This window comes from Triturus cristatus, chromosome 2_2 (genome assembly GCF_964204655.1).
Source record: "Triturus cristatus chromosome 2_2, aTriCri1.1, whole genome shotgun sequence".
Taxonomy (NCBI): domain Eukaryota; kingdom Metazoa; phylum Chordata; class Amphibia; order Caudata; family Salamandridae; genus Triturus; species Triturus cristatus.
The window spans coordinates 1,180,691,503-1,180,835,681 of NC_140582.1; the positions used below are offsets into that span (position 1 = coordinate 1,180,691,503).

Below are 144,179 nucleotides of genomic sequence, written 5' to 3' on the forward strand. Positions count from 1 at the left end.
AGCGTGAATAATTTGCTATGTGCAGCGCTATTGTGAAATGCTCTATTTGAAGCGCGAATAATTTGCTATGTGCAGCGCTATGTTGAAATGCTCTATTTGAAGCGCTAATAACTTGCTATGTGCAATGCTATGTTGAAATACTCTGCAGTGTTTGACGCTCCCCAGGATCACCAGGTATCGCGCTTTGGTTCAAGGCCAGGTTTTGATATTGGAATGAACTGCTAATCTATTCCTAATGAACTGCTAATCCATTCATAATGAAATGCTTTTGATCCTAAGGTTGATCTAGATAAACCTTTTTGGTTTTATTCAAACTACTGTGTGGTGTCAATTATTGCGTGCGTTTCCTGTCTCAGTGGATGTGTGTGCTGTATGGTCACTTTACACGTAAGCCTTTGGGTGCCTACCTGCTCGAGTCACGCTACCCCCTTAGGGCCTGGTGACCCCCGGTCCTACATTGTTGGCCAGCGGTGGGATAAGGACCTGTGACTATACAGCACCCTCCAGTGAGACGGAGGGCGCCGCAATTAGACGCCTATTGTGTATTTTAGCTCTGCATCTTTTATTGCTGCATTAATTGACTCCCACTGTCTAGACTGAGTGTGTAGAATCCTGGTTAGCCTAATGCTGTTACTCACATCCTAGTATTTTTTTCTGCCTTGATGTCTGGGTCCCCACCTGTCACAATGGAGTTCCAGTTAGCCAACCTTGAGGGGTATACAGTAAGGCAGCTGAGAGAATTCGGGCAGGGGATGGGGGTGCCTGGGGTGCGGAGAGCCAAAGGACCGGAACTCCGTACAGCCTTGAGGGCATGGGTAGAGGCCCACCCAGAGGGTAGAGGGGATGGGGGACAGGAGGGGCAGGGTGCACCTCAGGAGGAGAGCGCACAGGAGGAGCTAGACCTGCTCAATGTTGATGTTTCTGAAAACTTGCCACCAGGGAGACGTTCCGGGGCAAGCAGTAGGACAGGGTCTAGGAGGAGCGCGTCACCAGAAGAGTATGCGGACAGGAGGGAAGAGAGGCAGTTGAAGTGGGAGCTGGCGAAGATAGAACAAGAAAGGGAAAATAAAAGATTAGCGATGGAAGAGAAGAAGCTGGCGCACAAGCTGCAGCTTAAGGAGTTGGAGCTGCGTGCTCTACAGTTGAATGGGTCCAATAAGGACAATGGTGGCAGCGTACCAAAGGCTCATCAGGAGCCAAAATTTTATCTGCCCAAGGATGTAATTGCCAGTTACACGGTGGGGGATGACATCGCCAAGTGGCTGGAGGCGTATGAGGTGGCCTTGACAGCCCATGGGGTACCTGAGAGCAACTGGGGGGGTGGTCTGTATCGCTACATATCTCCCAATGTCAGGGACACCCTTTTGTACTTAGCAAAGGCGGATCAGGTCAGGTATGCCCCCATGAAAGAGGCGTTACTTAAGAAATTTGGCCTCAACCCTGAAAGGTATCGGCAGAAGTTCCGTGGCAGCCATAAGCTGTCCACGCAAAATTGGGTGGATTTTTTTGATTATGCCCGTAAGGCGCTAGATGGTTGGGTGCGAGGCAGCGAAGCACATGATTACGAGGGCTTATACAATCTGTTTTTAAGAGAGCACCTCTTGGATAAGTGTTTTCCGGAGCTGCGCCAACATCTGGTGGACTGCAAGTTAACTGATCCCCGTGAGCTTGCGGAAGAGGCGGACATTTGGGTTAGCACCCGGGTGTCTCACAAGGGCCCCGGGGGAGATGGCCCGAAAGGCGGACAGGGTTTCCCCCAGAAGAAAGAGGGGGGAGATAAAAAGGTGGAGTTCTCGTGAGGCCCACAACCCAGACAGTTTGGGAAAGGAGTAGGGACCCCACCTCAGTCCAATTCCCCAAAGCCCACCTACCCTGACAAGAGTCAGCAGCCAAGGATTGTGCGGTGCTATGAATGTGGGGAGATTGGACACTACAAGGGCGATCCTAAGTGTCGCAAGAGACCCCCAGCCCCAACGGGCGGGAAGAGCCCCGGGGTGGCTAGTGTAGCACTTGGGGTGGAGCTGCCCCTAGATAGGGAAGGGGAGTGGACAGGCCTGACCCTGGTTTCACTCGGGGATAGAGAGATGGTCCCAGTGGTGTCCCTACCCCAGAACACTGCTAAATACCAGCAGAGGGTGAGAGTTAACGGGGAGGAGGTGGAGGCTCTGAGGGACACAGGTGCCAGCATGACCACCGTAGTGAGGCGGCTGGTGTCTCCAGAGCAGGTAGTCCCCGAGGAGTTCCATCCGGCCATGTTGGCTGACGGCAGTGTGAGTCACTATCCAGTGGCTCAAGTTCCCTTTGAGTGGGGAGGAGTCAAAGGCCTATTGAGAGTTGCGGTGAGCCCTGCCTTGCCTGTGGGGTGCTTACTAGGGAACGATCTGGAGCACACCAACTGGAAAGATGTGGAATTTCGAGCCCATACTGAGATGCTGGGGTTACCAGGATGGACTTGCGTAGTCACGCGGTCCATGGCTGCCCGGCATGGAACTCGACCCGGGTTGGAGCCTGGGATAATGGCCCAACCCAACGCCGATTTTGGAGAGGAGGAAGTGGTGGAGGACACGCCCCGTGTGATGGATGGGGAGCCCGCGGAGGTACCCCCAGAGTCCGTGGAGGTGGATGTCGTTCCCGTGGGGGACTTGCCGACCCTTGCCGACTGGCATGTGGAAGGAGGGCCTACCCGGGGGGAATTTTGTCAGGCGCAAAGGGAGTGCCCCACGCTTGATGGCATGCGGCGGCAGGCCGAAGCCCAAGCGGCCAATCAGGAGACTGGCGGTTATCACGTATATTGGGAGGATGGCCTCCTGTACAGTGAGCCTAAGGTTCCGGTGCAGGGATCTTCGAGGGCCTTAGTGGTCCCCCAGTGCTACCGGGCCTTCCTGTTGGAGTTGGCACACGAAATACCCTTAGCCGGACACCTGGGCCAGGACAAAACCTTTGCGCGGTTGGTCCCACATTTTTATTGGCCCAGGATGAGAGTTGCCTCTGACACCTATTGTAAGACCTGTAAGTCTTGCCAGGCGAGTGGCAAGACTGGGACTAAACTGAAGTTCCCTTTGGAACCGCTCCCGGTGGTTGGGACCCCTTTTGAGCGGGTCGGAATCGACATTGTTGGGCCATTGGACCCTCCGACCTCTGCGGGACACCGGTTCATTTTGGTATTAGTGGACCACGCCACTCGGTACCCGGAGGCTATTCCTCTGAGGACCATCACTGCACCGGTGGTGGTGCGGGCCCTGTTGGGGATATTTACCCGAGTGGGATTCCCCAAGGTCGTGGTGTCAGACAGGGGCACGAATTTCATGTCGGCCTATATGCAGGCCATGTGGAAGGAGTGTGGGGTAACCTATCGGTTCTCCACTCCTTACCACCCCCAGACTAACGGGCTCGTAGAGCGCTTCAACAAAACTTTAAAAGGGATGATCCGGAGCCTACCAGAGGACTTGAGGCGTAAGTGGGACGTCCTCCTCCCTTGCCTGCTGTTCTCATACCGTGAGGTGCCGCAGAAGGGAGTCGGGTTCAGCCCTTTTGAGCTGCTCTATGGCCATCCCGTTAGGGGGCCCCTCAGCCTAGTGAAGGAGGGGTGGGAGAAGACTTCGCAGAAGCTTCCCCGTGATATTGTCAGCTATATGCTGGCATTCCGCAGCCAGATGGCCAAGCTGTGGAAGGCAGCCTCAGAAAATCTGGAGGCTAGCCAAGCCGTCATGAAGGAGTGGTATGACCGCAACGCTCGGACGGTAGAGTTGGACGCTGGACAGAAGGTGTGGGTCATATAGCCTGGGGAGCTCAGTGCCCTCCAGGACCGGTGGACTGGTCCGTACAAAATTGTGGAGCGACGATGCCAGACCACCTATGTCGTTGACTTAAAGACCCCCCCCGTCAGCCCCATCGGGTGCTCCACGTCAACCGCCTGAAGCCGCACCATGAGCGATCTGAGCTTGCTCTCCTCATGGTGACAGATGGGAGCGAGGAGGAAGAGAGTGAGGCTCTTCCTGACCTTCTGGCGGCCCAGGAGAAGGATGGATCGGTGGAGGGCGTGATCCTCTCCCCATCCTTGACCCCAGAGCAACAGAGGGACTGTCGCCAGGTGCTGGGGCAGTACGCCTCGTTGTTCTCCCTCACGCCTGAAATCACTCATTTGTGTACCCATGATGTGGACACAGGGGACAGCCCACCGGTGAAGAACAAGTCTTACCGGCTATCTGACCGAGTGAAAAACAGCATCCAGAGTGAGGTAGCGAAAATGCTGGAGCTGGGGGTGATCGAACCTTGCAGCAGCCCGTGGGCTAGTCCGGTGGTGTTGGTGCCGAAAGCGGCCCCACCGGGCACCACACCAGAACTTCGGTTCTGTGTGGACTACAGGGGGTTGAACTCTGTCACGAAGACAGACGCTCACCCCATCCCACGGGCAGACGAGCTGGTGGACCGGCTGGGAGCAACCCGGTACCTCAGCACCATTGATTTGACGTCAGGGTACTGGCAAATTGCCATGGCCGATGGAGCGAGGGAGAAAACAGCGTTCTCCACCCCCGAGGGCCACTTCCAATTCCGAGTGATGCCCTTTGGGCTCAAGAATGCTCCGGCCACCTTCCAGCAGTTGGTGAACCAGGTGCTATCTGGCCTAGAGTCCTTCTCAGCGGCATATCTGGATGACATAGCTGTCTTCAGTAGCACCTTGGAGGACCATCTGCAGCACCTCCAGGAGGTACTGCAGGCTCTGCAACGTGCTGGTCTAACTATCAAGGCCAGCAAGTGCCAGATTGGACAGGGATCTGTCGTTTACCTGGGACACTTGGTGGGCGGGGGTAAGGTGCAACCCCTCCAGGTCAACATAGAGACCATCCTGGCCTGGGAGCCCCCCAAGACCCAAACTGCGGTCCGAGCTTTCCTCAGCCTCACTGGGTATTACCGCCAGTTTATCAAGCGATATGGCACCATCGTAGCCTCCTTGACAGAATTGACGTCCAAGAAGCAGCCACGTAAGGTAATCTGGACGGCTGCTTGCCAGGAGGCATTCGAAACGCGATGTGTACCGCTCCGGTGCTTGCGACACCGGACTTCGCAAAAGAGTTTATAGTACAGACGGACGCCTCGGAGCACGGCATAGGTGTGGTGCTCTCGCAACTCAACACCGAAGGCCAAGACCAACCTGTGGCCTTTATCTCCAGAAGACTCCTCCCTCGGGAACAACGATGGAGCACCATCGAGCGAGAAGCCTTCGCGGTGGTCTGGGATCTGAAGAAGTTGAGGCCATACCTCTTTGGCTCTCACTTCCTGATTCTGACGGACCACCGCCCCCTTCGCTGGCTCATGCAGATGAGAGGCGAAAACCCCAAGTTGCTAAGGTGGTCCATTTCCCTACAGGGGATGGACTTTCGGGTGGAACATCGGCCCGGAGTTGATCACGCCAATGCTGACGGTCTCTCCCGGTTTTTCCGCATTAGCGATGAGAACTCCCTAGAGGTTGGGTAGCTCTCCCCTCTTTCGGCTGGGGGGGGGCGCGTGTTAGACCTGTCAGCCCTAGGGTGGTCTTTCCCTGTATTTTTGCCCTTGCCTCATTTTTTCCACCCTCCTTTTTCGTTGGCCTTAGGTCTCCGAGCGCCTTTTCATTGCTAATCAGTGATAAGGTGCAGGTGCTCTCTTCCCCCAAGATGGCTGCCACAGGCCCCTGCTACTGCGGAGTGGCCTTTTTAGTAGCACCCTAGTTGCCAGGAGCTGGCTGGGACCCTACAACAATGTTGCGACACCAGCCCGCCTTTTTGTCCTATAGTTAGAGTGGGGAAGCTCCTGGAACTTGCTGGAACCTTCTAGAAGAAGGGTGGGGTTTACTTTTGCCGCCTTAGAGGGTGGTCACCTGACCTAGGGCTACTTAAGGGAAGGAGGGAACAGGTGACAGGGCTTAGGTGCTGCCTTTTAAGTGAGTGAGGGATCCTGAACTAGCCCACTGATCTGGCCCAGCGGGAGGGGAACCCAGGGACAACCTACCAAGCCTGACTAGGAAGCTATCTAGTCACCAACTCAATCTATTCCCCTTCCCCCCCCCCCCAAGGAACAAACCTACTAAGGGCGCCAGATACCACAAGCGCCAACAAGACGAAGAAACTTACCAAAGAACCTACCACAGAACTTACCAAAGAACCTACCACAGAACTTACCAAAGAACTTACCACAGAACTGCTGGGGGATCGACCAGGTACCTGCGCTGTGCCACTCCTGCGCTCCCTGCCGTAACTGGGGCCCCCTTCCTAGCTTGTTCTGCCACGGGCGTGTGGCCTACCACCTCCCAGCCTGCCTGCCCTGAACTGGGGCGTCATTGTGGAAGTAAGGGGGCGCTAGGCACCGGACACATCGCCACCCCCCAGGCTACAAGCCAACCCTTAATTTCAGCCACCCCCATCGGGGTAACCAAAACGAAGAGCTCACCGCTGCGGCCCCGGCCGTGTAGATTAACCTCTGACCTCCACGGGGTCTGCGGGGAAGACCGGGGCCCCGCCGCGACCCAAGACGTCCGTGCAGCGCCGCCCGTAACGAGAAGACGGCCTCGCTAGGCCTGGAAGCCGAAGCCAAGGACTCCGGTCACCTGACGGGGGCGGACTGCGAAACGCCGCCCCCGCCGCTGTGCCATTCGTTCGTTGGGCCGCGCCCCCGCAGACCGCGCTGTCAGTGGCGGCTGCGGGCGCGGGCCTCTGAAGCCTGCAGGAAGTCCCCGCGGAGCTCTCCGGCCACGTCTGGCCCGTCCGGGAGCCCCGCGCCATTCCCCTCGACCCGGACATCGCCGGGAGGATTCCAAGAGTGCCCGCTTCCCCTGCCCCGAGCAGAAGGAGCCCTTCACTGGGACCCGCGAGGGATCGTAGACCAAGGTAACCCCCCCCGGGGAAGAGGGCGGGAGGCCCACGTGGAGCCCGAAGCACACCCCTCCCCCAGGGGGGACCCACCGTCACGTCTTTGGCCCTCTATCATCCCGGACAGAGGAGCCTCAACCCCCGCCCTATGACGGGGTAAGGGATAACCTAGTAGGAGGAGTAGCGCTGTGACTTCCTACCAGGTGAAGCGATTGAATCCCATGCAAGTGGAGCGCTGTCATGCTGAAGCTCCAATGAGATTACCCCGTGAGCGCCTCAGTGACTGTGATGCCTAGCGCTCCAAAGATAGAATGATTAGCACTGTGGTGATCTCGTCTGTTTAGCGCCTCAGTGTTAAGTTGGCTAGCGCTTCAGTGATTTACCAGGCTAGTGCTGCCATAAACCGGCAATGTTTAGTGCGCCAAGGTAATGCCATGTTTCAGGCTACATTGAAATGCCCAGTTCTGAGGCGCTATGTTGAAATGCTCTATTTGAAGCGCTAATAATTTGCTATGTGCAGCGCTGTTGAAATGCTCTATTTGAAGCGCGAATAATTTGCTATGTGCAGCGCTATGTTGAAATGCTCTATTTGAAGCGCGAATAATTTGCTATGTGCAGCGCTATGTTGAAATGCTCTATTTGAAGCGCGAATAATTTGCTATGTGCAGCGCTATGTTGAAATGCTCTATTTGAAGCGCTAATAATTTGCTATGTGCAATGCTATGTTGAAATGCTCTGCAGTGTTTGACGCTCCCCAGGATCACCAGGTATCGCGCTTTGGTTCAAGGCCAGGTTTTGATGTTGGAACGAACTGCTAATCTATTCCTAATGAACTGCTAATCCATTCATAATGAAATGCTTTTGATCCTAAGGTTGATTTAGATAAACCTGATTGGTTTTATTCAAACTACTGCGTGGTGTCAATTATTGCGTGCGTTTCCTGTCTCAGTGGATGTGTGTGCTGTATGGTCACTTTACACGTAAGCCTTTGGGTGCCTACCTGCTCGAGTCACGCTACCCCCTTAGGGCCTGGTGACCCCCGGTCCTACACACAGCAACTGCCAGAAACGTGATTTGGACCCGAACCTCCAGTACATGGAACACAACAATGGAAGTAATCAGTACTTTAAATGAAAAAATACAAGTGCAGGTACCCTGTTCCAGAGTACCTGCTAGTTTCTGAGAAGTGCCGGTGCTCTCCAATTAAAATTATTACATCACTTTTGAGAAGAGCCGGTAATCCCCCTCTCAAAAAAACAAAAAAAAGTGGCGGTACTCAGTACCAGCCCGTTTAAAGCATTGGAAGTAATAATAAGGGAAGTGAGAGTACAAAGAATGCCTGCCACCGTTCACCGACCTTCAACTTTGCTCTCTTAAAATACATATTGCAAAATCATCTGCCAGTACTGCCCCCGCCCATATTTATTGGTGACCGTCTCTGACTGGATTAGGAGAGACTCCCCTCTCCTGCCACGGTGCTTGGGGTGGAGGAGGAGGAGGGGCCGGGTCTGCACCTCTCCCAGACCCATCCAGCTATCGCCGCGCACAGATCTGGCACAGGGTAGGGCTGAGAGAGGCAGACATGGAGGCGCGAATCGACGCCGCGGCGTCGCCCCCACACGCCGCCGGCTCCCTGGGCACCGTGGCCTGTGTGCTGACGGGCGCCTCGCGGGGTTTGGGTCGCAGCTTGGCCCTGGCGCTCGCCCCCTGGGTGCGGGGCCCCGGCTCCTGCTTCCTGCTGCTAGCCCGCTCAGAGGATGCCCTGGCAGGGCTGGCGGGGGAGCTGCGGGCCCTCCTCCCCGGGCTGGAGGTGAGGTGGGAGGCGGCCGACCTTGGCACCGAGGAGGGTCTGCGAAGGGCCGAGATGGCCGTGCGGGAGCTCCCCCGGGGGCAGCAGCGGCTTCTGCTCATCAATAACGCAGGTAAAGATAACCGTTGACTGTGTCTCGGATGCACCTGGTGCGTCAGGGATGCATCTGCTGCGTCACCGCGTTCACTTCCGGTTCACTGCTGGCCTCATACCCCGCTGGGTGGGTGATAGGGGCGCTGACAATCTGAATTACAGGCCTCTGCCGTCACCCCACACTCCCTACCCTGCTGCCTTTCCTTATCTGCTTCCTCCAGTGGTGATGGCAGAGATTTTAAGATTGGTTTGGGGTTGCTGCCAGTGTTACGATTCAAGTCCAGGGGTGATGAAAAATCCAGGCCTTACACAAAGAAAAAGTGTAGTAAACGAGTCTAGGTGTGGGAGCAGTGTGTGTCCACTGGTTCATTTTGGATCACCTAGTACCAAACATATTACTAAAGCATGGTGTGCATGGGTATTATTTACATATCAATATTTTAGGGCAGGCAAGTGGGATATTTAAAAATAAAAAAAAATTGGAGAATTTATTTTCCGCAGAGACACATTAAAGTAGAGGCAATCTGCTTGACTCGGGTCTACTGGTATGTATAGTGTTAATCAGCATTTCATTTTTGGCAGTTTAATAAGATAGAGCAAACAAGAACTCATGTTTTTGTTTGCACTATGTAAAACTGCCAAAAATAAAACGGCGACCTGTCACATGCTGTAATTCCCCCCTCCAAGAATTAATGACGGAGCGTCAACCTTAGCTGTTGGAGGTAGTTTTTGGAGGGAAAGTTTGGAGCGTTTGTGAGAAGCATCAACATTTTGTTGGGCAGTTTTACAAAACTCTGAGTTGGGTTTCTGCATGCAGGAATAGGGAGGCGGTAAACTAGCCTTTAAATCGGTTGTCTCCCGCCTGAATCAGGAGAGTTTGCATGTATAGTACTGCCATTTACAGTGAGCAAATATTGCATTGAAATTGTCACTTGAAATGTCCCCTAACTTAACATTAGCCATGCCGCTTTACTGGAAAATGTATATAGCGCACAAACAACGTGTGAAAATCATTTGTTTGTGTGCATATTTATCATTGGGCTTCGTACAAGTACAGTGCTTTGGTTTGTTTTAACCCAATTTTTTGGTTCCATAACACTAAAGAATCACAAAAAACAATGTACATTATTTGTACTTTGTTTACAGCTCGTTTTTGATATATTTTTCAGTTCATGTACAAATATTTAAATTTTGTGATAGAAAACATGTGACATTCTGCAGCCTTTCCTTTCACGCTAGCAAGTAGCAACATTCTCACTTTATTAGCATTACGACAACCCTGCGGCCGGCTGTATTACCACAAACCATCACGTCATTCCGTCAGCTTATCCCACATCCCGGAGGCCGGGCATCGCTGTATACTGAAGTAGCCGTGCCTTTAATTCTAACAGATATTATATTAGTATGTCATATCTTGTATACACCTCCCCACTGGGGACATAGAGTTTTTTACTGAACTTAACACACAAACCCAACACCCTCCCCTACCCCCTCCCCCGCAACTTTGAGGCATCCAGTCAGATCCCCCCATAGTGTTATGCTCCTACATTCTGCCAAGTTGTGTATTCTCCCCTTAACGGGCTCTCCACTGCATGCTAGCCATATTAGACTAATGTTTATTCGCGATCGACCTTCATGTCCCCTCCTCCCTTCAGACCCTTGCTGATCAAGTTGTAGCGTTACGCTTTGCCCAGGAGGGGGTCCCCCAATTGCCAAAAGGTCGTCCCCCCGGCCGCTCACGCAACCACTGCGCTCAGGTCCCTCTCGGTTCCCGTCCCAGTTCCCTTCTCCGCTGCTCCTCCCTTCCCTCCGAGGTGTTCTGTATATAGCCCCCAGAAATTCTTTGGTCGAATGCGCGGCGGGAGCAGCTCACTAAATACCTCTGATTGCGTACAGCAATATAGCACATCTCGGGCCCACTGTGCTACTGTGGGCAGTGGTCCCCGCATCCAACACATTGCTACCCTACGCTTTGCCATCAACAATCCCATGTCCACCATTTTACGCACTGCCCTGGGCAGCTTTTTAGAGTAGCCCAGCAGAGCTACAGCCGGGTCTGGCGTAAACTCCAGATCTACCATTCCTCCCATCTTTTGAAAAATCGTCTGCCAGAACTTATAAACCCCAGGGCACTCCCATGCCAAATGGATAAAGTCTGCAGTTGGGTGGTTGCATCTCTCACACGTCGATTCCTCCCGTAGTCCGTACCTGTGCAGTCTGTCCGGTGTATAATATACTCCATTTATATACTTAAAGTGTAACAGTCTGTGCCTGCCTTGCAAAGATATTCTACGCGTACCGGCACAGCAGTACGCCCACATGGCATCGTCTATCACTATGCCTAGATCCCGTTGCCAGGCCAGTCTAGCCTTGGTATACTGCTGTGTACTCTGCTCCATCGTTATTCTGTAGAGTTTGGATATCAGCCTACGAGGGCATTTGTGTTTAATAATATATATTAATTCCGGCACCTCCAGAGGTTCAGCCATATCGTCTCCCAGTTGCTGCCGCCACGCCCTTCTCACCCTATGGAATTGGAAGCGCTGCAGCTGCGAAGGGGCTTCCGCCCCAGCAGCCACCTCCTCCCACGTTATCGCGGTACCATCCACGAACAGGTCTCCCATCGTGTGTAATCCCAACCCCTGAAGGGCCCGTACCACTCCCCTGTCCCCACACGGAGGCAGCCAGAGCGCCCATTCTAGCGGCATTGCCGGGGGATATAACAGTGCCCCAGCAGTATGTCGCAATATGCTGTCCCATGCGTGCCTAGTTGAATTAAGGGAATCCAAATATCCTGTCCTTCGGTCAGCCGGCTCAAAGAGGACCGCAGGAAGCGGAAGAGGCTCAGCGAACAATCTCTCCAGTATAAGATATGGGACCGACTCCTCGCCATGGATCCAACTGTGCGCCTGGGCCCCCTGTGCCACCCGGTAATACAACTCCATATCTGGTGCCCCAAGTCCTCCCATATGGTAGGGCAGTGTGAGCACTCGCCAGCTGACTCGGGCCTGTTTGCCCGCCCATGCTAGTCTCAGCAGGGATTTATTAAGCCTAACAAAAAAGGCACGCGGCAGCACTATAGGGATATTAGTAAACAAAAATAAGAAGCGAGGCAGCACTACCATTTTCATGATCGATATCCTACCCACCAACGAGAGAGGCAGCCCAATCCAGATCTCCACATCGTCCTCCAGCTTATCAACGGCTCTACCATAGTTTTCCCTAATTATTATTTCATGATCTGTATGTAGCCGTATTCCCAAGTATCTGACCGCTTCGTCCGACCATTGGAGCATCTCAAAGGGAGCCGAGGATGGAGTCAACGGAAAGGCAATGGACTTATTCCAATTGACCTGCAGTCCAGAAAGCACCCCGAAATGTACCACCTCTCGCAGCACCGGTGCCAGATTATTCTCTGGGTCCCGAACATACAGGAGGGTGTCATCTGCATATGTGGATACCACTATCTTGTAAGTGGGGAAGTTCACCCCCCTGAGGCTGTGATATTCCCGTAGAGCGCAAGCTAACGGTTCCGCCACCAGGGCGTACAGTATAGGCGATAGGGGGCAACCCTGACGCGTTCCCCTGGAAATGTGGATAGCTTCCGTAACTCGATCCCCCAGCCGTATCCTCGCGCTAGGTGCCTTATATAGAGTAACTGTAGTTTGTCAGAAGACATTGCCTGACATTTGGTCTTTGCTTTGAAGCAACAGCAAATGGTTAAGTTAAAAGCAAAATAGAATGACATCTTCATTGCCCATTTGCCTTCGGAACTCCTGCAAGGTTATCTTGGGGTTGGTGCCGAACCTTCCTCACCCCTACTTCTTGTCGGCGCCCTCAGTTTCCTTGTCACCATTCAAACTTAAACTTTGTACTCTACCCCGCACCATTCGAACTTCAGTCACCAAAACATTACTGCAGTACTGTCCTTCTGCCTGCTTCTGTCAGCGTGGACTCACCCTGCTCGGCTGACCATCACTGACTGGTTCTGTCACCCTCTGTTAACTTCACTACTCTACTTCTCTGCCTATTTCTATTATTGTGGCTTCACCCCTAAACCTACTAGGCATTCCTGACTGCTTCTATCACCCTCACATTACTGCAGTGCCCTGCCTGTTTCTGTCAACATCGACTCACCCAACTTTCCGGTGACTATACTTGACTGCTTCTATCACCCTCACCTCATTGCAATTCTTTACCCAACTTTCCGGTGACTATACTTGACTGCTTCTATCACCCTCACCTCATTGCAATTCTTTGCCAGCTTGCTTCTATCAGAGTGACCACATCCTACTGCCTGCTGTCCATCCCTGGTTGCTTCCATCACCCTCACATTACTGCAGTTCTGTTACACCCTGCCTGTTTCTGTCAACATTGACTCACCCAACTGTCCGCTATCTATACTAGACTGCTTCTGTCACCCTCACCTCATTGCAGTTCTTTGCCAGGTTGCTTCTATCAGAGTGACCATATGACCACATCTTTGCTGTCCATCCCTGACTGCTTCCATCACCCTCACATTACTGCAGTCCTGTCCATCCATGCTTGCTTCTATCACCGTAGCCTCGCCCCACTCTCTGTTATCAACCACGGACTGCTTCTATCCCTCTTTCCTCTCTGCAGTACTGTTCTTTGTCTGCTTGTTTCTACAACTACAGCCTCATCCCACTCTTGGCTGTCTGTTCCTGACTGCTTCTATCGCTCTCACATTACTGCAGTCCAGTCCGTCCATGCCTGCTTCTATTACCATGACCATACTCCATTCTCTGCTGTCCATCCCCGACTGCTTCTATCACCTGCACATTACTGCAGTGCTATTTTTCCATGACTGCTTCTATTACCGTGGCCTCACCCCACTCATGGCTGTTCGTCCATGACTGCTTCTATCACCTTCACCTCATTGCAGTACAGCCCTTCCATGCTTGGCCCCACCCTAGTCTTAGCTGTTTATCCCTCACTGCTTCTATCGCCCGTACATTACTGCAGTGCTATCTTTCCATGCCTGCTTCTAGTACCGTCAATCAATCAATCTCCCCGCAGGCCATCGCATCCACCAACTACACACTACTGGGAGACCACAACTTCCACCTCGACAACCGACTGGACCCAAACACCGCATCACTCCTGGACAACCTCCACAACGTTGAACTCCGCCAGATCGTGACCGAGCCCATGCACTCAGCTGGACACACCCTCGACCCCCTCTTCACTACAGGAAGCTCCATCACTTTCAGCCACACCACAGAACTCTCATGGATAGACCACCGATGCGTCCACTTCTCCTTCAGAACACCCACCATCCACAGACACCAGCACCTGCCCCCACAAAGAAACTGGACCAAAGTCAGCGACGCCCAGCTGACCTCCTCACTCAACAACTCCATCCCAACAATCACGGAAAACGACGACCCCCAACACCGCAGCCCGCACCCTGCATAGATGGATCTCGGACAGCGCCAACACCGTAGCCCCCCCTCGAGAAAAACAACACCCGCACCAATAAAGCCAGATGGTTCACCACCGAACTTCATGAGTCCAGACGCACATGCTGCCACCTCGCAAAGGCCTGGAGGAACACCAAATCCACAGAAGCCCACAACAACTGCAGAACCACCACCAACGCCCACAACCAACTCATCAGAGATACGAGGAAAAAAGCAATAGAAGACAGAATCTCCACCCACTCGCACAACAGCAAGGAACTCTTCGACATCATCAAGGAGTTTGCCCAACCCACCAGTGAGCCTACTGCCCTCACAAGACCTCCGTGACAAACTCAGCACCTTTTCCACCTCAATATCAAGAACATCTACGACAACTTTGCCGAAGACAAGCAACACACTGGACCCTCACCAACCACCCCCGACACTGGGAAACCAGCGATCCACAACTTGACAGCCCTCCCCACTGAAGACACACTGAAGACAATGCAGTCAATACACTCAGGGGACCCTGTCGGACACCTCCCACCCCACCACATCTTCAACAGAGCCGCCGACACCATCGCACCCATGCTCTGCCACATCATCAACCGCTCCCTGGCAACCGCCTTGTTCCCTGACAACTGGAAACACGCCAAGGTCAACCCCCTACTGAAAAAACCCTTGGCGGACCCTATCGACCTCAAAAATGACAGACCAATCTCACTGCCTTCGTTCCTAGCAAAAGTCATAGAGAAAGCCATCAACAGTCAACTCGCCGCTTTCATCGAAGAACACAACATCCTCGACCCCTCGCAATCTGGCTTCAGAAAGAAGCACAGTACGGAAACCGCCCTCTTCGACGCAACAGACGACATCCGCACCCTACTGGACAAAGGAGAAACAGTAGCCCTCACCCTCCTTGACCTCTCAGCAGCGTTCAACACAGTCTCCCAACGCACCCTGATACGCAGACTCCACGACGCAGGAATCCAGAACAAGGCCCTCGACTGGATCCACTCCTTCCTCTACGACAGAACGCAGCTGGTCAGACTTACCCCTTTCCTCTCCGACCCTACACCAACTGCCTGCGGAGTCCCTCACGCCTCCTCCCTCAGCCCGACACTCTTCAACGTCTACATGGCCCCACTCGCCCCCATCGTCAGGACCTACGGACTGAATATTGTGTTGTACGCAGACGACACCCAACTCATCCTCTCTGTATCCAACGAACCCAACATCGCCAGACACATTTTTCGAGAAGGCATGGGACCTGTCGCAGAATGGATGAAAACCAGCTGCCTACGACTAAACACCAACAAGACGGAAGTACTCCTCATGGGCTCAAACCCCGATGCCTGGAGCAACACCTGGTGGCCCCCCGCCCTCGGAAACCCCCCAACCCCTACGGACCACGCACGCAACCTAGGAATCATCCTGGACTCCGAGCTCAAAATGGACCGCCAGATCAACTCCGTCTCGTCCTTCTGCTTCCACTCCCTCCGCCTCCTTCGTAAGACCTTCAAATGGATCTCCCTCGAACACAGAAAGACTGTCACCCACGCCCTGGTCACCAGCAGACTCGACTACGGCAACATACTCTACGCCGGAATAAACAAAAACCTCACCGCAAGCTACAGAACATCCAGAACGCCGCCGCAAGACTGGTCTTCAACCTACCAAAACACTGCCACATCTCCCAGCACCTGCGCACACTACACTGGCTCCCCATCGAGGTGAGAATCACCTTCTAGATACTTACCCACGCACACAAGGCCCTCCACTGCACTGGAACAGCATACCTGAATAGCCAACTCAATTTCCACGCACCCCAAAGGACCCTACCATCAGCCCAACTCTCCTACGCCGCTGTCCCCCGCACCAGAAAGACCAGATCGGGAGGACGCTCCTTCTCCTTCCTCGCGGCAAAAGCCTGGAACGCCCTTCCGCTCCACCTCTGACAGACAACATCGCTCCCCATCTTTGCAAAAAAACTCAAAACCTGGCTCTTCGACACACCCCCTGCTTGATGGATCAGATCCTGCAACCTCCCTACCGCCTTGAGACCCTTACGGGTGAGTAGTCACGCTTAACAAACCCTTGATTGATTGATTGATTTACTGCTTCTATTGCTCTCACATTACTGCAGTCCAGCCCTTCCATGCCTGCTTCTATTACCTTGACCGTACTCCATTCTCTGCTGTCCATCCCTGACTGCTTCTATCGCCCGCACATTACTGCAGTGCTATCTTTCCATGCCTGCTTCTATTACCGTGGCCTCACCCCACTCTTGGCTGTTCGTCCATGGCTGCTTCCCTCACCCTCACATTATTGCAGTCCTTTCCTTCCACGAATGCTTCTATCACCTTCACCTCATTGCAGTACAGCCCTTCCATGCCTGTTTTTATGACTGTGGCCCCACCCTAGTCTTAGCTGTTCATCCCTGACTGCTTCTATCACCTTCACCTCATTGCAGTACTAACCTTCCGTGCCTGCTTGTATCGCCATCATTGACTTGCCCAAATATTTCCCTCCTTACCTTTCCCCTGTAGCCCTTCCTTTAGCTGCTCCTCCATTCCTCTACTTCTGCTAAGCTCACTCAACACTGTGCCTCCCTTCATCCTTCTGCCCCACCTCTCTCACTTCTGCTACCCTCACACTGACTACTGCTTTACCCTCTAATCCTTGTACCTAATGCGACCTCTCTGTACCTTCTGGCTCGCTACTTCATCCCCGCCAATGTTGCCAGTATTGGAAAATATTCTAGATGAGAGTCCGATGGTGAAGGTACTTCCCCCACAATGGAAAAGACAATGTTGAGGCTGTATCAAATGTGATTTTAGCATAGGTGCTGAAAGCAGGTGTGCCGGGGGTGCCGCAGCACCCCTAAAATAGCCATGCTGAAGTTCTGAAGGTGATGAGCAATATAGATACCTGTACATTTTGTTTTTATCTTGTCACATTTGCTGTAGGTCCAGAGACAGAGGTCAAATGTCAGGCAATGACTTCTGACAAATTATTCTTTTAATATGAAAATTAGTGTTAGGATTTCTTTTTCTAACTGCCAAGTGAGAGGGTTTTGTAAAGTCAACTATTTGACAGCCTGTCATTTTTCTAACACACAGCAAAATGTAATTACCTGTACATGAACTGCACAAATATTACACAATATACCCGCAATTTAGGAAGCACAAAAAGACTGATTTTTTTTGTGATTCTCAAATGTGCTGAAAACGGGGATTTTAATGGGATCAAGACAACTCAAGCACACATTATGGTTTGTGCGCTATATAGTTTTTATTAGTAAAACTATGCATTTGACATGTAGTGGCTATTTCAATGCAGAATGTGCTGTCAGTAAATGATACCGCACTACCATGCTTATGTTTTAGTAACATCCTACACATAGTACTGACTACATAGCACACACTTTCCCCATTCCTGCTGAATAGGCGTGACTCACTTGCTGTATTTGTTCTTTGTGTGACTTTTGGACTTTTCACACTCCCTTTGACTCCAGTGCTGTTACACTGATTGCATCACCCTGCTCTGAAACGATTCCAGCACCACTGGACTTTAAGCACATGTTTTTTTTTATCTGGTTGTCCTCCATTACGATGAGTGTTGATATTAATAACCTCATGCCACCTATCTATATATCATGGCCTGCATAGGGGATTTCCCCCCCTGTTTGACCTTTTTAATGGTATGCTCCTTCACAGGCACTCAGATGTGTTTCTGTGAAAACTGTATGCTTTCCCATTCCTCATACGCATCTGCACATGTAGTGTAGGGGTGGTCTCCAATTTTGGGATACATTGTAATATTTATTCCTATAAAAATTTCTACAGCATCAGGTTCTGTCAGAATATTTGCCAATAACGGGTGCCTATCGTTAAGTATCTGTCTGTAGTGCTTTTTCTTAGCGTTTCTGTGTTTGAATGATGCTTTGTCATTCCCTCTGTCCTTTTCCTCCTATTGTTCGGTAGTCTTCAATCGGCCTCATTGACTGCTCCTCTGGTGAACCCTGACCACCACATCCCCCTTAATGGAAGTCCCCAGCGTTGGAGACCCCGCGCAGTGATCAATAGCATGTTGCACCTCATACAGGCCAAGAACTGAGACCTTCCTCGAGCCGTTTCCAGCTCCTCCATCAGTTAGTAGTATCCCTTATCCTTTGATGTGTTGTGGATGCTGTCATACCTGCATTGGGAAGTTTTGTTTTTAGGTCTCGCCTAGCGAATGCAACGCAGCTGCTTCGCTTGTTAGGTCTCGCCTAGCGAATGCAGCGCAGCTGCTTCGCTTGGCGAGACTCTATTGTTGTGGCTTTGGTGCACAAAGGGAGACAAACCATGTGCGCGCCCGACAGGCGATGTGCGCGCGCATGGTTTGTCTCCTCTCTGCCTCCCACCGCGCGCTCACACGCTCCCATTGCGCGCTTGTTTTCTGAGGGAATGCCTTCCTCCTCCTGTCCACCGCCACAGAGGCCCGGGGCGTTGTCGAAGATTTATGACTCGAGTGAAACCGAGCCAAACACTCAGCTATTCCTAACATTTTCAGAAGAAACCAGCTGAAAGTAGTGTCTCGCGTATGTCCGCTCACGTCTCTGTTCCTCAGTCCTCTTCACCCCCACCCTGAAGTCTCCCCTCTCCCTCATGCTCCCTTAAGTATAAGTATACTTTCTTCTCATGGTTTTTGTGGACGTAGGTACACATTTTAAAATGAACGAACATATCTAGTAATTCCACGTTTGAGTAGCGCTACAGACGGTAGGGTGGACAGTGGATAACACGCAGATACCACTAACAGATGAAGCATTTACATTTCTTTTTTATTATTAAGGGGAAGCAGAGACTGTCTTGCTTCAAAATAAATTATTAGTTACAGGCTCGGACAGAATAACCCGTGTGCTTGGTTGATCATTCCGGTCTTGGTATATGGACAGCTTGAAAGATGAGAGGACAGAGAATATATGGACCCCTCCAAGGTTAATGCTGCTAATCTGTGCTTGAGCCCATCACAAATAATGTAATCTCAGAAACAGACCACCTGTCCCAGTGTTCATTTAAATTGATGGGAGGCAAAATGCTTGCTTGCTTGCTAAACTAGTGAATGCTACGGTAACACTGTGACCACAGCGCTTACATTTAATAGGTACTAGGTCGTTGTTGATTTTAGCTCATGTGAGTGAGTTAAAGGTAACGTTTGGCCCCAGGGCACTGTAGGGGGGCAAAGGTCGATTGCCTGTTCCCTGGCACTGTAAACAGGCCGAAGGGATGCGGCATGGGCAGAACTGTCGAGCGCGAGCCCTTTTCGCTGCTGATGGTGCCGCTTCCTCACACTAGAACCACCTCCTGCGGCCATTACACAATGCTCGCTCTGCTGCGTGGTTGTTGGCTGGGTGCTGCATTTTTACTGCCGCGTGCACTGACGAGTCACATCCTCACAATTGTAGTGACTCTTTCGCAGTCCAACAAAACGGAGATTCGTGAAACAACGTGAATCATTAATGGCTGCGCAGCAGGACGGGCACAGCTGGTAAATTAAACTGTGTCCAGTACCTGCTCGACCAGCACAGGGAGCCAAGGGCCTCGTGTATAAAGCACTTTTGCGATCTCACCTCATGCGATTCGCAAACTCACATGGTTTGTGACCGCAAAAAAAGCCCTTGTACGAGTTGGGAAAACTCTCTCTGACTGGTGAAAAAGGAATGTTATGATCTTTTCAGAGTCGCATTAGGAGGCGGTGATAAAAGGACGCCCCCTCCTATTTCCTATTCCCAAGTTTGGGTGTTAAACTGATTCCAAACACCTTAATCATGTTGGCAGGCTCGGAAGGCATCAATCAAGGGGCCCTGGACCACTGCCCCATTCGCTTCAAATATTCCAAAATAGATTATTATTATTTTTTTTAAAGCAGCACTGGTACTTTAAGAAATCGGAGCTGCTTCTTAAAAAAGATGAAGGAAAAAAATGTTTCTGTATTTAAATGCATTAATATGGATAATGTTCCAATGTCTCTTGTTAAACGTGACCCATTAGTGAACTAAGAAGGCAAGCGAGCTGTCATGTAAACCTACACGTGGTGTTCAGAATAACATAAAGCAACATTGTTGTCTATTAAATAAAATACAATAGGAATTGCACGACTTCAATACACGATGGGTGATGTTTGTGTGCTTGACATGTTGACGCTAAAGCGACGTGCAGCATGAGGGCCGGCCGAGTGAGTGATGGATGCTGAACTCTGATCTTTCTCCTGAGCACTTTGACCGCAGCTTGGCCCTCGCTCCCGTGGCCCTTTGACCTCCTGGCCCTTGTGGCACAAAGGCCTTCTGGCATCGAGGCTCTGTGATCTGGGGGAGGGGAGCTGGTGAGCTGTCATATGCTGCTGAGCAGGGAGCAAGGGGCGCCGACTATCTTCAGTTACTTAAACTGCAATGGAAGCTGCAATTGAAGCGATACTGCAGAGTACTGTCCCCGATGGGTGCTGGCAGGCTGCAGCACAGCTGCCAAGGATTCATATTGCTGTGTGGGATATTTTCATAATTCTGGTGTAATTATGAGTGACATTCAAAGACTGAGTGACATTTTCTCGCAAGCAAAATGAAACCTATAAATATCAGAAGAAGCAGACAATTTCGTTTACAGTCCTCTTTAGCACCAGAAATGGGCCTTTGCAGACTGTCAAAACTGCAACAAATAGCGTTTTTCTCTTGGGAAGGTGGCAGCCCTACTGGCAGATGTGCACTTGTAAGTGTGCACCCATGCCAGCCCAGATCCACTGTACATTGTACGAGGTGAGGGCAGGCTTACTCGCAAGTTGTTGACACATTCCAGCATCAACAATCTATTTAATAGACCACCATCGGTCTCACACATGTAAAATGTCTGGTGTGAGGAGTTTCTGGGGCCCAGGAGCAAGGGCAGAGCACAGCAAGCTGCATCCTTTGCAACGCCAGCAGTGCTGCGCCCCTTCACAAGCACGGGTCTGCATCTGAACTTAGCTGCTAATATTATCCGCTTTAAAACACAGATTTGCACATGTGTGCTAAATAACACACAGAGCTGAGCAGAGCACTGCGCCAGCAGTGACCCTGAATCTGTGAGTACTGTACACAGTAGGTCATGGGTGCGGCTGTACTGTTGTCAGTGCGGCCGGGGGAAGGTGGAGCGGGCAGTGCCTGGAGAATTTAACTTATTTAAGGCTAGAAGCGCCCTCCATGAGATCATCATCGGGAGCAGTTAAAGACTGCGGTCGACCTCCCGGGCCAAGGGCTCTGCTCAAGCGCAGCGCACGTCCTGCTCAGTCCGTCCCAGTCCGAGTCGCCCCGCCAAACGGTCGTGCAGGACTCAGGGCGGGCTGCAAGCCATGGCTCTCTGCCCCAGCCAGCCCTGCACCCAAATAGCAGAGTCACTCGGAGGCCGCGCTGATGGACCTGGCGGTCACGGTAACTTTTTCTATGAACAGTATAGAAGTGCATAAAGAAAATGCTATCAATACAGGGGCGTAGCTAGAGCTTCTGGCGCCCGGGGCTATCCCTCAGATTGCCGCCCATGGCAGGTAGCGGGAGTGGGGGGATGCTGGGTAAAAAGAACGGCGAGCACTTGAAAGAGGTCCTAGAGACACATGATATCGCTGCTAATAGTTACCTCGATCATGCAAGTTACATGCACATACATGACACAGGCCAAGGCTACACAATTGAATACACCGGCAGTACAAAGACATACAATTGATGGACGGAATGTAGAACAAATCAAAACATTCACCCCCATTCACCGTCATTCTTTTGCTCACCATGCAACCCCAGTTTAGACTTGGTCATATGCAAATCAAGACTGATTTGCATATGGCTGGGTTCAAACTGGAATGGCATAGGGAGCAAAAAAATGAAGGCTTTAGGCCCAGATCTCTGTACTGAGGTGAATGTATGACACTGTTCTGCATTCTGTCCATCAATTGTTCTTTTTACAATAATAATATATAAGTACAGAAGTATCAAGGTTGACTTTTTTGCAACCTCCAGCATATTTAACCAAAAATATGACCAGAGTCCTATATGCAGTGGCAATGTGTTGGTCTGAATAGATGTTATTACACCTTCCTACATTGAGGCTATTAATAACTCATCGCAATTTGTTTCTGCTTTTGAGCACTCCTCATGACTTTAAAAAGTTCATGATTGTGTTGTATGACTGTCAGATGCTTGCTAACCAACATGATTTCAGATCTGTGCTGTGTTTATTCGCAATCGTGGCTGCGACTCTCTCGATGATGGCTCACAAATATGACTGGACACTTTCATGCAAACTGCAACCCCTGTCCAGCTTTCTGACCTGATTTCCCACAGCTTGCTGTTGGCTTCTTTGTTCTTGGGAGATTATTGATGCCGGAGTTACTCGCTGTAGAGCCATTGTCTGTGGCTTGGGCCAGGCTTGCCCTCACAGCAGCTCACTTGTAGTCAGTGTCCAAGGACAGTCAAAACCTTGTCTTGTTGCAAACCATTGCAAAGCTGTAAGAGGAACATGTCCAGGAATAAAATGTCACTTTAAAGTTTTATGGTCCCGCCTTCGTGTGTAAGTGACCCTAACATCCAGTGTCACACTGAGAAACCATAAGCGGTTCTTGGTGGTCTTTGGTGAGAGGAAGTAAGAAACCTTTGTAAAGGCAGCTAGTTTCCTTTCCTTTCTTTTGCACCCTGCATTCTGAGTGACTCTGGCTACTCTAGAGCCATGCATGTAAAACGTGACTTGCATTAACATAGAACACATGCTTGTACATGCTGATCTCTTGTGATGAGCCTACACACATACTAGACCAGAAATTTCACTTATAAGGTGGTGGCTATGGAAGATCAAAATAAGGAGAAAAGATACCTATCAACATGTATTTGATAACACAAGTAAGAAGAGTAATGGTTTCATTCTCAGGAATGTTCTAAGATGAAATTGTTCCTATCACTTGCTAACAACACCAAAGACCGCAATCGCAAATTTCGACCTGAAGCAAACTTCAGTTTCTCTATCGCCTGCTGTTCGGTGCTCAGCAGCATGGCAGGCTGTCTCCTAAACCAAGGCTAGCTTGAAACCTATGGTAATTAATTCTGTATCTAGGACCCCATGCTTCTCTACCCTCTTCAGTTCTGAGTTTTTTCTTGGAGATCCGATGAATTTAACCATACATAATAAATAAAGCTTCTTAGGGAGTGCCAGTTTTCCTGATAGAGTTAATTAGAGTGTAAGTCAAAAGCAAACCAGCCGAAGCCTGGAATGGCTTAGGTTCCTCTCACAAATTAAGTTACTGAGGGAAAGAATGAAATTTTAAATGTGGCCGACAAATAAGCAAGAAATAATCTTTGTCAGATTTTTAAAAACCGATGGTAACTTCGAAGCTTTACTTGATCATCCATAGGGGATACAGGATGTAACGCACATTTTATAAACCCATAAAAAAACACCAAATAGCTTGTTTAAAGATTCAGAGGTCTTCACAAATAGGGTTAAACCTAACAGTGAAACATAGAATCCTAACAAAACCAGGTGTGAGAACAATTGAGAGCTCCTTTAGGCATACATGACAGTAGACTCACATAGCCCCAACATCAGACTACAAGTGTCCTCTGCAATGCAGGTTGTTTTGTGTTCAGAAAGTTGCAGCCGGTAACTGTATGCAGACAAATAACAGAAGGGAGTAGTCCTTTAAAATCTAAAATATATTGATATATGCAGAAGTCAATCAGCGAATCAAACTTGATACAAGCATGAGTGTACATCATTAAAAGTTGCAAGGATCAGGTGCGTTTAAAGCACACTGTTGGGTTCAAAACAGAGATATTAGGATTACATGCATTAAGAAAACGATGAGCCATAGGCACAAAAATGTTGTCATAAAGTACTGGCTGCATATTGCGGACAGTTAAGATTTTTAAGAAGTGCTATAGGTTTAATCTTAAAAATCCAAATCGTTGTGGGTCAGAATCTGACCTACCGTATGAAAATTAAGGTAGATCACAAATTGCGACACAGTACTACTGGAGAAAATTACAGGGATGGTGGCCTGCTGGGGTCAGCAGACCACCATGTCTGTAATTACTTTTTAGTCAATTAATTTTTTTATGCTAAGTTGTGTAATATGCCAGTGGTCAAACGTTTTGATTTATGATTGCAAATGCAATAGGTCTCGCAATTGTTTGATTTAAAGCTATTGGCATTGCAAATGTTAGTGTATATCTGTAATAAAAAAAAAGGTAAATGAAGCCTTTAAAGCATGCAGTTTAAATACATGTGACAAACAGTTTCCATTAAAATGACTGTGAGGGCCCCTGAGCAGCTGTACTGTACAACTTCCTCCTCCCCGTCACTAGCAATCACCTCAGCGGCCTGCTCCAAATATAACTACCACTCTCCTCCCGGTCAGATTTTGGGCACAAACATTTCTCACATCATGTATAATCACCTGGTTAATTATCCATAGTAGCCCTTTTCCCCTTCTTGGGCCTCTGCCTTCGGGGGACTGGTGCTTGTCCGCTCTTCATACAGATTGTCTGTGCTTCGCCATGCCTTTGTGTTCAGGCGCTGCTGCCTCCTCATGCTACTATCTCTTATAGTGAGCCCTGGTTCTGAGGCCTCGCGGCAGTAGCTGCCCAATGTAACTAACTTGTGTGGTGTGCGGAGCAGGCCCTTTTCTTTTCCTGCTGTTTGGCCCGGCTCTGATATGATGCTCCCAACCTGCCTTTCAGTTCCATAATGAATGTGGCCACAGCCCGACATGGAAGGCGTAGTCTTCATTGGCACTGAGAGCAGTGGTGTAACGAAAGTTGAGGGGGGCCCCCCTGCACAGTATACGGAGGGGCCCCGTTCCGGATTTAACATAGCTGCCAAGGTTTCAGATTGCTATGTGTGACATTTTCATAATTTCAGTGTAATTATGAGTGACATTTCAACGACTATGAGTGACACTTTCTCGCAAGCAAATCAAGCAATGAAGACAAGGGAAACATATAAATATCAGAAATTACACCCATTAAAGTACAGCTGCTAATGTTTCAGATTGCTTATGTTTGACATTTTCATAGATTCAGTGGATTTATGAGAGACATTCAGTGACTAAATTTGTGAGGTGACACTTTCCTGCAACCAAAATCACACAATGAAGTCCATGGAAACAGACAAATATCAGAAAACACACTCATTTGTGCAACATGAAAGTCACACTCTGCAGCAGGTGCTTTTAAAGCTATTTGTTAATTTCTAAATAATCAGCACCCTCCGCCCCAACCGCAGCTTCAGGCGAGGCTGAACCACAAGTAACAAAGGGAACTCTGTGACAAAAGCAGCAACCCACTGAACTATCCACATACAATACAGTTTGCTGGTAGACTTTCTTTATAGCAGGCATATTAACTGTCTGCGCTACTTTATGGTGAGAGTGAAAACTATCAGTAGAGAACAGTATGACCTCTGTCCAGTGGGAACTTTAGTCACCCGATTTATATGTGACTTTCACTTAGCAAGTCTCTTAGTGTTGCGAAAATAAAATCTGCGGCTTCGTACTGTCAAGCAAAGATATTAAACTCTTTGAACTAATAAATCAGCAAAACAACTGCTAGTTTAATTAGACAAAACTCCCACCTTAGATGGCTCTGTATTTTCAGCACAGACAACTTTAGCGTGCCATTTGCACGGCGCTGTGCTGTGATGGGGCCCCCTCCCCATTCTCGTACTAAATATTTTAAAAGGCAGGAGTAAATTATATTAAAATGTGACTTACTTAGTCTCTTGATAGAATGACGTACCGAGAGGAGCTGCTGTGGGACCCTGGAGATTGCTTGCCTGTCTGTTCTTCAGAGTCAGAGCGAGCAGCGCTGCACTGCCTCAGCCTGTGCCACCTGCTCCCTATGAGACTCATCCTGTTAGTGGTGAGTCCGGGGCACAAGTTAGGCTCTGCCTGGGCAGGGCACAGCACCAGCCCATGGCGAGTTCAGGAGGAGGAGATCGGTTCTCGAACACCGGCTTCCTCCTTTTCTCAGCCTGGCCATGCAGCAGAATAGCGAGTAATTTCCTGGGTGCTTGGGGCCCAGCTGGCGGGCAGGAAATTGAACATCCTGCTACAGCCTGGGCCCACCGGACACGGCTCCTGCCCAACCAAGAGTGTGTCCATGTGGGACCTGAGAGACTCCGGCTTCTTTGTGCCTCAGCCAATCTTATTGGGGGCCGAAGTTCCCCTTCTCTCAGGTGATAGGTAGCGTGGTGTAACGTAACCTCTCCAGTCTCTTGCCAGGTCCGTCACGTCAGCGCCTGGTGGTGGCTCGCGTTACTGATGAATTTTAACAGCACTGCGCAGGGGCTGTTCAAAACATGATGCCCAGGGCCGTTATTCGTAGCGCTTTTGTGCGCTACATGAATGACGGCACTGGGAACCACATACAAGGTTATGCCGCGCACCGCACCACCCCCACTATGCTAGGTGGTGCGTGCGTGCACTGCAGCCGGTGCGCTTGCTGGCAGTTATTGCATGTCACATGTGCAGACAGACAGGATTCCTCAGCGACAGACTCACAGTCGAGCGCGTGGGGTGGGTGCTGGCTGGGTCAGTGACGTTTATGTCAGTGTGTGACAAAAAAAGGCTGCTGCCGTGTGCCACCAGGGTCGTGCAACCGCCGGCCGCCACCGCCCCCAAAATAGTGCCGCCTGGGGCAGACCGCCCCCACCGCCCCCCTTCCCTAGCTACGCCTGGATTTAGATTTTAAGGCATCTAAAGATCTTTCGTCCCCTTCAACCGTGTCCCAAAGTGCGCAAGTCGCTCAGGACCATCATTTCTCGTCTGAGTCAAGAATGCTGATCAGGTCTTCCAGCACAAAAGAGGCAGGAGTTGGTACCAGTTGGGTGGCACCACAGCCAAGTTTTCTAAATCTGTAAGGTAATGACGCTTAGATGAGCCTCGAGGAGCTATTTGATGCTGCACAGTCTGGCTCAGCAGTGGAGAGTTTTATGAAGCTGAATATTGAAAGTGACCGGTCTGATACTCCGGGGCAGGTCTTAAGTCTCATTGCGAAAACCCTGAGAACTTTCATCTTGGCCCCAGCCTGGAGGATGTAATCCCAGCCCCCAATTACATAATTCCCATGGTAAACGTTGTTGAGACTGATGGCGAGGTACAAGTTATGTTGGAGGATTTTACTTTGCCAGATATAGACTTATCTGTTAAGAACTTGCTGAGGGAGATTTGGCTGAAATCACCTGCAAAAAAATAATTGATGGACAGAATACTGAACAGTGTCAAACATTCACACCAGTAATCTGGGCCTAAATCGATCGTTTTTTTTCTCCCACGTCAACCCAGTTTAGACCCAGCTATATGCAAATCCGTCTTGACCCTGCTCCCCATGGGAACAGTCCTGCTTGACCTGCCACGGCCGTTGCTCCCTGGAGCAGAAACAAGTATCCTGGGACTGGGTTCAGGATATCACCACTCATCAGCCAGGATAGCTTCACTCTAGTGGCATGGAGAACAAGGGACTCACATCTGGGCATACCCGCCCCACTCGGGGTGACACATGCAAAACAAGCATTTGCAATGCAATAGGTCTCACATTTGAGAGAGTTTAAGCTACTGGCATTGTAAATGTGGCCTTTTATTTATCTGTTTTGAAAACCAACACATAATTAAAGGCATTGCCATTTACAATGACAATAGCTCAAACTCTTGCAAATGCGAGACCTATTGCATTACAAATGCTTGTTACAATTGGGTCTGTTACAAATTGGCATCAGTGTGGTGGCTGATTGTTGTCCATATACCAAAGCAGTTGTAAAAGGCTAGATAAAACTAGTCTTAGACCTGTATCACTCTAGAACAAGCATTGGAAAAACTAGTAGGTCCAGCGTGGGCTGGTAGCCTTTTGCCTTTGTCGATGCTTGTTTTGTCTTGGTTTTAGTAACACTTTATTTTTGGGGGAGCTGCTGGAACTGTCTTCAATATAAAAAAAAGTACATTGTCATAGCAGTCGCTGGCACTTAAGAAAACGTTGTGCATGTGCAAATTCTGAAATTGCAGAATACCTTTGCCCACAGTGAAGCTAACCACTGACTGAATTGGGCTGACCCATTGCTCCATGCTGTATGTTGAAGTGGGCAGTAAAAATGTGAATGGCACAACATCAAACCAGTGGATTAAAAGAGTTGCCGGGAAGATAAATATACATATTATATATCGGGGCCACAGTAATTATACAGCAGGGAAGGGCCAAATGATGTGGTGTATTGCAGCACATTTTGTGATCGTATTACTTAATTAATTTGTGATTGTTACACTGGACATTGGTTGCATCTCATTAGCACCAGTTTGACACCAAACTATAGCAATAGGCAACAGAAAGGTGATCTGTCAACCTTTGCAAAGGGCCTTCCACTGCGCAGCTACATGTCGCTTAATTTCTAGTAACTTTTGAGCCAGCAACAATGTTTTTTGTTAAAAGCTGCAGATTATGCAGCAGATGGGTTAAGTTGCCAATGCATCAAATCTACAATTATGAGAAAAACACTACAGCTGCACAATTGCATAATTCAAGGGACCCGGCAATGTAAATGTTATATGTTAAAATCAAAAGGCCTTGACAAACACCAGACCTAACAAGCATTAAAAATGCAACAGATCTTGTCTTTGTCCAAGTTAGAGCATTTTTTTGTTAGCAAATGCTGATTATTTTTAGAAGTGTTTTTATTATTGTGTTAGCATTTTACAATGTCCATAATATGCATATTTATGGTTGTATTTAGAGGTTTTGTTATTTTGATATGCATATGTATTGTATGTGTATATATGTGTATATGTGTCCATACATATTTACATCTATATATATGTGTGTATATATATGTATGCAGTATATAGGTATATATATGTGAAAACATGAATATATATGCATTCATATGCATACGTATGCATGTATTTTTTGCATTTCCATAGAGATGCAGATCTATTTATATGTTTATATATAGGGATTCATATATATACATAAATATATATAAAAAAACACCTCCTTCCGTCGAAGTCGATGAGGCGACACAGCGGGGCTTACAAAGACCATTTATTAATGTGGGCATGACGCGTTTCGGTATTACACCTTTATCAAATGCCATTCATTCACAAAGTGCGTCTGGTGCTAGCAGTCCTTCAGTAAGTCCATTATATAGCCCCAGCCTGAAGTAGTATGGAGCACACCTGAGCGGAATCACTCGAGCAATGCAAAGTTATTAGACTACATTACCCAGCATGCAGTTTGTCCATCGTGCTCAGGAGTGGTTTCGTTTAGCCGGTTTTATCTTTTTATCCTGAAGTAGTGAACCGACTTTTAGCCAGGTAAGATCTGTAGCGCTGTACTGGACAATCACAGTCTTTGTATCCCACACTTCCAGCCTCGCAGTTTCCATCGGTGGCAGGTATGGAGACGTCATTAAAGTAGTGAAGTCTCTCCATGAAAGTCTGGACTGCACGTTGTCAGCATATTCCCTGTTCACTTTTAGAATGCGAGGTAGTCCGGGAAAATTGCCATCGATCCCTTTGGACTGTTGCGGAAGGGCCATCCTCGCGTGTCAGTGGCAGCACGCAATACATCAAAAAAACACCTCCTTCCGTCGAAGTCGATGAGGCGACACAGCGGGGCTTACAAAGACCATTTATTTATGTGGGCATGACGCGTTTCGGTATTACACCTTTATCAAATGCCATTCATTCACAAAGTGCCTCTGGTGCTAGCAGTCCTTCAGTAAGTCCATTATATAGCCCCAGCCTGAAGTAGTATGGAGCACACCTGAGCGGAATCACTCGAGCAATGCAAAGTTATTAGACTACATTACCCAGCATGCAGTTTGTCCATCGTGCTCATGAGTGGTTTCGTTTAGCCGGTTTTATCTTTTTATCCTGAAGTAGTGAACCGACTTTTAGCCAGGTAAGATCTGTAGCGCTGTACTGGGCAATCACAGTCTTTGTATCCCACACTTCCAGCCTCGCAGTTTCCATCGGTGGCAGGTATGGAGACGTCATTAAAGTAGTGAAGTCTCTCCTTGAAAGTCTGGACTGCACGTTGTCAGCATATTCCCTGTTCACTTTTAGAATGCGAGGTAGTCCGGGAAAATTGCCATCGATCCCTTTGGACTGTTGCGGAAGGGCCATCCTCGCGAGTCAGTGGCAGCACGCAATACATCAAAAAAACACCTCCTTCCGTCGAAGTCGATGAGGCGACACAGCGGGGCTTACAAAGACCATTTAAATAAATATATATCTGCATATTTGTATTGGATATATGCATATATATGTACACAGTTTGGATACAAACATATGTGTGCATATTTTATGGTTTTATATTCATTTTCTATATGTGCATACATATACATATATGTAAAAAGATATATGCATATATATAGTGACATGTCCATACATATTTGCATCTATATTTATGCATATATATGTATGCATGTATATCGGTGCATATATATGTGAAAACATGAATATACATGCATATATATGCATTTCTATGCATATGTATGCATGTATTTATTTTTTCATTTCTATAGAGACGCAGATGTATTTATATGTTTATATATAGGGATTAATATATATATATATATATATATATATATATATATAAATATATATCTGCATATGTGGATGGATATATGCATATATATGTACAGAGTTTGAGTACATATTTTTAGGGTTTTACATTTATTTCATATATGGGCATACATATACATATTTGTATATATGTATATGCATATATATAATGACATGTCCATACATATTCACATCTATTTATATGCATATATATGTATGCATGTATATAGGTGTGTGTGTATATATATATATATATATAAATATATATTCACTGAAAAAACCATAGGTTTCACACATGTTATAGTTAGAGGAAATTTTACTGATAAAAAACCAATGAAATTCCCCCGTTATAGTTACTGCAGGCAACTATAACTCACGCGACCGCAATCCTCTGCTGATGCTAATACTGTATTTAGACACTTATTTGCCCATGTCTTCTTCCATACATTTTTAGCTATACATATATTACAAATATTTTTTTTTCATAAAGACACATATGTCATCAGCAGAAGATTGCGGTCGCGTGAGTTATAGTTGCCTGCAGTAACTATAACGGGGGAATTTCATTGGTTTTTTATCAGTAAAATTTCCTCTAACTATAACATGTGTGAAACTTATGGTTTTTTCAGTGAATTTGCAAGGTTTTTTAAATGCTAATTCCTAACTATAACGTGTGTGAAACCTATGGTTTTTTCAGTGAATTTGTAAGTTTTTTTAAATGCTAAGTTACTTTACGCCATTCGTGGCGTGTGCGCCCACTTAACGCAGTTCGTTCTGTGCGTTACGCAGTTAGTGCCATGCACGCACGGTGCACGCACGGTGGGCACGCGGTGCGCTACGCGCACCGCGTGCCCACGTTACGCTAGATGGGCCATGTACGCACGATGCGCTTCGCGCACCGTGCGCACATGAAGGACATATGATGTACTTCGTTTTGAAAGGTAATATTTTAATTTTTCGTATATTTTATAAGCCATGCACAAATGGTGCCCTTCGGCCACCAATTGCACACGGGGTGGAGAGAGTGTGGATGATTTTATTTTTTTTATAATTTTTTACCGTACGCGTACGGTACGCGTAATCGGCGAAATTACCGAAAAAATAAAAATTCCGTTTTTTGCCTTGGGGGATCTTTGGGGACTCCCTCACCATGCCTATGTGTGTGGGAGCTGTCGAAACAGCCCCTTTATATGTTTTTGGGCTTTAAATCACTCTCAGTGCGAGAGAGAAAATGGCGGCCGCCGCTTCCTGGTTTCGGCCGATTCGAATGTTTACTAAGATCTAAGAGCCAATCAGAATCGCGCTCGCGCACGCCACCATACGCGTACGGTAAGCGTACCGTAAGCGCACCGTAAGCTGGCTCAGATATATATATTGATTTAAAGGCTATTTTCTCAGAATCTACTGAACAGATTTACACCAAACCTACAAAAGGCACTTCCTTGACCTGAGGACTACCTCTCTGCCAAATTTCTAGTAATTCTGTTCAGCCGTTCGGGCTGTAGCCCTGTCTAAAGGTCCTATGGAAAAATGCATGGGAAAAACGCGTTTTGGGACCCCCCTTTTATCTCAGCCCCCGCTTGACGAATCCCCCCGAGACTTTCAGGGTAGGAGCGGAGCGTAGCGCCCCACCTATTTTGAAAAATTCGCGAGGATTCGTCGACCGGCGCAAAAGTTATTCAAAATAGAATGTTGCGGATTTCCTATGGAAACAGGGTCCTAACTATAACTACCTACTGGCGACCGCCAGTAGGTAATATATGTATATATATATATATATTTTAAATATGTCACAAGCCATACTTCAGCTCATTATCTTACTATTGCACTTTGAAATCTTATGTCAACTTGTTTACTGCCCTATATCTGTCTATGCCTCCTACCTCATTTCGCAAAATTTGCACCTTTAAGCATCAGTCACTTTATGTCCTTATAACACTGTTGCACTTATGCACTTTATTTGATTAACTTGAGTTAAACAAAGTGTTGGACTATTGTAGAAATGTATACAAATTAATCTTTTGTCTTTTTTATTCTTTAACACGGTTAAGTAAGCACAATATTAGTAATCATATGTCATGGAAAAAATTCTCTATTGTCATTAATTACCAACTAGGGGAAATGTTTAGAAAAAAAGGAATCTTATAAATAGTGGCATTTAAGCCTTCGAATTTCCAAGTACACCTTCTTGGTAATTGTTTTGCATTAGCAATGAATGATTATGTAAAAATGACGAGATCAATAGTAACTCTTCCATGTTTACTACAAATGTAATGAGCACTAGCACTTTAAATTGATGGTCTGTCAATGCGTGTGGTCAGGTGATCAAGGCCGCTTGGACGGCCGAAACGCGTCTGGACATTGGGAAATAAATAAAAGCAAACTGTTTTGGTATAACAGTGGTCTGTGCCCGTGATTTTCCTTCAGGAAAAAAAATTGCGAGTTGCTTGCTTTATTTATATATATATATATATATATATATATATATATATATATATATATATATATAAAAACATGAATACACATGCATATATATATATATTTGTATGCATATGTATGAATGTATTTATTTTTTAATTTTGATATAGATGCAGATGTATTTATATGTTTATATATATATAAAGAAATATATATCTGCATATGTGGGTGGATCTATGCAGATATATGTACAGAGTTTAGATAACATATGTGCGCGTATTTTAGGGTTATACATTCCTTTTCTATATGTGCATACTTATACATGTATTAAAAGAAGAAAGGACAATAGCTTGCCTAAGATCGCTCAACTTGTTGAAGTAAGCATGCGATGATTAGAACTAGGGCCCCTGTGGTCCACAATCAACAATTAACTTTATCATATGCTGATTGCCTATATTATTAGCCTTGACTTACCAACAAGCAGTCTGAGTAAGGCAGTTCCACTGCAGTCTAATTACTCGCTTCCAGAATCCACAGCAGGAAGCAGCAGGCCGCTTTTCCGCTTGTGATTAGCGGCACGCGGTGATAATGGGCCTGTAATTCTCTCTTAGCCAGGAGCTCACAAATATGTACGTGTCTCTCCTACGTGTCAGGCAACGCAATAAGTAAGTCCTTTACAGTGTGCTTAAATGCCTAGCCCCCAGGGTGCAAACATCAGTGCAATAGTCACTTCCTGGCAGCTGTAAACCAACCTAAACCATCTCCCCGGAGCATTTCTGCAAAAAGCATCCAGCCTGCTGACAGAGCCCAAGACCGGATCTGTAAGCTACACCTCGGTTAGCTGGAAAGAGGGCAGGCGTCAGCGCTTTGGGTCTCGGCTTCACTGGCGCCATGAGGGCGGTTACAAGCTCCCTGTCAGGGCAGCATGGCTTTAACTGAAGAGACTGAAATAGAAGTGGGATCAAGAGAGGGGGCATGGAGGAGGGAGGGAATTACAAGGAATGCACAATATCCCCCGCCTTGTGTTCCTGCAGCGAACAGACCCGACTCCACTAGCGCTGGGAGTGGAGTGAAATGATGAAAATGTCACAGCTGGCAATCTGAAACCTTGCAGCTATGTGCTCAGGGCAGTGCTAGCAATGGCAGCACGGCTGCTCGCACCGCGGTTAATGATCCCGGTGCCCAGACCCGACTCCACTAGCGCTGGGAGCGGAGTGAAATGATGGAAATGTCACAGCTGGCAATCTGAAACCTTGCAGCTATGTGCTCAGGGCAGTGCTGGCAATGGCAGCACGGCTGCTCGCGCTGCTGTAAATGATCCCGGTGCCCAGACCCGACTCCACTAGCGCTGGGAGCGGAATGAAATGATGGAAATGTCACAGCTGGCAATCTGAAACCTTGCAGCTATGTGCTCAGGGCAGTGCTGGCAATGGCAGCACGGCTGCTCGCGCCGCGGTAAACGATCCCGGTGCCCAGACCCGACTCCACTAGCGCTGGGAGCTGAGCGAAATGATGAAAATGTCACAGCTGGCAATCTGAAACCTTGCAGCTATATAGTAAGAAGGCATCAGGTGGGTGGGGAGCTGTGAGTTTTAGGTGAACGGTTCGCTGGGTTGCGGCTCCCAGGATGTCGGAGCTGAGAGTATGGCTGACCGAGTAGCTGTGGTGCTGGCAAGGCTTGGAGGCAGCAGTGGCTGCCCTGGAGTAGAGCGGGGAGCTACGACCCCATGTGCATAGACAGAGAAGTTGCAGGGCTATGAGGCAGCGGCAGCTGCCCTAAAGTAAAGCTGTGAGCTCCGGCCCCTCGTGCATTTTGAGGAAAAAGCAACGGGCAGGAGTTTTGAGGTGCCAAAGCATTTCAGCAAAGTAACGGGAGTGCAGGGAGCTAGAAGAGAGAGGTTCCCTCTGAGCCTCACTCTCCTGCTCTTCGGCTGTGGCGCCGTTGGGTGACTCCAGTCCCTGACTGCTGAGGGCAAAAGCAGTGATCCAAAAGGAATGTTCTAAACCAGGCGAAACCAACTCCACAAGGGGGTGTCCTGAACAAAAGCCAATACCACGAGAAATGCACGACATTCACGAGTTATATAGTGGGCCGTTCTGCCTTATGCCGTTATACCATTACAATGTGACCGAGATACCATGAGTTTCAGAGCCGAGACTCGGAGGTAAAGCTTTTCTTAAACTGCAGGTTAATTGCAAGCCGTACTAACTTACACACATGGGGGTGTTCCTGTCCTCTATAAACCGTGGAGACACTGAATTGAAAGCGGAGCACTGGAGACGGGCCAGGGACGCAGACATAGAAGAAGGAGCAACTGAAAAAGGCTACAATCCAGACCATCTGCTGCAAGCGCTGACGTATATTGTTCTCTTTTTCTGCCGTCCTACTTGGACGGGCTTGCCTGCTTTCCTTTAGAAGTAAAAGGTTTGTTATCTTTATTGGGCCATGTGTTTGGCCCCATAAAGATAAGAAACCTTTCACGATGCACTGAAGGCAGACGAGTCTGTCCAAGTGGGACGGCTCAACAAGCCGAACAAAAACGTCACGAACAGCTCTTTTCCAATGGCCGGCCACCGTTTAGCATAAACGGTGACGCCGGCCAATGGAAAAGAGGGGCGGGGCTTAATGTCCTTTACAGAAAATACCCGAAATCATTAAATCTCGCCAGCGAGACTGCGCATTTGCGCAGCCTACGCCAGGCGAGACCTACAAAGTAGAGATGTGCCTGGCAGGTACAGGCAGGTCAGCTTTACTTCAGCAGAGGTGAACATTATCAGCCGATGACAGGATTGCAGAACCAGTGTTTCGTGGAAATCCGTGGTAGCATAGTTTCCTTTACAGGAGTCATCTGAGGCGGGGCTGGTTGTTTTGCTGGCTTCATCAGCCTGGGGCATCCTGAAGGTCGTGCCAATGATCCACACCCTTGACATCCCAACTGCAGGTACAATCCAACCTTTAGCACATCACCCTTTGCAGGAACAATGGAAACCGCCATTGACTTTCATGTAAAATAAGTATTTTTTTTTTATTTGAAGTAGTGTTTTCATCAGTTGCTTAAGTGGATGTTTCTACTCTTTGAAAAACTAAAAGATTTGACATACGCTTTGTGTGCACTAACATTTTTGTAAGCATAGACTTGTAAAATGGCACGAGTTTAGTTAAAGCATTTTAAGCTGCAATTTAGAATTAATACATTCATGTTATCCACGCGGTATGGTTTTGCACACACTTAAGAACAAAATTGTGGATAATGTCACCCTGGTGAACCAGCCATATTGTGTTTTTTGTTTGTTTGTTTTTTGGTAGCAGCGATCCTCGCTTTCAATAATTATTAAGGATTAATTTCCAAAGCAGATTCTCAGAGTTTTAACCTCACCCACAACCATTAGATCTACCTGGGAAAGGTTCTTGTTAAACCGTGCCATTTGATAAATTCCTCAAGTGCTTTTCTTAACAGTGCGGGTTGTCTTAACATCTGATTGACTTTATGAAGTGTCTGAAACAAGTTATGAAAGTTTTCTATGCTAGTTTTAGTTTTCTTTGTAGACCACAAAAATAATACGCGCAATCTGTAGTTCCATTTTAGAAAACACATTTTTTAGGTCGAGCCTGGGCATCGCATGCACTGCTCTGCGAGACATGCTGTATTGAGGTAGGGACGTGAAGCTCTTCCCACTCTCTGCCCATATTTTTCATTGGCTTTTGTCATTGTCCACTATATATTGTGGCTGTTCTTTGGTCAAAAGGCTTAGTAGTCCCTCCTTAGTCTTGCCTTGTCTCATTCCCATGCAACACCCCCGTTACATGTGTTGTTACTCGGTAGGCTTTAATTACAGACTCCAAGCATGATTTCTTTAAATAGCTTTGCCATGCGGACACGCTCTCTCCTAAAGTGGTAAAAAAAAAATTATAGCACACATTTGCAATGCAATAAGTCTAGCATTTGCAAGAGTTTAAGCTATTGGCATTGTAAATGACATTTTTGCACACAAGGAAGGGCAGAGAGGCAAAAAAACACACTACTCCAGCCTCCCCAATCACAACTGTAACATACACAGAGAGGAGTAGCGGGTGAGGTTTAAGAGAGGTGGCACGTGCCCTGTGAAAAAATACTGCCCTCACTCACAAAATTGTGACATGCTTGGGCATGCTTCAGTACACCCCCACGCAGACCAACGCCTGGAGTGGAGCAAAGGGGAGAGGAAGACAATACAAACATGAAAAATGATGTATGTACTAAATCTGGGTTCACTGAAAGAAAAAGTGCAGTGAAGGTTAAAACTAGTTCAGTGGTGTCTTTGTGCAAAAATGTATTCCTAGACCCACTGACTATGATTAAAACACGTAAAGGATGGTGGGGACAGGAAAGTATTAGGAGGTCCTTCACCCCTCCTTACTGCCAAATTGTCGACATGTTTCTGGTGCGTGTCTCGAGTCCAAAGTTTTAGATTACAACAGCATTCATCAGGACCTTACTGATCCCAGTATCTTATGTTCCCTCTGTACCCGGTATTCGGAATCCCTGGAACTAGTAGTTCCCAGAGAGAGGGACACCCTCAGTAACTCACTTCGGTTATTCGTGTTCAGGTGTAATCATGCTTAAACTGGTGAGTTAATGGAAGAGCCCCCTGTAGTCACACTTACGTCATGGGTGGAGCTCTGCCGGACCCTTTGTCCCGTTACCGCCGTGAAGATTGTAAATGACAACGCCTTAATTGATCTGTTATAAAACAACATATAATTAAAAGGCATTGTCATTTTCAATTCGAATAGCTCAAACTCTCGTAAATGGGAGACCTATTGCATTGCAAATGCTTGTTTACTTATGTGTTTTGGAGTGGATGTATGTGGTGGGTAGGGGAATTGGGTGGTATGGTGTGCAGTGGAATTGTGGATAGTAATTATGTGGTATTTATTTTATTGGAACTATGTGAAGTGGGATTGTGGATTATGGAGAGTGATAATGTGGTATGGTATTTTGTGTTTTGGAGTGTTATTTAGTGGCGTTTAATTGTGTGGCGTACTGTTGAATTTTCTGATATGATGTGGTATTATGTGGGGTGCATTGTATGTATGTGGTGTGTTATGTGGTTTCTTGTTGAATTATGTGGTGTGGAATGGAAAAGTGTTGAGTTGATTTGTGTGGCATGGAACTGTGAGGCGTTGAGTGAAATTATGCTGATTGGAATTATTTGACATGGTGCGGAGTGTATTTATATGGATTGTTGGTATATGGTATTGGTGAGTTTTATGTGGGGTGTATTTTGTGGTAGTGAGTAGAGTGGAGTTGAATTAAGTTGTGCTGAGTGGTATTATGTGTAGTGAAATTATGCTGGGTGGTTCTGAATTGTGTCCTGGTGAATGTTGCGGTGTGGAATTGTGTGGTGTTGTGTGTCACAGTAAACATCAAGTTGCCTTGTTTTTTGCTCTTACGTATTAATCCTAGGAGGCAGTGTTTTGGTTTTAATTGGACTCTACTATTCCGATGGCCCCTTATTAGCTCCACTTTCTCCTACCAAAAGTTACTGACCGCAGGACATTCCCATGCCAAGTGCAGGAAATTGGCCTCTTCTCTGTGGCACCTGGGGCATGAATTGGGCCTGTCAGAGGCCATACGATGTTACCTTTCCGGGGCCATGTACGTGCGATGTATTTGATTATAGTGTATTAATCGGAAGCAAGGATTTCAGGAGACTGTGTGTGAGCGCACCTACCACCTTTCAGTCCTTATCCTCCAGTGGCTCCTCCAGATCCGCACTCCAAGCCGCGAATGCAACAGGGGGTAGGGGAGAGTACTGAAGTCTGCCCTCATTGTCCTATACAACAATGATATAATACGCCTGCCTGACCCACATGTAAGCACAATATCTAGTGTCTGTGTAAGTTGCGGTATCAAAGGATACGCGGGTCATATTTCTTTAAGTATATTAGCTAATGCAGTGTACTGTAGGTATTGTCCTTGCCCCAGTCCAAAATCTCTACGGGCCTGTTTGAATGTGATGAAGCTCTCGTCTGGGTACAGACCCCCCCCCCCCCTGCCATGTCCAAAATTACATGTTGGCCATAACTCTCCGGACTGGCGCCATATCCCATACTGACAATTCCCGATGGAACAGGGCATGTCTCAGGATTCGCTCCACAAATGACTGCCACACGCACGCTGTCTGCCTAGCCACATACGGTGCTGCATCGGAGGCACCTGTGCACCCCCATACTCTTTCTAAAGTTCTGCTTACCTATAATATATCCATCTACCATTATGTATCTGGCCCTGTAAAAAATACAACGTTGAAATTCAGATGCATGCTGAATACAGATAGCAATATGGATAGTTTTGAGATTTAACAAAATTGGCCATATCACCGAGGCTGAGAGTAGGCCAAAGGAGCTTTGTCTAGGGCGACAGGTTGTATTAATTTAATATATTTAAAAAACTAGTAGTAACTAGTAAGGGATACTATCAATGTCTGTCTCGTATTGCTGGGCGTCAGCCATGCATCTGTGACCGCAGCAGCCAGATAATTGCCGTATCAGTTTCCCATGGAGCATTTTAAGGTATGGCCATTTCACATGCTTTACCTTTATTGCATAGGTTTATGTTCTGACCAGAGGGTGGTTGTGGGAATAATACGTGGGATTCTACTGCTAATCCAAACCTCCGAACCAAAAGAGATATATGACCAAGAGTTAGAAAAAGACGCAGAAGCCAGTCAGCCCTCTTGGGGAAAATGGGGTAAAGAAGAAATTGCTTCACTCTGGATTGACTATGGCATCTTGGGCAGATGTAGTTATACAGGTAAGTCTCACGAGGAATGGAACACACTCTTCAAATACAATGTGAGAGTCCTAGTGCATGACATACAAGAACTAATTTTGGCTGATAAGTTTCAGTTACCAAAATATATTATAGCCCATCCCTAGACTTTCGCCATCTGAATGCTTCTAACGGGCCCAAGAGTACCTACTACCCTTCGGTGGACGTGGTGAACTCTAAGTGGAATGCACAGGGAGTCGAAGAAACCAAGATGACAGGACTCTAAGCGAGGGGAAGAGTCAGAAGTGGTTGACTAATGGAACGAGCTGTGCACAGGACAGAAAGAGGATGTCATGCACAGTACTAGTGGTAACTGCAAAAAGAGGCAAAAGCGGGGTAAGAAGGGAGAACACAACAGAAGTGCTAGACATGAGATGGTAGGTGAACAAATGACGAGGAGCCATACACCTAAGCAATGGCATGATGTAGTGAAATGATGTGACTGTGTAAGCGTAGGCTGACTACGCATGTTGTAGAATGTTGAGTGTTAATGCTGTAATAATGTGATAAAGCATGGAACGTTTGATCTGTGGGATGGGTGGATCCTGCGAGCGGATTACATTTGAAGGGAGAATGGAGCCCTAACGGGAGCTATCAGGTTGTGGCTGCAACCTCAGGGCCTAACATTAAGTAACAAATATACCCCCTTCTTGAATGACTCCAGATTGGTGAGTGGTACAACACAAGGCAACTAGAAACCTTCACTGTTGCTTTCCCACGTTGCCTCCGAAACATCCACTCTTCCGCTATACTGTACTGTCCTTGGTGTGAATACTGTTTTAACCAGAAAGTCGCACCTAGTCCCACGGTGCTCAGCCACCACCTCCCTCCACACCACAATCACTACCCTCTGCGCAAGTCAGAACGCTTCCTTACCTTTCGTTTTTCCGGAAGTCCGCTTCCAGATTGTGAGAACCTCTCTGTCAGGCATTGTAATCTATCATCCCCCTGGGTCATTGGGTCAATTTTGTAAATCTCTGCCCGATATGGCTGCTACTTTAGCAGCACCCCTGCTAATTTTACGTTGTTGAGGGATTTTAATCTTCATTTTGATGACCCTTCACAGGTGGCCCGCAGCGGAGATAATTAATGACCTTGCAGCCTGTTTCACCAAAAGGTTATTAATCCAACCCATGTTAAGGGCCACCTATTAGATCCTATCGTCTCCAATTCGGAAGAATTAGTAGGAGGGAACCCATTCCAGTACCTTGGTCTGATCATTTTCTTAATCCATTTTTCTGGACCCCCAACTGCGCCTCGCCTTCTACTAAGCTGATTAGAAAACTGTCACGTCTCTGGCCTAAACTCCAGTCAGAACAATGGATTTCAGAATTAGAAAAAACTAAGCCGATCCCTGACCCAGATACCATTATTGCTAACAATTTTTTTTATAAATGGATAGAAAGCTCTTTAGATTGGGTTCTCCCGATGAAATTGACCCAGATGAAAGTTGGGACGAATAGAATGGCATGGTAAACCCGTAAGCTTCGGGTGTTAAAACAAACCTGCAAGAAACTCGAAAGAATTTGGAGACAGGATTTCACCTTAAATAAGAAACTGGAATATAGGGAGGCCATTAAATTGTACAAAGCAGAAATTAAACTGGCCCAGGCTGCGTACTATGATGACAGATTTCCTTGGCAGCTAATTCCGCTCATGAAATCTTTTGCATTGCGAAAACTCTGCTCAGGGCCCTTCTAGCCCCAGCTATTTCTGATGCTACAGGCTTACGATGTACCAATCTTGCAGATTTTTCTATGACAAAATTTAAGCCATTTATATGTCATTCCCCCTTGCAGATGGCCAAACATTTGATATTAGTCCTCAAAGCAGGGAACATTGTCTGGAGGTAATTCCCTTGATGGACTCTGAAGCTTTCAAAACAATCTCGGCACTTGTGAAAAGTGGGTCGGCCAGAGACCCATCGCCACCTAATATTTTGAAGCAAGCATCCGGAACTGTCTCCCCCATTATATTGGAGTTGATCAACGCCTTGCTTTCTACTGGAGTGGTTCCCCCTCCAAGGAAAAGAGCGATGGTGAAGGCATTATTAAAAAAGCCTAGCCATCAGAGGCAATGTGGCACAGTTGTTTCTTTCTTCTCCTTTTTTGTTCTTACCTTCCTTCAGAATATATTTTACCTGCAATCAATCCTCTAATGTTGTTGAAAATGTTGACTCTCGTATATGTCATCCTGACTGTATATCCTGGGTACCCTGCAAGGCCCGCGTACCGTATTGGTTGTCAACAATAAAATTATGTTGTGGGAAAAAAAAAAAAGCCTAGCCATGATCCAGATTGCCTGTGAAACTATCGCCCCATTTCACTTCTCCCAGGGATCAGTAAAATGGTGGAAAAACATGTCAAGTCAGTGCTTTCTGCATTCCTGGAGACTCATAACCTTCTCCATCCGTCACAGACTGGCTTTCGACCACTTCAAGGAACAGAAACTGCTCTGTTAGCAGTCGTTGAAGAGTCTAAAAAGATCCTGGACGCTGGAGGCACTACTGTTGTCGTCATCCTCTTGGACCTCAGTGCAGCCTTTGACACGGTTAACCACCAAATTCTGGTCCATAGACTCATACATTTGGGGGTGATCGGGGTTGCTTTAGCATGGCTGCAATCCTTTTTGGAGGACAGATCCTTCCAGGTCTTTGAAGCTGATGTTGCCTCAAAACAGGTGCCCCTCCGCTGTGGAGTTCCTCATGGATCATCCCTGTCCCACCATATTTAATATTTATATGAGCCCGCTGGCTGAGATTGTGCTGCCTTTCGGGGTGCATGTAGTGACCTACACTGATGACACGCAACTTGTAGTGGTACTTAACCATTCTGACAATTCCTCTCTTGGCCTCCGTCCTTGTTTGGAAGAGGTAGCCAAATGGATGAATCACTCCTACTTGAAGTTGAATGGAGAAAAAACAGAGATGATGATTTTAGGAAATTCGGCCCTTTTTGAACCTGAAATAATGTGGCCAGCCTGCCTGGGCCCCGTCCCGGTTCCTAAGACCCAGATGAAAAGTCTAGGCATCTGGCTTGACCACGACCTGAGCTTTAAGGTTCAGGCGAGTAATGTTACAGCCTCCTGTTACGGCATCCAAAGGATGCTTCGTAAAGTCTTCCTACTTCTTCCCGTCCGGGCAAGAAGGCTCATGGTCCAGACGCTCATTCTCTCGCGCCTGGACTATGGGAATGCCCTTTATTTAGGAGCCCCATGCACGACCATTTCAAAACTCCAGACGTTGCAAAACTGTGCAGCCAGGATACTTCTGGAGTTTCCAAAACAGCAATCTGCAAAACTTGCCTTGAAATCTCTTCATTGGCTCCCCATCAAGGAGAGAGTTAATTTTAAGGCTATATGTATTGTTCACAAGGCGCTAGCTGGAAAGGGACCGTCAATTAATTGCTCTTTTGTCCGGCCTTACCCTGCGAACAGGCGCCTGCGTTCAGACCATCTGCGTCTTGCCGTAGTTCCCAGGATTAATAAGGCTAGAAGTAGGGGCCGCCTGTTTTCTCACAATGCCGCTACCGCTAGGTTCTGGAATACTCTTCCACTTCACTTAGATAAGGAGTCCAACTAGCTGGCCTTTCGTAAATTGCTAAAAACTTGGCTCTTCCCTTAGTAGGGCTGTGGTGACTATCGTTTTGCTGTTGTCAGCGCTGGAATATCCCTGGGTAGCTACGCGCTTAATAAATGCTTTTTTCATTTCATTTCATTTCACTACCCTCTGCGCATGCCAGAACATTTCCTTCCCTACCCTCTGTGCATGCCAGAACGCTTCCTTCACTACACCCTGCGCATGCCAGAACGTTTCCTCCACAACTCTCTGCACATGCCAGAACGCTTTCTTCACTACCCTCTGCGCAGGCTAGAACTATTTCTTCACTACCCTCTGCACATGCTAGAATTATTCATTCACTACCCCCTGCACATGCCAGAATGCTTCCTTCACGACCCACTGAGCATGCCAGAGCGCTTCCTTCTCTACCCTCTGCGCATGCCAGAACGCTTCCTTCACTACCCTCTGCGCATGCCAGAACGCTTCCTTCACTACCATCTGCACATGCCAGAACGCTTCCTTCACTACCCTCTGCGCATGCCAGAATGCTTCCTTCACTACCCTCTGCGCATGCCAGAACGCTTTCTTCACTACCCTCTGTGCATGCCAAAATGCTTTTTTCACTTCCCCCTGCCCATGCCAGAACACTTCCTTCACTACACTCTGCACATGCCAGAACGTTTCCTTCTCTACCCTCTGCGCATGCCAGAATGCTTCCTTCACTACCCTCTGCGCATGCCAGAATGCTTCCTTCACTACCCTCTGCGCATGCCAGAATGCTTCCTTCACTACCCATTGCGCATGCCAGAATGCTTCCTTCACTACCCATTGCGCATGCCAGAACGCTTCCTTCACTACCCTCTGCGCATGCTAGAACTATTCCTTCACTACCCCCTGCGCATGCCAGAACGCTTCTTTCACTAAGTGTGCAGAGTTCCAGGTTGCCTTAAAAGCAATTATACATTCTTCCAAATCTGTAGGTCATTTTAGGGGCTCACTCTTGCATTTTTCTCTTCGCCCATCGCTGCCTCCCCCCAACATCTCCTAGGAGTATACACAAGCTGGGTGTAAGTCAGCAGAGTAGGGGAAGATCTCTGCTCTGGGTGCTTGTATTAGGCAGTGTAAAAGGCTTTTTCTCCTCCCTTTGACCTTAAACATTACAAGTAGAGGTCACGTGGAGTTCATAGCAGATGGATTGTTTTTCTTTTTATTTGTGGATGTTAAACGAGGGTCTGTTTCTTCTCCAGGTCCACCCATTGATAGGAGTGCAGTGGGTTGCAACATACCTATGCATGTGATATTTGCCACCTGTCTTTCTCACTCTATCACCAGTGACAGATTTCATTTAATCAATTGGTTAACAGCAAAAAAGCAACTCCTTATTCTGCTTTTTAAAGCTAAAAAGAACTCTTCTCCAGTTACCAATCTCAAATGCTAATGTTATGTGTTGTCTTGCAGCCTCATCTGGACAAAGCTTACCCTGCTGGTCTCCTCCAAGCTCTCTCATGCTGCTTCATGGTTCCGCTCATACCACCAAAACCCACCCCATCTGAGCTGCACTGCACTTCCTCCTGCCAGCTTCCAAAAGTGCCCCACACACATTGCCTACTTTCGCTTGAAATTTGTCTAAACTCTTTCTTCCCAACTCACCCTGCGTTCCGATGCTTTTCGTTACATCCAATGTACGTATCTATATACACGCTAATTTGTCGAGTGCCTGTTTGTAACTGTTTGTTTAGACTATATTTTGACTCTCTAACAACACGTAGCATGCATCTATCATACACAATATATCTGATACATCCAGACTGCTGTTGACGTTGTGTGCCACGATTCTTCGCTTGCGTGGAGCATTTCGTACTATTTTTGTCATTCATAGTAATCAAGTGAAGACATGGATATTACATTTGAGACTTAGACCACGCCTCCCACCAGCAGGCATGACATATTCTCTTAGTTGTATGATATAATGACATATGAAAATGGTGGCACCCACAAAACAGGAGTCTGGGATGGGACCACGCCAGCCTTCTACAAAGAGCTTGACTCCGAAGACGCTGTAGGGCGCCCTGTCCACCCACAAACAGGGCGCCCTGTCCAGCCACAAACAGCTGTGTGGTCAGAAATCCTCATGAAGAGCTGCTCTGTCTAAGTTTATGCTATTGTCACTTTGTGTTAATTATTGACTTTTTTTTCCTATGGCTCTAGCAAACAAACTAGTTATGTAGTAACTTTGCACTACCACTGCCTTTTATATCTGTGTAGACCAGGCTTCTCCAACGAGTAGCTCATGAACTACTGGTAGCTCTGCACCTACCTCCGAGTAGCTCTCCTGTGTGCAGCCCAGCTTACTAAATTAGAAACTTTTGGTTGGTTGAATTAGTTCATGTTGACCAAAATTTAAAAGCGGGTTTTCAAGACAAATGTGTGTATTTTGAACCCTCATTATTTCTTAAATACATTTAAAGCCGATATTTGGGAGATAAATCAGGTGGCCCTGGGGAGATGTATTACTGATATTAATACCTTGGTGCCAGGTGCATTGCAGCTACGGCTGTTATGTATTATCCACATAGAGGCATCCCAAAGTGATAAAGGCTTATTAACATTACTGCCGACGACCCTGCTTGATGCACTGAGGTGATCACTGCTGGTCATCTTGCATATGGTGACCAGTAATGTAGTCTCGCCTGATATGGTCACTATTACAACACTAATAATGTTAGTAGCTCGGGATGACTTTCATTGAACATAAGCAGCTCTTATTACTGAAAAGGTTGAAAACCCTTGGTGTAGACGCTACTAAGGGGTCTTGGAGTAGTCGTACCCTGCAGTCAGTACGATTTTGCTTATTTAAGCAAACTGCTCGTGACCTCAACAGAGGTGTTCTCTGTCCCAAAACCATAGTCATTTTGCTCCAAACCACCCTATTTTTGTTTTGTTTCTTGCAGGTTCTTTAGGGGACATTTCCAAACACTTTGTCGACCTTACGAATCCAGCTGATGTCAACAGCTACCTGGCCTTCAATGTCACCTCACCCTTGTGTTTCACCTCAGCTGTACTTGGAGCATTCCCAAAGAGTCCTGGTCTCCACAGGGTGGTGGTAAACATCTCTTCACTCTGTGCCCTGCAGCCAATCAAATCCTTCACGCTCTACTGCGCCGGGAAGGCTGCGCGGGACATGATGTTCCAGGTGTTGGCAGCGGAACAGCCCGATGTTAGAGTTCTGAACTATGCACCAGGTAATGTTGTTTGATCTTCTTTTTTTTAAAGAGCGTTCAGAAAGCATGTGGCTCAGTAGAAAGTGAACTCAATATTTTACTGGTTTCTAACATTAGGGTTTCTTTTACTGTATAGTTTGCAGATGGCAGCGTCCTGGGGGCAGTGCCTCCTGACCTCTGCCACACCTGGACTGCCAAATTTCGAGAAATCCACCAATGTGTCACGTTTTCAATCTCAAATCTGCTCCACCCGCATAGTGGGAGCTGCTCCGGAGGAGGAAAAAAACCACACAGTGACATGTCTTGCCTTACCGATATGCTGTAACTATACACTTAATTCGATTTGAGGCGCTTAATCCGTCTTTCTGGGTCCCCAGTATTTTTACTGGGGACCACAGACTGAAGAGTCAGTAACTTAAGGGCGCACGCTTAATTGGACGGGTCTTCATACTCCATTCCCTTCAGTGCCATGGCAACCACAAGGGTTTTCCATTGAACAAAACACATCTGCAGTATTTTTGGGAGAAGTTTGATTATCCTTTTCCTCAGGTACTCTAAAATGAAATTGATATTTGTGAATAATCCAAACTTTCTTCAGTTACTTCACTCACTGCATATACTGCAAAAATGACCCCCATGGAAATGTATGTTTTTATTTGAAAGAGCACTCCTAGCGTACAAAACAGCCAGTGAGAGTACTCTGTGGTGACGATCTGACCCACGCCGGAAGGGGCGGGGAGAGGAACCCATCCGATTGTACATTCCCAAGAGCATCTCACGTAACAACAGCTCCTCCCTGACTGGCCCAAATTGGACCTTTAAGGAAGCTCGACCACCCGCTTAATGCCGCACTCCAAATTTTACTACACTGCAATCAAATGTCAGTTCTCTTACGGTGCAGTGGGCTCTGGGGACATCACTTGTGTTCTATTGATTCCAGTATCATGTATTATTCGCTGAACAATGGCCAGGTGCCAGACAGATGGAAAAATGCAAAAATCCTCCCACGACTAAAAGAAACCTCTGCCGACCCCTTGATGATATTAAACTATAGGCCAATATCACTACTACCTTTTTTCTTCAAAGTCCTTGAGAAATATGTGAATTTAGTTACCACAGAATATGTTTTAGCACAGAGATGGCCTTGCTCGAAACCTCTGAGGTTATGAAGGAGAAGCTGGATAAAGGAGGCAAAGCAGTGCTGATCTTGCTAGACCTCTCCGCGGCTTTTGACACCGTGCCCCATGACAGGCTCCTGCAGAGACTTCAGGAGTGCGGCCTGGGTGGCACGGTACTCAAGTGGTTCTCCTTTTTGGAGGACAGGCATCAAGTGATGTGGTCTCCTCCTTTTGCTGCCCCCATTCCCCCAAGAAGGTGGGTGTTCCCCAGGGCTCGAATTTGAGCCAGATACTTTTTAATTTATATATGGCCCCCTTGCTCCCTTGGCTGAGTCAAACGGCGCAACAATAATTTCGTACACTGATGATACTCAGCTCTTGTTTACATGTGACAAGTGCGAGGAATTCAGAGGCAACAAGATTTACAAATGCTTGACAGGGGTGTTCGCTTGGCTAAGGCTGAGTCAATTAAAGTACATCCCAGAGAAATCTGAGATAATTTTCTTTGGTTCTTCATCCTGCGACGAATGGCGTCAATGGTGGCCTTCAGACATGTCACCCCCCTTAACATCAGTAAATACAGTTCTGAACCTGGGGGTCAAGCTGGATGACACTGTATCTATGAAAGCTCAAATTCAGGCAGTAGCCGGTTCCTGTTTTGGCCTCCTAAGAATGCTAAAGAATTTTCTTCCCGTACTATCGATCACTCACAGGAAGACTGTTGTCCAAGCTTTCATTATTCCCAGGCTGGATTACGTAAACGTCTTGTACCTCGGCCTCCCAGAATACCTATTGAATAGACTTCCGGTGGTCCAGAATGAGGCGCCAGGGCGATTCTCATGCTGGGACCCTGAGCACGGGTCTCCACTCACACGAAAGCTCTGCACTGGCTTCCTGTTCGAAAGAGAATTCGTTTTAAAGCTTTAATTGGTTTTTAAAGCTGTATGTGGTACAGGCCCCCTTTACATCAAAAAGATAGTTCAGCACTATATTCCTGGTAGAACCTTGAGGTCCTCCTTTCAGCAGCAGGCGATTGTCCCCAGGTTCTCCCGTGCCCGTATGGGTGGCCGCTCCTTCCGAGTTCAGTCTGCCTGTCTGTGGAACTTTTTACCGGCGTCACTCAGACGGGTGCCTGACTTACTTACCTTTAGGAAGCAGCTGAGAACCTAGCTATTTCAACAATAGCCAATTGGCCTCTTCCAGCCTTCAGTAATAGGGACAGTTCTGCCTTGAGGTCTTTTAGCACCGGTACACTCTTCCTGAGTAGCTGTGCGCTCTATAAGTACCAATTTAACATAACCTAACATGTCCGCTCCAGGCTTGAAGGCATTGAGGCTGTGGGGTGCCGGTGCTCCACCCTGCTAGACCTGACCACTCTGGGTACTCTCCAAGAACGTTCTGTGCATGGGGGAGTGGTCAGATCAACTCCTACCAGACATTGCTCGGTCTTTCTGAAACCACAGGCACCCTAGCCATGATTTTCTCATTTTGTCCCCGCTTACATGTGCAAGTTTATGTAGGAGGACCTGAGAATCCTAGCTCGGTGAGTTAACTGCAATACTTTTCTTCCAGCCCCTACATCTGCGACTATAAGGAAAATGCATGTAAAATGCATGCGCCGAGTGTAAAATTGGCATTTAGAGCCGTGTCCCTCATGAATGAGTTTTTGGCCACAGCACTGTCTATTAAAAGCCAGCGTTCAATCTCATTTTCTGTGAAATAAACTACCAGTTATCCTACTTTACAGTAACAGTTGTGTCATTGTTTTCTCCCCCAAGCACGCTTTACTTTGCCTTTTACAGGGCAGCCTCTACTCATTCCTGCTGCGGACGAGCAGGTCAGAGCAATGGATAGTTTCTAATTTGGGGTGCCCAAGGCCTCTTGCTTCCCTTAAGTTCATCATTGCACAGCTAGATCTTGTGCAGCTGACCCCAGATTTCTTTTATGGGTGCCAATTTCCGTCAAGTGGTACTGGAATACTATGTGGCAACCTCAACTGCAAAGTCTGTTTTTGCAGATTATCTCCATTTAAAAATCTAGAATAAGGCTCGAATAAATGCCCTCCTGGTAGCACACGCTAACGGCAATTCGCAGGCGGTATTTGCACTTGTTTGTTGCCTAGCACTTGGATTGAGGCCTTGGGTCTCTCCACGCTCAGTTATGCCCAGTGCAATGGTGCACATTGAAGGCTTGGATTAGCAAACATTTTACAGCCCTACAATATAACTGCAGGTGGCAGAGATTTTGCAGGAGTAAGTTTCATAAAAGGATGGAGATGAAGGTATTTCCTGGAAGTGGCGATTGGTGGCTAAATTCACAGTCATACCTTTGAGGACGTTCATAACTATTTCTTTTTTTTTTTTTTTTTTTTTTGAAAAACCTTTATTGACATTTCGATCATTGACAAGTATGGGCCTACAACCCCCCAGGGCCGGCCGCTAAGCAATCAGAGCAATAAGGTCAAATATAAGCACATGCGGCACCTCGGTAGCAAAATCTTCATACTAAGATAGTTCGGCCCGGGAGCCGCGCAGGTAGGACACCAGGAGAAAAGGGGTTTTTCATTTTATAATGAAACAAAACAGTAGGATCAGGTGCCAAACAATTTCCCAACAGCGATAAAGGGCAGGCCGCATGATAGACGTTAGCAATAAACAGCAATCAATTGAATCCATGGCGCAAACACAGGAAATGATGGGGAAGAATATCAAAAACAGTTGCGCCTGCAGGCCCCCATACCCAACGCCCAGAGAACCCCCGGAAACTGTGGCACACACGGAGAGGCAACGGTTCACAGCAAAAGAGGCGTACCACGCTGATCCCAGAAAAGAAACAAAAAGAAACGGAGAAGAAAAAGGAGGCCATGGAAAAAGAGAGGAAGACTGAGAAAGAAAAGAGTCCCCCCCCAACCCCCCACCCTGCACCTCTGCAAATGAGTATGGCCCCTCCCCCCAGCAGTGTGCCTGTCGCCCTGGAACTAGACCCGAAATACAGAAGAAGCAGGGAAAAAGGAATAAGAAAGAACCCCACCAGGCGGGGGGGTGGAGAAAATATAATAGACTGGAGGAGGGCCTTCAGAACATACCCCCGGCTTCTCCCTCCCGCACCGTAAGGTATCCCAGCAGCAAACAATAAGTAGCACCAAATCGACCATAACAAAAGGGGGAATGGGGAGCATTGCGCACCGAATATGCTAGTAGCTATGTCCTGGGAGTACACAACCATGAGTCCGCCCGTCTACCAGATGACCACCCCGAGGGATCAGCCTCATCCCTGACCACTCCTGGCGATGCTGCCCATGCCTACCCCTCGACCCAGCGCCATGTCCGATGTTCCAAGGTGAAGGGATGTCCCAAAACAACCGGGAAGCGACGCACACAGGTGGGGTGGAGGTCTCAGAACGCCAACACAGTCCGCATCTCGGAGGGACGTCTTTCCCAGTGCTGCCCCAGGATCTGTACTGCACACAAGGTCCGGGAAGGCTGGATCATCCAAAGTAGACAGACATTGCTGGTAAAGTCCCTGGGTCACCGGAGGTCGTACACGGGACGAGGCCACCACCTTCCACTCGGAACCACTACCTCCGGAACAGATCAAACCCTCAGTCAGCCGATCATACGGTAGCATACTGTCCGGAGTGTCCGGCTGCGCACTAATCGCAGGGATGGCCGCGACATTATCCTCCTGTGTGCAGTGTAGGAAGTCCCTGTGCAACTGTGGACTAGCATGCCGCCATTGTCCCAACGCTGATGCCACACCGTCGATCTTACTCCCCAAGACCTCGATGCCACGAGCCAAGGAGAAATGAAGGGCACCAAGGGCCTCAAGGAGGTCGCCGTACCCCAGCACTGCTCCCCGCGGTCGCTCTGCCACACTCCCAAAAGTCACACACTCCCAATCCTGCTGCGACCCGGTGGACAGGATAGTAGGCTGCATCGCAACAAGATGGCCGCCGGGGGAGGCCCGGCTCGTATGGGGGCCGGGACCCAGGGACAAGCACCTCGGGGTCCACGTCGCTGGAGACAGGGGTCCGGGGGCAGGTACAAATTCAGCCGTTGCGTGGACTCGGGCAACAGTCGTCTCCACCAAGGACCAGCGGCCGCGAAAATCCGGGAGCAGTCTGCAAGGATCAGGGCGAGCTAGGGGCGGTGTCCGGGCAGCTCACCGTCAAAGGCAGGGGCAAACACCGAAGAGTCTGAGAACTGCACCCCCGGGCATGCCCTCGATCCACTACGCTTCAGCAACGGGAGCGGCCGTGGCGAAATGCAGGCCGGGGGCAGCACCGCTCCGGTGGACCGACTCCACCCAGTCACCACAGGCCGTTGTTGTTAAACTGCCACCCGGCCAAGGCGTCCACTCGAGGTCCCGGCTCCGGGGCCGCACGGGCCGCAAAGTTCATCCGCAAATTTCTCAGGCGGTACAGTAGCCAGAAACCCCGGAGTCACACGATCGGTTGCCACTCTCCTTCACAAACACGATCCCATGGCGCAAGCTGAGGATCTAGTACAGGATATCCGTGCGGGATGCGGAGGTTCACGGAGCCGGGAATCTACGCTGCCGTCTCGGTCGCCATCTTGGCTCCTCCCCCTCATAACTATTTCTAATGATCTTTCCCATGATTATTTTAAAAAAAAATATTTTTATTATAGTTTTGCAATCAATATACATAAACACCGCAATGATGATCTTTCCTGGGATGATAGTGGGGGAGGCGGGCTTTACAAATACCCGCTAAGTTTACCGTAAAAGCATGACTTGGAAACATTCACATGCGGTATATTCCCTCACTGTCCCTTCCTTTCAGACAGGCAGACCTCAGAGCAGTATTTCCCCTGGGTACGTGAGTTTAGCCTTACACTCAGACCTGGTAGTATTTCCTTTCCCTCATCTGCATTTACTTACGCCTATTTTTAACTTTTCTTATTTGTGCCGTATTTTAAACATTTATTAGCTATTGTGCACATGGGTTTAACAGACTGCCACAATAACAGTTGCTATCCCCATACTGCCAACCGGTGACCCCCTTCCTTCTTGGTGCCTCATATATTCTTCATGGGCCCCCAGTCCGACGCGGCTTTGCCGATTGAGCGGAGGGAACTCAGGACATGACTACTGTGACGCAGCCGTTCCGCGACTGCCACCAACCATCAGACGGCAGCTGTCTAGCTGCCACAGCTTTTTGTATAAACTTCAAACCTGGTACCGACGCGCAGTGGACGCGCGCAGCAAGCGTGCCACTGGCGCTCTGAAAGCGCAACAAAGGCAGGCCCGTCTGAGCCCAACGGTTGCCAGGCACCAGGAAGCCTTGCTTTTGTTCACAGATATAACTTCACAATCCACACTTTTCTACAATAATAGTGATCTAAAGAGGCTCACTTCCAACTCCTTAGACTGCACACCCCACCTCCCCGTCACCTTTGAAGGCCCTTTTTCGTGCCGGGCATGCAAATTCACGTGTTCTGCAACACTACTGGACAAGGAAGCCAGTCCTCCGTGCTATAATCTGGCACACAGAGCCCATGACAAATTACATACTCCTACCCCCACACCTAAATGCATTTACTTCAACCCCAGATCAATCCCCAAACACTCAGTAGATATTTGGGAGCCTTTAGGGTCAATGCAACCTGACTTATGCTTCATCGCAGAAACATGGCTGCATCGGGCAGCGCTGCTCAGTATTCCTATAGCATTTCCTGAAAACTATAAGCTAATTAGACAAGACAGAGAACTCCAACCAGGAGGTGGAACAGCCGTAGCCTTTCGGGGAAACCTTAGGGTCGAAATCCTTGTCTCTCTTTTTACTAACTGGGTTTAGCTGATGGTGTTTAAATTGCATCCCGCAAACGGAAACCCCTGGAATGGTGCTCTTATTTGATATCCCCCTGGACAAAAACAAAGAATTTCACCTCCAGTCCAACAGAACGACTTGCCCCGCAAGATTTTCTCCTATTTGGAGATTTTAATTACCACGTTGACGTCATCATGGATCCTGAGGTCCCTATCTTGCTAACACATCTCTAAATGCTAAACCTACAGCGTATAAAAACTGGCCCCACCCATCAAGCAGGGCATATTTTAGACCTCATCTTTTCCACTAGTAAGCTCCCACAAATTTGACACACCACTGCCACTGACACAGACAGATCACTTTCTGATCAGCTTCCTAATTCCACTTACCACTTTGCCCAGCACACCTAAGCCCCAGCACCAATTCATCACCAGATCCTGGAAGCAGATCACCTGCTTCGCTTTTCAAGCAGCCTTCAAACTAGATATCACATTAGATATCAATTCAACTCTTGTACAGTTGAAAAACTCCCTCGTTCAGGCATTTGACATCGTGGCTTCCTATAAATCACTGACTAAGAAATATTCCAGACCAATGCACTTTGGTATTCGGCTGAATTGAAAACTGATAAGTCCTGCTGCAAAAGGCTTAAGCGCAATTGGAGGCTGTCTAAAAGCAATTCTGACAAATATTCAAAGATGCACTGCACTCGTACCATGCCGAAATAAAGATCGCTTGTAAACAATATATTGTCCAGAAAATTGATCAGGCCGGCAACTCCCCCAAGTAGTTTTTTATAAGTGTAAAAACCTTCACCCAACCACACGACTGTTCCTCTGACCCCCTAGCGTCTCAAATCTTCTGACACCCTGGCAACTCAATTTATAACTAAAATTAACACAATTTACAATTGTTTTCAATCCATGACCTTCCCCCCACTGCTAGCCAACAACACTCTAGCTCTGTGACACTCGAATGTTTCTAGCCCATCTCACTAACTGAAATGATCGACTTATTAGCTAAAGCAAAATCAGTTTACCCTGCTGATCCTTGCCCTCCAAAAATCATTTCACTCTTGCCCCCCATCTTGCCCCACACATTACTCTATTATGCAACCAATTTTTGTCCCTAGCCACAGGCCCGAGGCATTGGAAAGCAGTCCGTGTAACCCCCATCTTCAAGAAGCCAACCACTGACCCCAAGGACCCAACCAACTACCGCCCCATACCTCTTCCCACCTCTGCTGGGTAAGACTTTGGAGGCCCACATCAACAAACAGCTTATGGCCTACCTAGAACATAACAACTTGTTAGACCTCTCTCAGTCAGGTTTTAGACCATCTCACAGCACAGAGATTGCTCTCTCTTCAGTAGTAGACACCATTAGACTATCTCTCAACGACGGGTGACCAGCTAAGCTGGTGCTGCTTGATCTATCAGCAGTATTCAATACCATCTCACACACAATCTCAATACAACGCCTGCAGCAGAGGGGTATCTGGGGCTCAGCCCTTCACTGGCTGATAGACTTCCTTAAAGACAGAGTCCAAACATTTTCCATGAGTCCTTACCACTCCAGGACTTTTTCCCTAAAGAAAGGAGTTCCCCAGGGTTCTTCGCTGAGGCCAACACTCTTTAATGTATACGTAGCCCCCTTAGCCCGACTGATTAAATCCTCTGGACGACACCCAGTTGGTCATCTCATTCGGGCAGGACATCGAGAATGTCAAACAAAGATTCTCTACCTGTATGCGGGAGATTGCCCCCTGGATGTCCTGTAATTGTCTTCAACTCAATGGGAGCAAAACAGAATTTCTATTGTTTAAGAAGGCCCAAAGCCTCTCGACAGAGGACAGGAGGCAGGCAGAACTGGGCTCCACTCCTCTGCCCAGTAGAATTGTAAGAAACCTAGGCATACTCACAGACGATCAACTCTCAATGCGAGACCATATATCCTCCACATGTGGAACCTGTTTTGGTACCATGCATCTTCTTAAAAAGATCTTTAAATGGCTCCCATTGAACTCACATAAAACACTCACCCAGGCGCTGGTCATTAGCCGTCTAGACAACGGCAATAGCTTGTTTCTTGCCTCCAATGAATCCCTCCTGTCCCAACTGCAAGTCGTTCACAACACAGCGGACTCCATCTGGCCCCACACTCCGAGCCTTACATTGGCTCCCGATCCATAAGCGAGCCCTGTTTAAACTACTCTGTATATCTTACAAATCCCTATCAGGCTCTGGCCCAAAATACCTGCAAAACAAGCTCTTTCCTTATGTCCCAAGCAGGAACCTGCAATCTAACAACCAATCTTTTCTGTGCCTCCGCCAGATTCGCGTGGCTAAATATGGAGGGTGCGCCTATTTCCACCTGGGCCTGCTCCATTGGAACAAACTTCCTCTGACTATCTGCATGTGCTCAAGCTCAGCAGAGTTCAGGAAGCATCTTAAGAGCTGGTTGTTCTAAAACACTGCCGTTACTACAAATGTCTGCCATACGCGCGCCGAGATGTCCCTGCCAGGATGAGTGGTGCGCTATATCAAGCTCCATATAAAATAACATAAATGCTTTTCACAAATACTATGACTGTCTCGGTTCATGAGAATGAGCAGACTTCATTATAACTTTTTATCTTCAATTTGGCTGAGGGAGCGTAGCATATTCAATCTGTTACGCTCTCAATTCAGCTTTCAGTGGCTGAACCTTGCTTTTAGCTCTTGGAGCAGCAACGGTAAAATCAGGATAATAACTCCATTCACTGCCACGGTATTGTGTGTTGCCTGTTTCTCTGGCTGGTGGACTAGTAGGCAATGTACATTACAATCCTGGCCGTGGCGTAGTGCACCTCTTATTGCTTGAAGTCATTGAGACTGAAGAGAACATAATTTGAAGTTGAGCTTAAGGAATGCCACTCTTTAAAAAAAAACAAATATTTTTATTTGCATTTTTAACCAATACAAAAACAACTGGCATGTCACAAATAGTCATCCACGCACACCAAAAAACCCCCCACCCACGGTCCACCGCCCCATTTCCACGTCAATCAATCTATCGAATTACGGCTCCATCGTAAATTATACTGTTGGCAGTCCTCTCTTACTCCTCCTTGGTCTAGGGCCCATATCCAGCCACATCCCTTCACAAAGTACAGCCATAAGGAATGCCACTCTTGATATTCTGAATCCAAACATGCATGTTCTCTTTTTGAGTTTTTTCTGGTACTCCTAAAAGGGGAATGCTGTTTATCCCTCCCTATAATTTATCCTGTAAGGATCTCCTTACAGTTCACTGTGTTTTCAGCACACTGATTCAGTTTTCAGCCCGTTTTACTTTAGTAGAATCAATGCTGTTCTGCATTAGGTCCATATAATCTTTATCTCTCCGATTTCCTTGAGCACAGAAGTCGAATCGGGGTTTATATCAGCAGTGTTAAGAGCGGGACAATGGTCAGTCATGTTATATGTAGAGCCCTCCATGTACAGGTGGTTGCCCATTCTTGGAACAGTCCTCTAAGCATCAGACATGACTAAGAAATTGAGTTATTGGCAGGGTTGGAAAGTCTTAAAAATTATAGAAGACAGGGCAGTGGAGATTGAGCGCAGGCAGGCACCAGATCACACAACACAGTTCAGTAGACATCTTTATTTTTGGGTTATTTTGAATATTTGTGTGCTAAAAGTTGTGGCTGTCTATTCCAAGATGGAGCAGATGCATGGTAATGTGATTAGTTGCTGTGATTTTCCCCTTTTTACTAGTTCACATCCAACCATCCATCCCTGCACCTTTTGTTGTTTACACTCTTTACAGTCTTCTTGGTACATTTGTTTATGTACTTGATAACTCTTGGTTCTCTATTTACCTCTTTGACTTCTCTGCTTGTGACGTGCCAGGCGTCCTGGGGTTCACACTTGGTATTCTGTGTAGGAAAGTGCCTCTTTTTGCATGGTTACACACAGTTTTTGCCTGATTTGTGATGCATTTTGACTGAATGTGCACTGGGTCCCTGCTAATCATGTTCCCAGTGCCTGTGTTCTTTCCCAAAACTGTACCTTTGTTTCCACAATTGGCACCCTTCTGGCACACTTATAAGTCCCTTGCAAGGGCTTTGTGACCAGAGAGTGCTTCTAATGGCTGCAGAATGTATTATGCCATCCTCCGAGACCCCTCACCAAACCTATACCCACTTCTATTGCAGACTATGTGTTTTGGTGCAGCTAAAACTGAAGAGTCAATATGGCACACATCCCTGTGTGCCATGCCTACAATCCACTGCCTGTGGTATAGGTAAGTTATCCCTCTAGTAGGCCTCTCAGCCCTAAGGCACGGTGCACTATACAACAGGTGAGGGCATAGCTGCATGAGCAATATGCCCCTACAATGTCTGACTCCATTCTTCTACATTGTAAGTGCAGTGAAGCCATATTGAGTACGTGGGCTGGGAGTTCTCCAGTATTGGGGTGTCTTTCATAGATTCACATGCTTGAATATTCCCCGTCGTCGGAGTGGGAGTCCCACGGTAAATAATATAGCAATATATACAGTCATAATATATATATATACATATACATAAGTAATCATATAAAACAGAGATATAAGTAAGTGATAAACATCAAGAATGTCCCTAAATGAAATCTCCATAGAGATACATGGAAAGAGAAAAAAGACATTCGCAGTCTATCTCTGTCATTATGTTAGTCCGAACTACGGCCAATCAGGCGTCAGCTCCTCTCCAGAACCTTCTCCTCAGAGCTCCTCACCTCAGATTTTCTACCGCACGTCGTGTGAAAGGGAGTCTCCCTGAGCTCTGCTCAGTTTTTTCTCTTCAGGATGGCTTCAAGTAAGAAGTCTTTGTTTAGACCTTGTTCTTTTGTGGAAAGCTACGTTATTCTCAGAAGATCCACACAGTAAGTGTATTTACTGTCTTTACCCTAACCATGAAGTGGGTGAATGTAAATTCTGTAGAATTTTCTACAAAAACTCTGAAAGACAGGGAAGGCCGTCTCTTGTTGTGGCTCCAGAGACTTAAGGATAAAGATGAAGTAATTTTCTGAGGTAGAAAACTTTACTTCTGGCCGTTCCCACACAGCCTCAAAACGCAGTAGTGTACAGGAGTTTCCTGCTCCTTTCCATAAAAAGAAGAAAATGTCTCTGACTATGACATCTGCCACTTCTTCTTCTTTGAATACTGCTGTGTCGCCCACGAGACATAGTTCTCAGGCTAGTGAGGTTTTCAACTTTCCAGTTTTCCAAAAAAAAAAAAACTGGCTTCATCGTCGACGAGGTTTCCGACGCCGTCGACGATGGCTCCGTCGAGGATGGCTCCGTCGAGGATGGCTCCGTCGACGATGGCTCCGTCGACGATGGCTCCGTCGACGATGGCTCCGTCGAGGATGGCTCCGTCGACGATGGCTCCGTCGACGATGATTCCGTCGATGATGATTCCGTCGACGATGGCTCCGTCGACGATGGCTCCGTCGACGATGGCTCCGTCGACGATGGCTCCGTCGACGATGGCTCCGTCGACGAGGACTCCGTCGACGATGACTCCGTCGACGATGGTTCTGTAGGCAATGATTCCGTCGACGATGGCTCCGTCGACGATGGCTCCGTCGACGATGGCTCCGTCGACGAGGATTCCGTCGACGAGGATTCCGTCGACGAGGATTCCGTCGACGATGATTCTGTCGACGAGGACTCCGTCGACGATGACTCCGTCGACGATGGTTCTGTCGGCAATGATTCTTTCGATGGTGGTTCCGTCGACGATGGTTCCGTCGACGATTCCGTCTACGAAGATGTCTTCAATAGCCTTCTATGCCTCAGAGCCCGTCTACTGCAGTCTCATCAGTGAAAATAAGGGTTTAAAAAAGACTACTGCACAGAGGTCATTAAAAATCCAAATCTCTTCCACATATACAGCGACTACTTCGTCCTTTGCTGCTGTTCCTTTATTACCATTACCACCGAGTACTTGACAAGATATGTCAGGTGAGGTTATATCGGTGGAGGATTCCCGCCTTCCTTCACCATTGTTTTACCACTGACTCAGATCAAGATTCAGAAGAAGGCTTAGCTGAATCGGTTGGGACGGCACACAGTCCCTTAGATTTAGTAATAAGATGCCAGGAAGATAATAGTGATGATGAGGAACAATTTTATCAGGAAGAAATTCCTACGGAAGACAAACTGCGACGCTACCATTGTCACTGATAACTAATCTGCAACTCATGTTGGACGACTATAATCTGAGGTTTTTCCTTTATCACCACAAGTGTCTGTGGTTCCGCTTATTCCAGTGGTGCCAACAACTATATCGGAACCGGTACCGGCTCCAATACTTTCTGTGGTAATACCTGCAGTACCGCTGAGACATTCTTCAACTCGGACAATACCTCCTCATGATACTGAAGAAGAAGAAGAAATTCCTCAGGACAGGGAGGATGGTGAGATTCTCGATGATGGTGGCAATGCTGATGATGCTGATGATGGTATGGCGGAGTGGGATAACTATCATGCCCAAACACCATCTCCCTCTCCGGTGCTACCTGGTGGCTCACCACCTGTTGATATGCAAGTTCCACCAGTTAAGGGATAGCACAGCACAAAAGTTCAAATTAACGAAGGATTATTTCCTGTACGATTTAAAAAATCAGCCTGTTAAACAAACACATACAATCCCTATAATCGAATTTATTTGGGAGGAAGGCAAAAAGATTATGAAGGCCTCAAATAGTCTTCCGGCATGGGTGCCTAGATTGGAGAAAAGGTACAAATCACCATTAGGAGCACCAGCGTGCCTCACTGGTCAAGCGAAGCCAGATTCTGTAGTCACACAGGCAGCGCAACGCTGGGCTAGAAACCCTGCATCTACGATCACTGTGTGGAAATATGGATTTTTCTGGTCAGTTATGTCCCCTATCTTGGACCCCAACGGTTTCATGTATAAATCACAAGTACTTGTATGTTCCCTCCAGTTCCAGTTATGAAGACGCAAACACATGTGCGTCCTCCGTCAACATGTCCTCTTTCAGATCCGCCATGAATGGGCCGGATATTCCATTCCTAAGTACGAAAGGCCACCGGCTTTATATGGTTCACTTATGCCATTTTACAGTCCAGGCAAGTAGGCCCTGATTCTGCCATCAAGCTTTTCCTGCCTTCTGCCTCTGAAAGCTCCAGTCCGAGCTCGCATCTGTATCCATGAACTTTGTCCTATTTCCTGCGCAGCTAACGGTGCCTGACATCAGCCTGTTGCCTGCCAAAAACTGTATTTCACCTTCGAAATTATCTGCTCCGCTCCCTACCCAATGCATTCCTGTCTAGTAGTTTAAGCAAACATTCTTCCAGCTACCGAGCAAAAGGCCCGGCTTCTCTGTCTTTATGCAAGTAATTCATAGCCCTGTTACTATGGAAGATTCCTGCCCTCGCATATTGTGTAGACACTTAGACGCTTGTACACGCACTCACAGTCAGTATAGTCAGTATAGAATAAGATTCTACTCTGAGAGACCTCTCTTTTGGATAACATAGTTCTTTAAACATAGGATGTTAGATATGATTTGGGATTAGGTTGACTTGACCCTCCAGACTTCTGTCGCCACATGTAGAGCTAAATGTCAAGTCCCCTTCACCCCCTAGTTGCACGTCAATCACACGTCATGCTGCTGCGCGCGCATTTCTGCCAAGTATTTCTGCTGACATTGCGAAATTCTTTCATGGAACCAGTTACGCCCTGTTACACCCACTTTTGCTACGCATGTATGTTTTATCTTTACTATCAATTGTCACGCCTCCTGCATTTGTTTCACTGTAATGCCTATTGTATAAAAATGATTACTTATCAATAAAGTAAGGTCTTCACTTCCTGAACCTTCGTGGTGATGGAATATGGAGCTCATCGATTTAAATCGATTCTGGAATAAAGCCCGTTCCGAACCTCTAATACCACGGATTCTGCCTCTTATTTTACTGAGCTATTGTTATAGATTTTCCGCATCAAATTAAGTCCCGGTAATTAAATTATTTACCACATATATGGCGCCCGAATAGGGACACTTTCTCATCTCACGCGCCGGCGGTGCGTTGCAGGCCCGGTCTCCTGTCACAGCTGGACGGACAACAACGCGTACCCACAGGATTTCCTGTATCTCCCTCCTGCCGAGCGGGGGTAACTGAGGCTGCGATCAACACCCAGACGAGGCGGTGAGAAGTGCGAAGTATCCCGACCAGAGCCTAGCTGAGAGAGCAAGATCCGAGGTATACAGAGGCCCACCAGTTTCCGAAGTTTCCGAAGTTCCGAGTCGAGTCCAGTCCGGTTCAAGTTCAGTTCAGTTCCGAGGCCTTCCGTTCTGAGCTACCCGGTGAGTACCATTATCGGGGAGGCGTTCTGACGTGCACATAGGTTGTGCCGGTCAAGACGGGTTTGGGTACACAAATCCGGTCTGCACTGTTTCAGCAGTGTATCTGTACTGTTTAGCAGTATATCAAGTATGTCTAGTATATAATTCAGAATTACCTAGATAATATCGAGTATTATGCTTAGTGACGAGTTTCCCTAAATGATCATCATTGTTTATTCATTAAATGTTAAATGTTAAAATGTTTTAAATATGTTCTGTATATTGTGGTGTGAATGACTGTTCATTATTGTGTTTTATGGTATTAAACGTGTTCAAAATTAGGTATCAGATCAGTTCTCAATATGCCGCTCTTTTCGAAATTAAGACAGATCACAACTAGAAAAGGGGTACTCGAAGAAGCTGTTCCCATTCCTCCTAGGGACACTCCAGGGTACTTCATGTATCATAAACATGGCCTAGACGCCATATTATTTCTTGATCTATGGGTAGACTACACCAAGGAATTACCAGAAAGTCAGAGGTGGCCCGCAGCTGGGACCTGGGATGCAGATTGCATTATGAAAGTAGAAGAAGAATTGTGGAAGAAGAAAGCTAGGCAGTCACAGAAAGATGCCATTGAATTATGGCGTAAAGAATCATATAGACGTACAGAAAAAGCGCTCAGACAGGAAGAGAAAAGTAAGGAGAATTCAAATAAAGTTCGAGAAAGTGTATTAATTGAAGAAGGTACTCGAGTAAAGTCAGAACAAACAGACAGACAAAGAAATGCCCTTGTGAATGGTATGTATCCTCTTCTGGCCGAAGGATTACCTAAGGCTACTCCGGAAATACCAAAAGACTTGCCACCCCCATTGTTTCCGATAAAAGTACATCTCAAAGGGCATCCCAGAACCGCAGAAGATGTTTTTCTTTCCTCTTATTTAGACGGCGCAGCTCCCGAGTATGCTAATGCTGCGCCACATAGACCGTCTGCCGAGGGGGTTCAACGCCAAGACCCCCCTTCGTCTGTACCTCTGCAACAGCAAACTCCGACACAAGTTCCGGCAAGCACATCTGTTTCTACATCCGCATCCACACCTATGGTTGCTATATCCCGTTCAACTAATCCTTTCACATCCAGCACCCCAGGTGGTGCTACCGGAGGTGCATCAAGCATTTTTTCTACGCCACCCAGAACAAATAAACTTTCCTTTCAAGAATTAGCCCACCAACGTACACCCAAACTAGTAACTACCAACACGCTCAAGGAACTTCTAATAGATTGTAGATATGACACAGCACCCGATAAAAGGTGATGACAATGAGTTTAAACGTGTGTTTGTATACATACCCATATCCAAAATAGAACTATTAGAAATGAAGAAAGTGGTACCCAGTCATGACAAAGACCCAGCGGGTTTCCACCGTGAAATTAAAGATATGTTACTCATGGGAGAATATACCTACCCCGACATTATGACAATATTAAAGGTATTAATGCCTGCGGGCATTTACGAAAAACTCAAGGAAAAGGATTGGGAGGTGGGAGACCAGAAGATAGATTGGACAGCATTAGAAAACGAAGAAAAAGCTCGAGGTCCAGGTTCAGGGCTCGGGGACAAGACCAAAGCACTACCAGGTTTACTAGTACAGGTACTGCCACGATTATTAACTACGAAAAAGGAAGACTGGGGTGCAATCTCAGCCTGTAAACAAAAATCAGATGAAGACACTAGTGATTTCTATTGCCGATTTGAGAAATGTTTTGGTATAAATAGTGGAATAAAAGCAAGTAGCGAGTCGTATCCACACCTGTTTGTGACAAAGTTAGTTGAAAATGCCTTGCCCCAAGTTAAGAATAGAGTATTGAAGTTCGAGAGTACCTGGCAAGGTAACACTCGGTCACAAATGTTACAAATGCTACAGTACCATCACAATAGAATCAGAGAAGAACAAGAACATGAACATAGACGCATGAAAGACACGAAAATGACAATGCTAGTTTCCCAGACAGTTCCAGCTGATAGTCATAAGAAGGGTATAACACAGTCTAGTGTTTCAACAGGTCCTGTAAAAGGGACATGTAACTATTGTAAACAGCCAGGTCATTATGTACACGATTGTCAAGTTTTAAAACATAATATCGCCATAGGTAATACAAAAGAAAGACCACGACCACTTAGACAGGATCAGAATAAACAAGGAGCCCCGCAGCATGTACAGTCCATGCCAGCTCCGCAACAGTCTATGCCAGTTCCACCACCGCAGCCTATTGCTGCCACACAAACAACGACCCGACAGATGTATCAGACCGCACAGTATGACTATCCTGATTATCAACGATACTCATGAAACAGCCTAGAGAGGGAAGTTGGCTTACCCCTTATTGAGGTCCCTGTAGATCAAGAAGGACCTTATGTACACAGTGAATTGTTAGGTCAAGATAGAAAATTCTTACTTGATACAGGGGCAAGCCGAACAACAATAAAACGTAGTGAAGTTCCAGGGGCACCCCTCTCAGGCACACAGAATATTTCCCTTGGCTTTTCAGGAAAACCTATCATTAACGAAGTAACACAGCCTCTTCCACTTACGATCGGTCCCTTGACACGAACTACAGATTTATTACTTACTAAATCATGTCCAGAAAACTTGTTAGGCATAAAAACTTTGAAAGCTCTAGGAGCTATTATATGTTGTTCTCCGGAAGGAGTAAGATTGTTTTTACGTGATTTCAAAGGGCACTACGTGTCCCGAGACATGTATCACCGACTGCAGACTTTACCGACACATTTATGGGCACAAGGCCCTACAGATGTTGGTTGCATGAACATTACACCATATCGAGTCACACTAAAGGCAGGAGTGGTACTTCCACGAATGCGACAATACAAGTTACCCCCAGATGCTGTAGTGGCTTTACTACAAATCATTGACGAGCTTATTACCCAAGGAGTGGTTGTGGAAACTGACTCCAATGTATGTAATTCACCGATAATTCCGATTCTTAAACGAACCGATCCAACAGCCCCGCCAGTATATCGATTGGTTATTGATCTGCGCGAATTAAATACATGCATAGTACCACAATACCCCGTAGTCCCAGACATTTCTTCATTACTGACAGCCATCGATTCCGAAGCAACATTCTTTACTGTAATTGATCTCAAGAATGCCTTCTTCAGCGTCCCAATAGATCCGGAGAGCCAGTACTTGTTCGGATTTAGTTTAAATGGACGAAGCTTTAAATTCACACGCGCACCTCAAGGATTTACCGAAAGCCCCAGCATCTATAGCCAAGCACTGAAACGAGAACTCGACAGTATCCACATGCCAGTCAACACTGCCCTGCTTCAATATGTCGATGATCTGCTGATCACCGCTAGAAGCGAACCTGAATGTGAAAAAGCCTCACTGATGGTTTTACAATTTTTGGCCGAAAAGGGGCACAAGGTGTCCCCTTCTAAGCTGCAATTCTGTGTCCAGCGAGTTGTTTACCTTGGTCACTCGCTGTCCAAGGAGGGAAGGCAGCTTACACCAGATCGCATCCAGCTAATTGCTAAAATGCCAGTACCCAAGACACAAAAGGAGGTGCGGGCTTTCATAGGCCTCACTTCATATTGTAGGCAGTGGATCCCTCAGTATGCATTTCTAGCAAAACCACTCATTCAATTGACAACACAGGAGGCAGCCACATCGACTGTTCTCCCTTGGACTCAGGAACATACACAGGCTTTTGAAAGCCTAAAGAAAGCCTTATGCCAAGCACCTGTTTTAGCAACACCATGTTACAATAAACAGTTTACACTCTTCGTTACAGAACGCGAAGGTACTGCCTTGTCAGTACTCACACAGGAACAAGCAGGATCACACAAACCATGTGCTTATTTTTCTAGTACATTAGATCCCGTAGCTCAGGCTTTGCCTGCGTGCCTGAAATCAGTGGCAGCAACAGCTTTAGCAATCAGACAAAGCGATGCCATAGTATTAGGACATCCATTGACAGTACAAGTACCACATGCAGTAGAGGTTCTCTTGAACCGCACACAAACACAACACTTGACTATAGCACGACTTACTGGTTACGAATTAACATTGTTTCAGCCACATATAGAAATCAGACGTTGTAGTACATTGAATCCTGCCACACTGTTACCAATAAACGGAACAGACCCACTTGCACATGATTGTATTGAAGTTATCACTATCACGACGAAACCCAGACAAGATTTGACAGACGTCCCATTGTCAGACCCAGACCTGACGTTGTATGTAGATGGTTCATGTATGAGAACAGGTACAGGAGAGCTAGTGGCCGCTTACGCAGTCACAACAGACACTGAAATCATTGAAACAAATTGCATAAAAACCTTGTCAGCTCAAGCCGCAGAGCTCATCGCTCTGACACAAGCCTGTATTCAAGCCACAAATAAAAAAGTCAATATATACACTGATTCACGTTATGCATTCGGAGTTGTACATGACTTCGGCGTGCTGTGGCGAGAGAGAGGTTATTTAACTTCTCACGGTGCCCACATTCAGCACGGACCCCTCATTCATGCCTTATTAGATGCAATACATCTACCTGTGGTAAATAAAATCTTCTTTACCGGACTGAATTTCATACGGAATCTTAAAATAAAGTAAAATAGCTCAAAATAACAAGAGGCAGAATCCGTGGTATAAGAGGTTTTCTAAATGGGCTTTATTCCATCAAAAATGGCCGACTCGAGTCGCGGCCTTCAGGTTCCGTCACCACGAGGGTTCAGGAAGTGAAGTACAATACTTTATTGACAGACATGCATTTTTATAATAAGTACATTACAATGAAACGAATGTAGAAGGCGTAACATTTGATAAGAAAAGTGACATAACAGGTACGTAATCGAAACTAGGCGTAATAAGGAATAAAAGAAACATGATTGGTTAGGATTATCAGACATAGGTGGATCTATAAGATAATACTTGGCATAGATGCGCGCGCAGCAGCATGACGTGTGAGTGACGTGCAACTAGGGGGTGAAGGGACTTGACATTTAGCTCTACATGTGGAGACGAGAAGTCTGGGGGGTCAAGTCAACCTAATCCCAAATCATATCTAACATCCTATGTTTAAAGAACTATGTTATCCACAAGGAGGGACTCTCGGACAAAATCTAGTCTATACTGACTGTGTGCGTGCACAAACGCCTAAGTGTCTATGTGAGATGCGAGAGGCAGAAAACTTTCCATGGCAGCAGGGCTATGAATCACTTGCAGGAGGACGGAAAGGCTGAGTCCTTTGCTTGTGAGCTAAAGGAAATGTTTACCTAAATCACTAGACAGGAATGCATCGGCTGAAGAGCAAAATAGATAATTCGAAGGTGAAATACAGCTTCTTGGCAGGCAGGCGAAAACTGGCCGAGGCAGGCACCGTTAGCTGCACAGGGAGTAGGACAAAGTTCATGGATACAGATGCGAGCTCAAGCTGAAGCTGTCAAAGACAGAGAGCAGGGAAAGGCTTTGAGGACAGAATCGGGCCTACTTGCCTGAACTGTAAAAATGGAGTAACTTAGCCATATAAAGTCGGTGGCCTTTCATACTTAGGAATCGAATATCCAGCCCATAGATGGCGGATCTGACAGAGAACATGTCGACGGTAGACACACATATGTTTGCGTCTTAGAAACTGGAACTGGAGGGAACATACATGTACTTGTAACATGCATATAGAACCGTTGGGGTCCAAGATAGGGGACATAACTGATCAGGAAAATCCACATTTCCACATTCCCTCCTTGTCCCCTACTTGCCCTTCAAGAGATATCAATCTTCATCATTCCACCGATGTGCTCATGGAGCATCATTTCTTCTTCCTTCTTCTTCCGGCATTTTGAACGAGAACTGTGATATGGAATGCATGATGTGGCACACAGACCACAAATCGCTGGTCCACATTGCAGGCATAAACAACAACTGAAAAGCATAAGAAGGCCAATACCTAGGAAGGATAGAACTCTCCATCCCCAGGCTGATATCACACTCCAAAACCACCCGGACCACGTCCAAGTGCCTGGATTCTCGTGTATCTGGCTCACAATCTTATGAAGGCGTGTTATAGCTTTATATACAGATGGCGAATTTTCTGGTATGAATATGCAGCAGCTGGATCCGATGACCCTGCAAGCTCCGCCCCTATCGGCCAGGATGACGTCAAGGACAAGACGATTCTGGAGAACAACAATTCTCATCACTGATTGTTCTTCTGTCAGATTGCCTAGGGCGGCTATAGTCTCGTTTACTACAGCTTCAAGAGTCTTGGTTAGTCTGCGTATCAGCTTACTATTTGATATTGTACCTATATAGGGAAAGATACCTTTATTGAAATCTACATACTTGTCCCATGCCGTCTCAGTATAATCGACAACTGGGAGATCTCTTCGCTCTCTATTGTGTACTAAATGAACATTTCGATAATAATCAGGGGGAGCTAGAAAAACAGGTGGCAAAAGGAATGCTATGTAACAGGTACCATCCCAATCTAGAGGCAGACGCATATATGCAGTCTGACCACATATAAAGTAAGAATGGCGAGAAGCTCTAAATGAAGATTTACCTTGATCACTATATTCTACTGTAGTAACGCATTGGCTATGGCCCATGTGTATGGAACCAACTTTTCTTACACATAATTCACCCTTAACTGGAAATACTGACATAGTGGGCAGAATTAGTTCAACTTCGGTTTTGACATTCAAAATCATAAGATTAGGCGTAAAATTACCTAATTTATACACTTCATTTTCTAAATCAGTTCCTGTTCTACTGGGGTGACCCTCCTTATTAGGGTGACAGACTTTGAATAAAACTAGATTCAGATTTCCCCATATCCAATGTTGTTGATAAACTGCTGTGTCTGGGTCTATGGAATTTAATAAACTAAACCATGCTCCACAGGAGCCATTGTGTGTGAACGGATGTGGAAAGAAAGGCAGAACTCCTTTGTTATTCTGATAGGGAGGGAGTCGGCCACACACCCAACAATTGGTGGCATTACTAGTCTGATGGGAATGATGTAACATACTAATGAAGGTGTTGTTGCGCAGCGCAAGTCTATAGGACAACTCATGTGGGGGTAATTCACTAAAAGAATGTTCATCAGTTATATTGAAAGCACGTTTAGAAACATGATAATACATATGCAACAATATACTTGCAGTAACTATTAAAAAACTCAAGAAAAACAAAATTAATAAAGTCACAATACAGTGGCTACGCAGTAATTTACAATAAGCATGTCGTTTCATTATGATTCTGGACTCTACATCATTCAGACCTAAGGGATACATGTCGGGACAGATTCAACCGCTTCACCTTGGAGAGGACTTAAACAATCAAATCGTCCGACAGTTTGGATCTGGACCTGAGTTTCTGCTTATAGAGTTCGGTGCTACTGGCCTCAGCCAAAGGTAGCTTTGAGTCAATGGGGGAAGACACACGGGGAGTACTGTTTGTGTCAGGAGGAAGTCCATGAAATTTCTTTATATGGCTGGAATGCACCCAGCCTTTTCTCCCTTCGATCTTCACAGCTGTTCTGGTTGTCAGCAGGACCAACTCAGGAAGCCTCCACCTTGGCTCCAGTTGGGTTTTCCGATCAAAATTCCTGACGAGAACATAATCGCCGGGAATTACATCATGAGGTTTCACCTCGGTATTGTCGGGAAAAGCTGCGACTACCTGTGAACGACAAGATTGTAGTGCAGACATCAAGGAAGCCAGGTAATCTGTCAGCATATTACAGTCAACATCAGTTATTTTACGGGGTATAGGCGTCCCCCACATATTCGGTGGTCTACCAAAGATCACTTCATAAGGTGATAGCCCTGTTCGAGAGTGTGCTACCATCCTCATGTAAAATAGCGCAACTGGTAAAGCTACTATCCAGTCCACACCTTTTTCCTGACATATTTTAGACAGTCTGATTTTTAAAAGTTGATTATGTCGTTCCACGAGACCTGCTGCCTCGGGGTGTCGGACACAGTGGAATTTCCACTGATATCCCAACAAAAGCGAGACATGTTTCATTAATTCGGATGAGAAAGGCTGGCCGTTATCTGAATATACAACACGTGGTAAACCGTACCGTGGGAAGAATTCTCGAACTAGCTGCTTGGCAGTAGTCGGGGCAGTGTAATCTGATACGGGATACGCCTCTGTCCAACGGGAGAGAGCGCAGACAACTACGAGAACATATTTGAATCCTCGACAACGTTCCATCTGAATATAATCCATCTGGAGGACTTCAAAAGGATGGTCAGGAGGCTGAAATCCACCCTGCTCTACGGGAACACTCTTTCCTGGATTAAACTGACAACATATCATACAGGTACGAACTTTTTGTTTAGCTGCTGCTCGTAAATGTTTGTTGAACCAAATGTGCTGAATGCTGTCTAGCATAGCCTTCTCTCCTAAATGTGCTGGACTGTGAACTGTAGCTATAATGGCTTGAACCATGGAATCAGGGAGAAACCATACAGATTTCTCCTTCGTCATCCATCCTTGATCTGTCTGGATCCCTCCTAGTTCAGTCCACTTCTTTATTTCTTCTGCTGTGGCATGTGTCTGTATGTCAATTACGTCAAGTGCGGGATCCTTAATTGTCATACACTGTGTTGGTGTCTGAACTATTGGCTTTGTCATGTCTAATGTGCGATTCTGAGCAGTCTGTTTAGCTGTTCTGTCAGCTAAATCATTGCCTTGAGAAATGGTATCAGTAACCTTCGTGTGTGCTTTACATTTCATAATCGATATAGCAGTGGGTAGATGTATTGCGTCTAACAAAGCATGAATGAGGGGTCCGTGCTGAATGTGGGCACCATGGGAGGTTAAATAACCTCTCTCTCGCCACAGCACGCCGAAGTCGTGTACGACTCCGAATGCATAACGTGAGTCAGTGTATACATTAACTTTCTTATTTGTGGCTTGAATACAGGCTTGTGTTAGAGCAATAAGTTCTGCTGCTTGGGCTGACAAAGTATCTATACAATTTGTCTCAATAACTTCAGTGTCTGTTGTGACTGCATACGCGGCCACTAAATCTCCTGTATTTGTTCTCATGCACGATCCGTCTACATACAACGTCAGGTCTGGATCTAACAATGGAACGTCTGTCAAGTCTTGTCTAGGTTTCGTCTTTATTTCAATGATTTCAACACAATCATGAGCTAGTGGGTCTGTTCCAATTACAGGTAATAGTGTAGCAGGATTCAATGTATTACACCGTCGGATCTCTATGTGTGGTTGAAACAATGTCAGTTCATAACCGGTAAGTCTTGCTATGGTCAAGTGTTGTGTTTGTGTTCGGTTCACAAGAACCTCTACTGCATGTGGTACTTGTACTGTCAATGGGTGTCCTAATACTATGGCATCGCTTTGTCTGATTGCTAAAGCTGTCGCTGCCACTGATTTCAGGCATGCAGGCAAAGCCTGAGCTACGGGATCTAATGTACTGGAAAAATAAGCACATGGCTTGCGTGATCCTGCTTGATCCTGAGTGAGTACTGACAAGGCAGTACCTTCGCGTTCTGTAACAAAGAGTGTAAAATGTTTGCTATAACATGGTGTTGCTAAAACAGGTGCTTGACATAAAGCTTCCTTTAGGCTTTCAAAAGCTTGTGTATGTTCCTGAGTCCAAGGGAGAACAGTCGATGTGGCTGCCTCCTGTGTGGTTAACTGAATGAGTGGTTTTGCTAGAAATGCGTACTGAGGGATCCACTGCCTACAATATGAAGTGAGGCCTATGAAAGCCCGCACCTCCTTTTGTGTCTGGGGTATTGACATGTTAGCAATTAACTGGATGCGATCTGGTGTAAGCTGCCTTCCCTCCTTGGACAGCGAGTGACCAAGATAAATAACTCGCTGGACACAGAATTGCAGCTTAGAAGGAGACACCTTGTGCCCCTTGTCGGCTAGGAAATGTAAAACTGTCAGAGAAGCTTTTTCACATTCTGGCTCGCTTCTCGCTGTGATCAGCAGATCATCGACATATTGAAGCAGTGCAGTATTGACTGGCATGTGGATGCTGTCAAGTTCTCGTTTCAGTGCTTGGCTATAGATGCTGGGGCTTTCTGTGAATCCTTGGGGAGCGCGTGAGAATTTAAAGCTGCGCCCATTTAAACTGAATCCGAACAAATATTGGCTTTCCGGATCTATTGGGACGCTGAAAAAGGCATTCTTGAGATCGATTACAGTAAAGAATGTTGCTTCGGAATCAATTGCTGTCAACAATGATGATATATCAGGGACCACAGGGAATTGTGGTACAATGCACTTGTTTAGTTCACGCAAATCAATAACCAATCGGTACACTGGTGGGGCAGTAGGATCAGTTCGTTTAAGAATCGGAATTATCGGTGAATTACATACATTGGAGTCTGTTTCTACAACTACTCCCTGGGCAATCAGCTCATCAATGATTTTCAGCAAAGCCACTACAGCATCATGCGGTAACTTGTATTGTCGCATTCGTGGTAGTACCACTCCTGCTTTCAGTGTGACTCGATAGGGTGTAATGTTCATGCAGCCAACATCCGTAGGGCCTTGTGCCCATAGATGTACTGGTAAAGTCTGTAGTCGGGGATCCATGTCTCTAGACACATAGTGACCTTTAAAATCACGTAAAAACAACCTTACTCCTTCCGGAGAACAACATATTATGGCTCCTAGTGCTTTCAGAGTTTTAATTCCTAACAGATTTTCTGGGCATGATTTAGTAAGCAATAAATCTGTAGTTCGTGTCAAAGGTCCTATCGTAAGTGGTAGAGGCTGTGATACTTCATTAACAATAGGTTTTCCTGAAAAACCAAGGGAAACATTTTGAGAGCCTGAGAGGGGTGCCCCTGGAACTTCACTACGTTTTATGGTTGTTCGACTTGCCCCTGTATCGAGTAAGAATTTTCTATCTTGACCTAATAATTCACTATGTACATAAGGTCCTTCTTGATCTACAGGAATCTCGATAAGCGGTAAGTCAACTTCCCTCTCTAGGCTTGTTCATGCGTAACGCTGATACTCAGGATATTCATACTGTGCAGTCTGATACATTTGTCGTGTTGTGGTTTGTGTGGCAGTAGCAGGCAACGGTGGTGCAGCTGGCACAAACTGTATGGGTTGCTGTGAGGCTGGCATGGACTGTTGTTGAACTGGCATGGACTGTCCATGCTGCATAGCTCCTTGTTCATTCTGATCTTGTCTAACTAATCGTGGTCTCTCTTTTGCAATACCTGTAGCTATATTACGTTTCAGGACTGGACAATCGTGTACATAATGGCCCAGTTGTTTACAGTAATTGCAGGTTCCCTTTACAGGAACTGCAGAATCACCAGAATGTGTCACACCCTTTTTGTGACCATCTGCTGGTACTGTCTGAGAAACTAGCATTTTCATTTTTGTATCCTTCATGCGTCTATGCTCGTGTTCTTGTTCATCCCTAATTCTATTGTGATGATACTGTAACATTTGTAGCATTTGCGACGGAGTGTTACTTTGCCAGGTACTCTCGAATTTCAATATTCTATTCTTTACTGGAGGCAATGCATTTTCCACTAATTTTGTCACAAATAAATGTGGATATGAGTCACTACTTGCTTTTATACCACTATTTATACCAAAACATTTTTCAAATCGAGCATAATAATCGCTTGTGTCTTCATCTTGCTTTTGTTTGCAGGCTGTGATTGCACCCCAATCTTCCTTTTTTGTAGTTAATAAACGTGGCAGTACCTGTACTAGTAAACCTGGTAACAGTTTAACTTTATCCCCGAGCCCTGAACCTGCAGTTCGGCCCCTTTCTTCCTCTGCTAATGCTGTCCAGTCTATCTTTTGGTCTCCCACTTCCCACTCTTTTTCTTTCAGTTTTTCATAAATGCCAGCAGGCAAAAGCACCTTTAATATCGTCATAATATCAGGAAAGGTGTACTCTCCCATCAGTAACATGTCTTTAATTTCTCGGTGGAAACCCGCTGGGTCTTTGTCATGACTAGGTACTACTTTTTTCATTTCTAATAATTCCATTTTTGATATGGGTGTGTAAACAAATACACGGTGAAACTCATTGTCTTCGCCTTTTATTGGGTGCACTTCTCGTAGGGGATTTTGTCTATCCATATAGTACGGCGCTCTTTCTCTGCGGGGCAGCGAGAGAGAATCCGGACTTACAAAAAGGACATACTGCTTACGTGACACTAATATCTCTTTAATTAGCTTGTTACTAGAACCTCTCCATCTGTTCGTGAGTAGTTCCGTTAATATATCAGGTAAAGGACCAGGGTCAGCATGTTGGCTCTTATATAATATGAGGAGTTGCTGAATCATATAGATTCCAGCTAAACGTTGTTCATCTGTACTGAGATTAAAAAACGTGTGTGCTACGGTCTCATCACCGTATTTTTCAGGACTGTCAATCCAGTGAACGGCTGATCTGGCTAATTCTTGCTCATCCATGGAATCGAGGAGGTGGTAACCCCTTCGTTCTCGTAGTATTTTATCTGCGGCTTGAAACGAATGTTCAGGAGACTTCAGATTTATTATAGGCGTCGGATACGTTCTGCTATTATTTGGGCATACTGAGTGTATGGGATCAGAAAAACATCTAGCATTATCACAGGATCCTCCTCTGCCTACATAGGCTATGGTCTCTGACTGTCTTGCGGAATTCCCTGATTCGGACACTTCATCTTGCTCAAACTCGTCTGTTCCCAATCTTTCTTCATGAATACGCTCTATTTCTTTACGGATTTTTCGGCACATGGCTATTATACAATTTTGCTTATCGTGTCTCCCTTCTGATATATTCTGACTCCATCTTGTAAGAATAAGCATTGCATTCGGGTCTACCCCCGGGCGGTCTTGATTTCTGATCACACAGTTTATGAGGAAACGTAACAGTTCCCCCTGTATTTCTACTTTCTGGAATTCCATAGCTCTGTTAATACATCCTGGATCTCGTCCTGTTTGAACAAAATGATATATGTTATCTAGATGCGTAGTCATTCCTGGTAACCTTGCTAAATACTCTGCGGCTCGCCTGATACGTAATGATGCCAGGACCATTTCGTCCTCTTTACCAACCACCGGGTCATATCTACAATTTACAAGGAGTTCCTTAAGCGTACGTTCACTTACGAATTTAGGTGTACGTGAATGTGCTGACTCTTGAAAGACAAGTTTATTTATTCTAGGTGGTGTAAAGGTAATGCTAGCACCTCCCGTGGCCCCATCTGGGGCGTCGGGTGTGAATGGGTTCGTTGAACGTGACACAGCAACTATGGGTGTCGATACCTCTGTAGAGTCGACTGCGGAGACAGATGCGGAAACAGATGTGCTTGCCGAAGCTTGTGTCGGGACTTGCTGTTGCACGGGGACAGATACCTGATCCTGACGTTGAACCCCTACACCAGACGGTCTATGTGGTGCGGCGTTAGCATACTCGGGAGCTGCGTCGTCTAGATATGAGGAAAGAAAAACATCTTCTGCGGTTCTGGGATGCCCTTTTGGATGTACCTTAATTGGAAATAATGGGGGTGGCAAGTCTTTTGGCATCTCTGGAGCAGCCTTAGGTAGTCCTTCGGCTAGAAGGGGATACATACCATTCATAAGAGCATTTCTTTGTCTATTTACTTGTTCTGATTTCACTCGGATACCTTCCTTAATTAATAGATTTTCTTGAACTTTATTTGAACTTTCTTTACTCCTCTCTTCTTGTCTACGTGCTTTTTCTGTTCGTCTATGAGATTCTTTACGCCATAACTCAACAGCGTCTTTCTGTGATTGTCTGACCTTTCTTTTCCATAACTCTTCCTCTACTTTCATGATGCATTCTGCATCCCAGGTTCCTGCTACGGGCCACCTTTGACTTTCCGGCAATCCCTTGGTATAATCTACCCATAGATCAAGAAACAATATGGCATCTAAGCCATGCTTATGGTACATAAAATGCCCTGGAGTGTCCCTAGGAGGAATAGGAACTGCTTCTTCAAGCACCCCTTTTCTGGTAGTAATCTGTCTTAACTTCGAGAAGAGTGGCATATTGACAACTGATCTGATACTTACTCTTTACTTAATACGAAAAAACCCCAATAATGAACAGTGTACAATGAACAATCATTCATACCACAATATGCAAGACATTTCTGAAAACATTAAACATTAAACATTTAACAATGACCGACAATGATGACAGTCTGCCTAACTAATCACCACGCTGAATTCTTGACAATAACTGCATACTTCGGAATACTTGATATACTGCTAAACAGTACATATACACTGCTAAACAGTGCAGACCGGATTTGTGTACCCAAATCCGTCTTGACCGGCACAACCTATGTGCGCGTCAACACGCCTCCCCGGCGATGGTACTCACCGAGTAGCTCCTTGAAACGGAAAGCCTCAGAGAATGGACAGGACTCGATGACTGCGGACAGCGGACCCTCTGGACATCGGGATTTCGAAATATCTGGTGGGCCTCTGTATACCTCGGATCTTGCTCTCTCAGCTAGGCTCTGGTCGGGATACTTCGCACTTCTCACCGCCTCGTCTGGGTTGATCGCAGCCTCAGTCGCCCCCGCTTGACCGGAGGGAGCTTACAGGAAATCCTGCTGGTACGCGTTTATGGTCCGTCCAGCTGTGGCAGGAGACCGGGCCTGCAACGCACCGCCGGCGCGTGAGATGAGAAAGTGTCCCTATTCGGGCGCCATTATGTGGTAAATAAAATCTTCTTTACCGGACTGAATTTCATACGGAATCTTAAAATAAAGTAAAATAGCTCAAAATAACAAGAGGCAGAATCCGTGGTATAAGAGGTTTTCTAAATGGGCTTTATTCCATCAAAAATGGCCGACTCGAGTCGCGGCCTTCAGGTTCCGTCACCACGAGGGTTCAGGAAGTGAAGTACAATACTTTATTGACAGACATGCATTTTTATAATAAGTACATTACAATGAAACGAATGTAGAAGGCGTAACATTTGATAAGAAAAGTGACATAACAGGTACGTAATCGAAACTAGGCGTAATAAGGAATAAAAGAAACATGATTGGTTAGGATTATCAGACATAGGTGGATCTATAAGATAATACTTGGCATAGATGCGCGCGCAGCAGCATGACGTGTGAGTGACGTGCAACTAGGGGGTGAAGGGACTTGACATTTAGCTCTACATGTGGAGACGAGAAGTCTGGGGGGTCAAGTCAACCTAATCCCAAATCATATCTAACATCCTATGTTTAAAGAACTATGTTATCCACAAGGAGGGACTCTCGGACAAAATCTAGTCTATACTGACTGTGTGCGTGCACAAACGCCTAAGTGTCTATGTGAGATGCGAGAGGCAGAAAACTTTCCATGGCAGCAGGGCTATGAATCACTTGCAGGAGGACGGAAAGGCTGAGTCCTTTGCTTGTGAGCTAAAGGAAATGTTTACCTAAATCACTAGACAGGAATGCATCGGCTGAAGAGCAAAATAGATAATTCGAAGGTGAAATACAGCTTCTTGGCAGGCAGGCGAAAACTGGCCGAGGCAGGCACCGTTAGCTGCACAGGGAGTAGGACAAAGTTCATGGATACAGATGCGAGCTCAAGCTGAAGCTGTCAAAGACAGAGAGCAGGGAAAGGCTTTGAGGACAGAATCGGGCCTACTTGCCTGAACTGTAAAAATGGAGTAACTTAGCCATATAAAGTCGGTGGCCTTTCATACTTAGGAATCGAATATCCAGCCCATAGATGGCGGATCTGACAGAGAACATGTCGACGGTAGACACACATATGTTTGCGTCTTAGAAACTGGAACTGGAGGGAACATACATGTACTTGTAACATGCATATAGAACCGTTGGGGTCCAAGATAGGGGACATAACTGATCAGGAAAATCCACATTTCCACATACCCACTGCAATATCAATTATGAAATGTAAAGCTCATACGAAAGTTACTGATATCATTTCTCAAGGCAATGATCTAGCTGACAGAACAGCTAAACAGACTGCTCAAACTCGAACATCCGACATGACAAAGACAATAGTCCCGACACCAACATATTGCATGACGGTTAAGGATCCCGCTCTTGACGTAATCGACATACAGACACATGCTACACCAGACGAAATAAAGAAATGGACTGAATTAGGAGGGATCCAAACGGATCAAGGATGGATAACGAAGGAAAAATCTGTATGGTTCCTTCCTGATTCAATGGTCCAAGTCGTTATTAACACTGTACATAGTCCAGCGCATCTAGGAGAAAAAGCTATGCTAGACAGCATCCAACACATTTGGTTCAACAAACATTTACGAGCAGCAGCTAAACAAAAAGTTCGTACCTGTATGATCTGTTGTCAGTTTAACCCAGGTAAAAGCATTCCCGTAGAACAGGGTGGATTTCAGCCTCCTGATCACCCTTTTGAAGTCCTCCAGATGGATTATATCCAGATGGAACGATGTCGAGGATTCAAATATGTTCTCGTAGTTGTCTGTGCTCTTTCCCGTTGGACAGAGGCATACCCGGTTTCAGATTACACTGCCCCGACTACTGCCAAACAGTTAGTTCGAGAATTCTTCCCACGGTACGGTTTACCACGTGCTGTCTACTCAGATAACGGCCAGCCGTTCTCATCCGAACTAATGAAACACGTTTCACTTTTGTTAGGCTATCAGTGGAAATTTCACTGTGTCCGACACCCCGAGGCAGCAGGTCTCGTGGAAAGACATAATCAGACCCTGAAAATTAGATTGTCCAAAATTTGTAGAGAGAAAGGTGTCGACTGGGTAGTAGCCTTACCCGTTGCACTCTTTTACATGAGAATGGTAGCACACTCTCGAACAGGGCTATCCCCTTATGAGGTGATCTTCGGTAGACCACCAAATATGTGGGGGACGCCTATACCACGCAAAATAACTGATATTGACTGTAATATGCTGACAGATTATTTGGCTTCCTTGATGTCTGCACTACAATCTTGTCGTTCACAGGTAGCTGCAGCCTTTCCCGACAACACCGAGGTGAAACCCCATGACGTAATTCCAGGAGATTTAGTTTTAGTGAGGAACTTTGATCGGAAGTCCCAGCTGGAAGTCGCCTCAACTCGTATTGTTAACGACGAGGACAGCCGTGAAGATCGAAGGTCGCAAAGGCTGGATACATTCAAGTCATATCAAGAAATTTCATGGACTACCGTCAGACGTAAACGACACACCTTGCGTGTCTTCCCCGATTGACTCAAAACTTCCTTTGGTTGAACTGAATAGCCATGAACAATACAAACTAAAACTTAGGTCTAACAAGTCAGGCAATTTGATTGTTTAAGTCCTCTCCAAGGTGAATCGGTCGAATTTGTCTCTGACATGTATCCCTTAGACCTGTATAAAAAAAAAACAGAAGGATAAAGCTGAAACGACATGCGTACTGTAAATCACTGCGTAGTCATTGCACAGTGACGTTATTAATTTTGTTTTTCTTAAGTCTTTTAATAATTACTGCAAGTATATTGTTACACACATATTATCCTATTTCTAGACATGTTTATAATGTTACTGCTGAACATTCTTTTAGTGAATTACCTCCGCATGAATTGTCTTATAGATTTGCGCTGCGCAATAACACGTTTATTAGTATGTTACATCATTCCCATCAGGTTAGCAATGCTACAAATTGTTGGATATGTGGTCGACTCCCTCCCTATCAGAACTATAAAGGAATTTTACCTCTCTTTCCATACCCGTTCACACACAACGGCTCCTGTGGAGCATGGTTTAGTTTAATTAATTCCCTAGATTCGAATTCTGCAGTTTACCAGAATAACTGGGTATGGGGAAATTTGAACTTAGTTTTACTCAAAGTCTGTCACCCTAACAAGGAGGGACTTCCCAAAAGAACAGGAACTGATCTAGAAAATGAAGTATATGGATTAGGTAATTTTACACTTAATCTCATGATCCTGAATGTCGAATCCGAAGCTACTCCAATTTTGCCCGCCATGTCAGTATTTCCAGTTAAAGGTGAATTATGTGTAAGAAAGAATGGTTCCATACATATGGGCCATAGTAGATGCACCACTGTAATAGAATTTAGTGATCAAGGCAAGTCTACATTTAGAGCTTCCCGCCATTCCTACTTCATATGTGGTCAGACGGCATACATACGTTTGCCTCTAGATTGGGATGGTACCTGCTACATCGGATTCCTTTTGCCACCTGTTTTCCTAGCTCCTCCTGATTATCACAGAAACACTCATTTAGTACACTATAGAGAAAGGAGAGATCTCCCAATAGTCGATTACACTGAGACAGCATGGGAAAAATACACAGATTTCAATAAAGGTCTCTTTCCCTATATAGGTACAGTTACCAATAGTAAGCTGATACGTAGATTAACCAGAACCCTTGAAGCAGTAGTGAACGAAACTATTTCCGCCTTAGGCAATTTAACAGAAGAGCAGTCTGCTATGCGGATTGTTGTGCTTCAAAATCGTCTTGTCCTTGACGTCATCCTGGCCGATAGGGGCGGAGCTTGTAGGGTCATCGGATCAAGTTGTTGCATTTTCATACCAGAAAATTCGCCATCTGTATATAAAGCCATAACTCGCCTTCATAAGATTGTAAGCCAGATACACCAGAATCCAGGCACCTGGACTTGGTCCGGTTGGTTTTGGAGTGTATTATCTACCTTTGGATGGAAGGTCCTATCCTTCCTAGGTATTGGCTTTCTCATACTATTCAGTTGCTGTCTATGCCTACAATGTGGACCAGCGATTTGTGGTCTGTGTGCCATATCGTGTATTCCACCACCAAAATTTCATTCATCACGGAAGAAAAAAGAAGAACAAATGATGCTATATGAACAGATCGATGGATTGATGAAGATTGATATCTCTTGACGGGCAAGTAGGGGACAAGGAGGGAATGTGGAAATATGGATTTTTCTGGTCAGTTATGTCCCCTATCTTGGACCCCAACGGTTTCATGTATAAATCACAAGTACATGTATGTTCCCTCCAGTTCCAGTTATGAAGACGCAAACACATGTGCGTCCTCCGTCAACATGTCCTCTTTCAGATCCGCCATGAATGGGCCGGATATTCCATTCCTATGTACGAAAGGCCACCGGCTTTATATGGTTCACTTATGCCATTTTACAGTCCAGGCAAGTAGGCCCTGATTCTGCCATCAAGCTTTTCCTGCCTTCTGCCTCTGAAAGCTCCAGTCCGAGCTCGCATCTGTATCCATGAACTTTGTCCTATTTCCTGCGCAGCTAACGGTGCCTGACATCAGCCTGTTGCCTGCCAAAAACTGTATTTCACCTTCGAAATTATCTGCTCGGCTCCCTACCCAATGCATTCCTGTCTAGTAGTTTAAGTAAACATTCTTCCAGCTACCGAGCAAAAGGCCCGGCTTCTCTGTCTTTATGCAAGTAATTCATAGCCCTGTTACTATGGAAGATTCCTGCCCTCGCATATTGTGTAGACACCTAGACGCTTGTACACGCACTCACAGTCAGTATAGTCAGTATAGAATAAGATTCTACTCTGAGAGACCTCTCTTTTGGATAACATAGTTCTTTAAACATAGGATGTTAGATATGATTTGGGATTAGGTTGACTTGACCCTCCAGACTTCTGTCGCCACATGTAGAGCTAAATGTCAAGTCCCCTTCACCCCCTAGTTGCACGTCAATCACACGTCATGCTGCTGCGCGCGCATTTCTGCCAAGTATTTCTGCTGACATTGCGAAATTCTTTCATGGAACCACCCTATTATGACATCATACCTGATGACGTTCTCTAGTTACGCCCTGTTACACCCACTTTTGCTACGCATGTATGTTTTATCTTTACTATCAATTGTCACGCCTCCTGCATTTGTTTCACTGTAATGCCTATTGTATAAAAATGATTACTTATCAATAAAGTAAGGTCTTCACTTCCTGAACCTTCGTGGTGATGGAATATGGAGCTCATCGATTTAAATCGATTCTGGAATAAAGCCCGTTCCGAACCTCTAATACCACGGATTCTGCCTCTTATTTTACTGAGCTATTGTTATAGATTTTCCGCATCAAATTAAGTCCCGGTAATTAAATTATTTACCACAACTGCACCACCTGATCGGGCTGGATGTCGTTTGGATGCCTTAGGGTGAAAATTCTCTTCGATGGCTTCCACCATGGTGAGAACGGCTAATGCTTTAGCCATCCTGGGTCGTTAGGACCGTCAAGTATGGGCGGATATGTCAACACTAGTTGAGCAACTGCCGGAACCGTCAAAGACCATGGCATATGACGAAGAGGCTTTATTCGGAGATCATGTGGATGAAGCTCTCCAATCGATAAAGAAAGATACAGACACTGCTCGCTCTCTGGGCACATTGCAATTTCGAAAACAGCCCTTTCGGGTTGCACGCGGACGCGGCACCTCCTCTAATTTTCAAAGAGGAAACAATCAATATCGACCTTATACCAGGGTTCAAACCGATATTCCTCTAACCAACAGCAAACTTCTCGACAGCAGTCTTCCAAGACTTACAGAGGAAAATCCTCTTACAAGGGTTCCACTCCTAAGAGACATGACTTGTATCAGTCCCAGAAAATTGGAGGTCGAATCTATCGGTGCTATTTTCAATGGTCCTCCATACAAGGAACCGTTGGGTTTTGGAAATTATAGAAAGAGGCCACACTTTGGAGTTCATCGAATTCCCTCCAGCCACACCACCTACCGGACTACCACCGGCTCATAGCAAAGAACTGTTACAACAAGTTCAACTTCTATAACACAAGGGAGCCATAGGAGTAGTACCAAGATCTCAAAAGAGGGAAAGAATTTATTCCCGATTCTTCCTTATCACCAAAAGGAAGGGGGGATGGAAGCCCATTCTAGATCTGAGGGCTCTCAGCAGGTATCTAAAGAAACAATCTTTTCGTAGGCGAACGCTTGTAGAGATCTTGCGATTATTTTCACAAGGAGATTTCATGGAAACAATCGATCTCCAAGATGCATATGTACATATCTCCATACTACGACAACATCGGAAATTTCTTCATTTTCGAGTGGGTCGAGAGGATTTTCCAGTTCAAGGTATTACCATTCGGACTACGCTCGGCCCCTCGAGTGTTTACAAGGGTGCTAGCCCCTGTGGTAGCGTCCTACGTTTCCAGGGTGTTCAGATCTTTCCATATCTGGACGACTATCTCCCAAAGATCACAATCGAAAGTTCAACTTCTACAACACACACATCTTTGCCAGGAGGTGTTTTCGCGCCTTAGGGCTCTCCATAAATACCACAAAGTCCCATCTACAGCCTTCTCATCGCACGGATTTTCTGGGAGCAACTTTAGACACAGTGTCAGCAAGGGCACTTCTCTCCCAAGACCGTCTTCAAAAACTTCTCCGACTGGTAACCCTTATCAGATCAAAAAGATCCGTTTCTGTAAGAATATTGAAGTCATTTCTGAAAATGGCGTCATCATGCATTGCATTGATCCCTCATTACAGACACGCCCCATCCAAGGAGAACTGGATGTCCAATAACGCCAAGTTACAGGTTCTTTAAACGATGTTGTAAACGTCACAGATCGGATGAGGTTGGCGCTAAAGTGGTGGACACAACCGTTAAATCTAACGGAAGGCATTTCTTTTCTGACAATGGTACCAGACATGACAATAACAGACGCCTCTCTGGAAGGATGGGGTGCTAATTTGGAGGATTTATCAATAAAAGGAAAATGGTCAATATGTCAAAAAACCTGGCACTTCTACAGGTTGGAACTCATGGCTATATATTTCTGGCTCTCAAAGCTTTTCATCCTTTAATCCAAGGAGAATCAGTCCTGATACATACAGACAATACAACCTGCATGCACTATATAAACAAGCAGGGCGGAACAAAATCTCCGAAACTGTCTCGACTAGCTCAGTCGATTTGGGATTGGTCTGTCAACCATCGCATCACGATTGCAGCAGTTCATCGACCGGGGGTATCCAATATCCTGGCGGATTCCCTGAGCAGGTCCTCCTCATCGACCCACGAATGGGAGTTGCATCAACCAACTCTAGAGAGGATATTTCAACGATGGGGTCGCCCACAGCTGGATCTCTTTGCCACACTAGAGAACCGGAAATGCCGAGATTACGCAAGCTGGCATCCCCACAAAGGATCTCTGGGCAATGCCTTTTTGATGAACTGGTACAATCTGTTTGACTACGTTTTTCCTTCCCCCCCAATCCCACTCATACCTCGGGTTTCTGTGGAAGATGCGGAGGCAACCTTGTCATCTACTTCTATAGCCCCCCGTTGGCCTCGGCAGGCATGGTTCTCAGAACTACTCCTACTGTCTCAATGCGAACCAATCTTTCTACATCCTCGTGCAGATCTACTCACGATGGACAAGGGGAACATTTGTCATCCGAATCCCTCCTCACTGAGCTTATCAGCTTGGAACCTGAGCACTGTGAATTTGCCCATTTAGACATTCCACAGGACTGTAGAGACATTTTGGCTCAGGCGAGGGCTCCTTCTACGGTGAAAACGTTCAAATTAAAGTGGAAAAGGTTCTCCACTGATGTGCATCTAATGGGGTGCACCCGTTTCACTCCACACCAGAACAATTGTTACCGTTCTTCTTGCATTTAGCTAACTCCGGATTCTCTCATGCAACCTTTAGGTGTTTTTTCTGGCGGCAATTCCCGTTTCCGTCAGGATGGTTCAACTTCCCTTTGTTCTTCAAGCATTATCCATCAATTCTTCTAGGGGTTATTTTGAAAATTTCCTCCTGTTAGACGCCCTCCTCCATTGTGGCATCTGAACATCGTATTGGCTCAACTAATGAGACCACCGTTTGAACCAATTCACAAGGTCGAGTTGAAGTATCTAACATGGAAGGTGGCTCTTCTTCGGGCGCTAACGTCTTCACGTCGCGTCCGTGACATTCATGCATTTACAATAAATCCACCTTTTGCCTACAGTTCAAACCAGATTCTGTAGTATTGCGTACAAATCCAACCTTCTTGCCGAAGGTGCCTTCAGACTTTCATATTTACGAACCAGTGATTTTAAGAACTTTCTTTGCTAATCCGCAAACTCCTGCGGAGCAGAGATTACATTCCCTGGATGTGAAACGATGTTTAACATTTCTACATCAGCAGAACGGCTGCTTTACGAAAGACTGATCAACTATTCATAGCTTTTGGACGCTTTCACAAGGGTCGTCCAGAGACGAAACCAACTATTGCACGTTGAGTTTCAGCTGCCATCGTCTTCTGCCATCAAAAGGCAAACAAGCCATTGCAGTCACCAGTGAGGGCTCACTCCACCAGAGCAATGTCTTCCTCAACTGCTTTATTTGCTGGAGTGCCTTTGCATCAGATCTGCAGAGCAGCTACGTGGTCGACCAGACACACGTTTACAAGACACTATTGCTTGACAACTTTAAACGAGGAGGATGCTGCAGTTGGGCAGGCAGTGCTTCGCAATCTGTTTAAATAAGATGAGCCTCTTCCTTCCCTCCTCCATATTGTTTCCATTTATAATTGACATAATGATATATTTATACTGTTACAGTTATTCAGTACTGTCATATGCATAAGAAGATTGATTGTCATTACAATTTCGAAGCTGTTTGATCATGGAAACAATGATGATTGTTACTGCTAGCTATTCTATATTCAAGCATGTGAATCTATGAAAGACACCCCAATACTGGAGAAGAACAATTGTTACTTACCTGTAAACAGGTGGTTCTCTAGTATTGGTGTCTTTCATAGATTCACATGCGACCCTCCCTCCTCCCTTCAGAGGCTCTCTTCTCCTCATACACTCTAAAAGTCACTTTGGTGCTACGAAAATCTGAGGTGAGGAGCTCTGAGGAGAAGGTTCTGGAGAGGAGCTGACGCCTGATTGGCCGTAGTTCGGACTAACATAATGACAGAGATAGACTGCGAATGTCTTTTTTCTCTTTCCATGTATCTCTATGGAGATTTCATTTAGGGACATTCTTGATGTTTATCACTTACTTATATCTCTGTTTTATATGATTACTTATGTATATATATATATTATGACTGTATATATTGCTATATTATTTACCGTGGGACTCCGACGACGGGGAATATTCAAGCATGTGAATCTATGAAAGACACCAATACTGGAGAACCACCTGTTTACAGGTAAGTAACAATTGTTCTTTGCCATCATGAACTTGTCAGTTCCATGATGGCTTTACTGAATGTTCAGTAGTTTGATATCAAACTTCTCAGCATAATAAACCCACACTGATGCCAGTGTTGGATTCATTGTAAACTACACTCCGAGGGCATCTTAGAGATGCCCCCTGAAAAACCACCAACTCTTTGGTGTGCAGCTGACTGGTTTGCACCAACCTGCCACTTTCAGACATGCTTCTGGCCCCTTGAGGTGGGACCCTTGTGCTCTCGTGGGTTAATAACAAAGCCTGACCTACCCCCAAGCAGGAACTGCATTCAGGACGGTGAACCTCAAAGGCTTCCTGCCCTTTGTTATGCTAGCCAGGGCCTCTCCAGCTAATGGAGATGCCCGCCCACACCCCCTGACCAAGCCCCACTTTTGGCAGCAAGGTCGGCAGGAAAATTAGTAAGCAGGAAAGGTGTGTCTCCTCTCAACCAGGACCACCCTAAGGTGTCCCGAGCTGAAGTGACCCCTTCCTTAAAACATCCTCCATGTTGGATGGAAGGATTTTAGCCCATACGGTTAGTGGATGCCCCCTCCCAAAGGAGGGGACATACAAAGGGTGTAGTCACCCTAAAAGGGAAGTAGCCCATTGGCTACCACCTGCCAGTACCTATAATGCCCCTAATTTGAGTATTTAGGGGCACCCCTGAACCTTGATCCTTGGATTCCTGGTGACCTAAACAAGAAGAAGGACCAAAGAGCTGTGCAATAGTGAAGACTCCAGAAGACAACTGACTTAGTCTCAAACCTACCAGGCTGTCTACAGCCCTCAAAGAAGCATGCTAGAAGAAGTGACTCGTCCTGCTGGCCCAGTGACCTCCACAACCCTGGGAGGGCTGCCTGCCTTCCCTAGAGACCTAGAACTCCAGAGGACACAAGGAACCAACACCAAGAACTCCCTTGCCTTCTGGATCTGCGAGGATTGCCTACTCTGCGATGGTGCCTAGGCAACACCAAGGACTCCCTTGCCTTCTGGATCTGCGAGGGTTGCCTACTCTGCGATGGTGCCCAGGAATCCACCGACATCTGAACTTCCTTGCCCAGTCTTTGGTCACCTTCTTACAGCTTCCTCGCCCGAGCCTGCAGCCTCTTTGTGAACCAGAGTTGCTCCATCTGTTTGCATTGGATACCTGACGCTGTCTTTGCACCCTGCACCCGGCCGCCCCCGTGCTGTTGGTGGTGTATGATTGGTGGTGCCTTGTGTCCCCCCTTTGCTTGCTTAAACCCCATGGGCCTGTGCTCTGAAACCAGATCACCCCCAGTCTCCATAGACTTACATTGGGCTCCAGGCACTACCTTTGTTCTCTGCACCCGGCCTCCTCTGTGCCGCTGATGGTGCAGATTTGGTGCCCACTTGAATCTTGTCCTGTGTTGGTCCACCCCCCCAAGACTGGGATTGCAAGTCGTGTACTTATCTGTTAATGTGCATAACCATGTTCCTCCCATAGGATTACATTGTATTTCTTGCTATTTGGACTAGTGTTTATTTTCCAGGAAGACCAGATTATTTAATCACTATGCAAACTGCATCCAGTACCCCTACTAGCACAGTTATTTTGGGGCCGTAGGGGTTTTCACCGGGTCTGAACTCACAGAACCCTGCAAGCCCTTTTTTCTTATTTGGTTTTATTGGCTTTTCCCATCCTGATGTCAGCAAAGAATCCCCAGGGCTCTTGATTGCTAGAAAACCTATATTGCTCATCTTTTTTTGGAGGGATACCAGGAACTAAGTAGAATCACAGCCTCTCTGGAACAGATGACCGGTTGTCCCAGTTGTGGTTTCTAAGAGTTCTAAGGTTAGTGTTGTAAGCAACTGTTCTTTCTTTCCCATACTCTGGACTAATAGATGTTTCGTTTGGAATGTGGAATGTAGAATTCTCCAGTTATGCTGTGAAAGCTTGTGCAATGTTTGTAATAGTTAGTTAATTTTGGCACTCAGTGCAGGGTACATACTCAGTGCTTTATAAATTACTCTTTCTTGCTTACATGCTTGGAGAGGACTTACAGAATTTGGCAATGATCTTTGTGTGAACACCTTGCCAGGCCACATAATCTTACTAATTAGATGATTGGCAGAGTACTAGTAGCGTTTTGGCGATATCCAATGTAGCAATGTGAACCCGAGGATGCTGCAATTGCCATTCAAACATGCCTCTGATGAAGTACCAAATGCAAAAAAACAACAGTTGATGGACAGAATGCAGAACAATGTCATACATTCACCCAAGTACAGAGATCTGGGCCTAAATCCATCGTTTTTTTGCTCACCATGCCTTTCCAGTTTGAACCCAGCCATATGCAAATCAGTCTTGACCCTGTGCCTCATGGGAACAGTCCAGCCCGAACTGAAAAGCCAGGTCCTCCCTGGACTGAAAACAAGCATCCTAGTACCGGTTTCGTAGTTTCACCCCTCTTCAGCCAGGATAGCTTGAGTCCAGTGGCAAGGAGAGCATGGGACCCACGTCTGGGCATCCCCATCCCACTCGGGGTGACAAATGCAAAAACGACAGTTGATGGACAGAATGCAGAACAATGTCATACATTCACCCAAGTACAGAGATCTGGGCCTAAATCCATCGTTTTTTTGCTCACCATGCCTTTCCAGTTTGAACCCAGCCATATGCAAATCAGTCTTGACCCTGTGCCTCATGGGAACAGTCCAGCCCGAACTGCCAAGCCAGGTCCTCTCTGGACTGGAAACAAGCATCCTAGTACAGGTTTCGGGGTTTCACCCCTCTTCAGCCAGGATAGCTTGATTCCAGTGGCATGGAGAGCACGGGACCCATGTCTGGGCATACCCTTCCCACTCGGGGTGCCAAATGCAAAAACAACAGTTGATGGACAGAAGTACCAACACAAGCGTCACATCGGGTATGTAGGGGATCATTTATACTATGATAAGATGCGTTTATCACGTTATTGTATCTTTTCCTTTTTTTATTCCCTACATGGGCTAAAGCAGTGCCTATAACCCCATCCCCTCTCGCGCAAAGTGCGCTCCGAGACAAACACTGGTGAGTAAATATACCAGTGAAGTATCTTATAAATCTAGGCCTTCTACAGTACGGTCCTGATAAAGAACATTAGTCCCGTTAAGGCACAAAAACTGGTTAAAACATGTCGACCTGATCCAAAGGTGTGGTGGACCAGTTGCTTACCCACATATACACCGACCTGTTTTTAACCTGTTCCCTACCCTGTTTCTTCTTATTAAAACTTCCCTCACTGGATATGAGATCATTTTAAGCGATGTACCACTGTCAGTATCCAGACAGGCTCCCTCCTGGTGGAGGTTGGGGAATCACTTGGAGGACAGGACACTCAAGTGATGGACCCGATGATGATGCTATCCACCAACCACATGAGCGGAGATAACATACACTGCAACCTGTGAAAATGTGGTTGAGGGTCTCCAGAACGATCTCCTTGAGACTCTGGTACATAGACTCATCTGGTATATTTCCCTCACCCTCACCCCCCTATTGATTACTGAAAGTCGGAAGCTGAATGAACCACTGCTTCTTCCTCCCCCACTACTGATTTGAACGAACTACCAACACCACCATTGAATCCACTTGTAAATTTCTACATCCGGGGTTCTGAAGGAATTTTATAATTGGCTGATTACATGTAACAATATCATGTTGCAATGTATAGCGACCATCTTCCGAGAACCGGTGCCCGATTACCATCTCTACATCATACAGGCGCACAACTGCCCATATGTTGGACATGTTTGTATGGGTTGCTCAAGACATGTTCAATATTTGAATGCACACAAGACTGAAATGTTATTAAAATTGTGCAGCTGCAGCGACTTGCCACTCAGCATGTGGAATGACATTACTGTGAAGTTCTAAGGGGAAGATATAAAGGAAAAAAGCATTGGCAAAGCTGATAGGTCACGCTGATAGGAGACCTATTGGCTTTGTCAATCCGGTGAAGGTGGCCAACGGGGGTAGTGAAGAAGGAAACTGAGGGGGGTGGGAGGGGGGAGAAGACAAAGGGTTGAAAAAACAGGGAGCGGGTGGGGATAAGTAAAGCACCACATTTAGAGTGCCTCGCTGCTGTGCTTTTAAGCAGAAAAAACACTCGCGTGTGGACCCTCTGCTTTAGAAGTACTGGTGCCTGAGGCAGCCTTAAAGTGTCAAGTAACGAGCCTCGCACAGAGAGTATGCACATGCACAGTGCGCCGGGTGTTAGCCACACCCCTCCCATGAATGATCCTCTTAGGTGCTCTGGTGCTGCTAATGGACCAAGCATTATGAGGATCAAAATGAGCAAAGGATATTTACATCACATGACAACATTTTAAAAAGAAAACTCTATGCTTAAAAAAAAGTAAAAACAGGAATGGAGCTTGGAGCGACATTTGTCACATCGAATGTGGCAAAAAACAGGAACATAGCTATTAAAAATTCGAGCGCTTGTGTTAAATGTGATAAACAGGAACAGAGCTTGGAGTGACATCTGTTTCAGCAAATGTGACGATAAACAGGAATGGAGCGACTGAAAATACATGTGCTCCTGTTATGGGCAGAAACCAACTAAACAAAGTGTGCCAAAACAAGGAAAAATGGCAGAAAGTGAAAGCTTACTAGTAATAGGGCCGTGCTCTGTGGGAGGGAGCAAGATACCAAAAGGAGGGACAATAACACATATTAACCAGATCGAAGCACGCAAAGTAGCAAATAGAAAACGATGGGCGGGCTGTAAGCCCACAAAGTGGATACAGCATGTCTCGAAGAGACAGTGCATGCGCTGCCTTGGCCAAACTGAAAAAGGGTATATTTTATTCCCACATAAAGGTATATCAGTAATTGCTGGTGTTTTGAAACACTGCCATTGTTTACTCAGCAAAACTTTAACTCTAATCTAAATGAAGGCAAATCTCCCATGATGATTTTGCCTTGTCCTGGCACACCAACCACACTGTGGTAACAATGGGAAGATATTTTCAGGTGCAGGTGGAGAAAGGTATGGCAAAAACAGAAATCTGTTCAAGACATTGAATTTCTTAGGTGCAGAAGGACTGCATTTCTACAGGATTATATCTAATGATCCTCCTCTCACAGGTGCTGGGATTGAAGGGAAATAGTCAAATTGCCAAACATCTGTGCAACACTTAGAAGACTTCTTTAGTAAGAAATTGAACGTTACCCTGGAATGATTATTAAGTTATTTTCAAAAGAGCAGAAAGAATCAGAAACAGTGTATGAATACATTGCAGTTTTAAGTGGATCGTGATTCGTCTGTAAAGCCAAGCCAGCACTCCTGTACCTGCAGCTATTGTCGAATATGTGGGAAATTTTTAATGTTTCCAGTTTTCTCTCTGCGGCTGTAAAAATTTTAAGGAAAATTAGCAACATCTGAATTGCCTAAATGTTCTCGGAAAAACATATTTAATTGATTTTGTTGTTGGGCTTTTGCTATGCTTTTAATGTGTTTATATGTTAATCAAGGTTTTAAATTTTTATTGACATACATGTCTTTTTTTTAGTATGCTTTTATGGTTTGTTTATAAACCGAATAAAGTAAATTTGATGATGATGATTCGTCTGTAAATTCAGGCGAGAACTAGAGAGATCAACTGATGAAGACATAATCCAAAAGTAAGGGTGAGTTTATGGATAGCAGGAGATCCCAAGTTGAAAGGGACAAGGAATAGAACCAGAAACAAAAGGCCTTATTACGAGTACGGTGGTCACTAGGACCGCTGTACTCCTGGTGGTGGTCCGACCACCTCCACGCTGCGGGCCCACCTGCAATATTATGAGCGTGGCAGTCGGACTGGCACAGGACCGCTGTGTCCACTGGGGTTCCCGAATCCCAAAAGCGATTATGCAGCAGTCGGGAGCAGGAATGTGCTGGCATTGACACTGTGGCACAGCCAAGCGTATTTGGAGTTGCCTGTCCACCGCAAAGGGCATTTGGCCAAATAGTGTCACAAAAGAAATGATATATAGGATGTTAAGTTTGTGAATAGTGGAAAAATGTGTGAATTCGAGTATAGTAGCTCTACCAATGCTGTATGGGATGTTAGATTATCCATAGAGGAGTTAGTGTCTGAAGAGGAAAGGGTAGATGTGTATCTGAAACCATATTGTGAGTTAGAAATAGATAGACCATGGATAAGGCCAATAACGGTATTGGGTTTGCCTTATATTAGTTTGTTTCCAGAAGTGTGCTCTAATATACTGATAGGAAGTTTGTCAGGATTAAAATCGCCTGACACGTGCCTTGGCGGTAGTGATTTTGTACTGATCCCCATGTGGGGTGACGGTGCCTGCAGAATCTGATTTGAAACATGAAAACGTTTGATAAGATTATGTTGTAAGAAAGGAAGTACATTGTTAGGTTTGGAATTGCATTAAAGTTAAACCGTTTTTGAAAGTTCTTATTATATCAGAGCTTAGATGATAGCCTTTCTTATTATCTTCGAGCTGATCTTCTATTAGGGTTTCAATTCTAGCAAGGCATGGATTCCCCCACATTTCCACAAATCTACCTACAGTTGCTTGAAGTAGGCGGGAAGCAGGAGTTCCTGTGTTTAGATGCCCTATAAATCTGTGCACACCCACAAGCTAATTCTTTAAGGGTATTCACTACTCCTTTCTAATCGTTCTACCACTGGAAAAGGTTGGAGATTTACTCCTGAGAATGGCAGGAGTAAAATGTTTTGAAGGGTGTGAAATAAAAGAAGGTACATTTTCAATCACTCAGCAGATTTTTTTGTCTCAGCTGTTTGTTCTGTATGTGCAGTATAACCTCTGTCATTCTTTTAGTTTATTTTGTTTGTGGTGGAGAGGATGGTGCTGTAATCGATGTTCTTTCTGTTCAGAACGATGAAGTAGCAGATGTGAAGTATAGAATCCTTGTGTTAAAGCCTGTGCGATATTCGGGAGAGTCCGGTTAATCACCTCACTATCAGAGGGGTGTGTACCCTCTACTTGGTTAATTACTCTTCCTCGTTTACATGTCTAGAGAGTAGTTGCAATAGTGAGGCAGGGTGATCAAAGTTCTCCTATATTTGAGTCCGTTCTTGACGTGTTTTTAGTTCACGATTGCTGATAACCAGTTTCCTTAGCCCGGTAAGGTTAGTTAACCAGTTTGCATGTTTATTTTTCACTCTCTTGATCATTTTATCTTCTTCCACAGTGTAATTGGTTAAGACTTTGTCATCAAACTCTGAAGTTTTTCATTATAGGGAAGATCAGACAATGTTATTAGATCTTGCTGAGTTTTCCAACCAAGCCAGGGGTAGGATTGTACTTGTTTAGATGTTTGGTTGTCCTTGCCAGCATGCTGCTTCTAATCATTGGGAACCATATTACAGTTTCAGACCCAAGGAGTGATTGTTGTATTGCTGAAGAGAGTCCATTTGGGTGTTGGCAGTGAGGGATGCAAGTTCATTGTTAAAGAGCTTTAAGATTATGGGTGAGCACTTCTCCAACTGGTGAGAGGAGGTTAAAGAGCTCTGCTTGAATGTAGGTAGCATTCATACTCTTGATGGTATAAAAGTATAAAAAGGAAAAGCAATTGTGTTTTTCTGTATTTGTTGTCTGGAAGATACTAAAGGACTGAGTTAGAGTTTGGTCGACAGGGTACCATGTAGCAAATGCGACAGAGTACCCTCTCCATCAAACTTTCCGTCTGCCAGCCTCAATTAGAAATGGGCGAACTATAAGCTTTTGTTGATAGCGCAGCTGTTGGCTCTGTTGATGGAGAGCTTCCTCCGACAGCCCGACAGAGTAGGGGCCATTGGCGCACAGGTATTACACCATCCACCTGGTGTGATGTCCTTCTTTAGGTCTCGCCTACGCAGCGTGCATGCGCTGCATAGGAGGACCTTTAGCCGTCGCTCTGCTCTTTTTTGAAGCACATACTCGTGCTTGTGGCAGCATCCACCTCGCGGGAACGAGCAGCGGCACGCATGCTAATTGGCTGTTGCTCGCTCCCGCAAGGCGGATGGTGCCACAAGCACGAGTGTGCTTGAAAACAGCTGCTGTCACGCGCGCATGCACCACGCAGCTCTCATGTTGGTGACTTGTTTTTCTCTTGTTTCTCATTATCTTTCTTTTATAGTTCTTCAGCTGCACCCTCTCTTTTCTCTTTCAGTCTCTGTTTCCTCTCTCCTCTTCTCCTGCTTTCGCTGGCTCACTGACTTTATTTCACCTCTCTATGTATTGTACTGTATTTATGTAGCGCCTACTGCCCTGATGTGGGGCACTTTAGTGCTCGCCTATATAGAGAGTATGCTACAGCATGTAGGATGGGTGGCTAGAAGTGTTTTGACCTTGTTGTGATACTATGTAGGAAGTGTTTCAGATCACCCAATGAGCGCCACTGACCTCTGACCTGGCCATAGCAACGCATGCCTCTGCTGACTCCAGAGTTATTTTGCCCTCTGAAGTTTACCCTCCCAAGTTAACAAATTGGGCTTTGGCAAAGCCAGTAGTTCTTACCTTTTTGACCAAATTGCTTTTTTGTAGTCCTTTTTGCTGAAGTTGTGCAGCATGCGTGCAAAAGAACGGAAGGAGAAGAGAATGCGATGATGTGCACGCCTGTGTGTGTGTTTAGAGTGAGCCGCTTCAGAAGACTTTCAGGTGTAATATTTATTTTACGTAATAATGTAAAGAACTGGAACAACGTGGGGGCTCACAGGACTTCTGCGTGCGGGCTTTGCGTTTTGAGTGTGCCAGCCGCAGAGGCAATTTATGACAGTGGGCACCATGGGGGCTAAGTACACCTATGCTCAGAGATAAGAAGCCAGAACTCTCTGTGTAAGCACCATACGTACAAACACGCATATGAACGGCTAATAACTGAAAGCAAATTGGCTCACCCAAACAGTCTTTTTTTCTTCCTGGCAGGCTGTGTTAGAGCCGAGTACATCTGCCCCGGGCTCATAGGCAAAGGAGGCCGCCTTTCCTGTGACCCCACCCAAGTCAGTCCAGTTCAGCCCTCCTCCCCAACACATTTGTGTTTGGCTGCCGCGGCCAGCCTCCATTTTCTCAGCCACACACCCTCAACTCTCCAGTCGTACCCACAGCCCTGCCCCCTCCGACACCGCCGCCTTCTTTTCAGTTCCGTCTCCTGCCTTTGCCTCATAATCTGAGTACTCGTTTTTCATTCTCTCAACCCCGCCCTCTTTAGTGGTGTTTCCCTCCCACTACTATTTCTCCCCCCTCACTTCTTCCCGCAACCCTGGCTCTAGCAGTAGCAGGTTGTTCTTTGTTCCTGAGATGGAGGGGCTGTGAGAAAGTGCCATCTTTCTTGCATGGTATGCCCCCACTTTTTGCTGAATTGCTGAATGTACTTTGACTGAGTGTGCCCTGGACTCCTGCCAATCAGGTGCCCAGGGCCTATGTTCCTTCCCTAAAACACAAATTGGCAAACCCTGGCCACATGTCAGCCCCTGGTAAATGGTACCCTAGGTACCCAGGGCCTTGTGGCCAGGGAAGGCCTCTGAGGGCTTCCACACTCATTGTGCCACCCTTAGAAGCCCTGTACCCTTACACACACACACACACTGCCCTTGCAGGCTGAGTGTCTGGGTACAAGACAAAACAAAGAGTCGACATGGCACACATCCCTTTGTACCATGCCCACCACCTACACTGCCATGGCATACATCAGCCACCCCTCTAGCTGGGTGCCCTATGCCAATGGTGTGGGCACAGGAGCAGGAGCCCTGTGCCCCTACAGTACCCAGGTCCATTCCTGGGCACTGTAAGTGCAGTGCTGCCATTTAAGAGTATATGGTGCTGGGGGCTCGTAAAACACGAACTCCACAACACCATAATGGAAACACTGAAGACTGAGAAGTTTGGTATCAAACTTCTCAGCACATTAAACCCACACTGATGCCAGTGTGGGATTTAATGTACCAAGCACCCCAGAGGGCATCTTAGAGATGCCCCCTGAAACCTAACCTACAATCCACATCTGTTCTGAGACTGCCCAGGCTGCCACACAGCAGACATGTTGCTGGACCCCTGGGTAGGAGAGCCCCTGCTCTCCTGGGTCTGCAACAATGCACATCCTGGGCGAGGTGCTAAATCTCCTCTCCCAGGATGGGCAGGGGGAAGCTTCAAAGGCATGCCGCCTCTGTGAGCTTCCCCAGGCCACTGCAACCCCCCACTCTGGCGGGAAGCTTGGCTGGAAACCCCAAATAAGGACAGGGGATGTGCCAGCCTGCCAACCCCACCCCTCAGGTGGGGGAGGCGAGGTGAAGCACATCTCCGGGCTCTCGCCATCTTGAAAATGGGAAGCCCTGCCCAATCAGGACTAGGCTACTGCCCCCCTCCCACAGGAGAGAGGCAGGATAGGGGGTGTACCCACCCCAGGACAGGGACCCATTGGTCCCTGCCCTTCACCAACCTGTAATGATCCTAAATCTAGTATTTAGGGGCACCCTGAACCTTCCTTGCCCAGATTCCGAAATCTGAAGAAGAGCTAGAAGAAAGAAGACCTGCCCTGCAGCTGCTAAGAAGAGGAAGACACCAACTGCTTTGGCCCCAGCCCTACCGGCCTGTCGACCCTCGAACCTGCTCCTGCTCCTGCTCCAACCCGGCATCTCTTGTGGCCAGCAACCTCACAAACCCCGGAGGACCTGGCTACCTTTTGACTCTAAGCCCCCTGGGACTCCCATGAGTAGATACTCGAAACCTACTTCTAATCCCTGGCAGCAGCCCGGAACCGCGATCCCAGCACACTCTGCACCCGCCAAGCCGGGCCTGTGCTGGAGTGAACAAAGACCCCGAGGACGACCCCACGGCGACTGTGACCCCGAGTCCGGCACCCAAGGACCTCCCTCGACACTCCTAAAGAAGCCTGCAGCCTCAGAACCAGGTGCCCCCCAACCGCGATCAACAGAGGGCAAGATTTCCCGACACCAAAAGGCACCCCGGCGCCCCGCTGCCCCTGTGCCCAATCCCGGGGTACCTACCTATCCTCCAACTACCCAACTTACCTCTCGAAGTGGTGGTGGCACCTGAAAAATCCTCGTCCCGAGCTTGCAGTCTTTTTCTAAACCGGAGATTTCCCATTGAAATCAATTGAGCGCCCGAAGGCTCAAAAGCACCCTGCACCCAGCCGCCCGAGTGGCCCTGTGTAGTGATCAAATCCACTCAGTTCAGATGATTTAAAGAGGTTCATTAGAAGATGGTACAAGATCACAGGAAGATTAGAACAAGACCAGATCAAGATCGTTTCAGGACCAGAGGGAGACCACACCAGGAGCAGCCAGCAGGCAGCTCAGCCCAGTCAACTGTCCCTTCTCTGACAGATCCCCAACATTATGACAGCATCATCAAATTAACATTCCACTTGTGGTAGAATAGCATTGGATTAACATTAGCAGGATATAACATATACCCCTTTCTTATACGGGAAAAAAAAAAGCTAGAAACGGAAGAGAAGAACCTGAGAAAGTGAAAGCAAAATGATTATACAAAAGCAAAAAGAACAACAATAAAAGAACATCCATCAAAAGAAGAGCAGTGTAAGAACAACCATAGAAAGAAGAGCAACCAATCGGGAAATCAAGGAACAGAGAAAAAGGGAATTCAAACATAGAAACCATCCTCCCTTCTTACACAACAGCGAAGAAGGAAAAAAACAACAATGTAAGAGAAAAGGATAAAAGAAAGCACAAAAGACTCCCCCAAAACGCACCCACTGGCCAGAACAGGAATGAAATGGGGGCTGAAAATGGAAAACTAACAGAACACAGGGCTACAGGCTGCGACAAACGCAGAGGAAGGAAACACACGACAGAAAAGCAAAATAAAGTCCAGAATCCACAGGAGACATGAGAAGAAGACCTCAGAAGGAAAACAGAAAAGAAGAAAGAAACAAGGAAGATGAGGAAAAATAAGGGTGATTCCCCATCTAAACACCATTATCGTAACGCAAAGACAAAAATGTAATGCAAAGATAACAGTGCAAAAATAGCAATATAAAATACAATATAAACGGAACATACTTAGCAATAAAAGCATGAAATGCACTCAAATAGGGTAAAAACGTAAGCTAAATATGTGAACTAGAATGCATGGGTGAGAACCCATGACTAATCTTTTGGGATAGAGATGCGTTGTGCACAAAGCTGGGAACACTCCCCATACACATATAAGTGTAAGGACAAACTTTGTGTGTAAAAACCACACCGTGCACTGTAGTGATGTAACTGTGTTAAACAGCACATATGAGTAGGTACTCATGACATATTCCAAACAAACGGAATATTTGGGTAAAACCCGTGCTAATGCAAAAGGACTGTGACCTTTGCATGAGAACTGACAGTGTATGGGTGGGAACCCATATACTTAATGCAAAGGGGCTAAACCCTTGCATAGCTCCCAGGAGGGAGGTAGAACAGAGTTGTGTACACCCAATGTAGGGTAAACAAATAAAATGAGAGGTGTCCTAACGAGAGGTGTACGTGTATGGACAAATAGTGTGAAACTTCCACACACGTGCACTAAAGCAACATAAACGTTACCTTTTCTGGTAGGAACCCGAATACATGGGTTGGAACCCATGACCAATCTCTTGGAAAAGAGATGCGTAAGCAATGCAAAAGGGACAGACACCCTTGCATAGATCCCCTGTAAAAGGGCAAGCAAACAATACACATGAGAAAGATGTGCGAGTGTACAGTGAGCAGATGGGACTTAAACCCATTGCTGGCAAATGGCACTAAAACCCATTGCTATCCCGGCTTTGGGAGACAAGTGGCATGCACAGAAAACAAAAGTAACGAGCAGGTGGGAATACAACTCTCTGCGATGTGTAGGGAAACTCCAAATATAGAACATTTGAAAACGGAGCTTGGACTCGCTAACACCATTAGCACAGGTAGGTAAAAATAGCATGTTAAAATTACCCACCCGCCAGAAATGCTGGCCACAGACACAATAGCTCCAAACATAGGACATTAGACATAGGAGCTCGAAGATAGGATGCATAGAATATCCCACAGGAATGAAAAAAATATCCTTGAGAAACAGCAAAAATTACACAAATCAAAACCATGCTAAGACTCAAAGAGCATATCCATTGCTGACGTTATAGACTAAGCTAAAAGCTGTCAAATTAAATGGGACAAGTTGTACATGTGTTGTACAAAACATCAGCTGCATAGTGTAACTTGGTCGTGTAACATGCGTGAGGATGACAAAAGAAATGAAGAAAGCTCCAAAGTTGAAACACAGACGCATCGGATATGTACGTACGGCCACCAAATGTTCCAACTGCAGAGCGTCCCTTTCCTTAGGTAGAACATACACTTCTGCCGCACTGTCCAGTGAAGTGCAAAAAAAAAACCAGCGTCCACTACACAGATGAAAAACGTGAGGACTCACGCGCCGTAATGACAAGCTTCTTCACGTTGTCGATGCGTCAATTGGTTGGCAACTTGAAGGGAAAACATTCCGAAACAGCAGGAAACGATGCAGAGCCCATCTGCCAATCCTGAAATGGCGGCACGCTTAAAGACGCCGCACCGAATGGCTTGCGGCAAAAGCGTACACCCAAACGTCCTCCACAGCACGGAGATTGAAGAATCCACACACGTAGGGGAGACATCACGGAGGGAACACAGGTATGAAGAGGCTGCGCGCGATGAGTGTGCGCGCGTAGTGAGGCTCGTGTAGATTTTGAATGGCAACGATTCAACTGCCATGTCTCAGCGCCAACCCCAGAAGTATCCAAAATAAAAAACAAAAGTCCCCCACTGACCAGCCAATGTAAAAAAAAAATAATTTGCTGCAGGATACAATCCGAGCACAGCTTCAGCTGGAAAGATCAAATGACAGACTGTCAGGAGTCGCAAACGCTGCAGAAACACCTCGCTACGACTGGGACCCTTAAAACACTGGCGTCTTGAATAGAGAGACAGAGATGAAGGAAACAGCAATAATTGGAAATGCTGCCCCTAAACAGAAAATTGTCCCAAGAGTAGATGGTTTTTCACTCTTTCTGCCGAAAGTGTCAGGGAAAACACACTCTCAATGATGATGGTGCCCATGGCAGAAACAGGAGGAACTGGCACACAAGGCTTTGAATGTCAAAGTAAGAAGGCTTACCCTCACTGAAAGCACAGTACAAGTAGATGTAGCAGTGAGCAAGCAGCACTCTTCCTCCCCAGAGTGCAGATGTTGATAAATGGCAGGCTACGCAGATTAGAGCCAGAAACACACTTCTTCCAGACAGTGCAGACGTTAGTGACTGGCAGGCTTACCCTCACCGAAGGCACAGCAAAAGACGCGTAGCAATAGCTCTGGAGAGTAGACGCCCAAGAATGAATGGGCAGCTGCAGAATTAGCACTCCCCAGAAGCTTTTCCTCACAGGAACAACTGGCAGACTGCTTGTGGGCGAACGATGTATAGGTCACTGGTGGGGTCAAGGATGCCAATGAGGTAGATGGTTAGCTTTAATTACTGTAGAGTCTGTACTTGGAGTTGCTTGAAGTTTGAAAAGGTGGTAGATGCAGGTTCTTTTGAAGATCGTCGCCAAAATCCTGTAGTGATCAAGTCCACTCAGTTCAGATGATTTAAAGACGTTTATTAGAAGATGGTACAAGACCACAGGAAGATTAGAACAAGACCAGATCAAGATCAGTTCAGGACCAGAGGGAGACCCCACCAGGAGCAGCCAGCTGGCAGCTCAGCCCAGTCAACTGTCCCTTCTCTGACAGATCCCCAACATTCTGACAGCATCATCACATTAACATTCCACTTGTGGTAGAATAGCATTGGATTAACATTAGCAGGATATAACACCCTGGCAGTGCAACCTCTACACCTATCTACTTCCCCACTTGCCCTGAGTAAGTGACCAGGAGCCCAGCTCCCACAGCCGCGTGGCCTGCTAGTCAGCAGCCACCAACCAAGGCCCCCCTACCTCTCATAGGATAACATTGGGCCTAACTCTCTCTGCACCCGGCCGCCCTTGTGCCGCTGAGGGTGAACCAACTGTACCTACCTGACCCTGGGAGAACCTGAGTCTATACCCAGAACCTTAACTCTGCCAGTCGAGTACTTACCTTTAAACCGATAACTCAATTTTCTCCATAGGGTAACATTGACTGGCTTTTCCTGAAATTTCTTCTAAGTGTGGACTTTTCAAAACCTAAAATATTCACCAAAAATCAGCCGAGTAACGAAAACGAAAATACTCACCTGCTTTTAGGTGAGCTCCCAGTGCTGGATCTTGGTGCCCAGCACTGACTCTGAAAAATACTTACAACTGTACTTACCAGTAACCCAATTTACTCCCATAGGAAACCATTGACTGTTTTTCTGTGAAATTACTTTTAAGTGTCAATTTCTGCAAACTTTAAATATTCTTTAAAAATCGTATAATTTCTGAAAACGTAATTACTTTCCTGTTTTGGATAAAGGTCCCAGTACTGAGTCTAGGCACCCAGTACTGGATTACAAAAGTAACGAGAACATACTATACCTGCAACTTGAATTTTCTGCCATAGGGAATCATTGACTATGATTGTGTCATAGTCAATGATGTGTCGACTATGACACAATCATAGTGTCATAGTCGACACTATGATTGTGTCGACTTTTAAAATAGTCGACACAAGTGTCGACTATTGTGTCGACTTTTAAAATAGTCGACACAATAGTGTCGACTTTTAAAATAGCAAAATATTGTCTAAAAATCATCAAAGTAATTAAGTCACTTGTTACTAAGTACTGTCCCAGGACTGAATCTAGGATCCAGTCCTGGAATTCCAAAAGTAATCCTAAAAGTAATCTATAACAAATAACTTGAAACTTTCATTGAACTCAATGCATTATTGTGTTTAGAATTGTGTTGCCTATTGCAATAACTTGTCATTATTTACAAAAGTCAATTGCATATTGCAAAAGTATTTACCTAAAGCATCTCATTCTGAGAAAGTATATTTTAATACCTATTGTTGGTTCTAAAATAAAACAAGCATATATTTTTTATATATAAACCATTGGCCTAGAGTTCAGTTATTGAGTGTGTGGAACCATTTGCTGACTGAGTGTGTACCTCAAAATGCTTTACACTGTCCTCTGATACTGCCTTACTGCTCGACCAAGTTACCACTTTAGAGAGTAAGGTTATACCTAACTTTAACCTCTGTCAAACCCTGGGGGACTGTGGACTCTGTACACACTGTACCTATTTGGGAACAGTATATATAGAGCCACTTTCTCACAGGGGCAAAACACACATTTGCAGGATTTGAGAGTCACTGAAGCTATAGCAGCTTGTAAGGGAACGATCCACTGCCCGGGTCTAAAGGTGTGCTCATTTTTTCCATGCACAGCGCTTGCACTGAGCTTATAATAATGTTTACTCTGCACAGCGCTTGCGCTGTGTGGACTTTAATGTTGACTACTCTGAGGAGCCGCCGCAGTACCGTTGAGAGTGACTTTAAAATGTGACACCGCCGGCATATAAGCTCATGCTGCAGGCCATATTTGGGGGAATTGTATTTACATTTAAACTGCACAGGGCATGTGCTGTGCCTATTTGTCATGCACAGAGCAAGCGCTGTGCTTATTTGAATGTTTACTCTGCACAGAGCAAGCGCTGTGCTTATTTGAATGTTTACTCTATTTTAAGGTTTACTCTGCACAGTGCTTGCGCTGGGCTTGCTTTGTTTTTTTGGTGGAGCTACCGTAGTGCCGTTGAGAGTGGCTTTACGATGCGACGCCACCGGCATTAAAGCTTTTGCCACTGGCCCGTTCCTTCCTTGGATCATGAAGTGCTGCTTGCAAAATGTTGGGTGATGGATTGCGGGGTATGTTCCTGCTAGAACTTGACCTGTCACCTGATGATCTATTGACCATACATGGTCGCTGCAGAAAGTGATGTTTGTTGGTGATCTTCGGCGGGCCATTAATCCCCCAGGTAAGAGGAATGCTCCTGTCTGAGAATGAGTGGCACACACTGTAATTATAAGTACATGTGCGTTTAAATCTGACTTTGAGTGTTTATATATGTGTAAATAGTTTCACATATGCTCATACTTAGAACGTCAGTTTTACGCATGGAAAACAAACCTGCAGACTCGTGCAAGGCCTCAAACAAACCATGCTTTGCAGAGAAAGGCAGATAAACAAGTAAATGTACATGTCACGGTGCAGTGTCTGTTCCATGTTGTTTCTTGGCACATTCTACAGCTTCGGTGGTGGTGCCAGGACCAGTACAGCTGGGGCATGAGCTTCAGATGGTCCACATCCAGCGAATCCACTGCTCTATTTTGGGCCCGAGAGGGTACAAGAGCTAAATGCTCTGCATGTTCACGTTTCTCTCTGTTACATGAGTAGCTTGCAACTTTAATTGTTTTAAGTCATTCCCTACCAACCTCTTTAATGTGGCAAGCAGGGATTAGGTGCTTAACCTATACTTGATCACAGCAGGGTAGAGGGGGGGTTATCTAACTAAACGCTGCTTTGCAGTGTTTTCTTTAACCATATTTTAACATAGGGTGGAATAATTGTAATTACAAGTCTTATTAAAGGGGTCCTGGTTAAACGTTTTAGTTCCACTCAAATAATTCTCATTAAGATTCCGTGGTATGTTACTTTGCCCCCACCTTGCAGTGTTTATAATGTAATTTTCTGGTGCTTGATTTTTGGTTTTAACAATGGAAAAGCAGGACTACGCATCCAGAATACAAACAAAAACACACTGTGTGATGAGACACCCACACTATATTTTTTATTGGGTCTCTTCTAAAATGTAATAATGTGCACTGCATCTAAAATAGTGAGCTTTTATTGTCTTATGTTTGTAACAAAAAACAATGTATTATTAATCACATAGGCGAAACCTATTGCATTTACCTAATGCTTTTACCAATGCATTTTTTAATGGCACTATCAAATTTTCTAGGATATGTCAAGACTCTTCCATATATGTAGTCCATTTCATCTCTTAAGAAGTTTATCCTTCTTAGGTCCAGCCTAATTAATCCCTTTAGATTAATTGATATTGTAAGTGTCAAAAAAGTTAATTTATTGCTTGCTGTGCCTCAGTTTATTAGGTTAATGAATTATGCTGAAATGGGGTCGGAAGGAAGGCCATGGGATGTTGATCACCCTCAATTGATCTGACACTTCTCTTTGCTGTCTCTGTTACTTCGGTTACCTCAGTCTTTATATTCGCTTCCACAAAGTGTAGCTATGGGTTCCGTCTCTTTTGCCAGCTTGTATGTTCTTGACCTGACCAATCTCTTAGTGGCTAGTTGCTGGGGAAAGCAGAAGAGACCAGAAGTGATGAGGAAGAGTAGAGGGTCTAGGGTGTACACATATTAAGTTTCCCCTAAGGAGTCTCCCAGTGATCTTATTTGCTCTGCAGAGCCATCTTGGTTGCTTAATGCATATGGTTCTAAACATATATTTGACCTTATTGTGCTTGAGATGCACTAGTTTGGGGTGCTGTTCAGGATATGGCCAAGATGTTGATGTGTATGGGTATGTGATAAGTGGAGACATCAAACAGCTCATCCAAGGTAGCTTGGGACCTCTCAAAGTAAGCAGGATAACATGAAAATATGAATAATTATTAAAAGATGATAATAATAAAGTAGCAGGAAAGGTGAAAACAATGAACAAGGCACTTGCCTTTTTGTCTGAGCGTAAAAAACCTTGTTTTTGTTGCAGCTCTTTCTCTTTTAGAACAGCAGGAAGAAGTTGCCAGTATTGCAAGGACAGAAAAACTAGAAGACATAGTATGTGTTAATTATTTTTTAATAGGGTCGTTCATTTGTACATAATGTCTATTTGGTTATATATAAGGTTAAAAAAAATGCTTATATCACTTTATTATAACTTTTCGACATGCTGCACAGAAGACACACTGCTCTACAACATAGCTTAAAGACATTGGCAAAGTCAATAGCTCTGGCTAAACACTTATAAGGCCCCAAAGGCGAGACCTATTGGCTATGCCAATGCCTGTTCCTGCCTGTCACTGCCAGGAAAAACCTGGCCGTGATGGACAGAAAAAGGTATAATGATCCCCTTCCCTGAGAGAAAAGTCCCAGGTTGTTGGGGTTGTTAGTTTTTGTTTTTTCCAAAAACAAACCGGGGTTTGTTTGTGGAAGATCAAAATAAACTGTAAACGTTTGGTGGATGGTCATCAAAACTGATGACTGCAGCCCGACTAACTTTCTGTACCATGAGGTAACTGTTATGATGGCAGTTCCCAGTGAGACAGTACATGTTTTTACCCACTGTGCTGAATGTTCCTTTTCAATAATATATGTTGTAAATTGTATTTCTGACTGCCATTTTCTGATGTTCATTGTGCGTAAATAAAAGAAACCCGTTTCTGGTTTACATTGAGACCTCCACTGATGACCATCCCTTGATATTTTCTCCTTGCAGGTCCCCTGGACACGGATATGTATGAGTCGGTGTGCACGACATCTGTAGACTCCGATTTACGTCTCAGTTTTCAGAACATGAAGAACAGCGGGACCGTTCTGGACTGTAAAGTGTCGGCTCAAAAATGTGTGGGCCTTTTGTTGGACAATACGTTTCAGTCAGGCGCACACATAGACTTTTATGACCTATAGATCATGGTATACCTGCATCTTTAACAGGACTTCACCTTCATTCTCTGTGAAATAAACATATTTTTCATTAATGGTTTAAGTTGAAGAATGTGGCATTGCATTTAAGAATAAACATTACCTAGCAATCATATAATGTAGAATATCTGAGCATCATTTATACCTGCAGAGTAAGTTACAAAATGTGTAATATATATGAATATTGTTTGTGTTGTTGCTTCATTGTTATGATAGTAACATACACTAATTGTATACATTCTCTAGTGTGCTAGTTGTATCACAATCATATTGAGATTAACTAGCGAGGGGAAAGGACATTCAAAAACAGTAAATATAAGAACTGTAAGGTCTCTAGTTAATACCATTGAACACGTGTGTAAGTACAGCAAACTGTATTCAGGAAGGGACATATATGTTTCAGCACTGTGTTGTGATCTTTTGAGTTGTGCTGCATGCGCTTGCTATTCCATCTCCATGGCAGCATTCTGTTGAGACAGTTTGCTCCTGGTGTAACAGCAGGCTGGCAGCAGGAGTTGGTGGTCTATGCCTCATGACAGAATAAAGCTTAAAAATCTACCTGAACGTGTCTTCGTAATACTGGCGACGAGGGAAAACTTGCAGGGGACAAGTTACCACCAGCTCTCCCCATCTTTGGCGAACCCACGGATGTCTTCTCTTCAGAACAAGTTGCTGTGAAACCCGTCAAGCAGTGTTGTTCTGCGGTCTTCAAGGAACTTCCTCCTGTGATTCCCGTTTCTGTCTGACGCTTTCTGCCAATTTTGGACATTTTTCAAGGTTTTCTCTGTTTTGCGCTGAGTAACTCAAAACGAAGCTCGAGACTTCCCCACCATCTGCCCGTCATCACGCACGTCGCGCACGTTAAACTATGTGCGTGCGTGCGGCCCTTTTGTTTGAGCTGTTACCTTAGCAACTCACACGGAGCCTCACCGAGTCTGAATTAACCGTGTCTGGATTTACGATCCTACACTAAAGGAGTGAACAATTTCAGGTATGATTCTGCTGCTTAAACAATAAAGCTGCTTTTGCCTGCACTTGGATTTTCCTTACTATTTGAAAACATTGGAACTATTTTATATCATTTCACAAGGTTCTACCATTAAACTTTTTACCTTTTCTGCCAGCACTTTTAGTATTCTGGAATCTTTTGAATTACACCACAATTATCTCTTTGACAAGACTGCCATTTACTGACATTTTGAAGTATTTATTAACTGTTTATTTTTCAACTTCAATAAAATGACAATTCTACAATCTGTTTTTCTATGCTGGTAGTAGTCCAATTTTTAACTACACATTATTTGACGGTGCAGAATGTATTTATTAATTTATTTCTTTCACCTTACAATACATTTGAACTTCACCATGTCTGCAACTAGCATGAGTCAACCACCTCCGTTTCTCTGCGAAAAAGGTGAACCGCTTTTACCCTGGAAGCGATGGAAGTTATTATTTGACTCTTACCTAGTTGCGATTGGTGGTGAAGAATTCTCAGCTTACAGAAAACAAGCAATTCTTCTCCATAACCTAGGGATTGCAGGACGCAATATTTACGAGAGCATTGACCCAATTCCTATTGGTGAAGGGAGTGGTGATGCTTCAGATGTTTTTGATATGTCCATGAAAATGTTGGAAAAATATTTCGGACCTCGCATTAACGTCGTCTTAGAAGAACATAAATTATTCATGAGAGTCCAAGAACACAATGAAAAAGTGGGCAACTATGTAGCATCACTCAAAACCCTTGCTCGCACTTGCGAATTTGGTGATTTAACGGATTCACTAATTCGTGACCAACTTGTTAGATCCTCTAACAGCTCCAGAGTGCAAGAAAAACTTTAAAAAAATCCTTCACTCAAAGAAGCTGTAGCCATTGTCGAAGGAATGGAAAATACATCTGGTTGGGTCAAAGAAATGAAAGCCCAAAAATCTACTCCTGATGACACTCCGACACTGAGTAGTATTCACGAAGTAACCCAAAAAGAATCTTGTCCTTCTCCTAGTCATCCTCATGAATTTGTTGATAATGTGTCCAAAATTGTCCGAGGTCCTAAACCAAAGACATTTTCAGACTCCTTGAGAATGAAATGTTACAGATGTGGTAGTAACAATCATTCTTCCAATTATCCCCAATGTTATGCTAGGAATACTACTTGCCTTAAATGTGGAATCAAAGGTCATTATGCAAGAGTATGTAAGTCTGGAGGAAGAGTACGCACTATCGATGTCACGCATGAGAATGTTGGCTCAAATGTCTCAACCAAAACCACAATGTTAAGTGTAAGAAATGATGGTGCAGTAGATGCTGAACATATTCACATGCCAGAATGTGACGTGATGATTGGGGATAAATTGCTTGTTGTTTTAGCTGACTCGGGTTCCGCATTTACTATGATTGGGAATGAAATTTGGGACAAGACGTTTCCTGATCTTGAACCGGATATAAATCCTGTGAGTTATGGAGGTTCACATATAGATGTAACAGGTTATGTCATTTTGAAAATCCATTTTAAAGGTAGAGAGACAATTGGAAAAATGTATGTGACCAAACGTGGTGACAACCTCCTAGGATGGAGCCACAAAAGAGACTTGGGCATTATTTTGAACCCTAATGGTTGATGTCCTTCTGAACAAGTTATGTTAGTGGACCACAATTTATCATCTAGTAAGTTCTTTGATGAATTTCCCCAGGTTTTCTCTGATAATTTAGGTCTACTTAAAAATTTTGAGCACCGAATTATACTCAAGGAAAGAGCCTTACCAGTTGTACCTAAAGTCAGAAATGTTCACAATATGATGTTGATACCTCTTGAGTGTGAACTCAAAAGACTAGTTTCCCACAATATTATTGAGGAAATTGAATCCTCAGAATGGTTGGCCCCAGTGGTTTTGGCCCCTAAGGATGGAGGGAAGAGTATTCGGATGTGTGTTGACTTGAGAAGCCTAAATAAATGGATATGGGTAGATCGTCAACCACTTCCCAATATCTCTGAATCGATTACCATACTTGATGGTGCAAAAGTTTTTAGCGTTTTAGATTTATCTTCAGCGTACCATCAAGTTCCCCTCCATCCGGATTCCAGACACCTCACATCGTTCGTCACATCACTCGGGCCTTTCCGATTTATCAGAATGCCATTTGGATTAGCCTCTGCAGCTGCTTGTTTTCAAGGAATAATGAAATTGGTTTTGAAAGGAGTTCCCAATGTCATGTTTTTTCAGGATGACATTTTAATTTATGGCAAAGATGACCTTGAACACGATACAACTCTGAGAAGCACTCTTCATAGACTGGCCGACAGTGGTTTAACTGTCAATCGCATGAATTGTAAAATTGGCGTGTCTTTCGTAACATATTTGGGCCATGTGATATCGGGGGAGGGCATTCAACCAAAATTAGACCTAGCAAAAAGTATTGTTGATGCTCCTGCCCCAACTGACAAAGAGCAAGTTAGGTCCTTTCTGGGACTTGCAGAATTTTATTCTAAATTCAATCAAGGTTTTGCCTCCATTGTGGAGCCTATCAGAGTTTTACTAAAAAAGGAGTACATTTTGCTTGGCCCCTGAGTGTGCTTCTGCTTTCAGTCTTGTCAAACAAACTATTGGTGAAATGCCTACTTTGGGTCATTTCGACTCAAGAAGAAAACTATTCTCACTGCTGACGCAAGTTTGAGTGGTCTAGGGGCTGTACTTTCACAAGTGGAGTGTGGAAAGGAAAGGGTTGTGGCGTTTGCCTCCAGGGCATTAAAGAAACTGGAACAACAATACTCTTGCATTGAAAGGGAAGCTTTAGCCATAGTGTGGGGGATCAAACACTTTAAGTTTTATTTATGGGGCATTCCCTTTGTAGTCAGATCTGATCATCGGCCCTTAGTGCAAGTGTTCTCCTCTACGGAAAGTGAAAGACTCACTCCGAGACTAAAGCGTTGGAGTGAAGGTCTTCAAGAGTTTTACTTTTCTGTGGAATATCTTCCAGGCAAGGCTAACAAGGTGGCAGATTGTTTGTCAAGATTACTTGTTGAGTACACTGAGAATTCCCTTGACAATGATACCTTCAGCGTTGCTTGGGTTAAGGAGTCCACCATTCCTGAGAGTGAATGGGAGAGTTTCAGACTAGAGGATCCTTTGTTTCCAACATTAACACGTTTTGTTGTGGAAGGTTAGCCTAATAGCAAAAGTGTGGACTCTGATTTACTTCCCTTTTGTGCAGTCAGGTGTGAACTCACTCTTTCTCATGGACAACTCATGCGCGGTGAAAGAGTAATTCCTCCTGATGGACTTAGATTTAAGCTAATTAATTTAGCCCATGAAGGACACCTGGGAAGAGGTCTTACTAAGTCTCGTTTGTGTGAAAGGTACTGGTGGCCGAAAATGGATGGACAGGTTGAGAAAGTAGTTAAGGAATGCAATGAGTTTAGCTCTTGTGATAAGTCCAGGATCGTCAACAATACTCCACTTTCTCCTGTTGATGTTCCCAAGGAAGCATGGGTGAAACTGGGTTTAGATCTGATGGGTCCTTTTGAGCTATTAAGCCCTGGAGATAGGTTTGTGATTCTTTTAGTGGATTATTCATCTAAATGGGTCTCTACCAGGTGTGTCAATTCAGTAAGTACGAGAACTGTCATTGCTTTTCTTAAAGCTGAATTTGCTACTGAAGGAGTTCCAAAGTACATTGTCACTGACAGTGGGCTCCAGTTTGTTTCGCAGGAAATGCATGAATTTTTGAATGAGTATTGCATAGTGCATCAGAGAACTGCTTTGTATTCGCCTCAGGCCAATGGATTGGCAGAACGCATGAACAGGGTAGTCAAAGCGTGTGTGCAAAGAGCTGTGGTATCAAGACTTCCACTGAAAGGAATTTTAAGAGACACATGGTGGGCTCATCACACTGCTGTTAACTGTGTTTTGCAGAGGTCCCCATTTCAGATATTACGTGGCAGGGTTGCTTCTTCTAAACTCAATCCAAATTGGTTACCTCCAATCGAAGGTAAGGTCCTCTTTTAAGTGAGAAAGAGGTGAGTGGTAAAATCAAAATGTATCAAGACTCGTATAAACAAAGATTTGATGAGAAAAAATCCACCAAAACTTTAAAATGGGTGGTTGGCGAATGGGTTTGGGTCAAGAGACCACGCTGGCACAAAAAAAGGGTCACTGATTACATGGGACCTTTTTGTTATTACTGCTGTTTACAGAAATGTGGTCACTGTACATAATGGTGGTAAGTGGAGTATGTCTCGGTTGGCAAAGTTCCATGGTGATAAATCTATGTTTGCATCATGCCCAGATGTTTCACCAACTTTTGATTCACTTTCCAATAGAGACTCTCCATCTCACCCTTCTAGAACTCATCGACTTCCGTTAAGGTATAAGGATTATGAAATGTCCTTATTTCTCCATTTTACTTATTTTTGCATGAAATTGTATTTGAATTTATATTGTTGTTGATATTGTACAAGATTTACTTACATTATTGTTTTTGTTAATTTGTTCTTTTTCTTATTGTTTCCTCTGTAAGGGGGATGTGTTGTGATCTTTTGAGTTGTGCTGCATGCGCTTGCTATTCCATCTCCATGGCAGCATTCTGTTGAGACAGTTTGCTCCTGGTGTAACAGCAGGCTGGCAGCAAGAGTTGGTAGTCTATGCCTCATGACAGAATAAAGCTTAAAAATCTACCTGAACGTGTCTTCGTAATACACTGCACATTCCATTTCTGAATTTGGCTAATCCCTTTGAGATAACCCTTTTCCTTTCAATTGTAAATGGCGGCTGGGTATCTGTTAACTTAGCCATAATTCAATTAATAGGACCACCCTTTTCTTGACACTTCGATACAGCTGCTATTGCATGCTTCCACTGTTAGCACATTTCTTCGAAGGTCTGGAACAGCATGCTGAAAGAAGAGTATATATAACAATAATATCAAAGCTATCTTAGACTGTGCCACATGCAATGCTGCTGTGGCAAACAGAGGGGTGTCTTTGTGCAATAGCTCCAGGGTTATAGCTGGGAGCGAAGTTTATGTACTCTGCAATCTATAGAATCCTTCCACTTCCTGGTTCTCTGTTCTCTCGATGTTGGGGCCTTTTCAGATCTCAGGATGCACTGAAAAGAGTAACTGAAACACTGCATCCTTTTAGTGTGGTTCTGACCAGTCCAAGTGACTGATGACCCAGTAGTGCTGCCTGTGAGGGGGCCCTTTAGTGCTATGGGGCTGATGGACCGTATGGCTGATGGCAGGTTGGAGGCCCACCCCCTCAGTGAGCACTGGAGTTGTGGTTTGCTGTCTGGGCCAAAGTGGGAGTTTGCGTGGCCACCTCAAGGTTCACTCAGCCCTCTAGCATGCCCTAAAACTGGGGAACAAGATCGATTAGTGGTGGTCCCAGCCCAACCAGCCTCTACTGGTTCAATTTGTCATCAGTGAGGCTCCCTGTGGTGAATGACGTACAGCAGAAAGGTACATCTGGCACCCCAGTTGGCTTACGACCTTGAAGTTCACCCAATCCCTACCAAGGTGAAAAAAGTAAAGATGGCGTTTGACTAGCTGGCCGCATCACTCACCGCTGCTCCCATGCCTCAGCATCACAGAATTCGATTACCCAGACTGAGTTGTGCTGCATGGTTTCGGAGGTCTGAGCACTTTGAGCTATTCCATCAGGCTGTTGCTACCGCTGCGTGGCTGTATCGCTTCGCAGCTTGCTACAGATTTTGGCCGCCACGGAGCAGGAGATTCCACTCCACTGCAGTCATGACAGGCCGGGGGCATAGACGTGTGCCACAGGCTTGCTGGTCACAGGACTGCGGCTGCTGCCGCAGGGACCGCTGCCGGAAACTTCAATAATATCATCCGAACCATCCAAAGAAATTGGGACTGTCTGAGGGGCCCAGCAAAAGCAAACAGGAGACCAGAGAAGAGAAAACATCCTTGAGGACAATGCACAGCGTGGCGCAGATGTAAGGTGGGTCTATACAACCATCTATTGCAGCCCTATTTGCGCTCCCCCATGTAAAAGACCCCCAAAATGATATTCCGTAGGTAAGAGGTGATAGCGCACTATGGTCCTCTGGAGCAGGACTAATCAAGGAGTAGGGAATAGTTGTAGCAGTAATATCCCAAAAGCATGCCTCGAGTCTCTTCTGCTCCCGGTTACCCCACCGAAGCATCAGTGGTTGTGTATACAACAGGAGAAACTTACAGGTACTATTGATGTGATAGCCGGTGATCCTCCAACATAAGACCCCTTTCAGGGAGCAGAGAGGGGCAAGGGGGAAAAGAACAGACATTGGTACGATGAAATTGATCACTCTCATCAACTCTAGGCCTCTATTTGATGGCCGGCAACGGAAAGGAGCCCTCTCGTCCGATGTGCCTAGTGAAAATTATTTTCACTAACTGATCAATCAGATTCTACTAGTCAAGGCAACATCTCCTTAAGTAATGATGATCTTTCTGACACAAAGAGCAGTATCTCAATGGAGGACCTAAGATTAACGCAACTAAAGACATTTCTGTGAAGAAAGAAAAAGGGGAATAAGAAGAGGAATTGTCAACAACTGAAATGGGATTACTCAGCCACCCAGCTCAGTTATAATGATCACGATCCAAACAATGCTGATACCCCGAGTACCGGAACCAGAGCTATACCCTATGAGACAAAGGAACCCTCCCTTATGGCCATGTTTTTGTCTATTAAACAAATGCAGGATTAAACATGAAATGAAAGTCGCCGGGCGATAATCACTTTTAAGAAGCTACAGGGGGGATCCAGAAACTGAATAAAACCTGTGCAGAGATTGCTGACTGACTAACAATGGTGGAAGGCCAGACGGAGAACCTTGCGACAGAGGTTGACTCTAAAGACACAAAATACCTCTCAAGGAGCTCTCATGTCTGATGTTTTGTTTAAGCTGGAAGACCAAGAGAATTGACAGCAGAGGAACAATGTATGCTTTCTTGAGATCCCGGAGGGGTTGGAGGAGGGAAATACCAGAACTTTCATGATGAATCTGTTAAAAGGTGCATTTCCTGATCAGATCAAATAGGACTGGGACATTGAAATTCAAAGGGCTCACCTGTTCCCCTTAATGCTGAAGAAAAATTCAAGGAATGAAACAGAAAGACTCAGAGCAATGCTGTATATTTTGGTAACTTTCTGCTGAGGCATATTGTTTATGATCAGGCTCGCCCAAATGCCAAAAGAGGTGCATGAAGGAGAGTCTTTTTTTGTCAAACCCAATTTTGCACATGCAACTGTTGAGTGAAGATGGCGACTCCGGCAACTGTTTTCTCCTTTGCTAAAAATAGGGTCAGAGGTCTATCTTCAAAATCCTTACACATTTCCCTTTCCGTCTTCTCCTCCTGGTCACCTCACTTTCACTAGAATGAAATGTCTGGCACACGCCTCAACCTTGGATGTGGAGACTTTTGCCATGCTGAACAAAAGAGCCAAAGGGGAGAGGATGTGGCCTTACGGCCAGAGCTGCCTACTTTGGATCTGGGAAGCCAGGTTTGAGTCTTGGCATGTTCAAGTCTTCCGGGCAAATCACTTAATCTCGCCGTGTCCACTAAAAATTAATGTGTGCTTGTGTAGCATAACTGGTGAAAAAAAGAGGCAGTGTCCTCAGAGGAAAGAGTTTGGGCATTTTTCCCTCCTTCTTGGTCCTCAAGAACGCCGGAATCCTTAGACCTGTCCAGGACCTTTGCTTCTTGAATCTGTTCATTTGGCACGAAACGTCCAAATTGCTGTCCCTGAGTTAGGTTCATTTGGTTCTTAACATAGGGGATTAGTTGGTCCCTGCACCTCCAAGATGCCAACTTCCATCTCCCAGCCTTACCCACTCACAGGTGCTACCTGAGGTTCACTAGTAATCTCAACCCCATCAGTTTACAGTTTTCTCATATAGGCTGATGAAAGCACTGTGGGCCCGATTCACATAGGACCCACAGTCACGACGGGGCCTGCGTTTGGGGCGGGACATGGGCAAATAGCAACTGGAATGTGGGGATCCCGCCACACTTACGGGAGCCCCACCATGTCTGCGGGGCCTTCGCCATGAGTGCTGAGGCCCTTTGTGAATCGGGCCCTGTGTGTTTTCCCCCAGGTGATGGCTTTTCTGCGAATGTCATGTGTCCATGTATGATGGACTTCGAGAATTGGATGGTGAAAATGAGGGTTTCAGCACTGGGTATGGAACACTGTCAGTGTTCCATGACCTATCTGCATGAATAGGGATTCATGATCAGTGCCCAGAAGTATAAATGTGTATCTCAGAAAATGCCTCCATACTCTGGAGAGCCTAGGTGCAGCTCTAAGATTCTGCCCTTTTTGATCTGCACTCGTAAATGTGTCCTCCAATCTGTTGGTAGGCCATCCCTTCAACTACCTGGAGCTGCAGGCTGCTGTTGTCTGCAACACTTCCTCATTTGCCAGAGGTGCCCATCTCAGCAACATCACTGTGTGCGGCTGATAGTTCATATTTGAGCAGCGCCCCCACATATTTTGGAGTTTCGGGCTGTCCTCCTTGCCATGAAGGCTTTCCTCCTTTCCATCAAGGGAGCTCCATTCAAGTTCTGTCGGATACCTCCACCACCATCTATTATGTCTTCAGACAGGGCAGTCTGGGGTCATCGTCCCTGTGTTGGGAGGTGATCCAGCTATGGTGATGGGCCCAATAAAGGAGCATTTGTCAAGTAGCAGCAAGTCTTGCAAGCTTCGACAGTTTGCTCTAAGTCGTCTATTCTTAGAGATCCACTAGTAGGAACTTCATCCTGAGGTGGCAAAATTATATTTTTTTGGATCATGATGTCCATAGGTGAGCCTCTTCTCCATGGCCCAGAACAGAAAGAGTCCTTGATTGTGCGCCATACCCTTCCATGTGAATGGTTCTGTGGGGATTGCTGTCAGGTTCATTTAGTCATGGGGCCTGGTTTATGTATTCCTGTACATCTGGGTCATGCAAAGGGTGTGCAGTGTTGGAGACAGTGAGTCTGCCCAAAAATATCATTTGCAATGTAATGTATGTCTTGATCCCTCACATACTGCATTGCAAATGTGGGCCATCTTCACCTTGCTTTCTGTGCTGGCGTTCTGCATGTTAATGAGATGGCCACGTACTGTCGTCCATCCTCATACCTGCATGCATTTCTATACAATTATCTGATGCTAATGTACTATGCGTCATGCTGTATTGTCTCTGCTAAACAGATCTGAATAGCTGTGCTGAGTGTGTGCATGCTCCTGTACTGAGACACAGCGGTACATAACCCAGTGTCACTGAAATTTCCTCTCCTTGTCTCTCATGCCTGTAGCTAAAAGTCCACCAGTGTAAGGTCGTATGGAGGGCCATTGCATGCAAGGTGCGGGCCCTGGGTGTCTCCAACCGACAGCACACACACTGTCACAAGAGGTGGAATGACATCTGCCAGCTGAGCACAAACGTGGCAGAGGTGACGCTGGGGCTGCTCTCTCGGACTGGCAGGTCGGCACGCAGGAGCATGACACCACTAATGTCCCGCATCTTGGCAGTGACCCAGCCGGAGCTGGATGGACGTTTGAGGTTCCATCAACAGCAAGTTGGGGGTGAGTATTCTGAGAAGGGTGACTTTGGGTGTGAGTGACTGCATGTATTCCAACCCTGAGCCAGTGCGTAGCTCTGTGATGTTTCTCGTGTGATGCAATGGCTTGTAAGTGGCCTCTATGTTGAGTGCAGCTGTCATGCATTTACGCCACATGTACTTTCTCGTGTCTTTAATGTAATGGACTTGGAAATTGCATGCTGAGATGTGGCCTTATGGCATCCACAGCATCAGGGGAGTCATGGACATCACTGCACAGTGAACGGCAGTGTGCCTCAGCTGAGTGTGCTTTCGTCGATGTGTGCAGTGCCTGACCTCGAAATTGTGAGAACTACACATCTGACGCCAATGTGCAACTGTAGTTGGGCACCAAAGCACAACATGGTGGATGGCTAGAGATCACGGCCATTGCTAAATGACATTTTGGAATCTGTATCTGTGTTGTCCCCTTATGGTGACTCCATATGTGACTGTGACAACATGTTGAGATGTACATCTTTTTCACCTACAGGCACGTAGGTATGCTTACAGGAATCTGTATGCCAGGTTACATGGAGGCACGGGCAAGCTATTTGACTGTGTGGACATCACATGGGTCATTAATGGCAAGTGTGCATGTTCCCATGCGTGGTTAGATTTTTTAATTAGGGTGGCACATGCAGACTGCACAGGGTTGTGTGCAACATGGGGGTACCATCATCTTGTTTTGTGCTTTGCTTGTATATGATGTTTGTGTGTATGGCACTAAACTGAGTCTACGTCTCTGTCTCTTGCAGAATCTACCGAGGGCACAGAAGGACATGGGACGGACACCAGTGGTGAAGCTTCGGGCACGACTGCTTCCCTCAAGCTCACCGATACTGATTTGACCAGCGCCTCGGAGGGGGACAGGAGTGCCCTTGAGGAATAACACCCAGAAACACCAACATCAACGTCATCTGACGCCAGCAGTGACTCCTCGATGTTGGCGGGCACAGGGAGTGGGAAATCTGCCTCCTCTTCCACCACACATCGTCCAGTGCCCACCCTCCCAGCTACTTCCACTAGTGCTGCACGTGCTCGCATCAGTAAGAAGGGAAGAGTGTCCTTCCCCCCAGGCACCGCTGCCCCTGCCCCCGTCTCCCCTGCTGCCCTGAGTGTTGAGGCTGCGTACCTTTTGCGCCAGCTGTGTGTGGGTCAAACAACTCTCCTGAATGCTTTCCAAGACCATGACAACAAGTTGGCACAGGTAGTTGCCTTCATGGTGGGCATTCATTCAGATGTGGGTGGGCTACACAGGACTGTCCTCTACTGTGATGGAGCCATTCAGCTGTCACAGGCTCAGAGTCCAGCTCCAGTCCCTTCGGCAAGTACCCTGCCAGTGGCTACATCTGATAAGAGTGACCACACACCACAACCCACAGGCTCCAGGTACACCACACGCAGCACACAACAGCAGCACCCCAAGCGGACCAGAGCGCAGACACCATCCCCCAAACAAACTAAGGTCACACAGGAACGCAATGGCAAACGCCCTTCAGGTGACACTCGGGGGCATCAAGCCAAGAGGCAGGCCTCAGGCTCACATGCCTCAAAATCTGTCCCATCCAAGGACACTCCCGTCCCAAAAGCGTCTCCCAAAGACAGGCAAACAGTTGCCGTGCCTGGTGTTAAGCTGGTGCCTGCTAAGAGTCCGCAGAAAAAGCCCTCTAAGGCAGATTCACCCACAACTTCAACTCCCACCCACACCCCTGTGAGACCGGGACAGGAGGGCACTGTGGGGGGTTCACCTGGTCAACAGGGGATGGAGGGGAAAAGGCAAAGCCAGGCTAAGTGTACCACCAGATCCAGCAGATCCCCAGAGGGAGGGCCACCACCTGCACCTGATGCACCTGTGGTAGAGAGTGAGGCTGTTGTGCCTGCCCCACTTCCCTCTCCTACCAAGACACTCATTCCCTATCGAATCCCCAAGAAGTGGAAAGGCAGCCCACCACATTCTCTCCCACACTGTGTCTCACGGCAGCATGTCTCCGCCTCCACGTGCCACCACACCACCAGGTTCAAGCAGCCCTCCGGCTCACAAAGCCACTGATGCCTCTACCTCAGCTGGTCCTCTCTCTCCCAGGTCCAGTCCTCCAACTGGCACCGTCAATCAGCCACCTCCCAGTTCGACCGACAGCCAAGTCTGAGAAATAGTCCCCCTCCCTAACCTATCCCTCCCACAGCGGTGCCTGGACTGCCCATTGTTATCATCCTAGCTGTGTTGCTGACCATGGCAGTGTACGGTGTCAGCCATTCCCTGTGCAGGTTCTCATGCACACGTGCCTCCTTTGAGCTATGGACTGGCCACTGTCCTTGCTGTATGTAATTGGGATGCCCATTCCCTGTGCAGGTTCTCATGCACACATGTCCCTCCTTTGAACTATGGACTGGCCACTGGCCTTGCTGTTCGTAATTTGGATGCCCATTCCCTGTGCAGGTTCTCATGCATACATGTGCCTCCTTTGAACTATGGACTGGCCACTGTCCTTGCTGTTCGTAATTTGGATGCCCATTCCCTGTGCAGGTTCTCATGCACACATGTGCCTCCTTTGAACTGGCCACTGGCCTTGCTGTTTGTAATTCGGATGCCCATTCCCTGTGCAGGTTCTCATGCACACATATGCCTCCTTTGAACTATGGACTGGCCACTGGCCTTGCTGTTGTCAACTTGTGATGCCTATCTGGGTAATATGTAGTAAAGACAGTTACTCCTGTTGTCTGCTTTGTCTGTGTCCTTGCTAAATAAAAACTTTTCTGTATGGGTATGGTTTCTGTATGCCACTTTAACATTGCCAATTGCTTGTTTCACTTTTTCAGAGTTTTCCAAAGGTGACAGGCACTTTAGTTCTTCTTGACTCTGAGGCTTGAGGGTGCAATGATGGTTGTTTGTGATGATCTACTGTTATCCTAATCATTCTATGGTCAGGTTTGCTAAATTGTACACATGTCATGTTAGGCTGCACTACCAGCACAGAGGGGAATTCTATCCCCAGGATCACATGCGGGCTCGCCAGGGTCCATCATGTCTGTGTGATCTTTCTATCTGCCGTGTGTCTTGTTACTGTTAGTGCTCGCTGTGAAGGCCTGCTCAGCCACACTGACATTATTTGTGAGTTTTCGCATGCATTGCTGTCACTTGACCCATTTTTAGCTCCAGTATGGTATGTGGGATGTGGAGTCATACCATCCCCTATCTGTGCTTCTGATGCCTACCCATTGTGAGTGACTCCTCTGTGTGTTTGTGTACAGTACACTCCTGACCTGTCCAATACTGAAGTACACACCACTTCAATCTCATGTCACCTACCCCTTGGGTTGGCAGTGTGTGAGCCTCCCCACCACTTCATTTGTTACACTATGCTTTGTGGTGCTGAGCTGTGCACAGGACCAATGTGCCACTCAGGACAGTTTCCCATATGGTTATGTGTGATTTTCTTGTACTGGTTTGCAGTCAGGGTTGCTCATGTGCAGTGCAACTGTTTGTGCTGCACAGTCCTCTGGTCATGTTGTTTGCACCTGGGTGTCCCTGAGTTGTGCATCTGTGGGTGTTGGGTAAGCTGTATGTGTGTTTGCTGAGGTACTGCTACCCTTCCTGAGTGTGATGTTGTCTGTGTGCTGTGCTGATTTGTGTTGTGGGAGTGGCACTGAGATGTGTGTGCTACTGATTTGGTTGGTGTGCACACACTGCTTGTTGTGCATGCCGTGCTATCAGTGTATGTTGCCTTGTACTTGCCTGGTGTGCATCCCCCTGATGTCCAGCTGAGTTTGCAATGTGATGGATTGGCATGTGCATCTGTTGTGTTTTTGATGTGGATGTATGCAGTGTTTGGGCTGTGTTGGCTCTGTTGACAGATGCTCTGTGTGTGTGACGTTCTATTTGTATGACATTGTGTTTGTGCATTGTGATACATTCAGATGTGTGTTGCAGGTGTGGTGTGCATTACTTGTGTGTCTGTTACATGCATCAAGGTGTATTCTTGTTACTGGCCTTGTTTTGAGTGCACACTAGTGCTATATCGTCCTATATTTGACCTGTCACTTTTCAGGATTGTACATGTGCATGCTTGTGATACACTATGACACCATGTTGACCTGATGAGTGGTGTGGTGTCTCTGTCTGTGTTAGCTTATTGTCCCATTGATCCCAGTTTGTGTTCATGATTGTTTTGATGTGATGCAATTCTTGTTTGTGTTGGGGTATGGTGTCTGTGCATTGGTCCTGAGTGACAATGTTGTGTACTGCTGTTCTGTCTGTGGTCCCATTGCCTTTCCAATGACTGGGTGGCCATATGTGGGCTTGTTGCACTTCTGTGTATGTTGTTTGTGAGGTTTGTGTTTGGCTATTGTTTTTGTGTCTGCATTGGCTCAGGCATCCCTGAGTTTGGGTGTGATGTTTGTGGATGCACCCCAGGGAGTGTGATTGGTTGTCCGTGTACTCACAGGACATCATTTGCACCATTCTGTGTGTTGAGTGCTGCAGGTGTGAGGTGGGTAGAGGAGGGGTATGTGTGAAGGATCCACCTTGGGTTTGACAGTCAGGGTGTGTGACAATGAGACATGTGTGTTGTGCTGATGACATACACATGTCAAGTAAGTTGACACAGATGTGTGGCTGATCACTGTATGACTTCAGACACTTCCTTTCATTCCTGTGCCTATGCATGGCTTGCCTTGATGTATCCCTGAGTTATTGCACAGAGGTCACTTTGGTTTAATTCCACTCAGTGTGCCACCCATGTCTGATTTGATGGCCTAAGGGTGGTGTGATATGTCCCTTCTCTTGCATGTGATGTACACATGCTTTGGGGCTTGCTCCATGGCTTTCCAGCACTGTCCACTTCACTTTTGGCTAGCCCATTTATTGTCCTCCATTGCTGCTGACATCTGGTACGTGTATGTGGCTGTGTGTCAGTGTGGGGTGTGTCTGAGTGACTTGACAGGCAGTGTGGACAGTTCAGTGGATGTTCATATGCAGTGTGAGTCTTCATTTTGTGACTGGACTTAGTTTGCTTAACATGAGTGGAGGGTAGGTGTGAGGAGGAGGAATGCCCTGCTGGCTACACCTGGCAGATGAATTGTGCAAGGGGGGCACAGGAGGAGCACACCGCATGTCCCCAAATGGGTGTGGGGGCATAGTGTGTGAAGGGTGGAGGTGGGGCCCTGTAAATCTTTGTGGACTGCTCATGCCTGGCACTGGCCCTGCCTACTACATTGTGCGCAGGTTTTCCCACATCTGCGCCGCTGCGGTGACGTAACCGGGACATTGCAGTGATTTCGCGGTTGATGGGTGACCCTGATGCGGAGGGGTGATTTAGTGACAGGTAGGACATGTGCGGGTACACTTGAGGATGTGTTCCTGTCCCCACCAGAGAGTCTGATGTGGACAGGAACCGTATATCAGCCCAGGAGTTGTGTGTTGTGGTTGTGTGCAGAGTTGTATGATTGCGTACCTGCGGCGTTTTCCGCGACGGTCCATTATTTGCTGGTAGTGGACCGGGTACAGCACCGGAAAGGCTTGTAGAGCTGGATCCATTGCGGTCTGGACCGGGTGGAGGGGACAGGAGTCTGATTTCGCATTCCGCTGTCGTGCTTCCGCCGTTTACGGTTGGGTGGTTTCTCCGCAAATTTGTAGCGGTTCACAACGCACAGTGGCAGACAGGAAATTGGCTATGTTTGCCCAGTGTAATATGGTGGGTGCGAGGGCCGCTGCTGGAGTGCGGAAAATGACATTTTCCGCCACCACCAGCACTGCGGAGGTGCCTCCCTCCACCATCCTAATGAGCCCCCTAGTTGTGGGAAGTACTGTCGGAGTACCGAGCGAAAGGACATTTTTACACTAAATGTTGTTTTGGATTTCCATCGCCAATTATTTTCAACTGAAGAGTCAACAGTTTTTTGTCTCCAGTCAGACACATGATTACTCGAAAGTCACCCAAAATCACCTACAACCTGAGGAGAACAGATGTTTCAAACTATATCGACTACAATCCGGTCATTCTAAAAATGTGGAATGAAAATATGGATAGTCAGTTTGGACAACTTCATAGCTGTTGCTCGTTATGTTACTTCATACATAACAAAAACTGAAAAGATGGAGATGAAGGAGATGTGGGAAGGGATTTCTACTGAAAAATATTTAACCAAGAGACCCTACAGCTTCAGTTTATAGATGCTTTCACATAAGGAAATTGCATTCTATGCAGTGGTCAGCTGAGTTCAGCTAATTTATACTCTAAGCTGAAAGGAATTGTTTAGGTCAGTCTAGACCTAGCATACACGTGAAATAGAGTGTTGAAGTCTTTTCCTTAAATTTAGTACCTTGCAGAATTTGACCGGGAAGGACAGATATAGTCGAACTAACATGCTGGCCACCTACTATCCAAAAAGGAGTCCACATCTTGAAAATGTATGTCTTTATGAAATACTTCAAAACTACAGATGTAGAAACAACATGACAGAAAATGTAGATGAAGCTAAATTTGCTGTAGTTGGTTGTGATGGTTGTTTGGTACAACACACAAAAGGCAGTCCAATTAATCATAGAAAACGTAGTTGCCAGACTGCTGAAAAAAGAGAGTTCTTCTCTTTGGCACTTTTACAGCTGTTTAAGCCTTGGCATTCTGAATCAGAATTACTCAGTAACTTTGACTTCTACACAGATTGTTTCAATGTTCTGAATGACACAATTGAGTGCTCAGTATTTCCTATCTATTTGAAAATGTTAAATGATGAGCTTGAACAAGAAGAAACAATTGCTGCTGAGATAGCTAGGAAGAGTGCACAAAGCAGAGAAAGTTCAAGTCGTCTAAGTTAAGATTCTCTTGGGCAGTCAATAATTAAAAATGAAGCTGCCATCCCTATGAATGTGGTGAAGACTGTAGTGCAACAAGCAAGACAGGAAACTATTGATTTGGAAGAGTTAGTTGCACAACTGTATGACGAGCAAAAAATATATATATATGGAGGTGAAAGACAGAGTTTAGCATGGATTCCTGCATGACAAGAAAAAATACACATGCATAACATTTAAAACAATAACGTTGAATGTCAGTGGTCAAGCTGACAATGGCAAAAGCTCTTTTAATACTAGTCCTCACTGCGTTCTTACAGAAGTCTACAGAGTGTAACTTGTCATGTGTAGTAGTAGCACCCACTGGATTAGCTGCACACAACATTACAATACTTTACATTAAATTCTCATGCTGCCTCTGGAACATGACAACAAACAGAGGTACCAAAAGTTATCCAGTGAAGTTTGTCATGACTTCTCAAGAGTACTGAAGAAGTTAAAACATTTAATCATTGATGAAGTGAACATGGTCTCAAACTTAATGCTTGCCTTTGAACACTTAAGAATGCAACAAATTCGTAGGACAGAGTATGGTGAGCCATTTGGAGGAAAACATTTGATTGTGTTCGGCGATCTACTACAACTTACACCAGTCAAAGGATAGCCTGTGTTCAAAACACTGCTCCATGATGAAACTCAGAAATCTTTGGGAAGTATTGGAAATGTCAATATTTGGTTAAACTTTAAATTCAAAGAATTACTTAGGAATGTGCAACAAGCATCTGATGTTAAATATTGGAATATTCTGAGGGATATTAGAGTAGGTATTCTTTCGAAAGAGGGAAAGTGTCTGCTACAAAGTTGTCTTGTTAAAACACTGTGTTCGAGGCATATGAGCTGCAGATTATACACTGTGCATAGATCACCATCTGGTGTTGGGCCCGGATGTTTGCAGTTTGTTTTTCCTCTTGGAAAGTCTTTGGAAGTCACGAGGTCGGTGACTCCTCCTCTGGTTCGCATTGCGCATGGGCTTCGGCTCCATCCTCAGATTGTTTTTTTCCTCCATCGGGCTCGGATGTAATACTTCGCGCTCCGGTTCCGAACTTTTGCAGTTCTACAATCGACGCAAAAATCCTCGCTCATCGAGATTCTTCAGATAACAAATCATCTTAATCACCTTCTACTTCGACACTTCTTCGATTCCAGTCGTCGACGGCGGCCTTCGGGCCTATCCCGGCTCCGGTCTCGGCTGATGGAAAGAACTCCCTTCAAGAAGTGCCCTCGATGTGGGTCCAAATTCCCCCACACCGATCTTCATGAGGTGTGCAACCTCTGCCTCTCCCCTGAACACGAGGCTCGAGACTGTCCCGCCTGCAAGTCTTTTAGATCGAAAAAGACTATTCGAGATCGAAGGGCCAGACGCAACATGGCGCACTCGCCGACCTCCGCTCCAGTCGACATCTTCGGGGACGAAGTTGAAGCTTCGGGACAGCAGCACATCGAAGAAGATGACGACGACCTCGTCAGTTCTTCCGAGGCCGACGACTCAGATGTGGAGGACATCACCCCGGCGCAGAGGGTCGTGAGTACTATACCCCCTCCCACACCCGCGCCGATAACCAAAAAGGCTTCGGTCACGCCTTCGCCTTCGAGCCTAGGCAAGACCAAGGACACTGCTTCTAACACCCCACCTTCGGGTCCGGTAAAGAAGCCTATTAAGCCTTCCGGCAGCTCGGGCTCGAGCCAGCCTACCAGCGGTGCCGAAAAATACCCTTCGGCACCGAAGAAAAAACCGGCCTCCACCGCCACACCGAGCTCAGCACCAAAGCCCTCGGTGTCGAAACCCGCCCTCTCGGTGCCGACCAAACATCATAAGGCTCTCGGCACCGACACTCCCGTGCCGAAGCCTCTCTCGGCACCGAAGAAAAAATCGGATGTCCCGAAAAAGCACGGCACAGACAAGCCTAAAAAGCCGTCGGCCCCGAAAACCTCGGCGCCGACCGAACAACCAGTGTCGCAAGAACTATTCACACCGGATCCTCTGCAAAAGACACTTACCAAGGATCCAAAAACTGGACATTTTGACTCTGTCTTCAAAAAAGAGACATTTGGACAAACCAGCTCCACCTCCAAAGAGGAAGGACACTGCTACCTCCCCTTTCAGAGTGCCTTCCCCACCTCCTCCACCCACTCCACCCTCCCCACCTCCACCTTCTCCACTCCTTCCTCATCGCTCTCCGACCCTGTCTCCAGACCATGATGATCAAGGCGACCCTTACTACGATCCAGCAGATGTGCCACAAGACCCCACCCCTACTGGATCCCCAGGCCCATGGGATGACTATAACAATCCGGACATCCCAGATGTCCCACAGGATGACCTTTATCCATCCAGGCCATCCCCACCAGAAGACTCGTTAGGTTTTCACCACGGGGTAGAGCTACACACTGACCCAGTGGAGGAAGATTTTCGCCTAGACACCTTCGATACTTCACATAGGTCTACTGCTATACTACCTATGCTAAAAGGAGTAATCAAACATGCACCAGAGGTTTTTAAAGACCCAGTCAGAGCTAGGGTCCTAAACCCACGTATAGAGAAAAAATATAAAGCCGCCCCCACAGATCCTGCATATATTAAAGGCCCTGCACCACTGGATTCCTTAGTGGTATCTATAGCTAGGAAGAGGTCAAATTATCAGGCGTCAGGCGAGGCACCACCACCTGATAAAGAGTCCAAGCTCCTAGACGCGTCAGGGAAGCGCACTGCGTCACAAGCCGCCAATATATGGCGTATCGCCAACACTCAAGCGCTATTGGCCAGATACGACAGAGCGCATTATGATGAGCTAGAAACCATCATGCACCATCTCCCTGAAAAATACAGAAATAGGGCTAATGAATTGATCCAAGAGGGGAAAACTATAACTAATACCTCTATACGCTGTGCCCTAGATGCGGCAGATACAGCCTCCAGGGCCATAAACACCAGTGTCCTCCGTCGCCACGCCTGGCTTAGAGTTTCAGACTTTAAACCTGAGGTGCAAGCCTCCATTTTGAACCACCTATTTGATCAACAACACTTATTTAGTCCAAAAGTTGATGAAGCCCTTGAGAAGAAGAAAAAAGACACTGATACGGCTAAATCCATGGGAGCCCTACTGTCACACACTCCTAGGCGCTCCTTTCGCCGCTCTTCCTTTCGGGGCATGGGTAGAGGCTACTCCTCAGATAGCGCATCCACGTCCTACAAATCCCCTCCTCAGTCCACCTTCACAAGGTTTATCAAAGAGGCGGCTACAGAGGCAATAATAATAAAGGCAGAGGCTAAACAAATACCGCCCGCTCTGCCACACCGCCTACCCAATGACTTTCCCCCGCTCCCTCCAGACCATCCCACTCCGGTCGGGGGCAGAAAACAAAATTTCCTTCACGTCTGGGAGACCATCACCTCAGACAGATGGGTGACCCAAATTATTCATTCAGGGTACTGCCTAGAATTAACATCTACCCCCCCAAACATTCCACCCAGGCAACGCCCAATGTCACAAGAACATGCCACGTTACTAAAACAGGAGGTAATCTCCCTCCTGCAAAAACAAGCCATAGAGCAAGTCCCCATCAATCAGCAAAATTTAGGGGTTTACTCCCTGTACTTTCTGATTACAAAAAAAGACGAGACTCTACGACCTATTCTAGATCTCAGACCTCTAAACACTTACATACATTCAGACCATTTTCACATGGTAACCCTTCAACAGGTTCTTCCATTCCTCTCCCAGAACGACTTTCTCACCACACTGGACTTGAAAGACACATACTTTCACATCCCAGTACACCATGCTCACAGAAAGTACCTCAGATTTGTAGTGGACAGGCAACACTACCAGTTCAAGGTGCTCCCGTTCGGGGTCACAACAGCACCAAGGGTATTCACCAAGTGCCTAGCAGTAGTGGCGGCACACCTCAGAAGACAGCACATTCACGTCTTCCCATATTTGGACGACTGGCTAATAAAAGCCACGTCCTACGACCAATGTGTGCACCACACCGCCGCTACAATCCAACTACTTCACCAGCTAGGTTTCACGGTGAACCACCAAAAGTCCCACCTGATACCATCACACACAAAACAATATCTCGGTGCCACCATAGACACCTCAAAAGCCATAGCCTATCCCAATCCTGCCAGGATTGCAAACATACAGGCTCTGCGTCAAAAATTCATACTTCAACACTCTCTCCCAGCAAGAGTGTTTATGCAACTGATAGGGATGATGGCCTCTTGCATTTTCATAGTGCCTCATGCAAGACTCCAGATGCGTCCACTCCAAGAGTGCTTAGCGTGCCAATGGAACCAGGCCCAGGGGCAACTGACAGGTCTGGTGTTGGTGGACGGTCGCACCCATCGCTCTCTGCAGTGGTGGAACACCACAAACCTTTCCAAAGGTCGACCATTCCTGGACCCGGTTCCACAAATAATCCTAACAACAGACGCATCGCTCTCCGGCTGGGGAGCTCATCTGTTACATCTCACAGTACAGGGCACATGGACGCCGCAACAGAAGTTACTCCACATCAACCATTTGGAGTTACTGGCAATCTTTCTAGCCCTAAAATCCTTCCAGACGCAGATTTCAGGCAAGGCAGTCCTCATTCGCACAGACAACATGACTGCCATGTACTACATTCAAAAACAGGGGGGCACACACTCTCCACAGCTCTCTCAATTAGCACAGAGCATATGGAGATGGGCAATTCCGCAGAAAATCTTTCTCCTGGCCCAACACGTCCCAGGAATCCAAAACACCGTGGCAGATCTGCTCAGCAGACAAACGCAACAGATCCACGAATGGGAACTTCACCCACAGATTCTTCACCCGTTCTTTCTGAAGTGGGGGCATCCACAGATAGACCTATTCGCCACCACGAAAACAAAAAATGCCCAAGCTTCGCCGCCAGATATCCACACCCATTGTCCAAAGGCAATGCGATATGGATGAACTGGTCAGACAAATTTGCATACGCTTTTCCACCTCTCCCACTAATTCCATTAGTGGTGCGAAAGCTACAACAGCATTCCCTCACACTGATCCTAGTAGCTCCAACATGGGCCAGACAACCGTGGTACACCACACTGCTGGAACTCTCGGTAGTACCACACCAAAAGCTGCACCTCTCACCATGCCTCCTAACCCAGAACCATGGAGAGATCAGGCACCCGGACCCAGCTCAGCTCAACCTTGCGATCTGGCTCCTGAGGTCCTAGAATTCGGATACCTTAACCTTCCCCCTGATAGCATGAATATCATCAGAGAAGCTAGACGCCCTACTACTAGGGCATGCTATGCTGCAAAGTGGAAAAGATATGTTGTTTACTGCCATAACAACACAATCAACCATCTAAATGTGTCCATACAGCACATCATATGTTACTTGCTCCATCTACAAAGGTGTAACCTAGCATATACATCCATTCGGTTACACCTCGCAGCGATTGCTGCTTACTTACAAAACAGGCAGCACCTATCACTTTTCAGGGTGCCTGCCATCAAAGCCTCAAAAGAGTAATTCCACCCAGAGTACCACCCTCACCTGTCTGGAACTTAAATATAGTTCTCACAAGGCTAATGGGACCCCCTTTCGAACCATTACATAAATGTGAGCTGCAATTTCTCACATGGAAAACAGCTTTTCTAGTGGCCATCACTTCCCTTAGAAGGGTTAGTGAAATACAAGCGCTCACTATACAGGAACCTTTTCTCCAAATGCATCAGAACAAGGTTGTACTCCGCACCAACCCAAAATTCCTACCCAAAGTCATTTCTCCCTTCCATCTGAACCAGTCGGTAGAGTTACCAGTTTTTTTCTCACAACCTCAAACCGTTGCGGAAAGGGCTTTACACACACTGGATGTTAAAAGGGCCTTACTTTACTACATCCAAAGAACACAGCCTTTCAGAAAAACCAAACAGCTATTTGTCTCTTTCTCTCCACCACATAAAGGCAACCCTATTTCTAAATCAGGGATAGCTAGGTGGATTGTAAAATGCATATAGATTTGCTATCACAAAGCAAAACGAACGCTATCTGTTCCCCCTAAAGCCCACTCTACAAGGAAGATAGGGGCTTCTATGGCTTTTCTAGGGAACATACCATTAGATGACATCTGCAAAGCAGCGACATGGTCAACACTGCACACTTTCACAAAACATTACTGTGTAGATGTGCAAACCAAGCAACAAGTTAGTGTGGGCCAGGCTGTACTAAAAACACTGTTCCAAACAACTGCAACGGATGCCGGTGGTCGCCGCTAGGGTTGGGTACTGCTATATAGTCTATGCACAGTGTATAATCTGCAGCTCATATGCCTCAAACGGAATATGCTACTTACCAGTATGCATCTGTTCTTGGCATGTAGAGCTGCAGATCTATACACGCCCACCCGCCTCCCCGGCTACCTGTATCCGTTCCAGTCTATCTTATTTAGATACAACACACATGGGTTTCTTTACTGTTATCACTACGCTCCATCTTTCCCTGCTGGTGAAAAACAATCTGAGGATGGAGCCGAAGCCCATGCGCAATACAAACCAGAGGAGGAGTCACCGACCTCGTGACTTCCAAAGACTTTCCAAGAGGAAAAACAAACTGCAAACATCCAGGCCCAACACCAGATGGCGATTTATGCACAGTGTATAGATCTGCAGCTCTACATGACAAGAACAGATGCATACTGGTTAGTAGCATATTCCTTCCAATGAACAAGACACCAGCAGGGATAAGGTGCATTTTAATTCAAGAAGAAAAAACGATTGTGTGCCTAATGCCTACGCCGGTCAGGAGCTCTCCTATGAAGCTCCGGGGCCTGGGATCACAAGTTTGTGAAAATCCCTGTCTATGCCCCCCCATCCACCCTCTTGCTCGACGTCCCTTCAACAGTGGACACAACAGCTACACTGTGATAGCGGAGCAACTACAACTTCAGATACAGACTACTGGCAACATCCTACCTGAAGCCTGCTGGCCTTGCCGACATCTCCCGCGGGGTCCACTGCCGCCCCGTGAAGGTACTCTAATCGGGACGTGTCCGGTGAGAAAACTCACGAGCTGGGACTCGCGAGTCGGGTTACCAGTCGGGACGTGACCGGTGAGGAAACTCACCGCAGCTTCCACTGGTTTGAGCCTCCCCCTGGCTGGTGTCGCTGAGCTTGGGCCGCGATGGGGTCACTCCCTGATGCTGGACGATCCTGAGGATTTGCGGGCTGGACATCGCACCAAGCTCCCAGGACCTCGAAGGTGAGCCTACGCTCACGGCTTGCCGAGCTCCTCCCGGCCTCTCATTACTCCGAGCTCCCAATGGCCGTGACAGGGAGCCCGGACCACGGATCCTGACGGAGACGAGCCCCCCCCCCCCGCCGTTAGAGCCTGGAAGACGGGAAGGACTAGCGGCTACCATCCTGAATCTGCCCGGGGTTCCGGAGGCGTCTCTACGTACACGGTGTGCGTAGCTAAGTGAATGCCCCGCCCCTGCCACTGCGGCTGAGTTTCCTGGGCGCAGGGTGATCTCTTCATTTTGATGTCCCCTATAGATAGTGGTGGAGACGTCTAGGAGAGTCCGGTTCACGGCAACAACCCCAATACAAGAGGTGACAAAGTGCTCCTGAAACCGGGCACCTGACTTCAAAATGGCGCCTGGCAATGACGATGATTGCCTCGACCAGGAAACCTCCCAGCACGCTCCAGGCTCCAAATGCTACGGAAGCTGAAAAAGAAACCTAAGGTACTGTGCCGCTTCTTAGGTGCATCCCCGCATCCACTGGTGAATCTTGGAGTGATATCATTCACCGGTGAATCATGAAGCCACACTCAACCAATGTCCAAAAATGTCCCTCACACAGTCCCACACTGGGATGGCCCTGAGAGGGAAACCTCCAATAACTCTCCCGGCATATGTGAACCCCCTATTGAGGAATCTACGGAATCGAATCGAAACAGGTGGCCGCTTCACTCTGTCAGCCCCTGCCCTGCTCAACTCCAAATAGAAACTGAAAGACGACTAATCAAGAGCCTCAAAGTAACTATAAAAAGAGGACTGGCAAACCCCAGCAGTGGCCATCTTGTCATGGATATTAGAGCAAATACCCTCCCAACACACTCAGATAAATGAAACCAAATAACTCCCACTTTACACTAGGATGGCATAATACCTATTGCAAGAGATCTTAATTCTCTATGACCTTACCTTTAAGCAATCTCTAGAGTGGCAAGACTTCATCTGTTTGCAACTGATTCCAATCAACTCCTCCACACCCCTAGGTCCTACGACAACGGCGCTCAGCGCGCTATGGTGACCCCTCTCCCTACCTCCAGCAGCAGTAATTGGGCCACCCCGCGAATTAATCCCTACTCCCCCCGACACCTACCTCTCCAGACAAGGCAGAACAGAAGGCTCAACCTACCCCTAACATCACCATCCCACTAACCTATCCCGACACTTTTTTTTTTTCCTCTCAAATCAGAACAATGCCAAACAGCCGAAATACCCTCCAGACCACCCCATCAACACCCACCCCCCGGCCTCCCTCCAACCTGAAACCCCACGGCCCCCACTCCTTCTACATCATCTACCCACCCAACCTCTCAGCTAACGCCACTAAAATCTTCAAACATAATCTACTCAAGCAACACCCTGAAACACTCATAGCCGACCTCTACCACAACTCCCTCAATGGCAAGACTAAAACTGACCTTATCTTCTACACCACCCACCAAGCTAAATGGAGAAATAACCTACCTAACCACCTGCAAGTCACCAAAACCACCAACACCCCGCACGGCCAAAGACTAACTATCTCCAAGTCTTACCCACTCACAATTAACGCCACCATAACACTATACAGAAATGGCAAAGTCATGGTCCAAGCCAACAACTTCAACCTACACCAATTTGATCTCACCTTCCCCAAGCTGCGAAACTCCATCCTGACCCCACCTAACTGCCCTATCCATCCCGACCTTGACACCCAGATCTCAACCCAAGAAAGACCGTACACAAATCCTACCCCAAGCCCTCAACTACCTAACTCCACAGACTTGCCCCCCTCCCGCAGCCCAGACTGCCCTTTACCCCCTACTCCCACCCCCCCACCACACCTCCCGCCCCAAGAACCAGCCTCCTGCCCCTCCCCCCTGAGCCCTCTCAAATAATCCTCCCTAACCCCCCTACTATCACTAACTCGAGTACCTGCCTAACCTACACCCGACCTCAATCGGATCTACCACCCAAACCCACTCATCCCCACTCCCCGGCGACTATGGAGGTAATAACTGAGCGCCTCTCATGCATAGAAACACAACTCAACTCCCTCTTACCTATGACCCCGCCCCAACTCTCAACCATCACCGATAACCTGTCCCTACTACACAGCCAACTCAACACTATCACCCAGGCCATCAACAAAATCCTCCTCAACACCACTGCACCCTCCTTCCCCACCAAACACCTTATACCCCCCTCCCTCTTAAACACCTGTGAGCCACCTCAACAGCCTAATCTCCAGACGCCCAGCTGGTGCTCCTCCCCTCGCAACACCCAATCCCTCAGACCAAAAAGAACGATCCCTGATATGTCCCTGAGAGAGGTAATAACACTCGCTAAAACCTATGACCCCAGAGAAACCCAAACCCCCCCTCCAACATTCAAGTAATCACCAGAATAGGTAGAGACAACAACCAACCTCGGCCCACAAAACGTCCCTCCCAACGCACAAGCATCCCCCAAGCTCCACCCCCCTTCCAAACCCACTCCAACAGAGATATGGTAAACTGCATGCTCGTAAACTGCAGATCCGCAGCTAAGCACGCAATAGAGCTGGCTGATGCCATACTGAATAACAACACTGACATCGCGTTCCTCACCGAAACCTGGCTCAATGAAACATCATACCCGCTCCTTGACCTCCTAGTACCCCCTGGCTTCTCCATCATCAAAAAAGACAGAAAAGACCAACGCGGCGGAGGCATTGCCGTCATCCATAAGAACAGCATCAATATAGCTGAACTCAAAACTCACTCCTTCCCAACCTTCGAATACCTCAACACCAACATAACTGTCAGGCGCTGATCCAGAGCGCCTACCGCACGTTCCGCCATGACAGAACTACGAGGCCCAGAATCCTCGGCGGTACATAGGCGGGGCGGGAAGCAGTGAAATACGCGACTCAGGAGCCCATCGAGGCGCGTAATACTGAATCGAGAAGCACGCTGGTTATAGCTGACCGTTACCGAGCCAAGAAGACGCAAGAGCTCGCGTCTGCGGCTTCGGAGGAAGAGCGGGATTTTGTTCGTGCTGCGAAGACCGCCAAAAGACTCCAGTACAGGAGTGTTCGGTTCCGACTCTCGGAACTTCCCCGCGGGACGCTGCGGTAAGCGTCGCCGCGTTCTCAGACCACCGGACTCACACAGGATTCGGAGAGAACTGCCAAGTACCCCGAGCTGAGAGGACTACGCGGAGGATACCAGTGGACTCCACAGGGAGAGAGAGCGACTACTCGATTTCCGGCAAGTAGCGCGTTGTCCGAGGGAGAGGGCAAAGACTCCGTATCCGTAACGTTGAGGGTGATGATACCACGAGCTGTATGAAATGTAATACGAGACTTGGTTTAAGTAAGCTCACAGAAAGCGGAAGGGAGGAGAACACTTGTAGGGGAACAATTCATTGATCTCCTTCTTGTTCAGGTCGGATAATTCCTGGACAACGGTGCAAGACATTTGTATTATAGTATCATACCTAAGGGAAAGGGATCTTCCAGGTTCACTGAGGGAGGTGGGTTTTGTGCTTCGGAAAGGGCAACGGGAGCAGAAGGAAGTCAATAGAGAGTGGGGAATTGGAGGTGGTGTGTCATCTCAGAGCGTGTTTTTGGCTGTGTTTTGGAACAGTAAGTTTGAGGTGCCACAGTACACTAGCGAGACCTAATGAGAGTAGGCTGTTGTTGTGATTAATCTTCCTTTGTTTTTCTCTCTCTTACTTTCTCTCTTACTATTCTCTCAGGGCTTCATCTTCCTTGTCCCTCGCCTGATTGTTCTGGCACTCTGTGTTACAATAACCAGAGCCGGAAACGTCGGGGGTGGAACCCTTGTGCCTCACTCGAAGCCCCAGGAACGACGGCGGTCGTGACAGAATTACGCGCCCACGAAATAAATCCTGGGGTTCCGAGTGACGCACAAATATGGCCTCATTGGACGACGTATTGCAGGCTCTCCTGGTGGTACAACAAGAATTGGCCGCATCAAAAGCGGAAACGGCGGCGCTACGAGACAGGGTGGATAGACAGGGTAGGAATCCTTTTGATGCCTCGTCGTCTTCATCACCTATACAGGTGAATGTGTCACCTCCCATACCTTTAGCTAGCCCTGAGAGGTTTTCGGGTGATCCCCACAAAATACAGACCTTTCTGACTCAAATAGCCCTGCACTTTTCCTGCAAACCAGCTTCCTTTCCTTCTAACCATTCGAGGGTGGCCTTTGCGATCTCATATATGACGGGGGACGCGGACAATTGGGCAGTACCCTTGGTCAAATATGACGATCCCTTACTGTCAGACTGGAATGCCTTTCGAACAGAGTTTGAGCGGGTATTCGATCGAAGGGCCACCACCTTCTCGGCGGACCAAGAACTGTTGGTACTACGACAGGGGAAGCAGGACCTGGTGGCGTATTTGACTCACTTCAACCGTCTAGTGGCTGAAACAGCCTGGCCCGAGGAGAAAAGAATGTCCCTCTATTATCAGGGGTTAAACGACGACATGAAAGACGTATTGGCCCAAATTGATCCGCAGCCCTCCACTTGTACTAATTTGATGAATCTTACGTTGAGACTAGACCATAGGTTATCCGAACGGAAGGGAGAGCGGGTGTATGCACACGTTGATAAAACCGAGAGAGGGCCAAAACACCCAGTGGCCTCGTTGGAAGGGCAGGCCGAGCCCATGGAGGTGGGAGCGATTAGGGCCCCCTTATCCAGGGCCGAAAGAGAAAGCCGCAGGAGTGCGGGGTTATGCATGTACTGCGGAAAGAAAGGGCACTACGTGAGGGATTGCCCAGTTAAACCCAAAAAAGGAGGGTATGCAGGGGTGAGGAAAGTGGCTGTAACCACATTACAGACCTCCCTTCCAGAACTTAAGAGTGGGGAAGAAGGAGACCAGACCCGGACGCTACAGCTGCCGTCCTTGGCGATTATAGATTCGATAGCATCGGAATCCCACGTTATTTTAATCATGCATGTGCAAGTGGGAACAGCAGAACATGAGGTCAGAGTGATGATTGATTCAGGGGCCACCGGAAATTTCGTGAACAATGGGTTGGTGCAGCGGCTGGGGTTAAGGCGTTTATCGAGACCTATTCCAGAAAAGGTATGGGCCGTGGACGGGAAACCCCTGATATCAGGACCAATCACGGAGGTCACGGAGCCCTTAACGCTGTCCAAAACTGGACCCCTGGGGGATCACGTGGAAGAAATAGCCTTCAACATCATAGAGGCCAAACAGTACGAGTTGATCTTGGGCATGCCGTGGTTGACAACCCATAATCCCACGATTGATTGGAAAAGAAAAACGGTAGAATTCGCCACCGAGTATTGCCAAAGGGAATGCGCAAACACTAACCGAAACCATCTTCTGGCGCTCACCCAAGGGTATCATGTCCTCACGGCGGCAGAGAAAGAAACGGTCCTCCCTGCAGTATATGACAACTATTCAGATGTGTTCAGCGAGAGTAAGGCGGAAATCTTGCCCCCTCACCGGGAATATGATTGTCAGATAGACTTGATTCCGGGGGCAAGTGTGCCATCGTGTCGAGTGTATGCCTTGTCTGAACCAGAGACGGAACATCTGAGACAATATTTGGAACACTATGCTGACATAGGGTTCATCAGGCCTTCCCGTTCTCCGGCCGCTTCGCCCCTGTTCTTTATCAAGAAAGCTAATGGCGACTTGAGAACGTGCATTGATTATCGCGTTTTGAATAAAAATACTGTGCGAAACCGATACCCTCTTCCACTCATTCCTGTCTTACTGGACCAGGTGAAGGAGGCCGCCATTTACACCCGATTGGATTTGAGAGGGGCTTACCATCTGGTACGGATAAGAGAGGGAGATGAGTGGAAGACGGCGTTTAAAACGCGGTATGGCCTTTTCGAATACAGGGTAATGCCGTTTGGGCTGTGTAACGCCCCGGCGGCGTTCCAATACTTTCTAGATGATGTGCTCAAGGAGTATATAGATAAAACAACTGTAGTATACATTGATGATATCCTAATCTACTCCAAGGATTCTAGCCTCCACCACACACATGTGTCACAAATCCTCCAGAAGTTGAGAGAGAACAATCTGTTTTGCAAGTTGTGCAAATGGGAATTTGATGTAGAGAAGGTGGAGTTCTTGGGGGTGGTCTTGAGCCCTGCAGGGTTAAGTATGGCGGAAAGGAAAGTGGTAGCAGTTCAGGAGTGGCCCATCCCAAAAACAGTGAGAGACGTCCAATGTTTTCTTGGGTTCTCCAATTATTACAGGAGATTTATATCTCACTTCTCACAACTTGTCTCTCCTCTCACTCGTTTACTACGAAAAGGACACCCCTTCACATGGACTCAAGAAGTGAAACAGGCATTCAGTGAGTTAAAGCAAGCTTTCACTACAGCCCCGATCCTTCAGCATCCCTGCTCCGACGCTCCGTTCATTGTGGAAGCAGATGCGTCCGACATTGCGGTGGGAGCGGTACTCTCGCAGCGAGAGGCACAGTCAGGACAACTGCATCCCATAGCATTCCTTTCTAGGAAATTGACCCCGGCTGAAGCAAACTACACAATTGCGGAAAAGGAGTTGCTCGCAATTCGGAAGGCGTTTCAGGAATGGAGACATTATCTGTGGGGAGCCCGACATCCGATAACGGTGTACACCGACCACAGAAATTTACAATACCTAAAGACGGCCCGACACCTTACGCAAAGACAAATGCGTTGGATGCTGTTTTTTGCAGGATATGACTTTGTCATCACTTTTCGTCCAGGGTCGGAAAACAAGAAAGCTGATTCACTGTCCCGGCAAGGCGGAGAGCCCGTGTCTCTCAGAGAAGTCGATGAGTCAATCATCGCCCCGGAGAAGGTACTCTGCGTGGTCAGGGCGGACACGTTTCTACAATCAGTGCGAGCACACCATACCATAGAACAATGGCTCCGTTGGGAAGAACAGGGAGTAGACCGGCATCTGAAAGGTGGATTGCCGTTTGTTCGCGACCGTCTGTTTGTGCCATCGGTGGCGCTCCAGCGTCAGGCCTTCGAATGGTGTCATGTGTCGCTGTTGGGGGGCCATCCAGGGTGCGCTAAGACTCTTCAGCTTCTCAAGCGTCATTTTTGGTGGGACCACATGAAAGAGGACGTCCGAAACCGGATACAACAATGTGACGTATGCGCACAAGCCAAGGGAGACCGTTCGAAAGCTAAAGGCAAGTTGGTACCCATGCCTACTCCCGCTGGACCCTGGCACAACATCAGCATGGATTTCGTGGTGGGGCTGCCGCTGGACCAGGGTTGTAATGCAATCATGGTTGTGGTAGATAGCCTCACGAAAATGGGTCATTTCGTGCCGTGCAAGAACCTTCCTTCGGCCAGTCAAACGGCTCATCTGCTGTTATCCCATGTGATACGCCTACATGGACTCCCGAGAGTGATTGTTTCAGACAGGGGCCCCCAGTTCATAGCACGGTTTTGGAAGGCGTGGTGTAAGGCCCTGCAAATAGAGGTGGCTACCTTCACCAGCTTCCACCCACAGACGGATGGCCAGACCGAGCGTCTCAACCAAACGCTCAAGACCTATCTCCGTTGCTACTCCAAGGAAGCCAGCACATCGTGGGTGTCGCTGCTGTGGATGGCGGAACTCTCCTATAACAACGCGTGGCATTGTTCTATCAAGGAAACGCCCTTTCGGGCGAATTATGGTTATCACGCCAAGGTTCTGCCAATGGCATTCCCCGAGGACATCTGGGAGCAGCCCGCGCTGGCTACTCATTTACGGAAGCTGGGTACTCTCCATGAACGCCTCAAGTCAACTCTGGAACACGCCAAAGGCGTCTACAAGGCATGGGCAGACCGCCACAGACGGGACCGGCCTGCGTATCAACCCGGAGACCGCGTATGGCTTTCTACGAAATACCTTCGGTTCAAATTGCGCAGTGTCTTCCATCCACGCTTCATAGGTCCGTATCCCGTGATCCGTCGTGTGGGGTCGGTGGCGTATAAATTGGCCTTGCCCGCGTCGGTACGCATCCATCCGGTGTTCCATTGTGGACTGTTGAAACCTGCTGTTGGGGCCAGGAGGAGGGCGCCCCCGCCGGTACTCCGCGACGGACAGGAGGAGTATGTGGTGAGCAGGGTGTTGGATTCCAGGTACCGGAGAGGGGCCCTGTGGTACCTTCTTGCGTGGAAGGGCTATTCGGCTGCGGAGGACTCCTGGGTGCCGGCATCGGATGTGCACGCCCCGGTGGCGGTGCGTTTGTTTCACGCCCGCTTCCCGGCCAAGCCTGGTCCTAGGAGGCGCATGGCAGGGGGGCATACTGTCAGGCGCTGATCCAGAGCGCCTACCGCACGTTCCGCCATGACAGAACTACGAGGCCCAGAATCCTCGGCGGTACATAGGCGGGGCGGGAACCAGTGAAATACGCGACTCAGGAGCCAATCGAGGCTCGTAATACTGAATCGAGAAGCACGCTGGTTATAGCTGACCGTTACCGAGCCAAGAAGACGCAAGAGCTCGCGTCTGCGGCTTCGGAGGAAGAGCGGGATTTTGTTCGTGCTGCGAAGACCGCCAAAAGACTCCAGTACAGGAGTGTTCGGTTCCGACTCTCGGAACTTCCCCGCGGGACGCTGCGGTAAGCGTCGCCGCGTTCTCAGACCACCGGACTCACACAGGATTCGGAGAGAACTGCCAAGTACCCCGAGCTGAGAGGACTACGCGGAGGATACCAGTGGACTCCACAGGGAGAGAGAGCGACTACTCGACTTCCGGCAAGTAGCGCGTTGTCCGAGGGAGAGGGCAAAGACTCCGTATCCGTAGCGTTGAGGGTGATGATACCACGAGCTGTATGAAATGTAATACGAGACTTGGTTTAAGTAAGCTCACAGAAAGCGGAAGGGAGGAGAACACTTGTAGGGGAACAATTCATTGATCTCCTTCTTGTTCAGGTCGGATAATTCCTGGACAACGGTGCAAGACATTTGTATTATAGTATCATACCTAAGGGAAAGGGATCTTCCAGGTTCACTGAGGGAGGTGGGTTTTGTGCTTCGGAAAGGGCAACGGGAGCAGAAGGAAGTCAATAGAGAGTGGGGAATTGGAGGTGGTGTGTCATCTCAGAGCGTGTTTTTGGCTGTGTTTTGGAACAGTAAGTTTGAGGTGCCACAGTACACTAGCGAGACCTAATGAGAGTAGGCTGTTGTTGTGATTAATCTTCCTTTGTTTTTCTCTCTCTTACTTTCTCTCTTACTATTCTCTCAGGGCTTCATCTTCCTTGTCCCTCGCCTGATTGTTCTGGCACTCTGTGTTACAATAACCAGAGCCGGAAACGTCGGGGGGTGGAACCCTTGTGCCTCACTCGAAGCCCCAGGAACGACGGCGGTCGTGACAATAACACACCCAAACAACAAAGTAACAAAATGCCATCTCATCTACCACCCCCCAGGTAATTCTCCTGCTTTCAGTGATCAAATCTCGGACCTACTAACCCAATGCTCCCTATCAAACTCCGACAACATCATCCTGGGTGACTTCAACCTCCCCTGGAACAATGTAAATGACACTGTTATACATTCCCTAAATTAACTCCTTCTCACAAATGATCTCACCCAACACTGCAAGGGTCAAACTCACAACAAGGACTCTACCTTAGATGCTATCATAGCCAAAAGCGAAACCATTACCATAAACAACATTCTCCTGATCGACTGGTCAGACCACCACATCATTTTATTCAACATCAATCAAACAGTAGCTCCACCAATCAAAACCCAAATCGCCCACCAACGGACCAGAAACTTCCATGACATCCCCCTCCCTGCCCTTCAAGATACCAAAATATCACTGCTCCCAACCTGTACAGACAACCTCAACACGGTTGAGCTCACTACACTGTACAACACAACAATGACAACTGCCCTCGACCAACTAGCCCCCCTAAAAACAAAAAGAGTCAGAGACTTCCCCTCCCGAGCTTGGTTCAATAATGACCTCAACTCCGAACGAAAACAAGTAAGAGCAGCTGAGAGACTCTGGAGAGGGAACCCATCCACAATCAACCTCTCCCAACTCAGGAAAGAACGCAGTAACAAAAAACACATAATCAAGGAGAAAGCCTCCTTCTTTCGGAATGCACTAGACAAAGCCAAAAACCGCCCCAAAGAACTTTTCAACATCATCCAGAAACAGACCTCCAAGCCCACCAAAGCTAACCTCCCCGCCTCCAAACTCCAGTGTGACAACCTGGCCAAATTCTTCGATGACAAAATCTCCAATATTGAGCTCTCCCTAGACCACCACCCTCAATCCCAACAAGACAAATCCTCCCCCTTATGGAACCTCACCCTTCTCCTGCTCACAACATGCTCCCTGTAGCCGCGACCGCTCCTCTGTTGACCCCCAAAATCACCCCTCACCCTAGTCCCCCATCCCCTCCTTTAATCCTCTCTCCGAAGAGGACATCTCCAATGTGATTGCCAACTCCAAACCCTCCAACCATTACGCAGACCCTCTGCCCGCCTCCTTAGCTAAAAACCTCAACCTCACCCTAACCCCTCTCTGGACTAAGATTATCAACAGCTCACTAAACAACGGACTGATGCCCGACTGCCTCAAACAAGGCCAAGTCACCCCCCTTCTAAAAAAAACGGATGCTGACCCAAATGACCTCAAAACCTTTAGGCCCATCACCAACCTTCCTTTCCTAGCCAAACTCCTGGAGAAATGTGTTCTCTCCCAACTGAACCAACACCTGGAATCTAACAACCTACTTGACTCACACCAATCCGGGTTTAGGAAGGGATGCAGCACGGAAACCGCTATACTGAGCATTACGGACGACATTCACAACTCCCTTGATTCCAACAGATGCTGCCTACTTGTCCTCCTCGACCTTTCAGCTGCTTTTGACACGGTTGATCACAAACTTCTCCTAGATACCCTACAAAAACGTGTCGGAGCAGATGGCACTGTCCTAAAATGGTTCTCCTCATTTCTACATAACCGCTCCCAACGCATAAAAATCAAAAACTCAATGTCCGACACCTCCCCCTCAACTCGAGGTGTACCTCAAGGCTCAGTCCTCTCCCCCACACTCTTCAACATTTACATGGAACCGCTCACTGTCATTCTAAAACAAGCTAGCATTGCCTACCACCTCTATGCTGATGACACCCAGCTCTACCTCGAGATCTCCTCCCTCAATGACATCCTCCGCCTCAACTCCATCCTTTCAAAAGTAGAAAATTGGCTAACTATTAAACACCTCAAACTCAACCAAGAAATAACCGAAATCCTTGTCTTCTCCAATCATGAACAACACCCCCAGATCCAAGAGTGGATAAACAACCTTGACTCCCTAAACTGCAAACTCACTCCAGCAAACACAGTCAAATCACTAGGAATCTCTCTAGACTCAAGCCTCAACATGAGCTCGCACATCAAATCCACAGCAAAAGGCGCCCTATACAACCTAAAACTCCTCAACAAAATCAAACCTTTCATACCCCCCAATGACCTAAAAACTGCAACCCAAACCCTAGTTCTGTCCAGACTTGATTATGGCAATGCCACACTAACGGGGACAGCAAAAACACATACAGCCCCCTTGAGAGCCACCCTAAACGCAGCAGCAAGAATGGTCTCAGGTACCAAGAAACACGACCACATCACCCCTGCACTACAGGCCCTAAAATGGCTACCCATCGAAGCACGCTGCGCCTTCAAAACTGCCTGTCTCACCCATAAAGCCCTGCACACAGGCAAACCGGACTACCTAGCTGCCAAACTCACAAAAGCTGGACAATCAAGAAACCTAAGAAGCTCCAACTCGCTCCTCCTAATCCCCCCTAAGAGACACAAACAAAAAGCCCTCTCCCGCTCTTTCTCTGGGAATGCCCCAAAAATCTGGAACTCTCTCCCTACCCACATCAGGACTAATCCCTCCATCACGATCTTCAAGAGACAACTAAAAGAACTTCTCCTCAACCGCCATTTCTTTGCATCTAGCCAATGAACTCGATCTTTTTGGCCACCAAATCACAAATAAAACTTGCGGTACTATTTTTGTCTTCGTTTATGTTTTTCTATTCATTTATGTTGTAAAGCGCTCTGATACCCCCGGGTCTTGTAAGCGCTATATAAAACTCAGAAATAAAATAAATAAAAATAAACTTGTGAAGTGTGCCTCTTTCAACAAACAATTGCTGAAGTTAGAGAAAGAAGGCATTTTAGAACCGATGGCAAAAGACAAAATGGAACACCAGGGCATCACATTATTGCTAAATGAAAGATTGCAAACAAAATTGGATTCACTGGAAAAAACTGTTTAAAAAACTGCATGATTGGAGAAATGTTTGTGTTTGCAAAAATTCTAGACTGATTTTGCACTGAAATGTAAATTTTGAGGAAGGTATCACTCTTAAGTTCCAAAGGCTTTGCTCGAAGTCCTCTTAGAAGTGTCCTTAACTTGTAATTTTCCAAACGGAACTTTCCCATAGAGTTGTACGGAGCATGCATCTATGTTTCCTCACTGCACCCGTCCTCCGTGGGCTACCTGTGTCACTCCCCTGGGTGGTTCCTTGGGGTCCCAGCAGTTCTACGTGCTCTAGGCCCTGTGTCTATTGAAGTCGTTGTTGTTATACCATTTTTTTAGTATATGGTTCGGTCTCCCCCTGGAGCCCGCAGTGTATTTTGCTATTTACGAATGTTCTAATGATCTAGTATTGTGTGCTTTGTGCCCTAGTCTCAAGTAGAGACTAGTAGAGAGTGGTATATTAATAAATACATATGTATATATAAACATTGTGTGGTTCTCCTTTCATTTAATACTTTTAGGAGGAGACATTCCGGTAAAACAAGCTGCTTTACATTCCTTCAAGATTACGCCTGAAGGCTGCTCTCCATAGCTACCACTAGGATAGCTTTCAATAAGGTTATCCTTGACCTCAGACATCATAAGGGTTGTGTGGCCTGGTACCAGGCGCCCACTTTATCTAGTAGACAGCATATACCAACCCACCTTCCCACAGCAATTGTAAGCCTTATAAAGACAACACCTCTGGTATGCCGAATGATGCCATAAATACTGACAATGGTTCTAGAACTAATCAGCTATACCACTTTTTTTTAACTGTAATCCTCCTTAGAACTTTGGCCGAAGAAACAAAATATAAGAATTTGGTTGCTTAAAAGACAGTTTTTGCTCCTGCTCTGGTGCGAAACTGGACAAAGGACATGGGTGTAGCCACCCCTCGGTCTTGACCCTCCCATAGGTGGGTCCCCAGAGTTTGTCCCACCCCTTCCTTGGGTATAAAGTAGGGACCTTGACTACAGGACTTTAGATTTTACCTGGATTAAACTCTGGTACAGAAACCAAGTACTTCGACGATGTACACTTCGCTGGATGACTGAAGAATCTCCCTTGGAGTAAAAGAGTTACTTTCGTGCAGCAGCAGGCACGTAAACGCATCTGACCGGTTTGCATCCTTCGAGCTCCTGAGGACTCCGAAGATTTCTGCAACACCGGAGGTAGATTCCCAAGGTCTCTGAGGTCAATCTGCTCTCGCAGCAATTCTGAGACCAGTATCCCTCGTGGGGACCGTGCAACCCGAACCCCTGTGCACCGTGTACT

General features: G+C 46.6%; 2 protein-coding genes across 2 annotated transcripts; both read left to right on the top strand.

Annotated features, from left to right (window-relative positions):
* The first annotated feature begins 8,269 nt into the window (after window positions 1-8,269).
* On the top strand, window positions 8,270-107,143 carry SPR (sepiapterin reductase). Its single transcript, XM_085642757.1, has 3 exons — window positions 8,270-8,767; window positions 46,526-46,816; window positions 105,674-107,143. Exons 1-3 carry the CDS (start codon window positions 8,428-8,430, stop codon window positions 105,862-105,864), a joined length of 822 nt encoding a protein of 273 aa, XP_085498883.1. The 5' UTR covers window positions 8,270-8,427; the 3' UTR covers window positions 105,865-107,143.
* A 9,134-nt stretch (window positions 107,144-116,277) lies between these two features.
* LOC146863326 (uncharacterized) lies at window positions 116,278-118,585 on the top strand. Its single transcript, XM_085643355.1, has 2 exons — window positions 116,278-116,456; window positions 117,229-118,585. The coding sequence occupies exon 2, from the start codon at window positions 117,414-117,416 to the stop codon at window positions 118,521-118,523; it is 1,110 nt and encodes a 369-aa protein (XP_085499481.1). The 5' UTR covers window positions 116,278-116,456; window positions 117,229-117,413; the 3' UTR covers window positions 118,524-118,585.
* The last annotated feature ends 25,594 nt before the right edge of the window (window positions 118,586-144,179 follow it).

Excerpts from the sequence above, each read along its gene's own strand:
- LOC146863326 (XM_085643355.1), top strand. The coding sequence starts at position 117,414 with ATGTTGGCGGGCACAGGGAGTGGGAAATCTGCCTCCTCTTCCACCACA.
- SPR (XM_085642757.1), top strand. The coding sequence starts at position 8,428 with ATGGAGGCGCGAATCGACGCCGCGGCGTCGCCCCCACACGCCGCCGGC. Across the intron at positions 8,768-46,525 it reads TCTGCTCATCAATAACGCAG|GTTCTTTAGGGGACATTTCC; the intron begins GTAAAGATAACC and ends TGTTTCTTGCAG. Across the intron at positions 46,817-105,673 it reads AGTTCTGAACTATGCACCAG|GTCCCCTGGACACGGATATG; the intron begins GTAATGTTGTTT and ends TTCTCCTTGCAG.